At 46.4% G+C, this 144,179-nt stretch overlaps 2 protein-coding genes and 2 long non-coding RNA genes across 4 annotated transcripts in view; all 4 read left to right on the forward strand.

The window, feature by feature from the left end:
• LOC135391772 (uncharacterized) overlaps window positions 1-2,983 on the forward strand; it is a 4,143-nt gene extending 1,160 nt beyond the window's left edge. The window contains exons 2-3 of the mRNA XM_064622207.1: window positions 535-1,329; window positions 2,600-2,983. Of these exons, the coding sequence (XP_064478277.1) occupies window positions 535-1,329; window positions 2,600-2,983 (1,179 nt within the window). The remainder of the gene's footprint in view (window positions 1-534; window positions 1,330-2,599) is intronic.
• An 18,824-nt stretch (window positions 2,984-21,807) lies between these two features.
• On the forward strand, window positions 21,808-95,416 carry LOC135378875 (uncharacterized). Its single transcript, XM_064612026.1, has 12 exons — window positions 21,808-22,059; window positions 25,667-25,714; window positions 48,067-48,233; window positions 56,708-56,776; window positions 58,997-59,142; window positions 72,057-72,085; window positions 72,508-72,616; window positions 84,064-84,135; window positions 87,313-87,454; window positions 90,080-90,184; window positions 90,660-90,695; window positions 95,218-95,416. Exons 1-12 carry the CDS (start codon window positions 21,960-21,962, stop codon window positions 95,350-95,352), a joined length of 1,158 nt encoding a protein of 385 aa, XP_064468096.1. The 5' UTR covers window positions 21,808-21,959; the 3' UTR covers window positions 95,353-95,416.
• LOC135378876 (uncharacterized) lies at window positions 35,559-36,475 on the forward strand. The gene is made up of 2 exons (XR_010418598.1): window positions 35,559-35,599; window positions 36,259-36,475. It is a non-coding gene; the product is annotated as an uncharacterized LOC135378876 (long non-coding RNA).
• An 18,789-nt stretch (window positions 95,417-114,205) lies between the features above and the next one.
• Window positions 114,206-119,811, forward strand: LOC135378877 (uncharacterized). Its single transcript, XR_010418599.1, has 3 exons — window positions 114,206-114,248; window positions 115,416-115,623; window positions 119,022-119,811. It is a non-coding gene; the product is annotated as an uncharacterized LOC135378877 (long non-coding RNA).
• The last annotated feature ends 24,368 nt before the right edge of the window (window positions 119,812-144,179 follow it).

Genomic DNA, 144,179 nt, shown 5'->3' on the forward strand with positions numbered 1-144,179 from the left:
TGGTGTTTACCGATCCAAAGTGAAATTCGACTTCGTTGATGAAAAATGTTGCCTGACCCGAAACATTTGTTCGGCTTAGCCGTGATTTCGACTTCACGATTTTGACTAAGGCAAGTATTATTTAAATTACGGGATTACAGGCCGTGCACGGGACATCGTGGGCGCTCGACTTAAGCTTAATTTTGTTCGGCGTAATTAACACGTCTCAAATTGCAAAATTGGTAAACAGGGGTTGATAAAAACAAAATAACAAATTGAACAGGGGTTGATATGGCAGCATACACAGCAAGTGTGCTGTGTTGAGCTTTTTTGTCATATGCACTCTTTTTTCCAACAACAAATTCTTAGAAACAAGTTCAGCTTGCTACTCCTGTTTGTGTTGATCAACAAAGCAACAAGAGCAAAAGGCAAAAATAAAGCAGAGCAATGCTTTTCCAGAAAAGAAAAAAATCCTAAATTATCTTGTTGAGTTGCCATATACTATTTTTTTACGTTACCGTCAAATGTCATTTACAATGTAATGACCCATTTCAGGTCATGTATGCTGACACCGCAGAAGGCTTGGAAAAAGCAAAGGAAGAGCTCCAAGCCCTGTCCCATGACCCCTACAGAGCACGTGTGCAAGCATTCCTGCAAAATGAACAGCAGTGGGTGTTGCTCTTTCGAAGAAGCATCATCACACGAGGCCATAACACCAACAACTTTGCTGAGGCCTGCATTCGTGTCCTGAAGGACATCATACTCTGCAGGCTGAAGGCATTCAACGTTGTGGCAATGGTGGACTTCGTGTCTGTTCCCTGGGAGAAATACTTCAAAGAGCGGCTGCTAAGGCACGCACACAACCGCGTTGCAGCAGACCACCTGGGGTATGACAGGCTGCTGAGAACGATGCCTGAAGGTGCTACCGTGCATGTCACCTGCCTTGGTGATGGCTCCTATGCTGTTCCAAGTGCCACAACTCTTGGAAAGTCCTATGAAGTCAACTCGGAGGTTGGGCTTTGCTCATGCCCAGCTGGGAGCCAAGGTGCCTTTTGCAAGCACCAGGCACTGGTGCACAAGATCCATGGTGGCATGTTTCCCAATGCGCCTGTGCTCTCTTCTGAGGATCGCATGGAACTTGGAAGGATAGCGTTGGGGGATAACTGCCCACCCCTGAGCTTCTTCGCAGGATTTAGGGACATGGAACAGGTGAAAAATGCAGGACAATCACTCCAGCCTTCAAGTCTTCCGGAAAGCAACACAGTGAACATGGACAGTGAATGTTGTGCCACAAGTGGCGATAGCAGTCAAGAGCCCTGCACTTCCGGAGCCGCTCAAGCTTCCACCAGGGTGAGGAGAGGCTTTACCTAGTCTGGCTTCTCTGCAGGTCACTGTGTATAGTATACACACTATATACACTGTATATACACTGTATACACAATGGAAATGCTTGTAGAAGTCAAATTATGAAACTTAATTTGGATACTTATAATTGTCTCTTGCATCCAAACCAGTGCAGTCCTCGACTGACATTTCAGACTTTCGAAATCCAGCAAACCTGTCTAAATTTTCATGCAAAATCACTTAGTATTTGCAAAGCCTTCGTGGATAATGCTCAAGCATGCTTTGAAAAAGCACTGAGGTGACCCCTATCTTTTTTTTTTCTTTTTTTTTGTGCAGAGTGTTCTCCAACCAATAGAATGAGTTCTGCAAAGGAACGATGAGTGTAGGTGCCCTACACAGCGAGCGCGAGGGCTCCGTTACACACACCTTTGAAAAATTATCCTTGTGAAAAGAGTGCATCACAGAATGAGAGGATGTTGTGACCTATATATGCTACTCCCCTCACATGAGCAGTGATGCACAGCTCAAGCAGGTATTAGCGGCGTGTGACGACAAAGAAGCAAATCACAGAGCCTTCGCCACGTAACTAGCACATCATATCGGCCATCTACAGCTGCTTTCTCCGGCTGTTTTTTGTAAATTCAACTGCATGGCTATAATGCACTGCAGAGCAAAAATATTTTGCTTGGTGACTCCTGGTGGACAGCTTGACAGACGAGGCAATACTTCGAGCGATGTTAAATGTCACCTCATTGCTCCTTTAAAAGCTGTTTGTGTGTGTCTACTAAGTTAGCCGGCCATGTGACAATGGATACATGATCTCGTGTCATGGCTGCAAGTACTGCTGATGATGGTTGCACGTCAACGTCATTACCCGATCCTTCTGTTAGTATAACGAGGACCTCACTGCTGGTTTCTTTGTACGCTCTTTCTGAACAGAGCCCTGCATATCTGGCATTTCGAGCAGTTCTCCCTCTGACTTTCTGCGGGCACAGTTTTCCACGTCAAAGTGGAAAACTGTGCGGTGGTGGAAAGTTCAGAACATTTTGAGCTTTCTTCCATGCTTCCTACTCTTGACAATGTGATTACTCTGTGTGTTCTGTGATACCTCCTTGTTCGACAACACCAACCATTTTATAACGTATCCACCTATGTCGTGGTAGAACCAGAACCTCAACACCACCACGCACCAGATACATGTTGAATGGTCTTCACCAGTCTAAGAAAGGCCCAGAAGAAACAAAATTAATTTTGAATAATTTAATTTCTTTTCCAGGTTGAGGGCTTAACCATTCGTGACTTCATAAAAGAGCTGGAGCGGGGAGATGCGCTGGTAGGGCAGAATGAAACCTACTCCAGGTGCTTGAGGAAGGCCGTTCTCTGCCTAAAAAAAGCCAGGACTGAAACTCACTTTGTGGGCGCTATGATGTCCATCAGTGCCGCCCTTGGTAGTGCTACCAGGCGAAGTGGCTACATAAAAGTGCAGCCGACAGTCATTGCAAGGCGACGCAAGGGGCTCACAAGGGGGGCGAAGAGGGTTCCGGCTGGACGTCCACCAAAGAGGTCTGCCACTAAACAAGCTAAAAAACGTGTGCACAAACTTCAAGTCAGCGTACAGAGCAATGTGCCCCATGCTAAATCTCATGGAGAAGGCCACTAGAATTCACATATCGGCCTGCAGCGACCTGTGCACGACGACAAGCCGCATTCTACGAGCCAGACAATCAGTTCAGCAGTTCTAGCGGTGTGCTCCAGTCGAGAGGCCACGCATATCTGTCCTCCTGGACATTCCATCATCACCTATCAGGACTCATGTAGAGGACACCACCTCTGCATTTGGTGAACCTACATGTTTGGCATACGATTTGATCTCTTATCCCCTGAATTTTGCATCAGCCAACACCTTGAAGCTGCCTCTGAAGGTACAGGCCCGGTTCCACTGAGGATTCACCATCCCCTGATGCCTGCTTGCTATCGTGGCACCCTCTCGTGCTGCTTTCCATGGTCATCTTCACAGCATCCCACGGCCCACGTTTCATGACTGTGCTCCTCGGGGGTCCCAGCAGTGGTGCCTTTCTGAGCACATGCTACTGCATGAGTTGCGGTATGCCGCTGTGGACCGCATTGCTGCTGTACGTAGTGGTCCCGAAACCCACCCCGCACTAACCTTCAGAGTGGCCTTCCCTGTGCTGGCGGTCAGGTGTCCTGGGACTCGTGCCACCACTTTTAATACCACTTTCTAATTTTTTTTACCCCTCCACCACCTAGCTGTTCTTTTTTTCTTTTTTTAACACTCGTCTCTTTACCACTTTCAATACCTTTTTTTTTCCTTTTAATACTCAAGTATCATCAATAGTCTCCATAAGCATCCCCCATTCTACCATGATCGCTCATTGCTTTTACTGCTGAAATTGTGCAGTAAAACACCTTATGAACTACCATTCATTGAACCGTCAATGGTTTTGCTGCTGCAGGTATTCAGAGAAACAAACAACAACTAAGCAAAAATGAAAAACGAAAAGGTAGACCTCAAAGGCAACAGGCAAACGGTATGCCATTGTCACCCAGGTGTGAATGGAGGGCGCGTGCAAGTATGAAAGAGTGGCCGCTGCCGCTGCGTAAAGCATGTAAGCCAGCAAATGAGAAAGGTGGCTGAAAGGCACCTTGGGCACATGCGAGGCATCGTTTTTGCTACACCAGTAGTAAAGATAGGTTGGGAGTCGTCGTCAGGTCCACTTAGAAACATAGACCCCCTGAGCCCTGCGCGTATTTTACCCTGCGCGGCGCGTGTGGGGAGGGTTGTCCGCGCGCTTATCGGCGGGGGAGGGCTGCGTGCGCGCTTATCGTAGCATATTTTTCAGCCTGGGCAGACTTCTTTGGCCGACTTCACATATTTTTCCGATACAGCAGGTGAGCGGTTTACATGCAGAGACATGCAAAGAAGGGTCATACACAAAAAGTACAAGTGAAAATATATTTATTAATGCCATTCAAGTTGAGATATATTTATTAAAGCCAATAGTGCTGGGAATTGTGATGCCAATCAGGTGAAGAAGAAAAACCCAGCCGAAAAAACCTTCACCACCTGTAACAGGGCGGTGCTCGGGTGGAGGGCTGCTGTGGTGGGCGGAGCGTGACCGGAGGGCTGCGCGCTTACCATTCACCCTAGGCTGACTTCTTTCTCAATTTTCCTACTTGGGCGTCGCGTGACCGGAGGGCTGCGTGTGCTCTTACCATTCTACCTGGGCTGACTTCTTTCACAATTTTCCTACTTGGGTCGATTTCCTTCCCGTGACAGGTGGGCGGTGCTCGGGTGGAGGACTGCTGTGGTGGGCGGAGCGTGACCCGGGAGAGGGCTGCGTGCGCGCTTATCGTACCATATTTTTCAGCCTGGGCAGACTTCTTTGGCCGACTTCACATATTTTTCCGATACAGCAGGTGAGCGGTTTACATGCAGAGACATGCAAAGAAGGGTCATACACAAAAAGTACAAGTGAAAATATATTTATTAATGCCATTCAAGTTGAGATATATTTATTAAAGCCAATAGTGCTGGGAATTGTGATGCCAATCAGGTGAAGAAGAAAAACCCAGCCGAAAAAACCTTCACCACCTGTAACAGGGCAGTGCTCGGGTGGAGGGCTGCTGTGGTGGGCGGAGCGTGACCGGAGGGCTGCGCGCTTACCATTCACCCTAGGCTGACTTCTTTCTCAATTTTCCTACTTGGGCGTCGCGTGACCGGAGGGCTGCGTGTGCTCTTACCATTCAACCTGGGCTGACTTCTTTCACAATTTTCCTACTTGGGTCGATTTCCTTCCCGTGACAGGTGGGCGGTGCTCGGGTGGAGGACTGCTGTGGTGGGCGGAGCGTGACCCGGGAGAGGGCTGCGTGCGCGCTTATCGTACCATATTTTTCAGCCTGGGCAGACTTCTTTGGCCGACTTCACATATTTTTCCGATACAGCAGGTGAGCGGTTTACATGCAGAGACATGCAAAGAAGGGTCATACACAAAAAGTACAAGTGAAAATATATTTATTAATGCCATTCAAGTTGAGATATATTTATTAAAGCCAATAGTGCTGGGAATTGTGATGCCAATCAGGTGAAGAAGAAAAACCCAGCCGAAAAAACCTTCACCACCTGTAACAGGGCAGTGCTCGGGTGGAGGGCTGCTGTGGTGGGCGGAGCGTGACCGGAGGGCTGCGCGCTTACCATTCACCCTAGGCTGACTTCTTTCTCAATTTTCCTACTTGGGCGTCGCGTGACCGGAGGGCTGCGTGTGCTCTTACCATTCAACCTGGGCTGACTTCTTTCACAATTTTCCTACTTGGGTCGATTTCCTTCCCGTGACAGGTGGGCGGTGCTCGGGTGGAGGACTGCTGTGGTGGGCGGAGCGTGACCCGGGAGAGGGCTGCGTGCGCGCTTATCGTACCATATTTTTCAGCCTGGGCAGACTTCTTTGGCCGACTTCACATATTTTTCCGATACAGCAGGTGAGCGGTTTATATGCAGAGACATCCAAAGAAGGGTCATACACAAAAAGTACAAGTGAAAATATATTTATTAATGCCATTCAAGTTGAGATATATTTATTAAAGCCAATAGTGCTGGGAATTGTGATGCCAATCAGGTGAAGAAGAAAAATCCAGCCGAAAAAACCTTCACCACCTGTAACAGGGCAGTGCTCGGGTGGAGGGCTGCTGTGGTGGGCGGAGCGTGACCGGAGGGCTGCGCGCTTACCATTCACCCTAGGCTGACTTCTTTCTCAATTTTCCTACTTGGGCGTCGCGTGACCGGAGGGCTGCGTGTGCTCTTACCATTCAACCTGGGCTGACTTCTTTCACAATTTTCCTACTTGGGTCGATTTCCTTCCCGTGACAGGTGGGCGGTGCTCGGGTGGAGGGCTGCTGTGGTGGGCGGAGCGTGACCAGAGGGCTGCGTGCGTGCTTACCATTCACCCTGGGCCGACTTCCTTCACAATTTTCCTACTTGGGCGTCGCGTGGCCGGAGGGCTGCGTGTGCGTTTACCATTCAGCCTGGGCCGCCGACTTTCGTCATTTTTCAGTCTGGACCGCCGACTTTCGTCATTTTTCAGCCTGGGCCGTCGACTTTCGTCATTTTTAAGCCTGAGTCGACTTGAATCGTAATTTTTCCAGCTACAACAGGTGTGCCGTTTACATGCAAAGGATAGCCATACACAAAAGTACAAGTGAAAATATATTTATTAAAGTCATTAGGAATTATGTTATGACACTGCGTGAATGGGAAAAACTTAGCCAAAAATCTGAAATAGAAGGAACACAATACACGTAACAAAGAATATTACAGGTATGATACATTAGCATTGAATAGGTATCACAAATCAAACACAATATTTTTATTAGTGGAAGTTTTCAATGAATCAGAATTGATAGCGCATATAAAATATTCTTAATCAATACTATTACAATCAAAATTACAAATTGTATTATAAAACGTCTAATATTCATATACGTGAGAACCATCAGTGCAACAGTGGGAAGTTCTGATAGTTGTATGTAATTAACTGTGAACAGCAGAGACACTGGAAGACTATGGGACACGAACACAAGACGAAATAAAATCTATGCCACTACAAAGAAGATATTCCACTTTACCACATAGCACACTCCTAGCCAACAAAGAACGACACGAACACAAGAGGAAAATCAGAAGAAAAAATCAAACTCATCAGAAAATAGACATGTTAAAAATGAACAGGCCATACTTTAATTTTATAAGTCTTTAGCTCATAACATTGTAAAACGCAAACTCATCGTTAAAGATCATTTTCTTTTTTAAATTTTCAAAGCCAAAACTGCACGCTATTTCTTGCATTTTTCTAAGATATAGATTAAAAAGTTGTGCATATACTCACACATACTATGCAAGATATTTGATTGTGGATTAATTGCTAAAATTTATCGATTCACATTCAGGAGAAGTGGTGACTACCACACAGCGGTAAGAGTTTAATCACAATTTGAACAGGTATTGCGATTTATGATCAGTGTTGTAGAATGTGTAATTTCACAATACGCAAGCTTTAGGTCGCTCACTTTGACGAGCACTCTTTCATGATGTCAGAGAAGTTATTCGAATGGATTGATATTTTCTGTATACACTATAACATAATGCGAATTCTTTATGTCGCGGATATTAAAAGTTACGAATATTTTTCGAACGAAAATTTAAGACTCGAAGAAAGGGTCACCCGCGTCGTCGAAGACGTTTCAGCAACACGCCGGGCCGCGTTTCCATAATGCCGTACCCGAAACGGAACGCGATTCTGCGCCCGACGCGTTAACGCGGTACCGCACGCGAGCGTGTTGCTTTTTCTGGAAACGAGTTCGTCGACCCGGGTGACCCTTTCATCGAGTCTTAAGTAAATTTTCGTTCGAAAAATATTCGTAACTTTTAATATCCGCGACATAAAGAATTCGCATTATGTTATAGTGTATACAGAAAATATCAATCCATTCGAATAAGTTCTCTGACATCATGAAAGAGTGCTCGTCAAAGTGAGCGACCTAAAGCTTGCGTATTGTGAAATTACACATTCTACAACACTGATCATAAATAGCAATACCTGTTCAAATTGTGATTAAACTCTTACCGCTGTGTGGTAGTCACCACTTCTCCTGAATGTGAATCGATAAATTTTAGCAATTAATCCACAATCAAATATCTTGTATAGTATGTGTGAGTATATGCACAACTTTTTAATCTATATCTTAGAAAAATGCAAGAAATAGCGTGCAGTTTTGGCTTTGAAAATTTAAAAAAGAAAATGATCTTTAACGATGAGTTTGCGTTTTACAATGTTATGAGCTAAAGACTTATAAATTAAAGTATGGCCTTTCCAATTGTAGTGCCCAGATGTCATGACACTAAAATAATGTGATAGGTTTTCTGTATGGTTACGGGAAATCTCGAGTATAGTTTGTGAATTGGATCTAGGTTTATGTGTGACCTGCGCTGATCTGGTTATTATAATTAATATAACATATCTTCCATTGTGTTTATGCATAACGCTCATCTTCATTGTACATTGGTTAAACACTTCGGATGGCTGTTGTGTGATCCGCTTCTCCCAAAATCTGATTGCCACTTGGAAATTATTTCATATACGTTTGTGTGCCGTGTTACGAAGACTACGTGATTAGAAACGTAGACTTGACCTGTACGTCGTGCTCGTAAAATTTTTCGTTTGCATTGTGGCATCTGATAATAGATTCGCTTTTCACGAAGGCTTCGTATTATCTCCCAGGCAGTGAACCCCATTGCGATTGTAAAAGTTGTCGCGAACGACCCGCCGCAATCAGTTATCTTGCCTTATTTCCCGTTTTGCCATATCTTGGCCCCCACGGCAAGCCTTGGACGGCTCCTTTTTCCTACTCAAACAATGGACAACTGTGTTGACAAAAATATTTATTTATTTGTTCCGCACTCCAATCGGGTTGCTTGTCAAAGACATCGTTTCTTCTTTTACTAAGTCTGGGATAGTGCAACTGATTGAGAAATATACATGCACTATGGAATTTAATTCATTCGTGAAATATGATAAGTTTTCACATGGGATTAGTGATCCTTTTTTGTAATCATAGACCGATGTATCATATCTCTAAATTTCAATGACCGATCCTTCTCCGGCAATTCTATCCTTCGGGTGTTGAATTTGTACAGAGCGTAGTCGAGTAAAACCTATTTGGTGGTCAGGTCTCATTCCATACGAGAATTCTTACACAAATTGTGGAATATTTCGTTTCCTTAGCGATCATTGTTCTCAGTCTAGCCATGCTAAATGTAAAGTGTTTTTCATTGTGATGCGAAGAATTCATTTTAATGATGACAAAGATTACAATTATTGTTTTACTTATACACTTGTTTATTTCGATAAATTACAATTCTATTTCAAACTCTGAAGTTTTCGTTTGTTGTCTACATTGATGAATTCCGAAGACATTAAATAGTTTATTCTGATTATTGGGCGCTTGAATCCAGCGTTGATTAATGCAGGCGCTATGTTGTCGCCGTGTTTGTATTGCTTCAACAACTTGCACTTTGTCGCGATGAATTTGCAGAGTCTCTTATTGATGCTTCCTTTCTTTGTATGAAGGTTCTTGAATGGCGTACAAGAGAGTATTAGATGAAAATCGTCCGGTGGTCCACCGCAATTGATATGTTTGTTGAGTTTCAACAGGGGATAATACATCAAACCTTGCACGACAATATTGAACTTCTGTTGATTCGACATCGTTGCAGAGACTGGTAGAAGAAAATAATTGCGTTGCCGTGGTAGTGGAATATATCACATGATAAGATTTTATGTACTTTCCATCTCAGATACGTGTAATTTCAACAAATCCGTAATGAATCGTGCGATATAGACCGCTTGTATATGATAATTTGATCCGACTGCTTTCTTGATGTACGCAATGCCCATTGCAATGATTACAATTACATCTGGTCTAGTGTATTTCAATTCTTCGTTGGCAAACCTCAAAAACTCCGCCATCAATCCCAATGGCCCTTCAGACGTTGATGTGCAGATATTTTTATAAGTATTGTAGATTCGGCATATAAATTCTTGCACCTTCAGTTCTGTAGTTTGTACCATATCTCCGAATACGACCATGTCTAGGACGTATTGAAATGCAGCGATAATGAAATCGTTTCGCGGCTCCTCCTTTTCGAAGCAGTTTTTTATCACATCTTCCCATGACTTATGGTATCGAGTACAAAATCTGTCCATCTTTTCAAAGTAGAGCAATTGTCTCTTCTGTTTTCAAGTGCACGTCTACACTTAACTAAAAGCATATCTATGTTTATTTTATTGATTAAAATTTTATTATCTGATTTAGAATGCTATAATCTCCACCTGTCGTGAGAATTATTGTTTTGATTTTGTTTCAAGTATTCACTCGACTGATATTCTATGAGTTGTGAACTTACCGCTCGAGATAATTATTGTCTTGTATATGTTTCAATTGTTCACTCGATTGACATAAGTAAGTACCTCTAAGATGGGAATGCCTCATAACTCTAAGTTGCATTTCATATTTGATATTTCTGTGTCGTTCATTAGAAATTTCTGTTGCAAAATATTACAAAAATTGACGTAATTAAATTTGTTTCTCGTTTTTTGATTGAGTGTCGTTGCTACCAATTAATAATTTGGACTTTCTCTACATTTTCAATAACAATATCGCATCTCTACAAACTTAGCCGACTTGACAACCACTTTGACGAAAGATTTCCATTTCAGGGAAAGGATGCGAAAAGATATTGACCCCAGCGAGTGATATCGACATCTTGCGCTGCACAATAAACTATATCGCCTTTGAACTATCTTATCTGACCTCTAGAGCGCCCCGTTTGCTGGACAAAGTAATATAACCCCTGACCCTTTGAGTGATAAAGCATGCGCTGTGCTATGGTCACATAGATATAGACATAAAGTCTCCTGGCTTTGAGGAAAAGAGTGAAAAGCACTGATCATAAATCGCGATACCTGTTCAAATTGTGATTAAACTCTTACCGCTGTGTGGTAGTCACCACTTCTCCTGAATGTGAATCGATAAATTTTAACAATTAATCCACAATCAAATATCTTGTATAGTATGTGTGAGTATATGCACAACTTTTTAATCTATATCTTAGAAAAATGCAAGAAATAGCGTGCAGTTTTGGCTTTGAAAATTTAAAGAAGAAAATTACCTTTAGTGTGGAAATTGCGTGTTACAACGTTATGAGCTAAAGACTTATAAAATTAAAGTATGGCCTGTTCATTTTTAACATGTCTATTTTCTGATGAGTTTGATTTTTTCTTCTGATTTTCCTCTTGTGTTCGTGTCGTTCTTTGTTGGCTAGGAGTGTGCTATGTGGTGAAGTGGAATATCTTCTTTGTAGCGGTATAGATTTTATTTCGTCTTGTGTTCGTGTCCCATAGTCTTCCAGTGTCTCTGCTGTTCACAGTTAATTACATACAACTATCAGAACTTCCCGCTATTGCACTGATGGTTCTCACGTATATGAATATTAGACGTTTTATAATACAATTTGTAATTTTGATTGTAATAGTATTGATTAAGAATATTTTAAATGCGCTATCAATTCTGATTCATTGAAAACTTCCACTAATAAAAATATTGTGTTTGATTTGTGATACCTATTCAATGCTAATGTATCATACCTGTAATATTCTTTGTTACGTGTATTGTGTTCCTTCTATTTCAGATTTTTGGCTAAGTTTTTCCCATTCACGCAGAGTCATAACATAATTCCTAATGACTTTAATAAATATATTTTCACTTGTACTTTTGTGTATGGCTATCCTTTGCATGTAAACTGCACACCTGTTGTAGCTGGAAAAATTACGATTCAAGTCGACTCAGGCTGAAAAATGACGAAAGTCGACGGCCCAGGCTGAAAAATGACGAAAGTCGGCATACCAGACTGAAAAATGACGAAAGTCGGCGGCCCAGGCTGAATGGTAAACGCACACGCAGCCCTCCGGCCACGCGACGCCCAAGTAGGAAAATTGTGAAGGAAGTCAGCCCAGGGTGAATGGTAAGCACGCACGCAGCCCTCTGGTCACGCTCCGCCCACCACAGCAGCCCTCCACCCGAGCACCGCCCACCTGTTACGGGAAGGAAATCGACCCAAGTAGGAAAATTGTGAAAGAAGTCAGCCCAGGTTGAATGGTAAGAGCACACGCAGCCCTCCGGTCACGCGACGCCCAAGTAGGAAAATTGAGAAAGAAGTCAGCCTAGGGTGAATGGTAAGCGCGCAGCCCTCCGGTCACGCTCCGCCCACCACAGCAGCCCTCCACCCGAGCACCGCCCTGTTACAGGTGGTGGAGGTTTTTTCGGCTGGGTTTTTCTTCTTCACCTGATTGGCATCACAATTCCCAGCACTATTAGCTTTAATAAATATATCTCAACTTGAATGGCATTAATAAATATATTTTCACTTGTACTTTTTGTGTATGGCCCTTCTTTGCATGTATCTGCATGTAAACCGCTCACCTGCTGTATCGGAAAAATATGTGAAGTCGGCCAAAGAAGTCTGCCCAGGCTGAAAAATATGCTACGATAAGCGCGCACGCAGCCCTCCCCCGCCGATAAGCGCGCGGACAACCCTCCCCACACGCGCCGCGCAGGGAAAAATACGCGCAGGGCTCAGGGGGTCTATGTTTCTAAGTGGACCTGACGACGACTCCCAACCTATCTTTACTACTTACACCCCAGTAGCCGCGCGAATGAGTGGCCTCTGTCGTGATGTAAAGCCCACAAGCTAGCGCATGTAAATTTCATTCCTTTATTTTCTCATTTCTTTGGTATGTATGAGCGGCCGCTGCGGAGGTGTAATGCCTCGCAAGCCAGTGCATGAGTGGTCAGTCAGTGGCCCTGTTATCTTTAATGGCAGCCTGGTGTTATTGATGAAACACAGAATTCATGCTGTCACTCGACGTACCGTGCTTGAGTTACTGTATCTCTCCATGTCCAACACTGCTGCCGACGTTGTAGCGACCGTGTGCAAGGCCATGGGATCCGTTTAATCTTTTCCAGGTGACTGGGTATTTCAGGACCAACAGGAGCTGCTTGGGGGATATGCCCCTAGTTTAAGAGATCCGCGGGGTTTGCGTCTGTGGACAAAGACTGCAAATGTTCTTTGCCTACATTCAGACGTATTTAGGCACATCAGTTTCAAATGAAGGTGGCCCCTCTGATCCAGTACAACATAATCACTGAATCAGTCGAGAAGTAATCCTTTGTCTTCAAGTTTGTTTGCATGTACTTCCATGGACGGGAACATAGAAGAGCCCTCCCCCGAGCCCAAACGGGCTAGTGTCATTTCTTTCGTGGGGGCGATTCTAGCATGTACTGTCATAATTTGCTTATGTCGCTCCGTTGCAACACATAAATAGACAGCTATTCCAAAAGCCATGGGGATAGCGTCCGAAAAGGGATGTAACTTTGCATTATTATGCAAGGCTTGCCTACACCATAGTACAATTGAACTATTACTGCCTGCAGTAGCGTCAACTCTCGGTACCACGCTCGACAAGCATCGTTAAGATCTTGTCTTTAAGATCCGCGGCTAACAGGGCGTCCCATTCGAGTTCTCTTTTCCATATCGACTGAAGCAGCAGTAGCAGAAGTCTTCCTGTTATTGTGAAGGACAATACGAATCCCTGGGGATTATAAATTTGTACCACAATATGCAAGACCTGTTGTTTCGTGATCCTTTAAAGGGAGAGGCAGGACATCGATTTCTCGATTCCAACGCGTACTGGGAACCTTTGTAACTGCCCAGAGTTAAAAAATGTCGGTATTAAGGTTAGGACGCTCCAAGTTGTCATTCAGAGATGTGGCGGAATCTTTAGTTGAAGCAGCGTCGAAGACTATTCTTATTTTCGTTGTCACCCTTTCTTCCTTGATTACAGCATGACGTGGCATATAATACACATGTCCTTCAGGTGCATTTTCGTTAATTTCCGCTGTCAACCTTTTCCACCACACCTGGGCAAATGTTCCTGAATGGCGCTATCATATCGGTGCAGTGCTTATGGAGTTTGCGTCCTTCTTGTCACCTAGGATAGACGACGCTCCGCAGTATATTTGTTGGTGGTCATTGATGATTGGGGCTTCGCACGGCAATGCAACTACGTATCTATTGTCGAACCGGATTGAACTTTCGAAAGCTTCACTGACAGGGTGTTGAACTTGACCGTCTGTCTTGTCCTTGTTGCAGGGGATACTGATGCTATCGAGACTCCAAATGCGGTCCATCAGGGTGTTTACCTCCTGATAATGCACTGAGCCTACGTGCAGCACGATGATATTGTTACAAGGGCCAGCTGAGATAAAGGACAGACAATGTGCTACACTAAAACACTGGGGGCTACTGTGTTGTTTCAAAATATATATTTATTGTACTTTCAGCAGAGGGAGTGTTGTGAAAAATAAATAAGATGGAGTGGATGTTGTGTCAAGCATGTCTTGTGCAAACTGAACATTGTGTGTGAACATTCATTCTGTAATGGAGAAAAAATTGAAATTAACTTGAACCTTACAATTACAGATGCCAAAGAGGACTCACTGAAGTGAAAACATAGCATACCACATTAAAGATCCCTTGCTATTTCTGCCCTGTCAAAACTTTGCTGTGCATTGCAACCTGGCAATCTTTCGACTTATCCCCTTATTGCATAGAGAGGTTCAAGTATTCATGTTCGGTAGAATGAACAAGTTTTCATGGCGATATAGGAAAAACGTGCGTGGGAGGAAGAGTGTAATGTTGCTTTCATAATACTCCAGAACGTTCAAAAGAGGTTAACTGAGTAACATTTTGCCATATAATCACCAACTATTTAAAAATAATATCAAATAAAGTGCTCAGGACTTCCAAGCACCAGAACTAAATTAAAATGCCTGTATTTAGTGCCAGCACAGTCTGTTACTGTACACTGAGACTTGCTAATCAAAGGCACACACGGCACATTGAGTCTTGCAGATTTCTACAGGCACATGTGTCATGGAAGTAGAAATATAATTTCTAGCACATCAGGTGGTCTACAAATTAGTCCGCAGGGTGTGACCACTTTGGTGTTAGGCATTAACCATGGGCATTGACATTACCAGGGTTTTTTCCAAGTGGAGCAAGAGTGCAACCCCCCGAACACCCCTTTTTCTGGAGACGGACACTGGGCTTTCAGAGGTTCCTATCATGGCATCTGAGAATAAACATTACAACCTATGACTAAAGAGTGCACCATTTTTACATGCGATCTTGGAGTTCCAGTGGGACCATGGCCCTCCTCTCAGTACGCCCATGACTATGGGGTGCCACTTCCTTCCCGAGTAGATTGTAGTTTGCTGACGTGATGGTCGCCAGAAAATATTTCGGGAGGGCAGTTTCTATGGGGACTTTACACTGCGGGAGGAGGATCCCACTCCGTTTCCCTCTCCCAAATGCACTACCAAGGGCATGATTTGAGGGGGGTCATCCCCTAAACCATCCCCTAGACGACAGTATAGGCGCGTACCACAGCAACAACCATTTGCCATTGTATATATGTATTGAGGGAGAGTACTGTGTTACAGAGCTTGAAGAACAGTAATTGGATCATTTGGGAAATATGTGTACGACGTAACGTAAGAGCATGCACTGGTAGAATGATTGCAGAAGGATATGTTTGAATAGTCATTTGTGTCATGCATTTGTACATGTGATCTTGTTTGACACTGCTTTTGTCTTCTTCAAAGTAAAAAGGACACTGCCTGACACTGTCGTATCTTTGCGGATCCAAGCTCTTGCAAATGCTCATTAAGCGACAAGATCCTTTCAGACGCAAGAATAACAGAACACTTAAATTATCTTAGCAAATGTATGGAACACAGCTGAGATGTGGTTGCACCACCTGCGGTAATAACGGTAGCCACAAGCGAGTAGCGCAATTATGAAAACAAATCGAATTTGGGGCTTCTACTGCGTGCGTCTTGTGTAGCCGTTGAGTTCATGTATACTTAGGTGCAGCCAAGCAATACTGAATTCTTCCACCGTACTTGTGCAACGGCTTATGTCAAACACACACGCCAAAGAACACGGAACGGAACGCCGCACGGAACGAGGGCTGACCACAAAGCTTCCACTGTACTAGGAGATCACACTTTTCACTATTCATCTCTCGCTTTCTTTGCTCCTTGCACCTTCCCTTCACTTCGGTTCCCATTGCAGTGTGTAAACAAGTACTGGCAGCCATGCTGGTCGCGATGGAGCGATGGCAACCACAGGGGTGGCATCCAATGTATTGCTCCGTAGACGAAAGCGTGCTGGGCGAGCGCAATGCATCCTGGACAGGTCCTGGTCGCACGTCACAGCAAACGTCAAGGCACACGTGACCTTAAAGATGGCGGCGCCCGCGATCGGCGGCCAAACCGTTTGTAAACAATGCGGTTGTTGTTTCTGGACGACGTTTTGGATGTTTTTCGATCACGGTAATTATTTTTATCCGATAATCTCGCAATAAAACGCGCAGTTTTACACATAAAGCCTCGTATTGTTGACAACTTCCAAAGATGTGATGACGACCGCGCGTTAAGACTTACCGAGCCGATGCGATGTACTTAAACTAAGGTGAAATGGGCTACCATGTTGCGGAAGAAGCACCACATAGTTTACGCTGGCAAAATACGGTCATCTCTTGGTGTTATGACGGCGAAAATATGTCGGTAAGCGGCAAAACGACATGTAAACAAAGTCACATGACCTCAAAATGACGTTTTCTATGACGTGCGACCAGGACAAGATGGCAGTTTTGCCAAAAGCACCCGCTTGAGGGTAGTTACAACAATGGCGGGTTTGTGTCACCCCTGTGATGGCAACTCTCCATCCGTTTCTGGCCGCCGCAGGTTTTCATGCTGCCGTGGTGCCAACCAATAGGCGTGCGCGCATTCTCCTATGCGTAAACTAGCCTACGTTACGGAATTTCGCGGCCGGGCGCCATGGCGGTGGGCGGTGGTGTGCGGGTCTCAGACGGCAGGGGGGCAGAGTTAAGAAGATGGGGTGGAGGCGGATGGCGGAGAAAGGGGGGCTCAAACGCCCGAACTTTTATTTTTCTTTGAAATTAATGGTATTTGATTATAGGTAGGGTTTTCAAGATGCTCTGAATTTTATAAAATACCCGTGTCTGGATTACTGGGTGAGCACTTACTGGTTTTCCATCAGCTGTAGGTTTCCGACGTTTGGAATTACTACCATATTAATATTTTCTTTGTACGATCTTTTGCAATGTTAGAAGAATCACGCAAAAGCAACCTTGTAAAGCGCTGTTGAAGGGCCTGGGCGGCAGATCCATTGTTTGAGCCTGCTTTTTGCTAAAGGCAAAATTTTCGCAAAAGCAACGTTGTATATTCGATGTCTGTCCTTCTCTGACTTTCCATTACAGTTATCGACGCTGTTTTCACGTATGACAACCTACTATTAATTTGTGTGCGACAAATCCACGTTATATTCACGGAAAAGATTTCACATGTTGAATTGACTACGTAAAATCAGCGCGGAATCAATGTTCGCATTTTGCGTTCTACATTGTTCAGCAATATTCAACGTTAATTCTGCATTCTACCAACAATGACTGTTGACTGGGCAGGTGCGTATCCGACTCACACCGCACGCAGCACCTCTTGACACCATTGTAGAAACATTCTACGTGTTTTCTACGCACCGTGATAAAGTTCGGAAAGGCGTGATCCTTGTGCATCTCTATGAGCACAACTCTCACACCATTTTCGCAGTCGGAGTGCTCGCCGCTGAGCATCTCCCTTTTCAACTTCACAACTTTTCCATAGCCTCCCAGAACGGCTTCCAAGTCCGTGTCTGGGTAGTCTATTTGGTAGCGTTGGATCGTGACCCTCTTGACCTTCTGGTCAAGTGGGTCAAACAAGTCCATGTCCTTTCCTCCCAGAACGATTTTCGCCGCATGCTTCAACATTCGCGCGCCTACGAGGTCGTGGGCGATGACTTCGTAAAAGCCGCCTTTCATGTTGGTGCCAACCGTAACATGGCCGGGAGCAACTTTCTTTGCCGCGGCTAGCACCGAGCGTGAAGTTGAATTTCAGTCGTCTGCAAGACAAGAATGCAACAGCAGCCTTGGAGCCCCAGACTTCGTATCCCCTTTTACGGGAGCGTGTCTTCTGATTACACCGACTGCTTTTGAAAAACGTCGGTTTCCCTTCGAGTCGCAGCTTAGTTTTACACTCTTACTAACTTCAAAGTATTTTTTTTTTCCTGAGTGACGTACATTCATGTGCTTTGTTGCTTCTTGAAAAGTGTGTCAAGAAACAACAAAAACTTTCTGGTGTTGGCACATTTTTTTTTGTTTTTTGTTCAGCAACAGGAAAAGTATTGTGTAGGGTCTAGAGTTTTAGGCATTTAACTAAAAATGCCTACATATGAGATTTTCGGGGTTGCTTGCTCTTTTATCGAGTATGTAATTGTATCGAGTATCGAGTATGTAATGAATTGTAGCCTTTTTAAACATTTTTAGATGCGATAACGACCTTTCTTTTTAGAGGTGCAAGGGTGAGTGCGCCTTTCAGGCTCATGCTGAGTGCTGCATTTTGCTTTTCGTTTCTGCGTGTTTGCATCGTTTATTTATTTTTTTCGTTACGTTTCCTTAAGTATTTTGGTTTGCTAGAAGGGGTTCATGTACATTTGATAAGAATATTTGGCCTCTCTTGGCCTTTCGAGAGCTCCGAGGGCGGAAAGTTAAAAGCAGCACTCAGTATCACAAGGTCCTAGGCTGCATCAGCATGCGTATACAAGCAGTCAAAGCATGTACGGTACCGTAGCCACTTTTTCCTGGGTGGAGCATTCATAACGTTCGTGGTATGGCACACACTGTACATCACAGAAGATTGACAGGCTTATTTTTGTATGTTATTGCCCATTTTGCTGTTCCTGAGGGCCCCATTGCCTGCCTAATTCCATTGTTTGTAGTGCCTAATTTACCGAGCCCTAGTCATGTGTAACGATAACACAAGACACTTTTGGGAATTCATAAATTTTTCTGTAAATGGTCTGTCATTTAACTGAAGTCTTTTACACCATATGCGGAGAAAACAAAGAACAAAATAGTACATACTTCAAGAATTGTATCAGCCCGTCCTGGAGCTGCAGCTGCAGGACACATTCTATTTTTCTTCCAGGTGCCTGTCCATGAAAAAGCGGTTGCACCATTTGCGAAAACTGAGGGAGCTCATACCGTGGACATTCCCACATCTACAGGGAAAGGCAGATATCAGCATGTGACAACTATTTATTTACTGACAGCTGAAGTTTTGACATAGTTCAAGGAATTGATTGTGCTAGCGATACAGCTCAATAAAATACGGAAAAAGGAAAACAGCAGGGCAGTACACATATATGACTCTTATTGGCCTTGAGGAAAGTCAACACCGAATTCAAATCAAGGTACATAGTGTAAACACCTAGGTATGCAGATGATACTCTGGTGCTGCCGGTATGTGTAACAAGGCCATGGTAAAGCAAGTCATCAGATGATATGACTAACTCATGCTCTGTTGGCTGCAGGATGAAGGCATTAATTTTTGGGCGGAACTCCCTTTTCACCATCACCTTTGTCCGCATATACTTCTTACAGTCTTTGGACATTACTTCCACCAATCTAAGAAACTGTGCAGTTTCAGTTGACGAAGCTGCCATTACTACATCACCAGCATTGACAGCAACAATGTTGATAATGGCAGAAGTGCTGCACATTACATCAGTACCCAAAAACTGTGATGGTATTCTAGCTGAAGTGAGTTTGTTTATACAGTGCGGGGCATACCTGAGTATTCATCTTGTTTCACGCAGTAGCTAAGCCGTGGTGATCCATCTCCATCCCAAAGACTCAATGATGTGTGCACATGGTAGAGTTAACCTACAGTGTACGGCACGTTCTTGAAATTGAAGTACTTTTTTGATTTGAGCAGAGCATTTCTAGTCTCACAATGCATAGTCGAATGGTGTTTTATGGGACCAAATTTTTTCACCTGATCCACCAAGTGCACCAGCATCTTTGGAATGAAACAAGATGCACCGTAACATTCAATGTACATCTGATTGTGGTGTGCCACTACAGATTCAAGATCACACAAGCAGTCGATGCTCATCACAGGAGATGAGCATAGCTGCTCTATCTGAGCAAGTAGGACAAGACTTGACAGGTTACTGTTCTGAGGCACAAATTCATCCAAGATAAATGGGAGGTGGAGAATCAGTACAGCTGACGCACCAGCAGGAGTAACTAACAACAGATCTGCATCAAGGGACCGTGGATAATCACTGCTGCTTATGTTGGTATGGAACTGAAATTCACGCAAACACTTGTTTAGCCGGCACATGTCCGTCACGGGATTAAGAGTATAGGGAAGGCTTCTTTCATGAAATTTCGTAAATAAGTTCTTCAAGAGTGATCATGAAATGCGGGAATTTCATTTTCCCGGACGGCTCGTGACGGCGTCATTGTCATCTTCAGCTGCCCACTCGTCAGTATGTGTAAATGACGCAAGCGTGGTATTCAACGCCGGTGCACCACGTTGTAATTGTCCGTCTTCTACTCTCCACTGCCGCAGCATGTTCAAAGACGACCTATATCCCATTTTACAATCCTAAATTAGCCGTTTATCGTCCTTCCACCTTTAGCGGCGCACTTTGCGACATCCCTGTCGCAAAGAAGGCGCTTTGTGAGAGTCAAATCGTACCTCTCGGCAGCTTGCTTATGTAACACTTGTCCGCTCTGTCTTAGATTATGCATCGGTAGTATGGTTTTCTCGTAGCTAACAGCACAATACAGGGCATAGAAAAAGTTCAGCGAAGGGCTGTTCGTTTCATGTTTAACCAGTTTACTCGTAAATTTTCTCCGACTGAACTCTTAGCTGCCGCAGGTCTTCCCTCCCTCGAAGTGAAAAGCAAAATTCAGCGGTTAAAGTTACTTTGGAGTATCTGCTATGACCAAACCTGCATCCAGGCGGATGAATATGTACGTTTTTATCAGCGGGGCAGTTCACGTCTGTAGCGCGCAATATAGGTTCCGCACTAACTGTCTGAAGAACTCGTTTTTTCCTTTGACCATAGATGTTTGCAACCACTTACCCGCGGATGTTGTTGCATGTGACACCCTGCCATCTGTCGTTGAGGCTGTCACTAGCCTGTTTTTTTTTTTTTTTTCATTTTCAGGTACACAGCAACTCATAAAACACACTATTTTTTAGCAACTACCTTTATATAATATAGGGTGTTCCTTCTACTCTTATGTATTGTATGTATGTATGTTGTATGTATATGTATTTCTTCTTTCTTTCCTTTTGTTCAAGATGTTCTAACGATTTGTGTGTGGGGAATGGCCCTCCTTCTACGGCACTATGCCAGAAGTATCACAAATAAATAAATAGTCGCATAAATGCTCCCGTAGTTCTGCACAGGTGGTAAAAAATATCCTCCTAACAGAGAAGAACAGTTCTAGTGCCGGTAGACGTGTCTTACCAAAAAATGAGAAACATTCAGCTTAATATATGGTATACACATTTCTCTGTGTGTAAGAAAACACCAATATGGCAGCAGTCACGGGCTAAACCTATGTATGCTCCGTTACTTTCTCAAATACCTCGTCAAATTGAAACAGCTGAAAGGGCGTTGTGTTTGAGTGCTTCCCGCTCCTTTCTTCGATAACTTGCCAATTAGCAAAAGCTTAAACTTTTGTTAGGCGTACACGCTAAAGACAAAACTCGATGACACGTCGAAAGCAGCTGTAAAGAACGTGACCTAATTAAAATTTTATTTCCTGCGTTCATCTGTATCATGGAGCTGAGTTGTTCAAGTGGCCTCTCGTTAGCACAGCCAGGTTGCCTAATTAGACACCTTAGTTGTGGAACTTTGATTTTGCGCTCACAGGTACTCCGCGAGACAACCAGCAGACACCATTGTCGTGATTTACATTCTCGAGTGGCATCTCGACTGCGTAGTGGACGTCACACCTGAAGTAGCCGTTGATATTTTAGCCGAGACCCGACTTCTCTATCGATCGCCCTATTCGGAAGTGAAAATGCTCTGCATCATTTCAGCCATTTGCCTTGCCTTCATCGTTCCCGCGCGAAGCACTGCATTGTTACCAAGAGACGTAGCCAAAGACGTAGACTACGAATGTAAGTACTATTGATTCAGATATAAATATGCCTTCTGAAAGCACGCACTATAGCTGCGCACTGGTGAAATTTTACCCAATAAAGTCGAAACAGCAGTCTAGTGCTGGTATGGCGACGTTTTAGTTATGAACTCAAGTTTATGTGCAGCTACAGTCAAGCCTCATCAGTATACTAATAAACAGCGCGTAAAACGGCGTAAAATTCGCGTAGAATATACGGCCCCTATTTGCCGCAACTGAAAGCAAAACCACTTCTTTATTCACGATATTTCGTCTACAGTTATCGAGAATACCCTGTACATCCATTCCGTAGAATACACACCGGCACACACAACATTTCAAGCACTTTAAAATGACGTTTCGGAATCCACGTTGATTCCGTCATAAGAACGGCATGCGAGGGCCTGCCCCAGCCTATTTAAGTACAAAGGGAGCGTAGCATTCAGGCAGTTGTCCGAGGTGTTTCCTGGCAGCTCCCTGTTTTCTTTTTTATATATACCAGGATTCCAATGATTTGTGTACGCCTCAGCGAGTTTCCCTAGCCAAGATATGCGGGTTGTCTAAATCTAGGGTACGCCGTGTATTCCGAGCGTACTCCCATGATTCGGATAGCTTGTTGTAGCTGTGTTTATGTCCCTACGATGTTCGTTCACGCGTGCGTGTGTCTTCCTGTCTCATTAACGTAAGATAGTCCGCGGATAATAACGCGGGACAGCGCGGGTATAGGCGCGTTTACATGAAGGCGACATAAATCGGCTGGGCGAGATAGGTCGATCTCCCCTCTCCATGTAAACCCGCCTACATCGACATAAAGGGGACGTCGACGCAGCAAAAATAAGTCGCTACGTTGGGGTAGATTAGACGACTGGAGTCGTCTCGCCTTTGCCATATAAACCGGGCAAGTCGACTGTGCCGACGGTTTCCGCTACGTCACAACCGCATCTGCAGCCGTGCTCCGCCCGCAACACAGAAAATGAACATGGCGACGGACACGGTTGACGTTCCCGCCGGTGCAAAACGTTTCAAGCCAGCAGCATTGGGCATCGACTGGGCCGTTAGTAGAAGGCTTTCATGTTTATAAGCGCAGTAAAAGAAGTCACACACTTATAAAACACTATGCAATTGCAAAGTAACCACTTCAGTGCCTTGGCGGCGCTGTCATCGACTGAGTCGACTGAATTGCCCGGCGGACTAAGGCGCATCGCTTCCTGCCATGTAAACCGTTCCAAGTCGATCTTTGCGATCAGTCGACTGTTGCTTTCAGTCGACGTATGTGCCCATGTAAACGCGCCTTATGATACCTTATACACAACGCCGCGTTGCTCGTTAACCGTTCTTCGGTCTTACCGAAGGGTATTACATTACATACATCAGTACACTTTACATTAACATACATCTTACATTCATCAGTATCGATATTTTGACCAACCGATGTCTCCTTGGATGTCATCAACGATTTTAAATATATTAGTGCAGAAATCTTATTGGTAGTCAATGGGTAGAAACACAAACATAACGTATAACCGTTCGCGGTCCAGGAAATACCATACTTTGGCAACAACCGAAATCAGAATCTGAAAAGAAGCAATACTACTCAAACCTTATCTTGAGAGGTTAAGGTAATGTTAGGCAAACTTGGTCCGTAAATAATTCAGTTTCAAAACGTAACGTGCAACGCATTCCCCCGGCGACTATGTAGGCATAGTCGTGAAGTTTATTCATTATTTTACATGCCATGTATATTTTTTGCCATGACCTGATGCCAAGCTTTATGCCGAGTGTGTTCCCGCTCTCCTCTAGTAGAATAGGCAAAATAAGTGACAGGTTTCCCCTATTTCCTCTTACCTAAGATTAAGCCAACGCAAGGTTGTCAATTCTCAACAGAAAACAATAGTAACTCTGCAATAGAGTGTGCATTAAGAATTGCGCTATAAAAATTCCATTGCGTTCTTTTTTAGGCAACGCAAGGCTGTCAAAGCTCAATACAAAACCAATAGTAACTGTGCAATACAGTGTGTATTGAGAATTGTGCAATGAAAATTCCATTGAGCTTTTTTGGGCTAACGCAAGGCTGTCAAAGCTCAACAGAAAAGCAATAGTAACTCTGCAATAGAGTGTGTATTAAGAATTGCACAATAAAAATTAGATTGAGTTCTTTTGAGCAACGCAAGGCTGTCAAAGCTCAACAGAAAAGCAATAGTAACTCTGCAATAGAGTGTGCATTGAGAATTACCCAATAAAAATTCCATTGGGTTTTTTTAGTCAATACAAAGCTGTCAAGGCTCAACAGAAGCGCAATAGTAACTTTGAAATACAGTGTGTATTGAGAATTGCGCAATAAAAATTCCATTGAGTTCTATTTGACCCAACGCAACACTGTCAAGGCTCAATAGAAAAGCAATTGTGACTCCGCAATACAGTGTGCATTGAGAATTGCACAATAAAATTCCATTGAGTTCTTTTTGAGCCATCGCAAGGCTGTCAAAGCTCAATAGAAAAGCAATAGTAACTCCGCAATACACTGTGTATTGAGAATTGTGCAATAAAAATTCCATTGAGTTCTTTTTTAGCCAACGCAAGGCTCTCAAAGCTCAATACAAAAGCAATAGTGACTGTGCAATACAGTGTGTATTGAGAATTGTGCAATAAAAATCCCATTGAGCTTTTTTGAGCTCATGCAAGGCTGTCAAAGCTCAACAGAAAAGCAATAGTAACTCTGCAATAGAGTGTGTATTACGAATTGCGCAATAAAAAATTCCATTGGGTTCTTTTTGAGTCAATGTAAAGCTGTCAAAGCTCAACAGAAGCGCAATAGTAACTTTGCAATACAGTGTGTAGTGAGAATTGCGCAATAAAAATTCCATTGAGTTCTTTTTTAGCCAATGTAAGGCTGTCAAAGCTCAATACTAAAGCAATAGTAACTCTGCAATACAGTGTGTATTGAGAATTGCGCAATAAAAATTCCATTGGGTTCTTTTTGAGTCAACGCAAAGCTGTCAGAGCTCAACAGAAGCGCAATAGTAGCTCTGCAATACAGTGTGCATTGAGAATTGCACAATAAAAAGATTCCATTGAGTTCTTTTTGACCCAACACAACGCTGTCAAAGCTCAATAGAAAAGCAATTGTAACTCTGCAATACAGTGTGTATTGAGAATTGCACAATAAAAATTCCATTGAGTTCTTTTTGAGCCATCGCAAGGCTGTCAAAGCTCAATAGAAAAGCAATAGTAACTCTGCATAACACTGTGTATTGAGAAGTATGCAATAAAAAAAGATCATTGAGTTATTTTTGAGCCAACGCAAGGCTGTCAAAGTTCAACAGAAAAGCAATTGTAACTCTGCAATACAGTGTGCATTGAGAATTGCGCAATAAAAATTTCATTGAGTTCTTTTTGAGCCATCGCAAGGCTGTCAAAGCTCAACAGAAAGGCAATGGTAACTCCGCAATACAGTGTGTATTGAGAATTGCGCAATAAAAATTCAATTGAGTTCTTTTTGAGCCAACGCAAGGGTGTCAAAGCGCAACAGAAAAGTAATAATAATTGGGTAACATCCTGAAGTTGCTTTTTCAAGCATTGATGTATAGCTGCTAATATTTTTAATGCAGATGGCACGTGGTACCGTACAAGCACGCGTCGTCCTCCACTTCCTAGAGGTGAGTTCTGCCTACAAACAGAGATATGATGAAATTGAACAAGTTCTATCTCGGCGCCCAGCCCGCGGAGGCAAGCTGGCGGACGTCAGGCGCCGCTGCGTCTCTGGGACGGCGGAGTATAGTGTTTCAATCCTCACCGATGGCACGTCGCGTTGACGCGCGCGCGCGCTACGTCGCAGTATATTGGCGCCTTAAGTGATGGTGGCTATGGTGATGGTGAAAGGGCGCCTCTTAAGTGTCACCTCCAAAATGCCCCGCGCATCAATGGAAACCACGTTGACGCAAACCTAGACCACCAGCCGTTTCTTGCTCCGGTGTCTCGAGTTCACGTAATAATAAAGGGGCGTTCAAATGGCAAAACACAAGCACGAGACTTAGGGTACAACATATATTGGGTATTTATTTAACATAGGATCCGCACGTAGTACTATGTGCGGATCCAGTGTCTTGTTTTAACGAAGCATTGTATCGGGATCAAACATGTGGCATTTCCAGCTTGTATCGTAATTCAAGCAATCCAATATATACGGATGCGTGACGAAGTCATGTGCCGAAGGCGGCGGTAAGCCATACGGTGAGTTCGGCGAACGTGGCGGGGTAAGGTCGATGCTAACAGCTGTAATTCAGTCTGTGAGCGCTTACCAGAGGGATATTTCGCGTCAAAAGGAAGAAAAAAAATCTAGCATCTGAACGTAAATTTTCTTTTTCGAATAAAACGAAGAGTGTTTACGCACGTGCATCGCCAACTTCGACAAAATGTGTCGACCTATGTGAGTTCGCATCAGAAACAGCGCGATCACGAAATGTGCCATGCGCACCATTAAAAACAGCATACAACGAGCTTTGGTTTCATGTGCATTTCATGGGGTTGCTGCGGAACTGGTATACCCAGGTAAGGCGACAAAATATTCGCAAAAGTCCACGGGAAGCGCTATAGCGGCCATTTGTAAAATATTTCAGCAGCCGCTGGAAAAAAATATCACACACATTCATGGCTCATGACCTCCGTATTGAAAATAATTCCGGAGGTTACCTCAGAGTTGCCTCAGAGCTTGAGGTTCTCGGGTTACCTCAGGGCGTGAAGGCCTGTGCTTGCATCATGAGGCCCTGAGGTTTCCACAGACTGGACTTCAAGGCATGGACAACAGCGAGCTCCCGTAGCACGACTTCGTGTTCAAAGATTGTTTTATTGGTATTGTGATGGTCATCAGGTTCTAGACACTTTTTTTCAGACGCTGTAATTTGTCGTTCAGTGTCGCACGGACTTCATTTTCCATCTGGTTTCTTCGCCTTGCTCTGTTCTGCTCTTGAAGCACTGGAAGTATGCACCCAGAAATAAGATTCAGGTCATGTACGATAACCAGAGATGCTATACAAAATAATGCCGAATATTGATTACCCAAGTAAGTGAGCATGCCTGTATTTACAAGAGTAATTAATTTGTCCCCGCAGTGACAAGACTAAGAAGGCCCATTATGTAAATTGCCACACTCAAAACGCAGACTGTCGTGACAACTCGCATACATAGAGTCTCCAAATAAGCTTAGTGCACACTTGCGTACACGAACGTGTACGTTTTCACGTTTTTACACGTAGAATATGTGCACACGTTTTCAACAAGACAAGATAACCATAAATGCTTGCCGAACCAGAATGATGATGAACAGTCTGGTGAGCAGCAGCCTCAGGCACGTTGTCGAGTGAAGAGCAACAGAAGGACAGAAATTTGATGGCGATAGTATGCCGTGGAAGGTATGAAAGCACTCACATTAGAGAGCTTTAGTAGACCGTTACGCAGCGAACGGAAGGAACGCTATTCTCCACGTGAGCAAGAGCGCGTGCGCGGGAACGGAAACTTGGCTTCCGCGTTTCACGTTGGAACGATCGGCTCATCTTTTTGCGTTCCGTCCTGTACGTTGATTTCGTTCCACAAACCTGCAACGCCACCTCGACTGTGTCCGAAGTGAAGGCTACGAGACTGCCCTTCAGTACGAGGGACTACATCATCTTCTTATAAGAAGCTGTATACCTTGTACCATTCGAAAACACGAAGTTCTGGTCTCTGGACGCTGCCAACAAAGTCCGAGTGAGCAGCCGCGTCAGCCATAACGGCGAGCGATAGCGATGAACTGACCCGCAGGGCGTGTCCGTTGTCCTTTCGTTTGTTGGTGGAACAACAAATTAATTTTCGAACACAAAGAAAGCGATAACAGAGCATGAAAACGCAGTTATATGAGGCAATTGGGCTTCTGCCTACCGAAATTGCTTGGTCCCTGGCCCAATCCAGCCCAGCAACGATCTGCGCTCAAAGCACTTTTGACATTTCTGGACACCATCGGACTTCGATCGCTATTGTAAAGGGGCTCATTATTTTATTCCCCATATCCCCACCAGCAATGGGGTAGAGTCATTATCTTCGCATCAGCATGACGGAATTGTATAAAAAGGCCCTGGCTATGCAGTGGAATCCTCGAAGCCTTCGTAACAAGCTCCCAGATTTTAAATTACATCTACAACAGTTCAAGTTCCCTTTCATAGCTATATGCGAACACGGCATGGATTGTACACATCGTGTTAATGGATACACAATCTATCGCTCTCATCATTCCCCTGAGAGCAGAGCAGCGCTATACGTTCGCAATGACCTCGTTGCTGCACCCATCGGCTCAGTTTGTCATCGCTCTTATGATTACGTCACCTGCAGTATCCGCCTTGGCCCCATGCTGTTAACGGTCGTCAGTATCTATATCCGTCCCACGGTACAGGTCCCGTGGAGTGACCTCGAACGCTTACTTGGTTCTCTGGAAGCCCCGGCGCTTGTGCTAGGGGACTTCAATGCACATCACTCGGCCTGGGGAAGCCGAAGGACGGACAGTAGGGAAAGGAGGTTGTTGGAGGCAATGGAGAATAATAACATGTGCCTGCTGAACAACCGCGAGCCCACTTACATGCGATCCCCAACGTCACTTGATGTATTGGACCTCTCGTGGTGCTCCACCGACATAATTCGCCACTTGTCGTGCGCTACGGACGTCGACACTAGAGGTAGCGATCATTTTCCTCTATATATTTCGCACGACAGACTGCCCCTCTCAGCCACTGCTGGACTGATTTCTTTCACAAACTGGAGACGTTTTTGTGCGGGCCTCAGAACATCTGTGCACACCGGTATGTCCCCAGAGGCTCTCTCTCAAGCAATTACCCGCGGTATTCAGGACGCGGTGGTCATGTCTAAAAGGGTAACAGGCCATGTCGGCCATTCCCCAGCCATTAATCACCTTAGAGCATTACGTCGCCGAGCAGAAAGAACGGCTCGTCGGACAGGGCAACTTACGGACATTGTGGAATACCGCCGGATGAAAGCTAAAGTAGCACGAGAACTTAAAAAGGAGGACAGGAAGCGTTGGCGTAAGTTTTGCCACCACCTTTCACCGTTTGATCCGGCCACGAAGATCTGGCGGACAATCCGATCTCTGAAGGAGGCGCCCCCTCAAAAGAATCCTCTCGCGGCCTTGGCTATCGTTCAGCGTGTAGACGAAAACACGCTTGCGACGGGCTTCTGTGTGGTACTAACCACACCGGCGGCTGCCTCGACCACGCCCCTACACCGCAGTTTTGTCCACAGTTTGACGGCTGAACTTCACCACGACTGGCCCAGTCCCAGGAAGTTATGGACCGCGACTTCACACTAATCGAGCTAAAGGCAGCGTTGAAGCTTGTGAACGCCGCCTCGTCCCCTGGGCCCGATAAAATCACCTATGCCGCCCTACGAAACCTTGACGGGCGGTCACTCCAAGCTCTCCTTCATGTCTATAATACGTCTTGGCAACAAGGATCTTTACCACATACATGGAAGGAGGCATTGGTTGTTCCCATCCTGAAACCAGGCAAGCCCCCAAATGCCCTATCCTCCTTTCGCCCGGTGAGCCTGACAAGCTGTATGGGGAAACTGATGGAGAGAATGGTTTTGCATCGCCTCGACTGGTGGCTTGAAAAACAACGTGCGTTCCCTCACGAAATGGCTGGATTTCGTCGCCACCGAAGCTCCATGGATCCAGTTCTCGACCTAGTCTCTAAAGTTCAACATGCTCGAGCCCATCGACGGATCGTCCGATCGGTCTTCCTCGACATCAAGCGCGCATATGATACCGTCTCGCACATTTGTGTGCTGCACGCCTTGCGCTCGTTTGGAGTATCCGGTCGGCTCTTCATCTGGCTCCAAGACTTCCTTACAGACCGAACTGTCTCTGTCCGTACGTCCCAAGGCCAAAGCCCTCAGCATCCTGTTCCTCAAGGAGTCCCCCAAGAAAGCATTCTCAGCCCGACACTCTTTAACGTGGTGATGGCCGGTCTACAATCAGTAATTCCTCGCAAAGTGTCGTTCTCCGTGTATGCAGATGACGTCGCCCTTTGGACAGTAGGAAAATCACGCCCGGCTCTCCAGCGCCGCCTGCAGCTCGCTTTAAACAATATCCATACGTACCTCACGCACCTCGGGATGGACCTTTCACCCGAAAAGTGTGTCGAGCTCCCTTTCACGCGTAAAGCTATGGCCAATTTCCCTCTTTGGCTTGGTTTACAGAAGCTTGAACCGGTACGCTTTCACCGCTTCCTTGGCGTGGTAATCGACTCGGACTTGCGCTGGGCTCGGCACATTAAACACCTTGACACTAAAGTGCAGCGATGGCTCCCCGCAATTCAACATCTTTCTGGCTCAGGATGGGGCTGTGATCAGCGTTCCCTGCTCGCGGTTCACGCGGCATTGGTGAGGGCAACTGTGCTTTACAGCCTTCCTATTCTGCACAGGATATCAACAACTTCATTAAATACCCTTCGGTCCCTGTTTGCTCGAAGCCTTCGTCGATGCCTCGGAGTTCCAAGGATGGCTGAAACACGGCAAGTACTGGCTGAAGCTGGTGAGCTCCCGATTGAAGTTCACCATGAACGGGAAACGGCTCGGCACTACCTCCGTTTGCGTGCTCACATTCCCCGCCACTCGCTACTCAGGAAAATTCGATACCGCCCTGAAAGCGACTTCTATCGAGTAGCGCAGAGGACACGCCAGACTCTCACTGGCTTCATAACTAAGGACACTATACCGCCGGAAGTCCCCTGGTCTCTACCGGTACCGCCCACTTTTGTACGCCTCCCAAACCTTCTGAAAAGAAGAGATCAGGTCCCCCCTCAAGTCCTCCGAGCCCATTTTCATGCTCTGGTAGACGAGAAGTTTTCTACGTTTACGGCAGCATATACTGATGGCGCATCCCGAAACAACAAGTCCGCCTCAGCCTTCGTCATTCCATCCGAAGGCGTCGTGCACGGAAGACGCCTTTCACATCCAACCTCCTCCACAGCTGCGGAACTCTATGCCATCCTTTTCTTTCTACAGCACATCGCTGATTTTCCACCCCGGGAATGGGCAGTCTTTACAGACTCCAAATCTGCACTTCAAGCAATTGCAAATTCCGGCATACGAGGCCCATCCGCACCCCTAGTCACAGACGTGTTAATGGCTTACCACACTATCTACGCCGCAGGCCACAGGCTAGTTCTCCAGTGGGTTCCAGCCCATTGTGGTGTCGTGGGGAACGAGCAGGCCGACAGCGCCGCAGAAGCAGCACTCTCGTATCGGAAACGGATCCGTATTGTTCTGCTGAGAGGGGACCGCCGTTCAATTCTGCGCCGCCTAGTGACACCCCTGGCTTCCCGCCAACGGACAACCGACATTCTTCCCCCCTCTATGTTGAACAGAGTTGATCCCACGCTGGCTTTCCGCATGCCACGAAACACCTCTCGTCAAGATGCTGCATTAATCCACCGAATGCGCCTCGATGTGGCCTTTACAGCTCAGTGGCGTTACCGCTTGAGACAAGTTGACTCTCCCACCTGCTGCACTGTGGTGCCCTTGAGGATCTGGAGCACATTCTTCTTCATTGCCCTCACTACGAACCTTCCCGAACCACACTCTCCGAGTCTCTTCGTCAGCTGGACTCTCGCCCTTTCTCCCTATCGAAATTGCTTGGTCCCTGGCCCAATCCAGCCCAGCAACGCTCTGCGCTCAAAGCTCTTCTGACATTTCTGGACACCATCGGACTTCGATCGTTATTGTGAAGGGGCTCGTTATTTTATTCCCCCCATTCCATCCAGCAATGGGGTAGAGTATCGCCTGTGGCGATGAAACTCCCCACTCTCCAAGGTCGAAAATAAAGTTGTTGTTGGGGTAGAGTATCGCTTCTGGAGACGAACCTCCCCACTCTCCATGCTCAAAATAAAGTTGTTATTGTTTTATTAGGCAATTCGCTCAGAAACTGATGCCAAGGCAACATAGTTCTTACAGTACCGTTCGTAGCGTTGCCTGACGATCTGCTAAAACCCTCTTGTTATCCGTTTCACGGTAGAGAACTACGTACTCTGCGTTAACGTTCCGTGCGTTACGTAACGGTCTACTAAACCTCTCTATTACCTCGTGTTCGTTACGGGTACGGCTTATGCCTTGATTGTTTTCCTATCCGCTTCCGTTCCCTGCAGGCCTTCGCCACATCCTCAGTGCCTACTGCGCGACATGCAATCTATCTAAAATGCATCGCAGGCGATCTCAAAATACGGTAACACAAATATTGCACATTCAAAGTCACATCTACTTCTAATGTGCCACTTTCCCTTCCGAAGATATTCAAGTATAATTTTTCCCTTGAAACAAGACAGACACACGCACGCACACATATACAGCAAAAACTACGTACAAGAGGATTTTCTTCGCGTACCTTCCGGAAAACAGCGTCCGTTGGATATTTCGTGTTCCCATTGAAAATCTGTAGTATCTGTGGTGTCTTGGACTTTAACGACGCAGAAACACTGCAACCACGTTGTTTATTTTCCCCACCAAAACACTACATCCTACATTTTCACGCCGCTCGGTCACTTCTAGCTCCTTTTCCCTCTTCGCGTGACCTCCGCCGTCGTCTTTTTTAAGACAACAACACTACATTTCCCCCCTCACTTCAATATGCAGTTCTGCTTAGTTCAGTACGAAGTCCTGCAGTCTTCTTAGCAGATTTTCCTTTGCTGGGTATCTCCTTGTGCTGGCGGACCCCGTCTGTGTCGTATATCGGGCGACGATTGGGCCCTCGTTCGCGTTAGGTCCTCCGGTTACGAAATGGGGGTCGTTCGGTGTGCACACCAGGGGCGCGTTGTTCACGTTTCTCCCGTATCGTCTTTCGTGTCGTCTTTGGTCATCGTCTCACCGTTGTTTCCGCGAGACGAAAGACCGTGCATCGCAAGCAACAAGCGTGATTGTGCGTGGTCGTCATCGTTCTCCTCGCACTGAGACTAAGAGACGCTACTCTCGGCACAGGACGCCGCAGGACGCCTTGTGGAGGGGCACATTTTATATAGTTACGTAATAAAAGGAGCTGTTTACGATATATTACTCTGTATTTTTTCCTAGACTAGCATAAACTTGTAGCGAGTACCAGCTAGAAGCATCATCGTAAAATTAAAATAATCGTTGTTAGCAGAGCCAGAGGAGCGCGTTCTTGTGTTTCCCGACACACAACATGCGACGTATACGGGTCATTTTCGAACTATAAGCTGGCCTGTGACACTTCCACAGGCTCCCATTGGGACGATTTCTCCAGGCGCACTAGCGCCAAACTCTCCTCTTGTGGCGGCCGGCTGGTTTCTGCGCATGCGCATGATGAGGATCGTTCCAGGCAGGGTGGCTGCGAATAGCGACGGCGAGGCCGTTGTTCATTACCCCTATCCATCATGGCGGTGTGCAGCATGTGGTTGTGGCTTTACACTGTTTATTGGATTTCTACGAAGTCTGACGTGCACCCGGATCTTTTGATCTTTTTATACACACTGCGCTGCCTGTTTTAAGTTTTATTCCGATAGTGTTTGCTGTGGAAATACTTGCATCATTTATCCTGACCTTTTTGGGAACAGTTACGCTGTTTTAACCGGAAGCAGTAAAGGATCAACCTTCAATTTACAGACATGTCAATGTCTGAAGCGCAGAAGCTGCAGCTACTTGCGTTTATGGAGCAGAATCTGGAGCTATGTAATAACAGAAGTTTCATGCCCGGTGGAACGAAGAACGATAGGAAGAAAAAGTGGGACGAGATCGCTCTAGCCCTAAACTCTCTAGGGGGACTGGTAAAAGACGCGGTTGGGTGGCAGGGACTATGGAAGTAGTGGAGATACCATGTGCGAAAATCGCCCACGTGATTGGCATTTGTGGTACGGGTGGCGGGGGCGGCGCTATTGTAAACCCCGGCACAGAGCCCGGCGAGGAGACAACAACACGGGTCGCCGATATCGCAGGGCCCTTGCGCGGTTTCGACGCCCGTGTCATGGCGCTTGTAGGCTGGGACACCGTATTGGGTGCAGCAGGAGCTGCACAACTAAGTATGGCGGGAAACGTTGCGCAAGTGCCACAAGTGGTAAGAAAAAGTTACTCTAGATAAAGCTGGCCTTCCAACGAATTCGTTACGTTTACGTACACAGCCAGTGTCGGAACCAGCTGACCAACCAGAGACCGAAAGATAAATTTCAGTGTCCCAGTAGCAACAAGCCCTACGGTGAGGAATTGCATAACGTCTTTGCCTATTCATCTAACTTAAGAAGCACACTGTCACAGCTGATTCACTACACCGACGCAGCAGTAGCAAGCACGTCTGCAGCTGCACTCCAGCAGGGAACTGAGGCTACCGCAGCAGCAGTGCCAGACGTATCAGGCACACAGCATAGTAGAATAGGGCCATGCTAAAGGAGGAGGAGGCGAGTCCCTGCACCAATAGCACAGCGCATTCTGGAGGTGCAGGAGCAGATTGCTGCGGAAATAACGCAGCTCCAGGAGGTAAGGAAGTGGCGAGAAACAGTTGACAGAGCACAGGTGTAGTGTAGGTGAAATTAATTAGAATCAGCTCCGCATCAAGTGAACATATTTTTTAATTGAATAATCAGAAGTGAAAGTTTACACATAAACTCAAACGACAGTACATGTACTTTTTTAAGTTTCATACCTGTGAAGCTTCATGGCCATTAGAAAGTCATCGTCAAAAACACATACACAAACAAAGACAGATTACACGGGGAAGGGCTGTTAGATTGTTTACTTTCGCTTGTGTGCAGATGATCAGTCCAATGATCAGTCCGTGACAGAGTATTTTAGGTACAAGATTGAAAATGAAAGAAATGCCAACAATAATATCTAAGGGGGGGGGGGGGTCATCCTTTGTATTACAACTTATGCATCTTCATTGTCATCAAGTCTCCCCGTGACGTACTGGTGTGAAGTATTGCAAGAGACACTGTTTTCGTGTGAAATATATTTTTCATTTGGAATGACAAGACCCAATGAAAATATTTTGCAAAATATGAAGTTTTTGAGTAGATGGAAAACATATATTTAAATTGTAAACATAACACAGTTACATAAGTTTGCACATTTCTTGTTCAAGTGAAAAACACAAAAATCAGTAAGAGAAATAACATTGACAGTGACCAAAATGAATGAATAGTAAACATAATCATGAGGGCAATACGTTACAGCACCTCTGAAAAGATGACACAATGACTTAATGGAATGACATGGTCAAACTGGGGATCATCTGAATCCCAGCATACTCTCAATTTCTGACATCCGCTTTTGTGGTGTTTAGAGGGTGTCTACCAACCTGGAAACCAAGGGCTTGTCAGGGAATTTTCATGTGACTGGAAAACTCATAAAATTTGGCAGAAAGCAGTTGAAGCCAAGCAAAATTACACACAAATGCCTTCACAATGCCCATGTTTCGGGAGTGCCAATCAATTGTTGAGTGTCTAAGCCACAGCCACGTAGCAGCAAGTAGCAGTTTGCAAATATGACAAGCTGGCAAAAAGGTAAGGCAGCCTCACTAATACCCAATAAATGATCTCTTTCATGAGGGATTTATATTAAAATGTAGCTGCAGGCACCAATTTCCCTTTTGTTTTGGTCAGACATTTTCCTTGAAAGGGGAAGTGAAAACGTGAAAAATGTCAGGGAATTTGAAGGCTGCAATTTGGTAGACACCTTGGTTGCGCCATGGTTTTGGTGTACATCAACCCTTAATAAAATGCCACCGCAGTTCCCAGACCCCAAAGTGCACAAAGTCCTGTAAATTAGATAGTATGAATTAAAAATTATGTGGTCCCTGTAGTTTAATGCCATACACATTTAAAAAGTATCTGTTAACAACTTGTTGCCGGCGGTGCACTGCCTGAGCAGTCAGTGATGCGCTGCTCTCTACATCATCCCTCGGATGATCCGGGAGCAGCAGGAGGATCGGGATCGGAGTCCTCATATTCGCGTTCAGGATCTTGCAAATTCTAGTCAATACACATATTATGCAAAACTGCACACGCAGTGATAACATTGCATGCCCTGTCAGGTGCAAAGTGCAATGTCCTGTAGCGATGAAGGCAGCGGAAGCGCATCTTTCAAACTCCAAAACACTGTTAAATTCGAACCCGGGTCTTCCAGTGGGCTTCGTTGTATGCCTGGTCCGTTTGTGTTGCAGGAGAACGAACAGGAGTCAAGAGCCATGGTTCAAGATGGTACCCCAGATCTCCTGCGCAGAAGGGAGGAAGCTATAGTTACTGAAATTGTTTGATGGATGTTACACTTGTGAGCTCGTGACATCAGTAGACAAACTGTTCTGAAAAATATTTAATATTTATGTAGCTTGTATAAAATAAACCTGACCTGCACCTTCCCATGGAAGGTGTGCCTATTTACTCTGTGAATGTACCAATTCCGAAGTCGTCTAATCCTGCATTAATACATCTGCTGTATGCAATGATGTATACAACAACAGCATCAAATACTTTTATGTTGACATGTACACAAAGCATGCTACTCTACTAAAAAAATCCAAAACCAAGCTACATATATGTTTCCATATTGGCCTCTACTTGTAACAAAACCAGCGGTATGGCCAAGCGGGTTAAGCCGTCCCGCTCATTGGTAATTACGGAGGTTGTGCTGAAGACTGGGAGGTGGTGGGTTTGAATCCTACCACAGGCTGGGATGTCCGAGGTTTTCCCCATAGGTTTTCCGAAGACACAGTTTCCCCTGATGTCGGCCGGCTCAGGATGCATACTAACCCCATGTCCCCCACTTCTTCCTGCTTACTATAAGCGCAATTCTGAGGTCCATCACTGAAGCAGTTGAGAGAAATGCTCAGTAGTAAAGATAGGTTGGGAGCCGTCGTCAGGTCCACTTAGAAACATGAACCCCCTGAGCCCTGCGCGTATTTTTCCCTGCGCGGCGCGTCCCTGCGCGTTTTTTTCACCGCGCGGCACGCGTGCGGAGGCTTGTCCGCGCGATTATAACATGCAAAGAAGGGTCATACACAAAAAGTACGAGTGAAAAAAGATATTTATTAATGCCAATCAAGTTACCAATTGTAAAGCCAATAGTGCTGGGAATTCTGCCAATTGTGATGTCTGCCAATTGTGATGCCAATCAGGTGAAGGAGAAAAACCCAGCCGAAAAACCTTCACCACCTGTAATAGAAGAAACACGATACACATAATAAAGAATATACTTACTCATTACCAATTTCACAGCTCCCATATGGATATGACTGAATGGCATTAAAGAGGTATCTCTTATCATCATATGGCATAAGTGCAAGCTTAGTTGTTTCTAATGTATACATGCATTGGCGCTTACTACATATGGTCCTTTGGGGATGACTTACCTTCACACTATTAAACAAAACATCTTTATATACATCGTGATGCAATTCCCTACGAGCAATACTTTTCTTAACACCTTTTGCTCTAGCAATTTGACTATCGTCACTCAATCGGATAGAATACATTTTTGCTTTCAGAGCAACCACCTCTTCAATTATTCTACCTCCAGTCTCATCCTTGAATCGGAACAGAGCCCCTTTATTTTTATTGCTATAGAGTGGATGATCAGTGGGATAGGATGAAAGATCGAGGTGATCATCTGCAATCTTTTTGATTTCTTCTTCATACTCTGACGTATGAAACACACCAATGATAGAATCGGTATCCGAATACATGATGGTGATGGGACAATTGCCATTGAGTCATATCCATATGGGAGCTGTGAAATTGGTAATGAGTAAGTATATTCTTTACTATGTGTATCGTGTTTCTTCTATTACAGGTGGTGAAGGTTTTTCGGCTGGGTTTTTCTCCTTCACCTGATTGGCATCACAATTGGCAGAATTCCCAGCACTATTGGCTTTACAATTGGCAACTTGATTGACATTACAATTGGCAACTTGATTGGCATTAATAAATATATTTTTTCACTCGTACTTTTTGTGTATGACCCTTCTTTGCATGTTACAATCGCGCAGACAAGCCTCTGCACGCGCGCCGCGCGGTGAAAAAAACGCGCAGGGACGCGCCGCGCAGGGAAAAATACGCGCAGGGTTCAGGGGGTCCATGTTTCTAAGTGGACCTGACGACGGCTCCCAACCTATCTTTACTACTATGCTCCACATACCTAACATCCACTCGCCCTCAGCAAATGTTGTCGGTGCTCGCAGACGGACTTCGCACACGCTCCACACTGAGGAGTCGTGGCAGCTCCCTGAGTACGTGGCGTCAATGTGGAGAGATCTGCGATTGGCATCACAGATCTGCAAATAACATAATTTAGGCAGCCAAATTTGAATAAAAGCTCAGCACGTTGTCACTGTCATAGCAACTCTAATTCAGAATCACACTCTCACCCCTAGGACGTTAAGGGCGTGGTATCCCTTGTAGGAATAATAATTCCCATCAACAAAGCGGGGGTCACTGCGACTCGGGCCGATGATGGCTATTGCAGTACCGTCAATTGCACCAGCATGATAACAACAGCAACTCTCATTTATTCAAGAAACATCATATGAACACCAATGTAAAAGGAAAATAACTGTCATTTAAATTTGCCAAGGCGTCCGGGCATCCCGCTTAGGCGTAGAAGTCCCGTTTGATGGCCACCTTCTCTTCTGTGGATGCCGGGAGCTTCAGATATCTCGGTCCCAAATGTTTTTATTATGGCTAGGCTGACAGCATGGATAGCCTCGGAGACCGGGCACTTTGTAGTGGCGATGAATTCACCACTGGCGATGCTGTCCAGGAGTGCTCCTGTTGCATAGAATCTGAACGCCATCAGGACCCTCTGCTCCACCGACAGAGTTGAGCTGCGCCACTGCTGGGCTATAAGTGGAGACTTATTTCAGAATGATCCCGAAAAAACTTGGATGTTCGTAATTCTTAATCTATTAGCTTTTCAAGCACTTCCTGTTGGAATCGCAAAGCAATCGTCAAAGCAAAACCTGCTGTTACGCGGTTGAAGGCTGTTGTTTTACGGTTTTCTTATTTCTGTCAACTAGTGTGGAACCAGAACATCAGGGAAATAACGATAATGAAGTGCAGATTTTTGGCTTATAGCCGCAGTTACTTCGGGGCGCTAACACACAATAAAAAAAAATACAACAAGACCCGTACGGTGCATCCGATGCATCCTGCATTTGTAGCTGTAAGGGACGAATGTCGCCGCGGTAGAAATATTTCACCCGCTGGATCATGTCACGGAAATGTTTCCTTTCCAGGCGGGGACCAGTAAGACGTGCATTGTCATTCAGAGATGCGATAACACACCACCGAACGCGTTTCAAAATGAACCCCCAGAAAAAAGCTCATTTTCATGTAATTTTGGTTTCGTCACTGATTTTCCTATCCCACACTTCCAGTAAAATTTTCTTACCTGCGGAAGGCAAAATCTGACATGGGACTTTGTTAGAAACTGCAACATCTGTTGTAATTGGCTGTTATTGTGTTGTTGTAAACTGCCGCTTGACCTATCCACATGCGACTATACCAATAAGTATGGGTAAACCCCCCAGTATTGTAAATACACTAAAATAACATTCGCTCAGTGTGCGCTACTTCTTCACCGCCTCGTGTGTCCGTGACCTTCTGTATTCCTACCCGCTGCTGCGATTTGGGAATATACACGCCCAACGAGCGGTCCAACGAAGTGGCATTTGATCCAATCATTGCCACTCGCAGATGTCACCACTCGCATCGCTACAGCACTCGCAGACGCCAAAGTGTCCATATCTTCCATTTCGTTTAGTAATAACTCTGGATAAAAACGTGATATCGAAGATGTCATCATTTAATTGCATAGTCTGTATATCCATGCTTAATAGCTATGAGTCCGCGGCCCATACCTGTTTCCCTTGCTACAGCCTGCGAAGTGGCGTTTGGTCAAATCGTTAATTTTCAAGTGACCAAAGATCAAACAGGAGACATGATCACACACAAGTCGCTCTGTTGTTGTTTCGTGTTTGTTCTTTGATCGCTTGTGGATTTACACCAACCACCCAATCTATATACTTGAGACATTTCGCCAAATCGTCGCCCAAGTGGCACTCACTGGCGCCAAATTGTCCGTTTCCTCTATTTCAGCTCGAAATAACTCTTGATACCAACTTGCTACTGACGGTATCATCATAAAGTTACGTAGTCTGTGTATCGTCTGCGGACCGTAGCTGTTGTCCTTGCTGCATCCTTAGAACTCGCATTTAGTCAATTTGTCGTCCACAAGGCTATCACAGGCGCCAACCTGCCAATTTCATCCGGCAATCTCCCGATATATGGAAAGTCTCATGCTCGTTCTCACAGTTGTACAGCTCCAGTCAACTTTAATAATAACACTGGAAAAAATTCGCCCTCGTTTCCGAGTGCGATAACAGCCACCGTGGGGGCACTGGAGGAATATTAAATGAACAAAATCCTTGCGTTAAACTAACATAATAATTTTCTTCAATTAAGATTTCCTCATGGCCCCATGAGTTGCTGTAATCCCACTCGGGAACGAGACCATATTTTTTCCCGGTGTTATTATTAAGGTTGACGGGAGCTGTACATCACGTCTTATTCTTTACCTTACGCGAAAGCTCCCGGGCGTGTTATCGGTGTTGTTATCAGGTCAGGGCGCGAAAAGGGAATTGTTCGCCTCAGATATGTCCTTTTCTCCATGCCCAAGTCTGTTCCTCCTCACGTACTCACGCACCACCCTGTAAAGTCAGCTTCCTTGTGTAGTCCTCTGCTATCAGGTCAAGCCGGGTTTCAGAGGGGGTGTCCCGGAATGCTGCTATTGAACAGACGCCGATTTGATAAGGGGTTGTTGTAAGAGTTCGGGGGGGGATTTCTTTTCTCACGAGTCACGTGTCATTGCCTGTGCATGTTTATCAAAATCGGCGATAACGGAGTAGGTCCTTTTAAGTTGTTAAAATCCTTTAAGTCGTTAAGTCGTCTTAAAGCTGTTAAAATGCATGCATTGGCGTCGGTCAGTCGCTTTTTTTGTATAGATCTGTGGTGAGTTTGTCATCTCTGATAGACACTGTGACGTCCAAGAAGCTGACCGCGGTGGCACAGTAGTTACAGGAAAACTTCTTTTTTTTTCATTCATGGTTGATGTTTTGCGGTTTCGTAATGATGTTAACATCAGAGCCGCTCTGATGCTGATGTTAACATCAGCTGATGTTAGCATCAAGACAGTGTCCCATATCCCATCCGACCTGATGTTCACATCAAAGCTGCTCTGATGATTTAACGTCGGGGCTGTCCCTGCTGATGTTAACATGAGAGCTGCCCTGGCTGATGCTAACGTCAGAGCTGCTTTGATGCTGATGTTGACATGAGAGCTACATTGCTGCTGGTTATGGCAATCTTGAAAATGCTGTATTCTTTTGGCTTTCTGAAATGTTCTGCCCCTTCTGTTCTGAAAAGAAAGCCCCTCATGTCTGCGGTAGATGAGTACCGGCAAGAACCCACACAAAGCAGCAGATAGTAGTAACAAATCACTTTATTCACCACTAACGAGTACCTACCTTTCGACGCATATCCATTTATCATCAACACACCTAAGCGCTGAACTCATAGGGGCACAAAATTGGTAATGGTCGAACGGTGAACAACAATGAAAAAGAGCACACCTAGGTCCTCATGTCCGGTACAAGTTGTCCTCCTTCTGCAAAAGCACTTGTAAGAATTGTCATGACGAGCAAGAGTCCCCACCACATTGAAAATGGTGCCCGTGTCTTTCTTGCTCTTGCTGGAGGTCACTGCGTCATACACGGTCAACCTGCTGGAAATATCATTCCAGAAAATACGAAGGCAGGATACCCATGTAGAGTAGTGTAGAGACATATGACATACCTTCGGCACAAGGGCACTAACTGTTTCACCGGGTGTTCTATCTCCCTGTGTTGTGCAGATCATTTGCAAATAGAGTAAAACGGACAACGAGAATGCATGGCGCAGTCAAACAGATTACTTCACAGTTGTATTAATTACATACCTGAAACGGCAAGAATCCTAAGGTGAAGAGCGATTTGGCTTCACATCCAGGGCTGCGTCTTCACTCTTTGACATTTCAAAACGAGCCAGACTGGTCTGCTCGCGGTTAGAAGAAACGCTTCCACTTACGGACGGTTGCAATGTCAGACGGTTTGCAAGAACGACAGCATCAAGTGGGAACAACAACGCAAAGCCTCTGAAACGCTGCAGACTAAGTGGAACGTCCGAAATTACGCGAAATGCACGCAGCGACGGGAAACATCTGTTACAGCAGCCGAAGCGAACACAACAAAAGCGCGCATGCGCGACAGACACTCAGAACTCAGACACCACTGGCTGGCGGCATGGAAAACAAGCAAGGACGCTCGAGCCTGTGTTGAAATGGGCATGGAGCCAACATCTCCGCGCAATGGCTAGGCGGACGAAATACGACCACGGTAGAACCGTACTACCTCTTGAGATTGTGGCCGTTCCAGGATGTTTCGGGAAATGTGCTGTTTTCATAAGAACCACTGAATGTTGTGTTTCAAGCAAAAACTTGAGATTGGCTAAGGCTAAGCTATTAGGTAGTTATGACTGTCGACAGTAGACAGGTTAGACACCTGATGCTAACACTAAGTGCATGAAGAAATATTGATGTGACACGAGAAAGGTCTGATGTTTCTTGATGTCAGACCTGAGAATATTGATGTGACATCAAGAATCATCAAGAAACATCGGAATTTTCTGATGTTGATTTTCAATAGGGGGCGATGCAGTGTTGTTTTTTTAAACGTTATGCAATGTGAATCAATAATAGCTGCAGAGACGAAAAAGGAAAAAAAAAAGAAAGAAGCGATATCAGTGACGGCTATTAAACCGGAAAATGCCTCTAGGGTCATTCCACAAGAAGCGATCCAATCTCGTGGCTCGACCATCGCGAATTTTGACACTATCCTTTCCTCAGATTGGTATCATGCAGATAGAGATACCCAAAGAATATTTTTGCCGGATTCGGTATGGTTGAAGCGCAAGGCGGCGCTGAAAGTAAACTCCTGCCCTAAAAGTGGGGTGCATATGAGTACGTCTCCAGGAAAAACGGCTGAAGATATTAGGGTCCGGTCACCGTCAGCGAGTGCAGGAATCATGTTTCTTTAGTTTCGGATGAAAAACATCCAAGACGTAAACGTCTTTCGAATCGAGCTGGCGGCCTGAAAGTATACATTTTCACCAGAACTTCCGCATTTTTGTGCTGCTCACCAGGTCGAGGTAAGAAGATAAAACTCGGTGGGACGGTAGCTCGGGGAATGGCAAACATGTGAAAAACAAAAGTCATTATGCTTAGTGCAAGGAAAGGGTGCGAAATGTTCAGCCCAATATGGCAATTTTACCAAAATTCGCAATATTGGACCGGAAAAAACCTGACGTGGGCATCCCGATTCGGACGTTTCGTTAACGCCAAAGCGAAGTGCTATCTGCCTACATCAAGCCTCGAAAAAACTAAAAGGCTTATATTTGTTGTCTTTTAGTAACCATTTTTTTACGTGAGCTTGTGGGACAAGACTACCTGTTAGTGCATCAGGCTCAGTTTCAGACATTACTCCTCCGTATGTCACCAAAATCTCGGTTCAGATGCGTCCCGGCCTCAGGTCGTCCTTTTTGAAGGACGCCTTCGGTGGTGGGCAGAAAAAATATAGATGTTGTAAAGATATAAACACCCTAATCCAGCTGTCGTTGGAAGCTAACAGTCTTGCGCTGTCTGTGTCAGCAATTATTGCTGGTTGTTATTACAAGAGGATTATTTTGCAATACACTGAAGCTTGAGGTGTAACGTACTGTTGCAGAGGAAGCATCCTGCTTCCAATCGGATCTTAGACCTGAGAAAGGGCGCCACGGGTAATAAACTGCATGGAGACTTTACAACACAACACAGAACGCACCACGCAGGTTGCACTGCCTCACTCGCAAGCGAAGTCACGTCGATCCCTCATTGAGTATAGCAGAAAGGTAGACGCCCAGAGCGTGTTGCCATACCAAACCACGTTCTTACTGGCGCTCCTTCAGGGAGCAGGATTTCTTCAGGCGTGACCATGGATGTGGCATCGACGTCAGCGCACGCTAGCGATGACCAAGTCTGCTCCTTTGGCCCGAAGGGGTACAAACCTACGCACGTACACCTTGTCTAAGTAAGTTCAGCGATCTTAGTGAACATGACCAGTATTTGATACCGCGCGTGCAAAGCGCGCGTCTTCTTTTCTTTCTTCTTTTGGATGTACAGCCAGAAGGTGGCATCAAGGTGCTGTGTCAACCCGTTCGGTAAACGCAAGAAGAACGTGCGTGGTACAAACATAATACCTACAACATTGGCTAAGCGCACAGTGTCGCTTCAACTGGTCCCTGGAGACAAGATGTGTCCAAATTCTTACATGGAACAACATGAAGAGCACACCACATCAGGTGAAGCTGAACCGGCGCTGAGCCCTGGAACACCGTCGGGGAGCCTACAGCAAGACTCACTCCGTAATGTTAACGCTGACTAACTCCATGATGTTAACGTTGACACCAGCGTCGTGGTCCAGGCAGCAAACCATGGATTACTTCGAAGCGTCTGACCGCTTGGTGTGTAAGGCTAGGGACGTTAAGAAAAAGACTGGCGTCCTCAGTGAACCAGTATCCGCAAGAAGAAGACAACCACTGGATAATGAAATCAAACAATCAGTGCTAGGTTCTGCGAAGACGACTTCATAACATACTGTTTGCCAGGAAAGAAGGACGTCTTGAGGGGACATCAGAATCGCTTGATGCTGACTGGATTAAAGGAAGCTTTCGAGCTGTGGGAGGCCAGCAATTCTGCACAGAAAATTGTATTTTCGAAGTTCGCTTCTTTGAGACCTTCCTGGTGCGTGCTTGCTGGGAGCCCCGGATCGCATTCTGTGTGCGTTTCCAGTGATCACCAGAACGTGAAACTGATGCTACTGATGCTCAACGCAGCAGGGATACAGGAATCCTACAAAGAGATTCTGAAGTTGATGGTATGTAGTATCTGTGAAGGAACATGCATGCTGGGCGACTGCCCTCGGCCTGGAGCGCTTCATGACAACATTGAAGAACATGTACTCCGAATATCTGAGTTCTGCGACCAGCTCATGTACGAGCAGTGTGTAGCTGAGTTGCACGCAACACTGGAAAGCTTCGTTGCAACACCTGAAGAGTTTCGTCAGAAACTCATCCGTGCACTTGAAGCTTTGCAAGACCACCACTTTGTAAGTTCCGCGCAGTCTGCATATCTGAAGAGCTTGAAGACACGGCTTCCTCAAGACGAAACCGTTGTGCAGCTGGACTACAAAAAAAAAAAAAAAAAAAGGAGCACACATTTATAGCGCAAAATTTCCCGCGGTCATTTTACTGGAATACGTCGAAGGCAACATTACACCCCATTGAAGTAGACTTCAAGGATGTAGCAGGTGACCAATTGCAACATTCATCCTATGTCGTCATCTCCGTCTCTGTCACTCACGACAACGCATCTGTCCACATATAACAGAAAGTTTTCCCGCAGCACTGCCTGGATGCACAGTCGTATATTAAAAGGTTGCACTAATTTTCGGACGGAGCTGCCTCGCAATATAAAAAGAAACCAAATTTCATCAACCTCTGCTTTCATCACGAAGGCTTCGGACTTCACGCGACGTGGAACTTTTTCGGAACATCACATGAGAAATGTGCTTGCGACGGGATTGGAAAGACAGTAAAGAGAGTCGCATCAAAAGCCAGTCTCCAAGGACCCTTCGATCGTCAAATTATAACCTAATTTCTAGCTAATTTTTGTGGGCTCATGAGAATCTTGGCAACATTTTCCCACTGTGGGTCTCCTGCTCTGAAGTACTGGAAGAACAGACCAGACTGAAAAGACGTTACGAGAGGGCCAAAGCCATCCCTGGCACGCGTGATTTTCATTACTTTCAACCACTCTCCACACATGAGGTCCTGGTGCGCGTGAGGTCATTCTCTAGTGAAGCAAAAACCTACAAAGTCAGCACGGACCGATACTTAGTGCCTTGTCCAGTGTGCACTGTTCAAGAGAAACTGAAAATTTTGACTCGGTGAGTAACTATTTGTGTTTCCTGTCGCGGGTGTAATAAAATATTGCAGATAAACTACCCCATCTATTTCACAGTGCTCGACTCATTCGGCGCAAGTTCGAAGGGAGCGAGCAGTTACGGAGCGTAGTAAACCTAAAAAGTTACTACTAAGAGACAACAAGCCTTTAAGTTTTTTCAAGGCTTGATGCAGGCAGATAGCACTTCGCTTTGCCGTTAACGAAAGGTCCGAACCACGATGCCCACATCACGTTTTTTCCGCTCCAATATTGCTAATTTTGGTAAAATTGCCATATTTCTGCCGAACATTTCACAGCCTTTCCTTGCACTTAGCAAAAGGATTTTTTTTTTCACGTGTTTGCCATTCCCCGAGTTTCATCTTCCTGATCCGGTCTAGTGAGCAGAAAAAAAAAAGAAAAGAAGGAAAGGAAAAAGAAAAAAAAATGCCCAAGTTCTGGTGAAAATGTATACTTTCAGCCCCCAGCTCGATGCGAAACACGCTTACGTCTCGGATGCTTTTCATCCAATATGAAAGAAACATGCTTCCTGTACTCGCTGACGGTGACCGGACCCTAATATCTTCAGCCGTTTTTCCTGGAGATGTACTCATATGCACCCCACTTTTAGGGCAGGAGTTTACTTTCAGCGCCGCCTTACGCTTCAACCATACCGAATCCGGCATAAATAGTCGTTGGGTATCTCTATCTCCATGATAGCAATCTGAGGAAAAAATAATGTCAAAATTCGCGATGGTCGAGCCACGCGATTGGATCGCTTCTTGTGGAATGACCCTTTAGTATTAGACGGACTCCCGGTTGGCATTGTCACGGACATATTGGCGCAATGTGTGCAAAATGAGCTTGCCAATATGGGCACCCCATATTGGTCCAATATCGAGCCTGGTTGAACTCGCGATATTTGTCCCATATGGGCAGCGCATATTGGACCAATATTCGTAATCATGGCCGCCCGCATGGGTCCAATTTGGACAACTATTGGCGTGCTGCTTGAGAAGAAGAGAAGCTAGGCCAATGCAGCCCGTTGTAGCCTGAATTCATCTTAGCTGCCACCACTACCACTACTACCACGGTGGGTCGCCACAAGCGCACTCTTCCATCCCTCTGAACGAGTGAACGCGCCCGCTTCCGCTCGCCGCTATAGGGTGTCTCTGCCCAGAGAAAATATCAGAGTTCGAGGTAACTCGTTGCTGTAACTAAGTTCCTTTTTTCGGTAATTTACAACTTACAACTCGGTACTTTTGCGCCGTGGCAACTTTCAGAGGAACTCGTTCCTTTTTCAGGTAACTTTGCCAAAGTAACTTAAGCTACGTTCCAATTTACTTTTAATTCGCTTTTCACTCACGTCCACATATTAAATTGCTTTCACTCCGGTTCTTTCATAGCGTTTTATGTCATAAAGCGTGATATTCAATCAATGACAGTATTCTATCCAGGAAGTAGGAACCGCTGCCATTAAAATGAAGCTGAACCATTGTGCGCCCACATGGAGGAAGATGCATAGCGTTCGAACTGTTGGACATAACCGAAAACGATCTAAGCGTGTTGTACTCTTCGGCAGGCAACTCAAGGTCGAACTCAACTGCTCACGCGCGCTCCACCTGCGTAATGCTACTTTATGTCGGAAGTAACGTGGAAGTAACTCGTTCTTTTTTTAAGTAACTCAGTAGCTGCGAGTTACATTTAAGGCTGAAGAACTTCGTCATGAACTTAGTTACATTTTGCACACGGTAACTTAACTTGTAACGAGTGTTTCTTCTGTGTGTGAACTTCTCAATCTATGAAAAATACGCCGCTCGCGCGTTCCGTAAACTTCTGTCCAGCACTGTACCATGACGTGATATGTAGGTTGTGAAAAGCTAATAAGTTTACGTGTTCTCTATTTCAGGATTGATACCTGTCAGGGAAAGTGATCCTGGTAGCACGGTGCACCTGTGGCGTCCGTACACGGTGTACTTTGTTGGCGATAGGTATTTCGACTCCCTCCAACGAGTTGTCCCGAGGTCGGAAAACGTTACGGAGTTTTACTTGTACGCGCAGTCATACCTGAATATGGTACGTGCACCAACTATTTCATACTGAGCCCACGGGCAGTATATAATCATGTATTTAATGTGATTACCCCGCAGTTATGCGTATTCGTATACTGGCGCAGTATCTCGGTGTGGGGCTAGAAGGGCTCTGTCGCTGAGCTTACGATTAGAACGCGGGTGTACTAGAAATAGGTTACTGCCCACACTGCTGTACATAAATTGGGAAGCTGTCTTCCTGGGCACCTAAGCGTGGCAGAAGGCCCTTATAGCCATGATTCGTCCGTCTTCTCCGTGTTCGGCTAACGCACGAAGATTAATCTAGTCCGTCAGCTACATACGCCCTAGAAGCAGTAGCGCAGAGAAATACTGCAGGGCGATTCCACGCGAAATGATCTAGCGGACCTGCTCTGCTCGGCCCTCACAAAACTATCGCTAATTTTTACGATTTTTTTTAGCAGTCCCTAATAGTGGAAAACGACACACCACGAAACATTTCTTCCCAAATCTCAATGTGGCGGGTGCTACGCACGAGCAAAGTTCGCAGCGCTTGCGAAAACCGTGCCCGGTGTGAACGGCAGCTGCGGCTCATAGAAAGCACCAGGAACTTCGCGGTTTTCTTTTGCGTATAGAGCAAACCATGCTTTACACAGCGTTCAAGTCCCGGTTGTCGTGCTGTAATCTGTGCTGGTATACAAAGGCCGGAAGTTTCGCAATTTTCCTCCTATATCGCGATTTTTTTTTTTTTGGAAAATCAAATGATTAAATTTTAATGAATATTTTTCCCTGACAAGGCCTCGTAGAATACTTCAACAAGAAAACTCGCAAGACACGTAATTCTTGTCATTGAAGGAAATAGAAGAAGCATGCGATTTTTCCAAAATTCGCTACAATCGAGCGTGAAACACGCAATGAAGAGGTCCGAAGAGACGCCTGAAACCAACGTAGTTTTATAGAACGAGCTTTCCCCAACCACATATTAAAAAATCTCGAGGATGTTTTTTCGTATACGGGAGATGTTTTTTCTCTCTTTTTTTTGCAGTAGAGGGTATTACGACCACACTGACCCACGTTGCATGTATCCGATGAGGTGCTATATTTGTTTCTTGGGCTCCCGTTTTAATTCTTCGTATTTCCGATTTTTTTTTCTTTTCTGGTTGGTTTTCAATATGACAACCACTCGGGCCAAAGGAACATGGCTCCAGTTGAGCGCTGTGGAGTTCCAGTTCACCAGTATGAATATTAGAGGCTCCGTGCACTAGTGTTTCGAGGAGGCGACGACAGCGCCCCAAGCCACCCAAGTGGCGGGTAGGTGCGAAACGGCACTGAAGGCTAATCCGCTCTCTCCTTCCTGCCGAAATTAGCTGCTCTTGATTTTTTTTTATTTTACTTTATTTTATCTTGTTTTTTTTGTTTTTTTTTTTTCAATGACCAGTACGTTTTGGGTACCCCAAATCCGCATGGCATCATCGTAGCAGAAAAGAATGGTGTTGAAAACAATAAAACTTCGGTTAGTTCCTTTCGAGATTGGGACTGATCCTCGCGACTGTGGCAAATCGATGACAGACGAAAATTCGTGCCGATTGAGGAGTATCGGCAGTGCAGCACCATCTTTACATTTGCAGGCCGCTCCCGCACTTTACACTCGCAGTGTCCCTTCGCGTGCTTGTTGTTTTCGGCATTTACTTTCCAGCGAATTCAGGGTGTGTTTATCGACAAAATTATATGGTTTATTAAAACTCGTATTCTTCCTGCAGCTATGTTCCGTCGGGACAGATGGGATGCCCGAATGCGAGCGTCGATTTATTTGCAGGCGAAGTAATGGCTATTTTGTGAGTGAGGGAAACAACCAACTAGCAAAAGTGAAATACTAAATGAACAATGCCGTTTATAGTCACTACAAAACAGGCAAACGAGAAAAACAAATCTTTCGGTGCAATAAATGCAAACGTATATGACCGTACCCACATCCTCATAGCGGTCCGCTTTTTCGAAATATGCCGAACCCGAAAAAAAAAAAAAAAAGAATGAAAGGGAAAATAATTCGGGGAGTGTTTTTCGACAGTTTTCGGAAATTGTCGAAAACCACAAAACCTAAGTCTGAGAGGTGCATGAAGCTGAAACGGGAAGACTAGTTCAGGAAAGGCATGTTGCTATCACCGCACTGTCCCCTACCGAGTGTTCGAAGACATCTTCCACTTCAGAAACGTGTCCTGACTCAAAGCCTTCCCTGGTCTAGAGTTGCGCCGTTGTACGTCAATAAAAGAAAAACCTTGCTTCTTTAGGAGGTCGGAAGCCGCATCTGAGTTTAATGCTAGCTGCTGCGTTCGCCATTGCGCAACACACGACATCAGTCAGCGCTGAGTTCAGTCATACCGATCTTCTGCACAAGTGGCGTGTCAAATTTTCGCCGCGCCCTCTGGTTAGTGCGCCGCCGCGCCCTCTGGAGCCTATAATCGCGTAGATGCAGTTTCAGTTGATGAAAGTTTCCTTTAACTGTCACATTTAAATGCTGAACAATTCAGCAAAAATATTAACCACGAATAGTCTTACAAATTATAACGCTAGAGGAAAAGACGAACGTGCAAAAAGGTCATTTACATGGCAGTACTGGAAATGACGGAATCTCATGATGGTTGTTCATGGTCCATGCTGTCCTAGGTACCAGTGAGGCTCACAGCTATATAAAGCCTTGCACCACTCGCGTATGGAAGCGTATACCCGCGGATATCCGCAAGAAACTTCTCGGTTCGGAAGAAATATGGACGCTTGTTATGACCTGCGGATCGGACGTGGGTGGCGCCGGATCAGGAGCGGGTCAGACTTGGATAAACCGCGAGATTGCGCCATCAGTTTGCTTCACACGGTACACAAGATAGAGTACAAGGTGTACGAAAGCTGCTCGCGCATCTGAGAGAGATCTCTGTCTCTGACGTCTCGAGTCGAGGTGCGCGTTCGGCGCCGATCTTGCGTTTCACTTACAATAGACTCTACCTACCCCGTTTGGTGCAAAATGTGTTGCTGTGCTTGGTGCCGTATAATCTTTCATAGAAGCTAAATCTGTACTTGCTGTCATGTATCTTTTGGTAGCACCATGGACGCTCAGGACATGTCCTCGCTACAAAAGCTATGCCGCTCCGGGGTTTTCACTGTCGGAACGAGAGAGAGGAAGTCGCCCATGTGGATGAAGTTTGGTGACAGCTTTTTTTTTTTTTGCCCTCTTTTTTTTCTGTTTTGTGCTGGGAAATACGTTTATTTCCTGGAAAATTGGCCTGATATATCAAGCATAGCACTGAAGTATAGCCGCGTGGCGTGGGAGATGCGGATTTTTCGGATAGGATGCGGATGCGAAAAAGCTCATCCGCGCAGGGCTTTAGCTCACACGACAAAAAGTATTACTTAGACCTGCCCATCACCGCTAATCCCCAATCTCCGTTGCCGGCACCGTGCACACCGGAAACAACGCCATAAACTTAACCACCCAGGATTGCAATACCCGTGTTATGCTACAGAAGCAAAGGCTATGGTAACCTTGCAGAAGTCTATGCCACAGCATATTGCTTGCTTATTAAAACCCAACTAGACCAGAGAAAAATTGAAAATAACAGGAGCCCAAGAAACAAATAGAGTACCCCACTGGACACATGCCACGTGGGTCACTCTGGTCGTAATACCCTCTACTACAAAAAAAAAAAAAATATTTTCTCCTGTATACGAAAAAAACACTCTCGGGATTTTTAATATGTTGTAGAGGAAGGTTCGTTCTATAAAACTGCGTTGGTTTCAGGCGTCTCTTCCGACCTCTCCATTGCGTGTTTTACGCTCAATTGTAGCGATTTTTTGAAAAGTCGCATACTTCCTCTTTTTTGGCAAAAGGGCAAGGGTGCAGGCCAGCTGGTACATGGTGAAAAAATTGGAACCCGAGAAAAGGACAGAGGAGGGCCGACACGACACGTCCGTGTCGTCCCTCCTCTGTCCTTTTCTCGGGTTCCAATTTTTTTTTCCTCTTTTTTTTCCTGCAATGACTATGAAAGTTACGTGTCCTGCGATTTTTCCTGTTGAAGCATTTTTTAGGGTCTTGGCAGGAAAAAATATTCATTTAAATTTATTGGTTTGATTTTCCACAAAAAAAATCGCGAAGTAGAAGGAAAATTACAAAACTTCCGGCCTTTGTATACTTGCACCGATTACAGCACGGCAACCGGGATTGATTTGAACGCTATGTAGAGCTTAGTTTCCTCAATAGGCAAAAGAACACCGCACAGTTCCAGGTGCTTTCTATGAGCCGCAGTTGCCGTTCACGCCAGGCACGGTTTTCGCTAGCGCTGCGAACATTGCTCGTGTGTAGCACCCGCCACATTGAGATTTGGGAAGAAATGTTTCGTGGTGTGTCGTTTTGCACTATTAGGGACTGCTAAAAATTTTTTCGTAAAATTTGGGATCGTTTTGTGGGGGCCGAACAGGTCCGCTGGATGATTTCGCGTGGAATCGCCCTGCAGCGACACCACGCGCTATCAGTAGGAGAGTGGCAGGAAGGGCTCATCCGGCCAGTTTTAGCAGCCAATCGGGAATCACAGTGAGTACGATAGATTATATTATATATTGCTGGAGCCAGCCTGACCTCTGTGTGTAAAGCCAGCCTATCTGCGGTGCAGTAATATTTTGAGAGCTGACGGACTACATTTCTTTTCCTTCTTAAAACAGTCGGGGCACTTTCAATGGTGTGGTTTAATACAACATCTACGCATCTTCACACCAGAACAGCGAGGAAAAAATAATTGATGGTATTATTCTACGCGTTGTACTTGGCGAAATACAAGTCCTCGAATACACTTCCGGGCAATGCGCGGACATCACCGAGCTCAGAGCTGCGTTCACTCAATTTGACAGCCGCAAACATGTGACATCTCGTGCTCTGCCTCACTGGCGGCTATGAGAGATGTGATGTCAGAGCCGCGTGAGTTTCGGTATTCGCGGTGCCTATTTTCTCCACTTCTATATTACCATCTCCGTGAAAGTATCAATGCAGGTTCACATCGATTGAACGAACGGTCTTTTACTTTTATTGGAGATAACTTGGGATGACTTGTCGCATCCCCTTTAAGTTGAACAGGACTATAGTTATGACTGGATCTGATGTAAGCTGTTCACTGATCTGGGTGAAATGCTCAGCGCGGACCTATGGTCGTATGCTGGACTGAACGTACCGCTCTGTACTTGTTGTTTGGGAGCTTTAGGAGTTGGTTTCGCATGACCGAAATGACCGATTCGACTGTCACGCATGCGCATTACGAATCGGTGATCAAGTGGTGGGGAGTGCAATTTCGTAAGAATGTCCTACTCTTAGCCGTTTCGTTCTATTCGGTGAGTACGACCGATTGACATGGAGAAGCAAGATAGCGGTTTCTCTGCAGTAGCGGAGCTGCATAGGTGAGTGTAGGTGTAACAACCTATTCAGTAGAGCATGTCACACACGTCAACGAGCAGTTATGGCGCAAGACCATGTGCAACGTGTGAGAAAGTGTGTGTACGTATATGTAAGGCGCGTTGGAGTATTGCAAAGCGCGCACCCCTGTGTCGTTCCCTGTTTGATTTAACTACCGAGAGGTGCTCGAACGCGGGTAATTAACTTTCAATGCAAAACTGCCTCTACATCCACCTGATCTATCAACGTAAGATCGAGTCGCTCAACTGTGCCAGCGTCTGCTTGGCAGCACGTTGACCACACAGTGACCCACGCAGTTCACCTACAATCTTCCGCAAATGGAAAGACAGAACTATATACCATATTTCGTAATAATACCATAATGATCCACCGCGGTCCAGTTAATGCAAACATGCCCGAGCTTACATGTAATACGTAGCCGATCGGCAGGCGAGACTGCTCGGTACGACACGCCACCAACCAAACGACGATACTCAGCTATTTACCAATATACGCCTTTCTACACAATCGTGAGCAGCAGCGTCTGCATGTTGTAAATGTACCAGGCATCTGCGAGTCCTTGAAGACAAATGAACTGTTTGCGGTACTGCTGAACTTTATTATGAGTTGCGATATGGAGGTAGTGTGTACACGCTCACGTAGAATGCGTTTGTGTGCGTGGTGGGTATCCTGAAGGTATCCTGAAGGTATCCTGAACGAAGGTATAAGAAATCAGTGTTCAAGTGCATATTTATACGTGACCGCCACCGTCCATACCATGTTTAAGCCATGTGTAAGGTATAGATCACTAAGGCCATGCCATGCGTTCCACTGCATCTGCGGGTATAACAAGGTACAGCTTGCGACATACTTTATCTGGAATCGACAGCTTGCGGTTTATTTCTGTCTGCGACCTACAGGTGTTGCAAGAATAGTTCTTCCCACTAATAGACGCGTACGGCGTGCTGCGCAGTACGTGTTTGTTAGGGAAATCAAACAGTGTTGTAGCGTCTCGAGATTAGAGGCCGGTAAACTGCAAGCTGTCTATTCCAGGTAAGTGTGTCACAAGCTATTCTTATCCATGGCGTTTATACCTTCAGCAATTTCTGTACATTTACTTGCACAGCGTTTGGTACCATGTTAGTTTGTGGTGCAGACGGTATCATCTCAGTTAAACAGTAATTCAATTAAGAAACGCAGTCAGTAATACAGTAGCATTTTAATTGATGGGGTAGTGATGTATAGTGCGTGTCATTTGTTCCTTAAATAGCAAAATTTACAAGTTCTTGCTTCTAAATTTACTTCCCCAGGGTAGGCGGCTCCACATTCTGAAAAGACGTCGTGTATTATGTCAGTATCTGTTCTATAGCAAATGCCAAATCCTCCTACGTCTCTTGTTGTGCGGCGAGTAATTTGCGCGAGCTCTCCTCTCCTGTTTACACCTACCGGACACTTTGTGAGTTTGCGTGCGTGTTTTCTTTGTCTTCTTTTTCTCATGGTGGTGGTGATGGTTGATATTAAAGAACCCGTGGCTCTGGATTTTTTTTAAAATTTGTTGCGAACTGAATTGTAAAGGCGCCATTCCGATATAGCGCTCTCCGTTCTCCAACATTATAACGCAAAATATACCCCCTTCGGGGTTTATAGGCGGGGATTATCGGCAGATGTGGGAATAAGATACATTCAAGGAGGTATCAAGTTACTATACCTTTAAAGAGGTACAGTGTTCACACTCTGAGAAGGATACGCCCTGAGACAAGCCGTTTTACTGAAACAGTACTTTTTTTTTTTCTAACGGCGTACTTTCCATGGTGCATTTTGTTTCTCGTGTCCTTTAGACATCGTGCTGCGTTGCGCTTGTTGTAGTTTGGGGCTGGAGCGCTAGTATGGTTGTAGGGGCAATGGTTAGTATTAGGGCAGTTTTGTATTTCTCTGTGTTCGAGCAACTGAGGCGTGGGTTCAGTGTGAGATTCTAGATGGGAGACGTATGCAATTCTTTTGCGCGGAAACGCAGTCAGGTTTTGTCAATAGCAGTCGTTACACATTTCGGTCACATCGTAAAAAGAGTAGCGGGACCATAATCCCATCCCAAAGATCACACGCTCATAGCCATTTGCCTGAAGTTTGATTTGGACTTTTTGCTGCATTACGGTCCTTACGAAAACTAAGCAAAAACTACACACACAGTGAACGAAAACCTGATCCTAACTTGTTATAATGTACTATCTCATTCAGAAGTGTGTGCTTCGGTTTTCTATAGTCACACACAGGTGGCACGTACAGCATAGAGAAGTGGATAACCGCCAATATGGTGTAGGTGCTGTGATCTTTGTTACAGTGATCTAGAAGAGGCTATTGCTCTAAGCGTAAATATCGCCTATGTGGTGTATGCTCCCGAAGCTCTGTTTTATCGTTTTTTTTTTTTCGGGTGGTGCTACGCGATCAGGTCGCGCAAAAGAAACGCGGTCTCTACTTTCGCGACGTCCTCTTGGAGCCGTCAGACGGGCCCTCCGTTCGATGCACTGCCCTCTTCGGGTCCACAGTACTTGTGTGTTCTGGACTAGCTGACCTGTGTGGACTGCTCTGACTTGTGTTGTGAGCAGACACAACAAGAAATTGGGCGATTTATGGAGATTTTGTGTGAAAATAGCATGGGGTGAGATTCTGCTTTATTTTGAGTTTTCTTCTACGGGATTGTAACGCCCGGAAACAATTGCAATGAGGTTCCGGACAAAGGGCTATGAGAGTGCAATGTTTGGGGCAGGAGAAACCCAGTCTTCTACTATTTGTAAATGCGACCTGAATGTGTAATGAATACTAGGCTACCACTGCATACTGCTCTACCCATGCTCCTTTTTGTGCGTGTGTTAGCGCCGCGAAGCAGCTGTGGGAATGAGCGTAGTACAGATGTTGACAGTTGGAGAGAGGGCAACAGGAAGGAGTGGGGGAGATGGGATTAATATGCGTCCTGTGCCGACTTCTGGGGGAACTATGACCCATGAATGAACTGTGAGCAGATTTTTAATGGTTATTGCCTTTCTGTAGTCGTATAACATGTTGTCTCATTGTTGCAGGTTGTTTATAACATGAGAGAACTGCAACCTGGGTGCGATACCAAGATCAAGGTTCTGGGAACACGCGTCGTAAGGCATATATACATCAATATCCTTGCACCAACGCGTCATACACGTAGAAGAATATCCCGGAAAACATATAAGTGAATTACAATAAAATAACTACGCCACCTCGAAGCATGCGGTCAACGGCATTTGATCTCGCTTTCCTTTTGCCACCACTTTTGCCACCTCCTTGTGCGAATGTCATTTCAGTTAAGTTTCATTATGTCACCTTTTACAAAACGAAGTCGGAACAAAAACGAAACTAAAATTAAATTTGACAAGTAAGGTCCGCTTTTTTACACCATCAATGTGATGCGCGTGCCAGTTGATGATAATTGACACGGCTATCCCGGAGCTACCTTATCGTACATATAGCCGGACAACATGCGTTTAGGAGCGCAGGACCGCTTTTACATCGGTGGACACGACGGAAATGCGTTAGCATCAAAACTTGAAAACCCTTTGGGAACTTCCCTTCATGACGCAACAGAACCCTTCACACGATCCTACACAACGATAAGGCAAGATAGCATCATGAGTCAAACGACTGCATTAAAACTGGAGCACGAAATACGGACGAAGAAACACACCAGACGACACTCGCTTCACTATCAATAGATTTTAAAGGCAGTAATCCGTAAAGTGAGTTGCCGAAGGGATGCTGCCATTAAAATCTGTTGATAGTGGGCGTGGAGCAACTGTCGTAGCGTGTGTCTCTTCGTCCGTGTTTCGTGCTCCAGTTTTATTTCAGTTATGTACCACCAGGCCCACTCTGCCATTTTTGTCAGTCAAACGAGCCTTTCGGGCTTCCTCCGATTCAGCTAGGCGGCGCCGTCTCGTAGTCAGCCTTCTGTCCGCGCCGCCCATCTGCATAGCTTTCGTAACCCATGGCACGTCCACGCACACACGTCTGCGCCTTTCGACCACTACAGGCCCACGGCTGGGCGCCGTCTATTTTTCTCCTACACTCTCCACTACTAAAAGCGATAAAACCCCGGTGCAGGGGACACAGAGAGACAAAGCAGACGAAGCACTGACTGATAAACAACTTTAATGGCAGAAACACAGCTTAAATACACCAAACGCGCATAGCTGACCCCTAGTGGCAGCCACGGCCATCATGCTGTAATCAAAAATTTATCACAAAGTTATCACGCAAACAGGAGCACCAAGTAAACGCCTCCCAGGAACCAGAATTCGAGTTAGTTATCAATGAACTGCTGAATATTATCCGTTACCAACACGGAAGGCACCCTAATGCAACTATCTCCAGCCTGTTTTATCAAAAAGCTTCCTTATAAAGACGAACGCCTAACTTATGACTTTTAAACAACACTTTCGTTTTTTTGAACAGCGTCTCGCACCCGGAACAGGTTCTTAAGTGTTCCGCCAGCTTACCATACCCCTTTCCTCTCAAAGCTCTATGTTTCATCAAAACATTTGATGGAACATAGAGCTTCGAGAGGAAAGGGGTATGGTTAGCTGGCAGAACACTTAAGAACCTGCTCCGGGTGCGAGTCGCTGTTCAAAAAAACGAATGTGTTGTTTAAAAGCCATAAGTTAGGTGTTCTTCTATATAAGGAAGCTAAGACCGTGGTAAAACGAAAGGAGGTTGCAAAACCCAGCCCACAGAGGTTCAGTAGGAAACGTGTGAGTTCTTGAGATGGACAGGGGAAATGCGATAAACTAAATAGACAGACTAGGCGATAAAAATGCGATAAACCATTCCTGCCTTATCTGGTGCCGAAGCAAAAAAATAGAGAAATTATGTCGAGGCGCGTTGAAATCTTGACTGTGTCTGTACCCTGTGTGATCTGGGTTTAGCAACCTCTTTTAGTTGGAATAAGAGTGAAGGCACCCGGAAAGTGGCCCAGCGCAAAACGTTGCGCTCTGAAACGCACGAATATATTTTCTTTTTCTGATGGGATAGTTCCTGAATACCCGTGACAATTATCACGAACTTGACTGAATTCGGTACGCGCTTCAACATTGGTGGGATAAACGAGCGACCTTTACTGGCAAATTTCAGAGTTCAGTTCATAAAACTGCCGCAATAAAACTTAAGTTGGATACTATCCACATCAGGAGGTGAAAATAGCGTAGTGAGAAGAAACGCCGTTTACCACACCATTCCAGCGGGCCTCGTTCTTTTATTATTATTATTATCATCATTATAATGTAATGTCACGTTTTCTGGGACACACTGTATGCGTACAATCCGCGTATGGTAACCTCCCATTTCAGTTCACCGTTCAGGAAGAGGAAATATACCTGCCAAAGAGGAAGGATAATGTGGCGTCCGTTGACATCACTAATATTGAAATTCTTGAGGAATTTATATCCAACAACCCCGAAGTGAATGCAGCCGATATGGTGGTGTTTCTCACTGGGTAAGCTCTATCATGGAATATTCTGTTTGTATATCTTGAACATTAACCTCCGTGTCGAGAGTGCGTTCGACGTGCGAAATAGAAAGCGTAAAGCAGTAAAGCGTTGTTGAACGAACTGTAGAGTGAAATGTAAACACCATGTCTCAGCATACCAGCATGTAGAACTTCGCTGTGTGGTTACGCACGCACACAGAAGTCGTCGCCTCTCCTTTCGTCATTCTTTTCGCACTAATTTTCAACACTTATAGAATTAGAACAGAGCGTCATTCTGCGTCCTCCGGCGACCGGGAGCCAGTCCCGGATTCACCGACAGATATTGGTATTGTTACGTTACTTAACACATTGGACACAGGTTACTAAGTAGTTCTTGCACCTGTTTTGAAGAACAGCAGCTTCTCGGAAGTTCGGTGTAAACTCTTGCAAGGGTCGTAGATCCCATTCGGGAAGATGTGTGCGACGTGAGCTATCTGTTGGCCTTCCTCTTTTTCCGCGTCTCTCTGTCGTCTGCTCTTCCTTCATTTCCCACGGATCAAGCGACCAGTTGGTATAGCCTTCGCGTGCAAGCCCTCTCGTTCAGGCGGCTTTCACGGATGTCTGGTTTGCGATTCAGTGTTCCTGGATGCACCAACCACGCACCTTCTCCAACGAAACGCCACGAACTACCAAATACCTCCACTAGTTGCTTGTATTTTCAATAGACGGCGCGCGAAACGCCCCGAGAGAAAAGTCCCTGAATACTAAAAGAAGCGACAACTCCTCCTTCCCTCCCCCCCCCCCCCCCCCCACACTCGCTTCTCTTCCTTCGCCTCGACAGTGGCGCCACCTGGATGACTGCACCGTAGCAGACGACAGCCGTGTTACAGCCGTGTTTCTGCAAGCAGAACAGTACTCTTTGCTTTGTTTGCGCCCTCTCGGAATGTCTTCGTCGAATGCCCTCGTGAAATTTAGTCCCTGTATGAAGTGTCTGAAATGAAAACTGAGGTGTCAATGGAAAGATAATTAAATAAACGCATGAAATAAAGCGCCCACGTGTTTGGGGCAATCACCGGACACATTGGAGTGAGGCATCACACGCGTTATAGATGATGACCACTGGACATATTATTATTAATTAATTTTTGCAACCAGCTCATTGAAGCATCTGGTCGAAAGGACACCCTTATACTCGTCTGCTTGCTCTATTTTGCTTAGCATTTGTTTTTCGTTTCAGAAAGCCTATACTGTGGGGGAAAAACGTCTCTTTCCCATAGTAGAGACATGCATCGATGTATGAGTAGCTGTCCTTTATTAAACCCCCGATAAGCCATGCTTTGGGTTAATTTGAACAATGTTGAAATTTTCTACGGCCTGCCATGTTTTAAAAGGAGCATATAAGTCCCCCCCCCCACAAAAAAAAAACAAACACACAAATTGTTTTGTTTTTCGCTGCGACGTTTTCTGCAGCGAACGAAACGACGTCGTTACGTATGACAGGCTCCGGCAGGTGACCAATGACACCCAACAGCACAGTTGGACGGCAACCTGCGTTGGATCAGTCCAACCGCAAGCATGTATAAGCTGCGCGTGAGCCCAGAAGAAAAAAACAAAGAAGAAAGGCAGTTTCTACGTCACGCGGCGCTCGTGTCTCTCGTTCGCGACGGCTTTCTCCGACTATCTTTTGTAAATTTGATTGCGCAGTGACAAAACACCGCAGAGCGAAAATATTTTGCATTGTGAGTCCTAGGGGACAACTTCACTGATTGCGAGTCATGTTAAATGTCACTTCCATGCTCCTTTAACGCATTGAAAAGCCGCTCGATTCAAACAGCACCCATGCTTGGTTCAAACGGGTTGGTTCAACTTGGTTCAATAAAGTGCACTGATTAGGGACAAAAACGTAACTGTCAAAAACACGTCACAAGTCAACAGGAATTTCAAGAAACGACACTGTTTTGTGAGGTACGTGGATTTAGAAACAGGAGAACGGTATATACTGTAGGGTCAAATACTCCCACAGTGTTTTACGTTCTCAAGAACGCACGTCATGTTCACTGACCGCGGATAAGCGCGGCCCATCCGTGAAATGGTCCTGAACGCAAACAAAAATTCACTACAGCGGCACAACAGGACGCAAAATGTGGCCACGCGGTAACGATGAAGCTTTGTACGGCGACCGCGTGGGTAAGCTAAGATAAAATCAGTAAAAGTGTGTGCTTGACAACACTAAAAGGACTGCAAAGCCTTTCCTTCGCAAAGCTGAGACGGTGGTGTTCCCTTACAAATACCCTTGCAACGAAAGGATTGGAAAAAAGTTCTTGCATTGCTGTATCGGGTATGACACCCGAACGCACCGCAACTAATTTTGGCATAAAACACTGACAAGGAGACTTAGAAACAAGCGCAGTCGTACAGATTGCCAATGGCACTCGTTTCTCCAGCTGAAACGGCAGCTACGAAAGAGGCGCCGCACCATGTGACTGCGAAAGCCCAACGAAAAAGGGAAGACCCCCTAGACCGAGTGAGGGAGGAGGAAAGCGGTGATCCTCAGAGGCTGGCGCTACTTTTACGAAGTATACGAGCTTTACCCCAGATTTGGGGCGTGTTCAGAGTCCGCAAGTTTTGCTTGGCGCAGCAGCCTGCGAGATCAGCTTGCTGAGAAATGCTGAATGTACAACACATCTATTACGTATCTTTGGCGTCCGAATGACAAGCTTTCAGAGAAGCACGTAGTGTCTACACATTTGTCAGTGATTTTACAGTACATTTAAGCGCATACCCGTTATTGCATGAACAGTGTGCGGAGCCCATTCTACGAAATGCTCACTAAATAATTTTATATGGGGATGAGGCCATAGCTTAACGCAGTAATCGGCTCTCCTCAAGTCGGGACATCTCAGTCGCAACGCAAGAGCGTGATGAGCGAAGCATTAGCCAGTTTCTGTATCGACGAGGAAGGGATCACTTATATGAGAAGGCGGTGTAGGGACTTGTTTTGATTGGTTGTGGTTTTGGGCCATGCTCGAGAAAATAATAGCATCATGCTATAAGCATACTGCTGGACAAGGCAGATGCAACCACTACACAGCTATTTTTGTGAAAAACCAAGGGTACCTCGCGCAAGAATCTACTTGCATCTTGATGATCGAACTTTGCTGAAAATCACGTTCTCTGATTGCATTTGCGCAGTAAAATGGAAGTCACAATGTTTTTTTTTGGGTGGGGGAGGGACAGGGGTAGGAATGGTAGTTTAGCAGTGCATAGATCCATATGGATAATGCTACATGAGCTGGCTACACACGCGGGGAGTCCCTTGTGGGTATCTCATCTCTCCACTGTCCCTCCTCCTGGATGCCTTCGACTCGTCACACAGATGCCTTAGTCACAAGCGTGCAAGACCGTATCAGCCTCAGAGAAGAATGTTAACTGGAAGGAAGCGGTAGTTGTTCACATCTTGAAGTAACCCCCCCCCCCCCAAATGCTCTAGCATCCTATCGCCCTGTGAGCCGGACAAGCAGTATAGAAAAAGTGGTGAACAGAACGGTTTTGTATCGTTTCGACCGGTGGCTCGAAAAACAGAGTTGTTTCCTCTGGAATTGGCTGGATGCCGTCGCCGCCGAAATTCTAGAGATCCCGCTCCTGACGTAGTTTCTGCTGTCCAGTATGCTCGTGCTCATCGTCGGATCGTGGTATCAGTTTTCTTGGATATCAATCGTGCTTATATCTCACATTTGCGTGCTTCACACCTTGTCCATTTTTTTTTTTGTGTGCGTGCATCCGGTCGCGTGTTCAACTGGCTCCAGCACATGACTACTGATCGAACTGTATGTACATCCGCGGACCAAAGCCCTACGCATAGTCTCCGTTAAGGAGTTCCGCAAGGAAGTAACCTGACTCCCACCCTCTTTAATCTGGCGGTGATGGGATTAAAATCCACAATTCTTCGAAAAGTGGCGTGCTCTGTGGATGCAGCTGACTTTGGCCTTCGGACAGTAGGAAAATCACGATATATCATTCGGTGTCGCTTGGATCTGGCATTAACCCCCAGCATCCCCAGGCATCCCCAGTTAGCTCACGCGACTTGGGGTGGACTTTCCGGCCGAGAAGGGCGTCGAGGTTGGCGACGAAAACACTTGTTCCTGTACGTTTCCATCGCTTCCTTGGGGTGGTTATTGACCCGGATCTACGCCGGATTAGGTAACCTGAGGCCAAGGCGCAGCCATTGACCTCCGCTATTCAAGATTTCCCGTATTCCCAAGATTCCCCTCTTATTGATGAGTTTTCTCACTCGGGGTGTGGCTGTGATCAGCGCTGCCTTTTTGCAGCTCACAGAGCCTTGGTGCGGACAACTGCGCTTTGCAGCCTACAGGTCCTGCACAGGACTTCAACCACATCATTAAATACCCTTCGGAGCCTGCTTGTTCGAAGATTTGGTGCCTGGTGACTGCCTTGGACTTGCAAGAATATCTGAAACACCGCAGTTTTTGGCGGCACCTGGAGAACTCTCGGTTGAGGTTCTGTGTGAACATACAACAGCTGGGTACTTTATCCGTTTCGGAGCGCTCAAACGGCGTCACCCGTTCCTAGCGGACATTCGATACGGCTCTGAAAGTGGCGCGTCCAGAAATGGCGCCTTTGTAATACCATCCGGAGGCGTAGTGCAATCTCAGTAACAGCTGGAGAACTATACGCCATTGTATCCTTTCAGCAGCATATACTTGATTTTAGCCCACGAGAATGAACATTTGCACTGTAAACGGCAAAGGGGCTCATTATTTCATACCCTGCATCACCACGAGCAATGGGGTAGAGTATCGCCCCCGTCCCTCCGTCCGTCCGTCCATCCATCCGTCCATCCATCCGATTTGCCACATACGTTTTTCCATTTGGACGGCGACCCCTTTATCCACTGCAACGATATGAGTGAATTTGTCCAACATACATTATCACACTTCGATTCCAAGGGACGCCATACCGATATAACATGGATGCGCTGCGCTTTCGAAACACCTTAATGCACGCAGAACCTCAATGAATGACAAGGATCCTGGAGCTCTCGAAGACGCGTCAAAGACAATACGGGTCTTAGTTGTTTCCCTTTCTCGACGTATGACTGAGTGGTGCAGCATGTAGTATTCCGAGCCGAGACGTGGTGCTGCCGTATTAACGAGTACAGCGTGACCGTTGACGAGAAATTGACGAATTACCTGGTCGTATTCGTTCATCACACCTTGATCCTTTGCAAGAGCAGGCCTGGCGCTGCGCAAACGTTGCTCAGCCACAAGCTTATTAGTTCCCATCTGAGAAACGAGATCTTCACACCATGACAGCAGTACCTTGTAGCGGCCATTCTCAAACGCCGTCGGAACTGAGACACTTCATCCCCTGGGATACCTTTCTCTTCGGGCGCCGTTATTCTCCAGTTTGTTCAAGTTCCAAAAAACGAGAGTTGCGCTTCGAAAATTTCGTCATGCTGATTGCTCGACACATGTACGTGTAAGACGCTGGTGTCGTGACCATATTGCGTGCCAGTCGGCCCTTGCAGGTCCATCCAAATGCGGTCTCCAGGCACATGAGATTACCCTGTACACATACCTGTCTCCCGGTCATAATGGACCCATAAAAGTCGGCTCCTAGCAGTATAGAAATATCAGACGAGTGTCTCGAAGACATTGGCTCATGCGCCATCGTGATGTCATTCTTCCTTAGCTGAGAACGAACCTTGTAGCCTACGTTGGGAAGGTTGCCGATACATATCTCTGGCATTTCTAATGCTTCAATATAGATCTCCTCGGCGCTGTACTGCGATCGTAGTCGGATTTTCACTCTACCCAGCAGTGATTCGATACCCTCATTTCCTACTGTTTTAATCTTGAAATGTTCTTTTCCATCTGTCGGCAACTGTAACTTCCTGACCAAAGCTCGCTTAATAAAACTTCTGCGGCTGCTACTGTCTATGGGAATACGCACACATTCCTCATCCCCTCCTGCCGTACATATAATGACACATGTAGTCTGCAGCAGAACAACATCTTATCGAGGGCCCCGTTGCCATATGCCGTTGGTGAATATCATACCAGCAGATCTTGCTTTTACGTTGTTGCTTTCCCATGACAGAGCACAGTTAAGTGGCGTCTATTGCATTTCCAACAAATTATACTTCGATACGACCAACAAACCTTAGCCATAGGCACTGGTATGGTACAGCTTCCCATGCCGAAAACATCGATGACTTTTACGTAAGCGTTCTTCAAGTTCGTTAAGCTCGCCAAATCGTATTCCTTCCCGCAGAAGAAACATGACTGCCTTTTCTTCCTGACCGCAACCCTACGCGTCGATGCTGACGGAAAATGTTCTCGTGAAGTTTGCGCTGGGCTTCTGTAGCTTGACGGGAATGTCCTCCTGACTTCTTGCGTCTCACTCACTGTGGGCAATTGCTCACGACATTCAGTTTCCTTCTTAATAAACCACAGCAACTTCTGTAGCAAGGCTTCGTGTCTATCTTCTGTCGATGCAGCAGTGGGAGCCTGTTCATCATCGTGAACTTTACTTTGGAAGCTAAGAATCATGTCCTCAGGAACTGCCTGTTGTGGAACCGGAAGCAAGACAGCAGAATGACTTCGATGATGTACCCAATGCTTCTAGGCTTCTCACAGTAGTATTTGGCGCATTATGGCCTTAGTAGCTAATGCGCCAGAAAAACCCAAATCAACTCAAATCCAATCTAGGCTTCTCATATGCGCTTGCACCGTGGCATGCAAGCGTTTTAATTATAGTACGTTTCGTGATGATTCAACAGTAGTATCAAATGACACTGGGCCAGGACACTGGGGTTGCCGAACCTTTGTTTCAGCATCGTCACAGCTGTATCGTACATACCTCCTGTAAGCTGCAGTCCCTTTATCGAAGCTGCAGCCTCTCCTTACAGCACCGCTGACAAGTACGACATTTTCCCATTATTCGACATCAACGCGTTGACATGAACCAGTGACTCAAATCTTATTCAAAACTCTTGCCAGTTTTCTTGGCTTCCAGCATACTTGAGAAGCTCCAACTTAGTTAACCGAGGTCTGCGTCGTCCATCCCACGTATTTGTTGTCTGACCAGCTGGTCCATCTGTGCTCCCCAGGCCCTACAGGCGCTACACCATCGGCCGCTTGCGTGACGATGTACCTTTTCAGCAAACAGATGACTGTCGTTACCCTATCCTGGTAATAAATAGTTCCCTCCAACTCGGATTCAAACTCTTCAAGAGAAAACATGGTTTCCAGCCTTGTCGTCTCTCTCTTCCAGGCTTCCTGAAAATCTGTTGATCCGTTCGAGTAACACCTCGCAGCGCGTGGTATGACTATTGTGACGTCGGTGTTCTGTGTGAGTTGCTCCACTTCATTCATCACCGTCGTTAACCTTTGTCGAAAAGACTTCCTCTTTTGCAAAAGTAACAACGTCGTAGTCGTCTCTGGGGAAGTCTTCGTCATCTTGCTGTCCAGAAAGTCCTCTAATCACAAGTCCCAAGCATGGACTTCCGCGTTTCGGCACCCAGTTGATATGTAGAGGAAGAGCAGACGAGCGGAAATGTGGGCAAAGATTTACTGATCTCGATGCAAGCAAGAACAACAATGCACGATCAAGCTCGAGTAACACCAGCACAGTCCCCGCCTTCACGCCGATCTTAAAGGGACCATGAAACGATATTTGACAAGCCCACGATCATTTTTAATTAGTTCCCCTGTACTAAAGCATCCACTCTGTGAAATATGAAGTGGAAAATCGTACAAATAGCGAAAATATTCGATATTTACCACAGGCGTGAACAGCAGCTGCTACGGCCCGCCTCCGAGGCGAACTGGCCGTGACATCATACACAGAACATGTTGCCGATTCGCGGACGGGCTTTTGCGAGCAAAGTGCGAAATTTTCAAACAAGCTTGTATACTTCGTCACGAAATATGTTTTAATTTGACTTGGAGACAAGATTGTAACTAACCGTTTACACAAAATCCTACAAGAAATGTAATATAGCCGTTGACTGTCAGCATGGTTACCGGAGCAGGTTTTCCCCTTTTAACTTCATCTTCGTCAGAACATACCTTCGTCGGTGACATTTTATGAGCTATTGCGTACCGAACGATACATAGACGCTGTGTGTGTCGCATAACCTCTTCCTCCATTGCTGATAATTTGCCTTTCGCCATATTTCAAGTGATTTCGACGGGAGATATACAACGTCGTTGTTGTCCAAACGGAAACCATGCACCCACGTGGTTCGGCGGGGTGTGTCCTCCTCGTCGTTCACAGTTGGCTGAGAGGATTAGATGGCGATGACGTAAGCCCACTTCGAAGGCATATATCCAGCGGTCACGCCCTGCTATTTTTGTCTGATAACTGCGCCCCCGTTGTACTGAATACGGCCAAAAGTCGATGTGTGTACGATAGTGATGGATCATGAGAACGGTTTCCTGCAGAGTACTCAGATTTCTCGAAAATCATTTCATGGTCCCTTTAACCTTCCTCAACAGACACTTCTTGCTTGCTAAAATTGCAGCTAGGGGCAACGGACATGAAGAAGAAACAACATACAATGGCACAATGTTGCCTGTGGCTGCAAGTACATGTACGAGCAAGTGTTACATGTGTGTACATGTTACATACATCATGTGCAAGTCTTACATAACAGTGTACATGTTAACAAGTACATGTACGAGCCGCCTCAACTCGTAAAGCTAGGATAGCTATTGAAGCATGATGGGCGCTTTCAGCACCTCTCATTTAAAACCATGATTATTTGCTGGGGCAAAAAAATTCAATAGGACTGCACGGATTTGCTATGCTAATCAATCTCATTGGTTTACGGCAATTTTAATAATGTACTCCACAAGCAAATGCTTAGCGTTGAAGTAGGGTTTGTATAATGCTGACATGTCTTTTGGTGAAGACGATTCAGACCATGGTGAAGACATGTCAGTTGCTCTTCATAACGAACCATGAGACTGGGGAAATAACACACTATACAGGAGTATTTATTACAGGCATTTATTTCCCCAGTCTCAGGGTTGGTTATGAAGATCAATTATCACCAGCTTGCCTGCTTTCATGCCGCTCTTTACATGGCAGTTGCGTTTTTCGGGTCCATTTTGTGTAGGAGTGATGCGCTAGATGTCGACTTCATGAAGACATTGCTTCATAAATGTGCAATGCGACGACATCCTGTACACATGCCCCACATTCAGTGGAAACTGTTGTCGAATGCTGTAACATTTCCCTGACATAGTTGTGGTAGCCCTGCATTCAGTTACCTACAGTCCTGTCCTTCGTGTCTTCGCAGGTGTTAATAAGAATACTGCAACGTCGAATTATCATGATTACGTCACAGTTATCGATACGGCATTTCAATCGCCTTGAGCACGATGCAGTGTTGTGCTTTCACTCTCTCAAAGGTAGTTTCAACCACGTGTCTTGAATCTGACGGTAAAGCATTGCACCTCTGTCAGAGAATGGCTCAATCATGTACTGCTGCAAAAGAAACGCTTAGTCATATGGGATGACTAGATTCACGCATAGATGTTGCACATCGCGTTAATCGTTATACAATCTATCGATCTCATCAATCCTCTTAGAGCAGAATAGCGTTGTGCATTCGTAATGACCTCGTTGCCGCACTCATAGGGTCAATTTGTCATCGCTGTTATGATTATGTCTCCTGCAAGATACGCCTTGGGCACATGCTGTTAACAGTCGTCAGTATCCATCTACGTCCCGCGGTACAGGTTCCGTTGACTGACCTCCAACGCTTATTCAGTTCACTGAATCCCCAGCTCTTGTACTGGAATGCTCATCATATGACCTGGGGAAGCCGTAGAACGGACGGACGGTGGACGAGATTGTTGGAAGCAATGGAGATTGCTAACATGTGCCTCCTTAACAACCGACATCCAACTTATTAGCCATCACCAACGTCACTCGATGTCCTGCATCTTTCCTGGTGCTCAGCAGACATAATTCGCCACATGTCGTGCGCTACCGATGTCGACACCCGAGGTAGGGACCACTTTCCCATCTATATTTCGCACGACAGACTGCCTCCGTCAGCCACTACTGGACTGATCCCTTTCACGAAGTGGGGACTCTTGCGTGCTGGCCTCCGAACATCTGTGCACACCGGCATGTCCCCAGAAGCCCTCTCGCAAGGCATTCGCTCCGCCATGCAGGACGCGGTGTTTCTGCCTGAACGGGTCACAGGTCACGTCGGTCATACTCTACTAATTAACCACCTCGGAGCATTACGTCGACCAGCAGAGAGAACGGCTCGCCGAACTGGGCGATTTCCTGACATTGTGGCGTACCGCAGAATGAAAGCTAAGGTAACGCGTGAACTTAAGAACGAAGACCGGAAGCGTTGGCGTAAGTTTTGTCAATACCTTTCACCATTTGACCCCGCCACAAAGATCTGGAGGACTATTCGAGCTCTGAAGGATACGCCCCCCACAAAAGAATCCTCTCGCGGCATTGGCTATCGTTAAGGGTGTAGACGAAATCACGCTAGCGACAGATTTCTCCGTCCTCCTGACGACACTGGCAGCTGCCTCAGCGTCTGCAATACACAACAGTTTTGTCCAGAGCTCGAAGACAGAAATCTACCAAGACTAGCCCCGTCCACCGGAGGTTATGGACCGCGACTTTACTCTAATCGAGCTGAAAACTGCGGTGAAACTTGTGAATGTGCGATCGTCCCAAGGGCCAGATAAAATCACCTATGCCTCACTACGAAACCTTGACGAGCAGTCACTCCAAGCTCTCCTTCATGTTTATAATACGTCTTGGCGACATGAGTCCGTACCATCTAGCTGGAAGGAGGCATTAGTTGTTCCCATCCTGGAACCAGGCAAGCCCTCAAATGCCCTATCCTTCTTTCGCCCCGTGAGCCTGACAAGGTGTATGGGAAAAGCTGATGGAGAGAATAGTTTTGCATCGCCTCGACTGATGGCTCGAAAAATAAGGTGTGTCCCCAAGAAATGGCTGGATTTCGTCGCCACCGAAGCTGTATGGATCCAGTTCTCGACGTAGTCTCTACTGTCCAACATACTCGTGGTCATCGGCGGATCGTTGTATCGGTTTCCTGGACATTAAGCGCGCCTATGAAACCGTCTCGCACATCTGTGTGCTCCACGGGTTGCAGTCTTTTGGAGTATCTGGTCGACTCTTCAGCTGGCTCCGCGATTTTCTGACGGACCGAACCGTCGCTGTCCGCACATCTCACGGCCCAAGCCCCAAGCACTCTGTTCATCAAGCCGTACCCCAAGGAAGCGTTCTCAGTCCTACACTTTTTAATGTGGTAATGGCAGGACTAAAATCGATAGTTCCTCGCAAGGTAGCATTCTCCGTGTATGCCGATGACGTTGCCCTTTGGACAGTAGGCAAGTAACGACCTGCCATTCAGCGCTGTTTGCAACAAGCCTTAAACAACGTTCACCTCTACCTTACGGGACTTGGAATGGACCTTTCGCCCGAAAAGAGCGTCGAGCTCCCTTTCACTTACAAGGCTCTAAGTAATTTCCCTCTTTGGGTGGGTGCAAGGAGGCTCGAGCCTGTGCTTTCCCATCGCTTCCTTGGTGTGGTCCTGGACTCGAACCTGCGCTGGGCTCGCCAGATTGAGCACATTGAAACCAAAGTGCAGCGATGGCTTCTGCAATTCAACACCTTTCTGGCTTAGGCTGAGGCTGTGATCAACGCTCCGGCCTAGCTGTTCACACGGCTTTGGTGAGGGCGACTGTGCTCTACAGCCTTCCAGTCTAGCACAGGGTTTCTACAACATCGTTAAATACCCTTCGGACCCTGTTCGCACGAAGCCTTCGTCGCTGCCTTGGAGTGCCAAGAATAGCTGAAACACGGTCACAGCTGATGCTGGTGAACTCCCGGTGGAGGTCCTCTGTGAGCGGGAAACGGCTCAACACTTCCTACGTTGCGTGCGCACGTTCCCTGTCACCCACTCCTCAGGAAAATTCGATACTGTCCTGAAAGTGATTTCCATCGCGTAGAGCTGAGGACACGCCAGGCTCTCAATGGCTTCATACCGAAGACCGTCAACCGCCGAATGCCCCCTGGTCTCTGCCTGTGCCAACCACCTTCGCACGTCTTCCTGACCTACAGGACCGCAGAGATCAGGTTCCCTTCAAGTCCTTCAAGCCAATTTTTATGCTCTCGTAGACGCGAAGTGTTCTGCCTCTACCGCCGCATACACCGATGGCGCATCTCGAAATGGCAACTCCGCGTCGGCATTCGTGATCCCCGCTGAAGGCGTAATTGAAGGACGTCGCCTTTGGCGTCGTACCTCATCCACAAGTGCGGAACTCTACGCCATATTTTTCTTTCTTCAGCACATCGTTCACTTTACCCCACGGAATTGGGTGGTCTTTACTGACTCAACGTCTGCGCTGCAAGCAAATGACACTTCTGGCATGCGAGGCTCCTCCGCAACATTGGTTATGGACATGTTAACGGCTTAGAAACTTCTCTCAAACATTTTGTAAAGAAACTTGCAGACCGTCATGGCAAGTGTTCCGACATGTAGCGACAATGCCAAAATTGTCGTCAGCGTCAGCAAAAGCAGCTTACAGCTGCCGCTAGAAATCCCAAGACCTTGCGCTGCCGTCTATAATTTTTGTGGTTACATGTACGAAGCTGCACGGCATTTCCTAAGCGGCTTTTGAAGTTTAGCGTGTCTACCACGTTCCTTATGCAGCATCGCCACTTTCCCTTCAGATACTTTTCCGTCTCGGTTTCCGACAGGCATATTGCAAGTGTATCGCTGTCGTGTGGTCGATAAATTTCTTTACTGGTTTGAACTGTGTCTTCTAGTCGTCCAAGCTCACTCTTTTCGCACCGTTGAGCTCATCCAGTGTATTATTATAGAAATCATTCGCACCATGCTTTCTTTGCAGGCACCCCTTAGGAGAATATCAGTGGACCGGTAAGTAAGGAACAAACGAAGACGAAAGGGACTCTCAGTTCCAACTTCATTCGATGGAAGCTTTTTATTTTTCTTCTTGTTGTCTTTGTTCTTTTTCGTACGTCCGTGGTACTCTTGCATAACAAACATTGATGTGCAGCATAGCATTGGTGACTGGTGCGTATTCAATGGATATCAACGAGAATTGTGAAGGGGAAGTGGGATTCAGTCTGAAAGTCTTCGGGTTAACTAAAGTTAAACTAGTAACTAAAGTAACTAAAATTAAAACTAAAGTTATTATGGCCGTGAATTACCTACCCATCACGGTCACCCCATGTATGCATATACGCTTGTGTAGGTATGAGTGCTGGGACGGAAATTGTATTACTGGCTGTTCTTTGTACGAACATCGTATTAACTGTTTTTATCGTCTATATCTGCAGAGTACCGTCAGAAAACCTCTAGGATGTGCAGTCGGCAGAAATTCATTGTTCTCACTGACCATCCCTTTAGTTACTCCGTACACAACCTCACAAGTATGCTAGTGCGCCTGTGAGTATTGAAACAAATTATACGCACCTTATAGGATGTTAAGAGATAGTCCCACTTTTGCGCGGGCTACGATGTTTGTACGAGTACTTGACGGACAGACTTCCGCTGCCACAAAGTTAAGAGTTTACACCGAATAAGCCTAAAAAACAAATCGTGGTTTCCAACCACTGAGTAACACAAGAAATACCACCACGACATTTGTCTCGCATTCGGAAATTCGGCGCGTCGGTCAGCCGTATCACGTGACGCTTCTACGACACCTGCCAGATGGGTTCTGGCGTGGGTGCAATTCTCTGTGGTTTCTGCACGTTGTTTCGATAGTTGTTTAGTCTCAGAAATCGTACTCTGATGGTCTTGTACTGTTCAGTGCCCTACTGGAGAGGACGTGAACATCCACTTGTTCGCGGTTAACGCGACACTGACGGAATAAAAAAAAAAGCTTGTCACACTCGAAAAGAAAAACAAAATTCCTGTCACAGTCGTGTCTGCAGCAAACACTTTGCAGACGCGGATGTGACAAGAATTTTTGTTTTTACGCCACATCGCTCCAGGCAATGAAACTCCCCAGTCACCATCTCGTAAGAAAGTTTTTGTTTTTCCTTGATCGCTAAGTTTAGATTATATTAGCAATAGTAGTAGCTGATGAAAGCCGACAGTGAATCCCGCACACCGATGGCACCAGGCACCATAGTCAAGCCTAAAAATTCGCCCCCAGGCATGTTCGTGTACATCCACTATAGAAACGCCCGCACTACAAACGTTCCGGTACGTGACCAAAGGCCGGCTTAGTAGTCATGTGACTGCTGGTTATGGGGAAAGGTAACCCGCACACACACTTGACCAAGGACGGCAGATTCATCAAAAATTGTGGTCCACACTTTGACAGCGTTATGGCCGACATGGGATTCCTCATCGATGGACTCTGCATTCAGCAACCGTATCTGTAGAAAAAGTAGCCGTTTACACCACATGTGTCACAGAAGAACCAGTCAATAGCCAGTGCTTCAGTTTCAGTTGAGTGGGCTATCCATCGAATGAAGCGTTTTGAATTTTTGGAGCCGATATCTCGCTTTGGTCTCTTGACGTATACTGTTGCGATCCTGGTCAAGATCTGCTGTAGTAGCGCAGTAGCCAAGGCGATGAATAGGCAAAGACACGTCAGTCAAGAGCGAGAATAAATGAAAATATTTAATGGGTGAGGATGAACAATTTCTGGGTACGCGCATGGGCGTCGGGTGGGAGGGGCAGAGGGGCCAGCCGCCCCCTTACCAAAAACTAGGGGGGCAGCGACGCCCTCCCACTTTTCGAAAGTGCCAAAGATCCCGCGTGCCTCATACGGTACTCGGCGGCAACCCGGAAATGAGTCGAGACCTTAGATAATTCACAGCTGTGGTTATCGCGTTATATCTTTGCTATATGGTGCCTCTGCTGCGGTGGTTTTCGATGAAATAGCTGATATTGGTTGATCAGAATTTTCGCAGTTTTCATCTCAATATCAGACTGATATTGAGTGTACTTGAAACTTATATATGGAGATGGGACTGCAAAAGTCGTCAGAGCCAGATCTTTAAAGCACGTGTGTGATTTGGATCGTGCATCCCTGGGGGACCAGGTACGCCGAACAAAATAAGACTAATCGACGTCCACATAGGAGCATGTTGCCTTCTTCAAAAAAACATGTGCACTTTTTGTGGAAACAGTAATTCCACAATCCCTTCTGGTAAATGTTTATGCCATTCCATTCCTCCGATCAATTCCACGTGTCTTTCGGCGGACGTTAAGGTATGTTCAGGTGGGCAGAGACAATCCACAGACCGACCACTGTGGCTTCGCTCATTAACGGAGTTGTCTCGCGACGTAAAGTCACGAAATATTACTACTGAAGATGAGGGGGGATATGTTTATTAAAGATAAAGAAAGGGGGAAAGGTCAGACAGGCCAAGGCCGACTTGCTATTCCCAAAAGAGAAAAAAAAACAGAGAAAGAAAGAAGATGAGAGAACTGATGTACTGAGGCTGGAACAACATAGAAGGGACAATTAAGTACAAAGCCTCAAATTGCATAAGAAATTAACGATGAAAGATCACTTAAAAGGTTAGCCAGCTGTAGGACTCGAACCCACATCTTCGGGATTACAGGTCCAGGGCTCTACCAATTGAGCTAAGCTAACACCTTTTTTTTCTTTTCCACCTTTTATTAACAAATACAGACAAGTACAGGTACGTCACACGCTTGCAACGCCGAGGGCCATTATAAAACGTCTAAACAGAAAACTGAATACCTTTCGAATTTGTACATAACAATTTTACAAGCACGTAAGGGCTTCAGACAATGTTTCTAACGAATCTGACAGCTCTAAACGTCGCATAAGGCACAGCTTAAGTTGAGAAATTTCTATCTAAAAGGGACCGAAAAGTGAATATAAACCTATCGAAACTGTATGTTCAGCGAAAAGCTTGAGCCTTAAAAAGTTCAAATATCAAAGAACTCCGCTGAAATCGCTGTAGTTTTTCTGTAATCGAATTTTTCATAATTGCATGTCCAGGGACCTAGTAGGAAACCGAGCAGTCTGTCAACAATTACATGACCTCACGCCATCTGTCGAGGACGCACGTAATACGCGCACTTCCGGGCGCTAATCCGGCGAAAACGAAAATGGCAGTGGGCATTTGTGACCACTTCCTACGTCGAGAATGTCGAGCCTCTTGAACATGAGTGCGCTGCAATTCCGCATTCGAGGACTGTCGCTCACGCAGAACTGTTGTTCGTGCGTTAGCGTGGTGGAAAGTGTGTTCTTCGCAGCAGAAGATTCCTCGACCAGAGATTAGTTGGAGTTACATTCGTCCTCAGCAGTAGCTCACCGTGCAGTGAACATGGACTGCTTTGTGATATTTCCATGTATCAGGGAGAAGCACTTGTGTAAGCCGAAACAAGCGCTGTTTTTTCGTCGTGCAGGTGTTCATGTGTGAAATGCAAACCGACGGATACTACGGTGGATACTACGGTTTTTTGCTGCCGAGAGGTAGAGAATGCGTGTGAAAAGCAGACAGACGATTGCATCAGAACTAACGAATATTTTCGAAATACTGTGCCTTGACACCGAAGTACTGCCAGTGTCTTATACATACATCCGAGAAACCGAAGAGCATGGCAACAGACACGGCAGCGCCGTGTGGTCTTTACGCGCTACTTGAACGGCAAACTGGACGGAACTGTGTTATGTTGTGAAAAGAGGAAGACGTGACAAGGGGGAAAAGAAGAGGAGGTAAAGGAAACGACGTGTTCGATAATTCTGAAGAGAATAAAGTTAGTAACTACGTCGTGTGGTCGGAGCTCACCCTTGCAAGATACAACATATTTGGCGCAGTCGACCTATAATGAACCTACAACCTCCGCCACTGTTTCTGGCTGTACCTGGTAAGCCACTTATTCCCTGGCCGGAATGGCATCTACTATTCGATACGTACTTGGAGGCCTCTGGAGGAACGCGTTTCGGAGACGCCAGGAAGACAGCCGTCCTGCTGAATTGCCTTGGGGTAGAAGGGCAGCGGATCTTCCGTTCTCTACCCGAGGTGGTTCGCCCGTATGCTCTTCAACGTCTGAAGGCTCAACTTCGAGTCAGTTCGTACGCCACAGCGGTAAGCAAGTTGACCAGCTACTTCACACCGACAGTTAACAAAACAGTCGAACGCTACAAATTTCGGCAAAGAAGCCAGCTTCCTGGTGAAAATATTGAAGAGTACGTAACAGCATTACGTGCTTTAGCGTCTACATGCAGATTCAACGATCTCACAGAAGAAATGATATGTGATCAACTAGTTGAGAAAGTTGCGTCAAAGCAAGTTCGTGATCGCCTACTGTTGGAACCTGACCTTACGCTCAATACCGCTATCACTATAGCGTGTCAAGTAGAACAAGCTATGCGGGAATCTCGCATCCTTTCAGCCACCTTGCCTGACCAGATTGAAGTAGCAGCGATTAGCAAGCAAAGCCAAGTGAAGAAAGTTAAAAACGCAAAGCATACATGTTACAGATGTGGTTCTACTAATCATCTAGCGAATGATCCCCTATGTCCGGCAAAGGACAAACTCTGCAAAAAGTGCAACAAGAAGGGACACTTCGCGTCCGTATGCAAGAGCGCCCGTCCTACGGAAGAAGTTAAGAACATAGCGGAAGCACAAGTTCTCACAACAGGTCCGACAGAGCCTATATACTGCGAGATCCGAGTGGAGGGCACTCCTGTACGTCTCCTAGTTGACACGGGCTCGTCGGTATCCATCATTCCGAACTCATTATTTCAGGCCACTTTCAAGCACATAGCATTACGCAACAGTTTGACGCAACTCACTGACTATTCTCGAAAACCCATACCAGTACTGGGAGTCTTCACTGCGAAGGTTGTTTTTGGTGAAAGACAAACAACAGGACACTTTCACGTTGTGAGACAAGGATCATCAGTTCTGGGCCTCGATTTACTACAAGCGTTAGACATTTCTCTCGAAATTGCAACTCGAGAATGTCACCAAGTACAAGCTATGAATGCAGATACTGTACCTCAGTACGCTCTCAAATTTCCGGCCCTATTTTCAAGTAGACTGGGAATGGTAAAAAGGTTTGTGCACAAGATCAAAGTAAAGCCCTCAGTCACTCCCGTGCAACAGAAGCTTCGTCGTTTACCTATTGCAATTAGACACAAAGTGTCAACGAAATTACAAAGGCTAGAAGAAGCGGGTGTCATTGAAGGGATTGATGCCTCTGAATGGGTATCTCCGGTAGTGGTCGCTTGGTGCAAAACTGGAGAGATTCGCCTATGTGTGGATCTCCGCCGTCCGAATGAAGCCGTCGTCATTGATTCCCATCCACTCCCTCACCCGGAAGAAATTTTTCATCAACTTTCTGGATCAAGGGTCTTCTCCAAGTTGGACCTGTCCTCCGCTTATCACCAGCTGCCCTTGGCAGAAGAGAGTAGAAACCTCACAGCATTTATAACCCACGAAGGTTTGTTTCGCTACACACGTGTGTGCTTTGGTCTCTCTTCAGCAGCTGCGGCCTTCCAGAAGATGATGATGTGCGTACTCAAGGACTGCGCAGGCACGCTGAACTATTTAGATGATGTTCTCGTTTTTAGGACAACACAGGAGCAGCACGACCGAAATCTGGACCAAGTATTGTCAAGACTGATGAGCTGCGGGCTAACGCTGAACCTGAAGAAGTGCGTATTCTCAGTCCAGTCAATCAAGTTTCTGGGACATACACTCTCTGACAAGGGTATTCACCCAGACGAAGACACGATGCAGGCCATCATGGATGCACCCCACCCTACAAACGTGACAGCATTGAGGTCCTTCTTGGGTCTCGCTTCGTATTATCTCAAGTTTGTGCCACATTTCGCAACACTAACTGAACCTTTACGATCCCTGCTTCGAAAAGATTCAACATTTGTCTGGTTAACAGAGCAGCAAGAATCGTTTGACAAGTTGAAGCACTGGATCAAGAACTGCACCACGTTAGCTATATTTGACCCCAGACTTCCAACGGTTGTCACTACGGACGCTTCGGATTACGGTTTGGGAGCCGTACTCGAACAGGAACACCCGGATGGACTATACACTGTGGCATTTGCTTCGCGAACACTTTCCGAGACCGAAAGGAGGTACTCGGTTGGCGAAAAAGAAGCCGTAGCTTGCTTGTATGCATGCGAAAAGTGGCATACCCTACTTCTTGGAAGACGGTTTACACTCCGTACAGACCACCAAGCTCTAACCACTCTTCTATCGAGTCAGGGTTACGGTCGTCAACCGATGCGTATCGCCCGATGGGCTGCCCGACTCCTACGATACGACTATCAAATCGACTACAGAAAAGGCAGCAAAAATGAGGTCGCTGACGCGCTCTCTCGCCTACCCATAGCTCATAAGGATGGTCGGAACAACGAGGACAGCGACATGGTTATGATATGCGCAATAGAGCAAGGTCTTCACCCCATTACATGGGAAGAGCTCAAGAAAGAAACAGCAGAAGACCAAGTTCTCTCTACTGTGTACAAGTTCGTAGGCTCAACGTGGTTGTCATCAACCAAGAGTAATCCCTCACTGCATTGCTTCTTCAAAGTCGCAGAAAGTCTGTCTGTTATACAGGGAGTCGTCATGCGTGGTGACACAGTAGTCCCTCCGTCTGCGCTGAGACGACGTATTGTTGATATAGCTCACCAATCACACCCAGAAATCGTCCGTACCAAACAGAGTATCCGACAGGTGTATTGGTGGCCTAAAATGGACCTAGATGTCGAGGAGTACGTTAAAACATGTCACAACTGTCTTCGGAACGACAAAACCGCAACTCCACATCCTGCTCCATTACAACCTGTACCTTTCCCTTCGGCTCCTTGGAAACAGCTTGCGGTAGACATTGTCGGACCGTTCGGGACTCTCCCATGGCAGAACAGATTTGCAATTACAGCGGTGGACTATTACAGCAAATGGCCCGAAGTAGCCTTCGCCCCACGGGTCACAACCGATGTCATCATCAACTTCCTTCTGACGTTTTTCAGCCGTGAAGGCTACCCGCAAGTTATTGTAACGGACCACGGTCCACAGTTCGAGTCACGTAACTTTAAATGCTTCTTAAGTGAACGAGGCATCATGCACCGCAAATCGTCCGTGTATCATCCACAGTCGAACGCTCAAGTGGAACGTTTTAACCGTTGCCTAAAAGATTATCTACAGACTATTGCAATTTCTCACGCTCCTTTAGAATCAACAATTCAGGAGTTTCTCGCAATCTATCGGAACACCCCTCATGCGGCGACGAAAGTGTCACCAGCAGAATTGTTGCATGGCCGAAAGCTACGCACAAAATTAGACATCGTTGGGTTTCCTAACATGGACAACGAGTTCTCCGAAGAAGTCCAGGACTTACGTCGCAGGGTAGCAACCTACCAGGCTCGCGAGAAAAAGAATGCGGACCAGCGCAGGAACCCTAAAGAGCCCACTTTCCGTGTAGGGGACAGAATCAGAGTCAAGCTACCATGGCATCGCCCGAAAGGACATTCATCTTACAGTGAGCCCTTAACTATAATGGCACCTGTCAACAGAAGTACATTTCGCACTAGCGATGGTCGCACTCGGAACGCATGCAGGCTGTCTCCAACGGCAACCTGAACTTAACTTTGGTTTGAAACATGAACTGTGGTTTGAACTTTTTCTCTGGGGAAAGGGAAATGGTATGTTGTGAAAAGAGGAAGACGTGACAAGGGGGAAAAGAAGAGGAGGTAAAGGAAACGAAGTGTTCGATAATTCTGAAGAGAATAAAGTTAGTAACTACGTCGTGTGGTCGGAGCTCACCCTTGCAAGATACAACAAACTGGACCCTTATTTCTGCAGGAAAGTTCGTTATACCACCTGTCTTCCATTCACAAGAAGGATATGGGGTGCTCCGAGAAAATACAATAGAAATTACTCCACTGGATCCCGATCTGCGTCATGCATGCAATTAGGGATGATTTCCCATCAGTGCGCAGACATGTAGAAATGTTGATGTCAGCATATTTTCATTTCGTGCTTGCTGCAAATTTTTCTCAATGCTTTTTCTTTGCTGTCACACCATATTATAATTCCTAGTTTGTTCCTGGAGGGTTAAGTAACCTGTGGGCATAGATGTGTTTGTAAGTTATACTCATGTCTCAATTGTATATGTGAGGAGTAAGTAAGATAATTTTCATCAGTGTCATTCAGCTGAGCTGTGTTCATAACCTTTTAGTATACTACTTAGTGACCACGTTTCCAAATGTCAATTAATATTTGAACCAAGAATTAGGATTTAGCACTTAATTAACTCTGTTTTGCTAAACGGAGTACTTGTAACTGATTCATTATCACGTCACCAACTAACATTTGTAAAGAAGGACTTGAGGGCCGACTTCAATTATTATTAACCCTTGGTCTGGGTTCAAAGTTAACCATGCACCAGTGGTGTGCATAGTATTCCAAAATGGCTAAATAATTTATTGCATAAGTTCTCTGTTACTGTAATTGAGATGTACTCATACTTTTGTAAAGTACTTTTGACAGCCCTGCAAATTGAAACTGGCTTCAGTGTACACTACAAATGCATCGTAACATTTGATTGAAACATAATATAAGAGCAGAAGCAACGTTTTGACACAACTCAAACTATATCTCTCTTTCTTACTGTCCAGGGATTTAGGAAACAGAGTAGGACTTCCTGCCCTCTGATGTTTTGACGTACTTGATAGAGTTGTAAAACCTGCAACAAAATGAACAAGAGACGTATAAACAGTTTTGTCTTTTGCTTTTGAATTTAACGAGCTAGTTATATTTTACCATTTGTTCACTTTTTGTATTCTCTGTTCGTGAAAAAATTACAGGAACAATAATGCTGCAGATCAAACAATGACCTGCCATCTTGATGAAGATGAGATCATTTCTTCAGGGATGTTAAGTGAGACAAAAGAAATGTACAATGCAGGTTGTACAAAAACAGCAAATCTCCGTTGACTAAAACTTTATATATGTGGATGTTACCACATCGTGTAGTTTCCATCCAAAAGCAGGACTAGGCAAGGCTTTTTGGTAGTTGTTGGTAGGTTGTTGGCATATTGATGTGCTATACCGTTACAGCACGTCAATATAGATGAGGAGCAAACACAGTAGACAGTGTGATGGCTGCAAACTCAAGTGAAGATTTATTCAACAGAACAAGAAACCGAAAGCATGAGTAGAGAAAGGCAGTGCCCATGCAGTGTATGGTGAACCACACTAATCTCTGAGAAGGTAGGACCGGAAGAGTAATAAAACGAAATGGCAGTTGCGTCGGAGATAGGGGAACTCTGCAAATTTAGGACCAATATGATGTGGTAACCTTGCATGGCTCACTACAGCTCTGACACACATTGAACAATTCCAGTAGTGGGGCTTGAAGACAATGAACGTTCGCTGTTTCATTGGGCATTCAAGTGTAGAGGATGCATCTCTAGAAAATTAACTTGCGTTCCTTAGCCATAAAGTCATAACTACACCTCAACAGGAAGTATTCTTGTACCCTCCGAACAAGCTAGTAGTACTTATCGGTTTCTTCTCCTATTGTTGACGTCATACTAATGTTCTGCGCCTGTCCAAAGACTCCAAAAAATGTCACAAAGTCTACAACACGTAACAAATCTAGTGCTTCCATCTGTGGACTTTGTATACCTGCTTTCAGCTATTTCTGCCATGTCAACTTGAGTGCCTGGATCACGCACACACACGAAGCAGTCTTGCGCTACTTCAACACTGGAAAGCCCCTAAAATTAAATTTGTTGATGTTGACAATGTTGAGTACGGGACAAGTAGGATAACATAAGTTAAATGGAATACGTCATCGCTATATTATAATTTATACGTGTGTGACGCCTGTACGTACCTAAGACGATGTGTTGAACTCGTCACCTTGGTGAACCAAAATCACTCGGTACTGAGCATCAGTGTGCTTCGTTACGTCTTCGCAATTCGCCTTCTACGGTATATTCGTAGTCATCTGCAGCAAAATGAGCTCAGCATACACGACACGACTGCTACATCTAATAACCGAGTGTTTCGAACCACATTCGCTTTCGCGCACTCTCCTGTTGAATCTTGTGGTAGAAAACTCCCGCCGCCGATGGTGAACGAACATGATTTTTGCATCCCCCAACACCAAAACTACAGCGGGTATATGTAGGTCTCTCGAATAATTGACACAACAGCCACGAACATGTCATTCACTTATACTTTCTGGTTTCTGCTTCGCGCGACCAACATGACCACCCACGACGTAAACAATAAACGCGATAACACAGATGGCCTTGCAGATGGCGCGGCGGATCGTAGCTCGTAGCGGCGAAGTAGCTGAACGCTTTATTAACGTAAAAGCTATGGCAGTCAGCGTCATTTTTAAAATGGCGTTTAGCTGTAAGATAATGTGCGTCAACTTTGTTCTCTACAAAATTAACTCTCACGTGGTAAGGATTGACCAATCCCTGGGAGCCCTGGACCCGAAACCCAAGTTGCTCTTTTTCGCCGTTCGCTGGCAGCACCGTCCATGTTCCGGCGATCTTCAAAATATGTATACGTAAAATATATGCCGAATTGAGAAGTAATGCTTTCTGTGTCTTATCAAACAACGATGTTGTGCACGACAGTGGGCAAAAATATGGGGGTTATTTTTCACTTTTCGGTCCCTTTAAAGTATTTCATAGGAGGCATTAACGGTTCTTCGTTCCTGTCAGCCATACGAAGTTTCCACAAACAGTACAAGGCTATAAGCATGACAATATCGTACTTGACTGTTTCCCTCGGGTGTAATTGGAGAAACCGTATGGTGTGTGGGTTGAGCCCAGGGGGGGGGGGGGGGAGGGGGCTAAGCTAACACGCATTCTCAGCGACTTCCAGGGTGCGTCCATTTGAAGGGGCAAATCAACCACTCTCTCTCACTCATCCTCCTTTCGCTCTTACATTTTTGCTCACTCATACACACATGTATACGACAGGGATCGACGCAAGCGGCAACTGTTGTCTACCATCTGTCATTCTTTATTCCATTCCTAAGCCGTTCCCACCATCCTATTCCTATATGCGATGCAGACGGGGTGATTCCGGGATAATTTCACAACAGCAACGCCTGTCCTGCAACCCGAGTTTCGATTCGCACGCAGCGATTGTTTCGTGAAGGAGAGAATTGTAAGTTTTAGGCGCCTGAAAACTGACAACATCAAGAGGACCTGGATTTGGCCTGTACTATGCGAAAAGTCACGCCTTCGATATTTACCGGAGTTGCAGTCAAAGTTCCCGTGTATATTTGTCTTGAAGCGTGAATTTGTACTTTCGACTGTGTTGCATGTCTGATTTAATTTGAAGCTCTGACATCTTCTTCCATTAAAAGGTTTGCAGTCTGTTTGACCTGTTGGCGTGTTAACTTTCGCGCTTACTAGTCTGTCCTGAAAATTGTGACTGCGGCGGTATGTTAGGCGGGGTGGCTCAGGGAAGATAGATCGTGCGCGTTCAGTTTGCAAGAGTATAGGATGATGGCGCTTTAGAATGGCGTTCACGTTAGAAGCATTTCTGTGGAACGTAACAATGAGATTTGTTGAGTTGGACACCTGTACTTTTTTTGTTTCGGTTGCGAACGGACCTGTGGTTGGTTTGCTTTGCGCGCGAAAGTGCGTCTCGGATTAACTGAGGAGGATAATTGCGGCTTACGAGCGTATTTTCGATTTCCTTAGGATGCCCATCTAACGTGTGGTCGTATCGCGGCCCACCAAAAATGTTTGCACGTACAGTAGTGTGGAATTTGCAATGGCGATTACGATCGCTATGTGATTCTAGGTCGCCAAAGGTATAGAGCGTTAAATGTAGGGGTATACCGATATAATTTTCCTGAAAGGGCGGTGCACTGGATGTCTTCCATTTCAGGATGGGAGATCCAGGCTTTCATTATGCCAGTCAGAGAGAGAACCATTGCCTTACCATCCGGAACGCGTACAGGTGAGTTCGACGAGCAGGTTATGACAAAAAATGTCGGGAGAGAATTGACGGTTGTGAAGCTATATGATGAAGTCGTCACAACGTCTGAGTAACTAACGCCCATCAACTGCAATTCGTTTCCGAAGTGTATTGTCGTGGCACACATTTATGGCCTAGCTCATGAATCCTAGAGTTGCGAGGAAGTCTTCTGCCTGTCATCAACATGGGTCCGCAAGTACGTTGGTATTGAGATAATTGTGAGAATTGTCAATTCAGGCGGAGAGGTCGCCAGCTAAAACCATCGCATTTGTCTATAAAGTGGTTTTCTCAATACCCTGCTGCTGTAGACTTGAGCATTTTTCATATTATATGTTCGTTGTTTTTCTTTCCATGTCGTTGTCAGTTTACGTCGAACATATCGACACACGTTTACATGTTCGTATTCACGTGGAAAGGGGCACCCAACTTCGACCACAAAGTCTAGTTCATACCAACAGTTCTGGTCCACTACCGTGTACCACACATACAGGTGTCCCAAGTAACGGTAGGAAAACCCTTAAAAACTGAAGCAGTGTCCAGTTTATATATATATATATATGTATATATAAGGGAGAAAAGGCACCAGAGACTGAAGTAAAGCTGTCATTTAAACTTCTCCTTCTTCGGGACTGAGACGAAAATTTTCGTCTCAGTCCCGAAGAAGGCGGAGCTTCCGCCGAAACTTAGACTTCCCCAGACCCTTAGTTTAAATGACAGCTTAATAAATAACTTTCCCCTACTCCCTACTTCAGTCTCTGGTGCCTTTTCTCCCCTATCTATATTCAACATCCTGGTCGTTCGAACCTAAATTTTGTAGCGTAGATATATATATATATATATAAATATATATATATCTTGAAAAGTTGGAGTTGGATAGGACGGCTACGTAATTATAGTTGAAATAAATGGGAGACAGAAGACGAAAGTAGGGGAAGTAACAAAAAAGTTTTGTTACTTTTACTTTTACTTTTTTTTTACTTTCTTTTACTTTTTTTGTTACTTCCCCTACTTTCGTCTTCTGTCTCCCATTTATTTCAACTATATATATATATATACATATAAGTACCGAAAATGTGAAGAAGAGATTAAGAAGCCTCGAGGAAGAGTTATAAAAATAATTTATTCGACTAATTACGGGAGAGAACTAAGTTGTATTTCCAAGTTGTTGGGGTCGACGTTTCGCCTTCCACAGGACTAAGAGAATTGTAGTGGGTAATTGCTTACAAACGGGCGAGGGTGGTGGAGTTTAGGGGAGGAAAGGAATCCGCACGTGGAACGGCTGCTGGAACGGATTCCTCCATTCTCTAACCCGTCAGTGTGTCGTGCATTGTTGGTGCCATTTCTTCAACTGCCATCACTGAATGTAACGCAAGCTAGGTGTCTAAAATGGTACGGTGATAGATGAAGACACATGCCTAAACTTTTTACACCCTTTCCAGTGTAAAAATGGTGTTTGATAACTCACACCCATTTGGGTGCAAAGTCTATAGGGTGTAAGCAGTTACACCCCTTAGAAATCTGTACCTCTGTATTTGCTTTTGAAAATTTATTACAGCCTTTTATGAGACCGTGACTTGAATGTAGGCTGCACCATACTCCGGTAGTGACGTCATTTTTCTGTCAAATGGTAATTTTGCTGAATATATTCACCTGCCTTGATGCGTTTCATGCTGCGCATGGGAATGAAACTTAGACTTCGCTTCCATCGAATTACCGTAGTTTTGCACTCACTGTTCGTGACGTCACGGTGAGTAGGAAACCGAAACGGGATATGGTTCGGGTGTTCGATTTAAATCAATTCCTCGAAAACTATTTGATTTTCAGATGTATCCTTGCACATATACAGTATGTACGCCGGGAGGAGAACGTTATTCAGCAGGAATCTGAATACTCGGTGGGGTCCCTACTGTCCCTTTTTAATCTGCTTTTGCTTTGCCATTCTGATGTCATTCGAAGGCCGCATTAGATTGAAAGAGTTTCATCATTTTTTTCCTGCATGGTTGTGTACATATTAAGTGCAGTCCATTACTGCCATGCCCATGTTCACCTCTGAGACCCTAAATAAAATATCCACAGTTACTGGTCTTGGTAGTTGGCCTGTGTAAGAAGTCGGCTGGCATCATTTGCAGCATATCATTTAATTGTGTGCAGTTCTAAGTAATGTGCATGATGTTCAGTGCCACATTTAAAAACACTGGAATGCATGGACTATCCTCACAGCACAGAACGAACAGAAGTTAAGGTGCATAAGTCCCATCGCTGCTAAAATTACAGAAATGCTGTGTGCAGCTGACCCGCCTTTTACACCCTATGGGCCTGATGACCTTCTCACGAAGGGGTGTAAAAAGCAGTCAGAACGGCGTAAACAGCTGGATACACCCCCTTTACACTCAAATGGGTGTTAGACAGTAAGTGTGGGGTGTAAATTGTGCAATACGCCCTTTTAACACCTAAAGAGGTGTGAATTTTTTTAGTGTGGTGTCTAAAATGGTACGGTGATAGATGAAGACACATGCCGTTTCCCATATACGAGATTTCTATTTGTCGATTTACAATGTGATCAGTTTTAGGTATCCAAGAAAATTTGCTTTTTGAAACGAAACATGGATGATGCAACAAGAAGACCCTCTAACGCATACAAGAGAGTTTTCGACACTTTGTACAAGAAGGAAGGTACATCACCCTCGCGGTATTGCTCGAATTGATAATTTTCTAGACTAATTATCGATTAACGCGGGGATCATTCTGAAGCAATTACTTCACGCAAGGAACGACGACGGCAGAATATTAACGACTTGTAATGTAGTCATTATGATATCTTGAACGAAGAGTGGATTACATATGATGGCAAGTAGAACGGCACACGCGTGTAGACGAATGGAACTCAAGCCTCGGGGCTCCTGAGAGATTCAAATACGTTGGTCGTTGAAAAAGCCATACAGATGCGTGAGACAGAGTGAGGCCTTGGCAAGTAGTGAGAAAACTGTTGTCCCCATAACGAGTGGTCACGGAGTCGACAGTCACTCGAGAGCTACCTTGTTCGGTTCCGTCCCTGTCTAGGCTTTTCGGGTGGAGCATGCAACTGCTCCTACGGAATACGTTTGACGTTAAACAAATAAAAGAAGGAAATCACAGCAGATGTCCGTCACGTTTCCACAGAAAATATCTTTCCGGGAACGAGGAGTCAGACGGCGAGCCCATCCTGTGTTACAATACGTATGATACCTGCTGCTTGCCTCATTTCTATGGGATATACAACGCACGTAGAGAACCCGTTTGCAGGCGTTACAGCGGTATGTTGGTGAGTATAGAATCTAATAATATGCTTGCATGAACAAAATTCGGCGAAACAGTAAAAGAAGAAGGAAAAACACTGGTTGATTTCATCAGATTGGCTGTGGAGGAACTTGTACACACGCGTTTTGTCGTTTTCAATTAGGTAAAACAGAAGAAACGTTGCTAACTGATAGTTTAGTTTAAACACTCCCGCTAGTTCTTTTGGATATACCCCATCTACCGTGATACCCGCCTGCTGTTCTAGAAGATGTCAGCACGATGTTTGTATTTTGTATTCCTACTGGCACTCAAGGTTGCATACGAGAGGGAGTGATGGCCTGGATTTCGCACAGAGAAGAAAGTAGAATCTGCACGATAACGTTTTTCTATTGATGTAGCTATTTTCTTCGCAAATGTTATAGGAACAATCGCATCCATTTCGGTCGATTTCGAAGCATCAGTACCAAAAACACTCCTCGGTGACCTATGATAGTCTCAGCGAAAGCCTGAAGTGAATAGATTGCGTATATGCTGAGAAATATGATAAAATACAGTACATCGTGAACAGACGACGCATTCTGGAAGTCCCTCCCTGGAAGTATCATTGCGTCAGGTAGCCTAGTAGATAACCATTGGCCCAAGGACATATTGAGCGAAGGACCGCGATTGGTTGGCAAAGTTTCGATATAGCTTTCTTTCGCGGGCAGTTACGAGAAGAGAACAGTGGCAGTATCTCGACGATGTCGGTTGACAGCACTTTATGACCTATTGTTCAAGGGGAAGTTATTCGCGGATTTGTTTGTGTGTCAAAGTGACTCCGCGCGTGTTGCGATGTTTCACGAACAGCCTCTCCACTTCAGAATTGGAGTGCAGTGCTGAGCTGACGCCTGTGGAACACTTTTGAGAGCCGTCGCATTTTCAAATGCAGTAACAACGGAGACGTGATTCGGTGTCGGTGTGGCACAAGCATTTCCCGTTTCATTGTAACCTTTGGCGCACGGTTTCAAGTAACGAAAGAAAATGCTCACCGTGAAATCGCATGCACTCATCTGAGCATCGCTCACTCCTGGGAATAGCCTGCGTGTATGTTTTGCGAGTTCGAACTTGGTTTGATTTCAGTCTTTCAACGAACACAGCCTCTTGGGCTCTGCACGCACAGTGAATATATGCGTCTTTCCAGTCAGTTCGGCGCATCCATTAAATGTTTCTTAAAAATTGCCTTAGTTGTTTTCAAATACGCAATATGGAGCGTCAGGCATGAAAAGTAAAAGTCGACGGTAGCAAGAGCTGCCGAAAGGTGAGACAAACTGAGAGGCTCCCGTTGGGCTGAATGGTAGGCATCATAGTCACCATCATTTTCATTGATTGCATGCCCAGTGTTGCCTGAATTCATCGCAAACTGTGGGCTCTGCGGGGAGCTGTGTCGGTCTGGTGATGCCATACTAACACCCCAGGTTGATTTGGAGCACAACGCGCTGTACTGAAAACTTCTTGTGATACACGACTTCTGTATCTCCCTTACTCAAGTAAATCTATACTTTATTATCTGTAGTCCTGTTTCACACAGGTGTACCTGTAAGAAACGCTCACCTGCATGTCGGTGGTTACCATTCGCCACTGGAGCATTTGGGACACCGTCGGGCTTTTTCTTCGGGCTTCGGGCATTCTTTTTGCAGCTAGCTTCATACGGTGTTGCAATATATCCGCTTCGTCCCAAAATTCCACACACGCTTTTTCGGCAAAATACGATGTGCAAATGTGCCGAACGGGCACTCCTTCTTTCTCTACAGGAAACCTGATGGCGGTTGCTGCCTCCCATTCTCGCTGGCGTCCTTGTCCTTCCGTCCATGAAATGTCCATTCTGGAACGGTTTTCTGCAGCCAGTAACACAGCGCTGCGTGACCAGCACTCTGCTGCACTTCAGAATATCACTATTGAGCGAAACTCAGGGCAATTTCGAGGAATCGAGGATCTTCTTTCACACACGAAGCAATGCACGAGGCAAACGATGACTCGGAGAGAAAATGAGGGACCGCTTCGCAGCCCTTGCAGTGGTCGAATCCTGTGTCACGATGACGTTATCGTTCGTTTTCCCAGAGGTTGCGTGATAACAAAAACAAAAAAAAAGAAAGAAAGAGGAAAAAGTTTATGTAAAACTAGAGCATTTCCGAACTGAAAAACAGAAAAGAAAAGAAGGCTAAGTGCACTATCCCTTGCTGCCATGCAGTCTCGTAACTGTTTCCGACTCGTGTCTCCGGATGCAAATCCGGATCCATCTATTTATAATTTGTCATTCAGTACCAGATTTCTTACTTTTGCAAACCACCTCTTCTCGATCCCATTCAGCATCTTTCGCCTAATATGTACACACATTGTGACTATCTACTGCGTTGTCGGCTGTGACCTGCATCCTGCTTGTTAGCCGTGCAGCCATGTGATATAGAATGCGCAGTCATTCTAGGCTACAGCCTGCAAAAGGACACACGGAGATCTATTGTTACTGACGGGAGAGACAAACGAGCGAGAGCAAGAAATTAAATTAATGAGACTAAGTCACCACAAAATGCAGTAGTGACAGACAATAGTAACAAGTAACAGGCTACGGCCACTCAATGATAAAGATAACACTTATCTGTGCGTCTTTTGACAGGCTCCCTCGACTACAGGTGATATGTGCAAGTTCAAATGTACAAGTATATATTACTTCCTACAAGCATCCACAGGAACGGTGAAGAATCCAAATTCCGAGTATTGGGTAAGCCTCTCTAAACCGTCAACTGAGTGTGAATTTGCGAGGAAATGAATAATATGACCAGCGCTTATAACCACGCGAATCCCTTATCGGTTTATAGATGGATTTTTTCTACTGTACAAAGAAATTAATAGTTGCTTGGATAGTATGTAATAAACGATTAATGACCAATAGGTAACCTATTCTTCAGAGTGACCATACGCCAGAAAGCCTACTTTCTGGAGAGCTAGCATATATGATATCAGAGCGGATTTAAATTGAAGTGGCTCTCATGTGCACTAATGTTGAGTAGTAGGTTCGTATGGACACTCAAGATGCTTTCCACGACAAAAAGTAACATCGACGCAAAGGAAACAACAGACAGCCGGAATAAATTTTAGAGAATTTGGATGTGTATTCCTCTGTCACAGGCTTTCTTTTCGCCATGCTCCATTACTTAGCCCTCACGTTGAGTCTTATTCACATACTTTCAATGCAGTCCAAATCGCTACTCTGCCCTTCACCCGAAGATGAGGTAAGAGCGTACAATCATTTCACACTGATTCCTCTTTTTTGTCTGATTAAGACTGAACATAAGAAAATGCAACAATTCACGTGCCATGTACACATACCTATCGTGTACAGCAGGTGCGCCGAACTGGGGCACGCGTGGTCCCCGGGAAACAAAGAGAAAAATATTCGGTCCAAGCTGTATGAATCGTAGTGGTATTATCATTGGGTCTCTGTACTCGTGCATTTTTAGTGATGAATTTTCCGCTTTAGTTAGTGATAAAAGTAACACAAAGACAGCCAGGGAACGTCGAACTTTCAGCCTTGAATCATATGCTAAAACGTTGAAAAGTTCGACGCTCCCTGTCGGTTTCTCTGTTGCTTTCATCGTCTTCGCCGATGACTGCATCCTTGGGTCTAATTTTTAGTTCATTGACTAGTACATCCCTTCCAAGATTCTGAGTAAACCTTACCAGGCCGATTTACAACATTCGTGCCTTCAGTGGCAGCAGAAACGAACAGGTTCAGTCGTAGTCTTGGTGGTTTCTCGACCATTCAAGCGAAGATTCCTCGAATGCAGGCGATTTCTGGCTCGCCCGCTTTCCGCAGTTGCTGACAGCGTTCCTGATGATTAACGTAAGCTGCTGTGCGGCGAACCGATAGGAGCTAGTTTGTTGAAGTTGATGCAGCTCCGTTTTATTCTTTGGTTAGACGGAAGTACCTGAAGATACATACAGGGTGCCCCAGAAAACGTGTCATTGAATTATAATAAAAAAACTACACCACCTAGAGTCATGTGGTCAACGGTATTTGTTCTTACTGGGTTTTTGCCACCTCCTCATGTGAATGTCGTGTGACCTAAGTTTAATTATGTAAATTTTTGCGAGCTTAAGTCGGAAATTTGCCTAGTAAAGGTCACTTTTTTACCCCACCAATGTGAAGAGCGTGTCTAATTTACTCAAATTAATGATAATTGACAGGGATATTCAAGAGCTATCCCATCGGAAAAAATAGCCGAACATCATGCACTACGGAGGTCGCACAGAATAGCGCACGATGAATTTTTCAGCGCAATCTGTGTCAGTCCGACGAAAGGAGGTTGGAAACCCAGCCCGCCCCGGCATCGCTGAAAGAGATAACGCAGGCATGGCTTATCACGTCCGACTTTCGCTGGGATAATGCTTTCCCTCTCCCAATTTTAGGAACTGTTACTTTTTCTACTATCACTCTGTGGGCTGGCTTCGGAACCTCCTTTCGTCGGACTGCGAGCGATTGCGCTCAGAAAGACATCGCGCGTTATGGTCCGGTGCTCCGAAAGGCATGATATTCGGCTATTTTTTCCGATGGGATAGCTCGTGAATATCACTGCCAATTATCATGAATTTGAGTGAATTCGGCACGCTCTTCATATCGGTGGGGTAAAAAAGTGACCTTCCCTTGGCAAATTTCTGAGTTCAGTTCGCAAATATTTGCATAATTAAACTTGGGGTACATGACATTAACTTTACAAGGTGGCAAAAACCTAATAAGAAGAAAGGCCGTTGATCGCATGATTCTAGGTGGCGTAGTTTTTTTATTATAATTCAATGACACGTTTTCTGGGGCACCCTGTATGTTGTAGCGGACAAGCCCCCTGCTCGGTACAACATATGTCTAATAAAAAAAATCTTGGATTTACGTCGCGAGACAACTGTGACAACATGCGTCTGCGAGCAGCCGTTTCCTGTGATGAACCTGAATAAGTGAAAGGTACGCAACCATCAACACAGGAACAGGCAGTCACCTTCACGTGATGTCGAGGCAATAGTTAAGCAACACGTGCCAAGTTTCCTCGTGACACAGCAAAGGATTGCTGATACTGTGACTCAGCAACAATGAACAAGTATAAGTACGACATCCTTGTCGTCCAGAAAGGAGCACCGCAGAGCACCGCCAACATTTCCGAAACTCTTGACCCGCCTTTGAGAGTACGGTGTGGTAATCAATACCGCAAACCACGGATTTAGTGTCTCCTTCATAATTTCTTTGAAGCAAAGCATCACGTCTGATAGCATGCGCACAACGTGCAACCATATACCAGTCTGCCCTCTGCCGACCACACGCAATGCCCTACGGTGGTTTTGGGTGCTCATCAAGTTCCACCTCCGCATGCCTCACAGCGCTCAGACTTTTACATTTTACATGGTATCCTTCTTGGAGAAGTGCACTCAACCGTCCACACTGACTTGGACCGGCGCAGCCCGCCACACCCTCATTGACATAAAATACTGCTACACCTCTTCAGTATCAACAGGCTGATCCTGAAATAGCTCTCCTTATAGCGGCGTCCAAGACTGCAGTCGGAACCCTATTACAACAGCGCTAAGACACCAGTTGGTACACGCTAGTAATATTCAACCAGAACCTGCGCCCAGGGGCGAGTGCAGCACCTTCAGTCGCGAACTACGGACGGCATGTCTAGCTGTCAGGCACTATCCTGATTTGCGAGCACGTGGTTACTCCCCATATACACCTGCCATAATCCACTCAGTTAAGAAATTCGCGCGTCTACCGACACGACTTGCCTCGTGTGGCCCGACGAACGGCTCACATTTTTGAATTTACCGATGATGCGCTATATTCCGAGGGAAGACAACTCCGTCGATGACGCTTTGCCATGTGTAGGCATTGCCGCTGTTTCACCCCCTCAACCAACAGTTGACTTCCCTGTCATTGCGGCGCCGCAACGGAGCGCCTTGCATACAGGCCCTGCGGGCCCACCTGGTCGACAGCCTTTTGTTCCACCGATATCCTGACCCAAGTCCCTATGACTCTTATGGTGCGTTTCCTTGGGAATCCTGGAACCTTTCGTTCCTCGACCCTTCTACCGCACGTTTCCGACGCCCTGCACAACCTGTTCCGTCCTGCAATACGACCAACTCTGAAGCGCATCACTCGCGGTATTTTGTCACGCATGAGCCTCGACGTTCGGACCAGGGCATGCTTCTGCTCTCCGTATAGCGCACAAAGGTGTGCCGCACACTGTCTCCTCACATATTTTGCCGCAGTCGAGTGCTGCACTCGGCTATTCGTGTCCGCATTCATGCAGCGTGTCTCAATTCGGCGTGCGCTCCAACCTCGTTACGACGAGCCTTTTTGTCATTGGCAGTACGCAGGGTACCTCTGTATGGCTGCCACGTGTGGCTGACATGGATTAAGCGGACCTATCTGACACCCACAGCAATCGGACCATAGATGCACTCCAAACCCCCCGCGGCTCACCCCACCTTTTGGACGTGTATGTTTATCGAGGCGACTCGTCCGACCTCCCTCTGCACCTCACCATACAAACATATCTCTCAGCCAGAGCTATTCCGAGGGGGGAGGGGGGAGCAGCCACTCGGGCGACCTCGCCACAGAGGGCACCGAACAGCAGGTCCTGGGACGTTGGTCGGGTATTATGAAGCTGGACTCGAGAAACTTAGAATTTACGATTTCAGCAATGCCTTTGAGCGTTTTGTCTTACTGCTTACAGAGCTCTTGACCGCGGTGAGGGAAGGGGTGGAGGCCGCCTCCATTATACGTTGCCCAAGCAGGAAACCCGCCTCGTGACGGCATTGCCATCACCTATGGCGAGGAGGGTGTCCCGTCACCCCGACGAATGTTTCAGAGCGATATCACTACAGGGCCGGCGTGTGGGGGGCGGTGTGTGTGTGAGGGGGGGGCAGAGGACAATTACCCCCCAGAGGTCTACTAAGGGGGCGCTAAGTGGTCATGCGGGTCGCTAGGAGAGTGGGATGGTGAGGAGTTCACGGTGGTTGCCGTACCACAAACCGATTACAGTGGATGATAGAATACACGCTGTTCTAAACCAACGTGCATATGTGGCACAGGAAGTAAAAGCTTTCGTTGTCGATCCGCATGAGGGCCTACAACTTGTATTTTTCGCCTGGAAACCGTCTTCTCAGAATCTTTTGCAATCGCATGCCACTAGCGCAGGCGTCTCGGAGGCGCCTGAACTATTGCGCAATTTACGCTGGCATTGCACAACAACAAATTCGCGTTGGGGGGGGGCAAATCTTGGAGTGTGCCCACAAGTACTGAAAAGTAGACGCCGGCCCCAATTACTTCACCCGCTTGTATTATAGCCTGGAAGCTCCTTCGCGCAACAGGCCTACTCAACAAAATCGCATAGATGTCTGCCGCACACAATGTGTTACAACTTACAAGAAGACAATGTAGTTACACCTGACTTTATTCATCCTACGGATAGCCCTGTCAGAGTATTTTTTTTAAAGAAGAGTGCCCAAAAGCGGTGTAAGCATATGGCTCAAACTCGGGGCTGCCATACACTATTCAATGTGAATTCAAACGTCTTGATGAATTGTGGAAAATCAAGACAGTAGACGCAGCGATCGATAACAAAGAAAGCTATCAAAGCTGTAGTTTTCGTAATGTACACTCTTTCGACTTTCTGTTACATGACAGATTAGGGATTTGCGTGACCTTTCGCTTTCTCATTTCACTTTGATTCATCCACATTCATGTTGCTCTTATGTTTCCCGCAGATCTGCTTCTCCTATGATTATTATGGTGAGGGTCGTCGTCATTTCTACAAGAACTTCAAGAAGGCGATTTTCCATGCGTGGGAATTGGACGACTACGAAATTCCAGAAACAGACATAACCTTCTGCATGCAATAGGGAACCCTGTTTTCTGACGCCTAAATATAGATCTGGCCATTGTGTAGATAACAGGAAGAGCTGTCATTCAATCGCCAAGTGAGACATCACGTGGGTTAATTGCTACAAAAAGATATGGATGCGCACAACAGCGTACACAAAAGATATTTTCTAATGAATTTTGGATGAACACTCCCTTTCCAAAATGAACAGCCAAACATCTAATTTCTGCGGGCTTGAACTTCCCCTCTCTGTCCGTGCCACTGAACGAACCCTTGGACATGTCTCCGAAACGAAGTCAACAAGTAATTCACGAAAAACCAATATGTGCCAGCACGAGAGGATGTGCAAACTTTTTTTTTTCGTGAATTATTTGTCGACTTTACCTCGTGGGCGCTTAATGTCTCTATGTACTGTGTTCGTCCCTAGACGCTTATCGCCTATCAAAACTCATGTTTTGTTTTGCATGACCCCATTTGTCGGGAAAACTCGCTATCCCTTATTGGCGAAGCCGGGCTTAAAGGGACGGTCTCTTACCCCCTGCCCCTCTCATCAAGTGTACCAGTCGATTGCCTTTGTTGAAAATGGAATACTGCTAATATACCCGGCAAAACACGTCATGGTTATTAAATAACCGAATTAAATTGATAAATATTGCAGAGCATGTCGCAATTTGGGTTGGCAACAAAAATGGCAACGTCGCCCTGCGGGAAATCCGTGATAGGATGGAGAAATCGTCTGCTCTTGCGCGCGCTACTGCACAGGCGTGAGCAGACGACTTTCAGAAGTTCCTGAGCACCGCGGCAACTCTGGTACATTTTCTTCCAGTTCTCAGGCGAAAAACGCACGTTCTAAGAAGTGCCCCACATTGTGGGTTAGAACAACCATGTTAAGCCTCAGATGTTGAATTCCAATGGCAGATTCGGAGCGCCTCCGGAGCAAGTTCTGTTGCTCCACCGAGAGCAAGTCTGCTGGATTGGCAGATTGGGAACAGTTCTGGAGTCTTCCAATGGGAGTTTTTGGAGCGGCATTCGAGTCAACGTCGCTCCACGGAGCAACCCAGACTGCTCCGCCAAAATAGGCAGATTCAACCGGAACTCTATGTGACATGGCACTTGTCGCTTGTGCTTCCTATTTCCTGTCTCTGCTTCGCCAACATGGGCGCTTCGCAACGGGTCATCGCTGTGACTAGTCTTTCGAGTCGTACGTTGGCGATTTTGTTTTATGACGGAAGCGATAAGTGAGACATTACGAGGGCAACGTTAGGAGAAGGACCTTCATGTTCAGGACGAAACATGGCGTTATAATGGAACATGAGTACCTTCTTTTTCTTCCTCCGTCTCTGGCCGCCATCCACCAAGGGAGATTGGCCAGAGCTAAACTCCAAGTTGGGCGCAAGTGTTCCATTCGCAGATTCGGATCACTTGCTCTAGGGCAGATCAAGCTGCTCCATTGCCGAGTCCGCCACTTGCTCCGGCTCTGCTATTGGAATTCAACAAGAGACAAGGTAAAAGTCGCAAGACAACCCTACCCACAATCACGATCCCGACATCGCCGGCCATCGGCGGTCGCACTACAGCTCCGACAAAAAATATATTACGCGCGCTTCCATTACACTCCCCGTCGCACACTGATCATGTTCCGAGATGAAGTGTCGCTGACGACGTACATGGACAAGGAGTGCGTGTTTATTTAAAATCCGCGTTAAATACTCCCGGAAAGAAAACGCCTGACTTAGCTTCCATGTATCCGATTATGCGCTACATTATCAGAGACCACACAGTCTCAATGCACGGACTACATACACGGAATACACGGACTACACCTATGAAATCAGCATAATACGTGATGGTTCGTGAGAGAGCAGCGTTGTACTCTGATACGATCAGCTACGTGGTCTGTTGTCGAACAGCTGGTGTCGAACAGCTGAGCGAGAGTGCAGACCTCCTCAGTCGTCGTCATCCATTACAGTACGGGCTTCGCGCGGGACACCGCCTATAAGGGACCTCTCCGCCAAGGGCTGCACATTCCAGACAAGCTTGTCGCAAGCAGTACAACATCCACAAAATGATATATTTGTCACCCTGAAGCAATGCGTGCCGTAAAAATTAATAACATATAAACGAAATTTGTATAATGTGTAAAATGACATATCTGTCCGAGAGCAAATGCTACTGTAACGTATCCCGGCTTCATTTTGACAAAAAATGTGTTTCGTGCGAAATATCCCGGGACGTCAAGTGAAGTGCATCGCGGTCACATCCCGATGATGCCATGGGGGTAGTGAGATCAGCGAATGATGCGAGGACGTTTGCGGATATCTGTGCGACGTCAAGAAAATATCCCTGGGATATTCAGTATGGACCTCGACGTTGCGATCGGTGCACGATGTCCGGACGACGTTGATGACTGTGCATCATGGGATCATGTCTGATCCAGTTTCACTTTTCTTTTCTTTTCCCCTTTGTTACTGAATGTTACGCAAAGGATACTGCTCTTCTTTGGTTTTTAACTGTCTCGTCACATTGCGCTTTCGATTGCTGTTTTTTGTGAGCACAACATGACACACATGTTCAAGCACCAAATTGTCATGTTTGCTACATACTGCACCCCCCCCCCCCCCCCCTGCCTAGCTGCTGTGGCCACAGAACATATGTAGTGCAGCAGTTCCAGAAGCTATACTCCACAAAACTGTTGCATTTCACCTAGTGAAGTTCAAAAGTGATTTGCGACACCTACATTATACAAATTCAGTGCTATGAAGTCCATCCAGTCACTATTTACAGCCTGCAAGATCACGTTGCCGACACATTGTTTTATATGACGTCGCCATCCACGTTTAGACGGAGGGCCGTCATTGCAAGTTTATGGGCTGCTTCGGGACGATTTATGGGAACGCTCGATGGCACAGACACTTGAAATATGTTTCTATCTTTTGTAGTTACAGCAGCGGCGACTGAGTCATATGCAGTTGCACAGTGGATGTATTTTCTAAAAAATAAAACTTTGTCAGAATGCGTCCACTGCGTAGCTCGTGAAAACGGGTCATCGATGCAGTCTTCCGAGTTGCGAGAAATTACAGATTGACTGACATGACGGAAAGCAATGGTTCTGAAGATGCAACACGGAGTGGACGAAAAATCCCGATGCTGTCTGGTTTTTTCAACGACTGCCACATTTCAACTGTTCAGAATTTGTTCAGTTTTCTTATCCGCAGATGTGGATCGTTGTGTGGATTGCAGTGACGGATTCTATGGTGGATTGTGGTGGACTGGTATGTTGGGCTCAGTGTTATACTCATGCAACGGCAGGGAATATGGATCCCTTTCGAATAACTAATACAGTGTTACCCGTATGTTTTAGTTTTAATTTTCTAATTAACTGCACGACCGATTGGAATAAAATTGGCGCTCTTCTTGTACTGATGGTTTGGGCTATCGAATAGCCACGCTAAATGAAATTCGACATCAGCTGCTTTACTGTAGCTTTAATCCACGAGTGTTCTGTATTGAGTAAGTGTAAACACGTCTAATCCAAGCACGTTAACAAAGCTAATACTCGTAAGGAATTTAATGCACTTCTCCTCGGCGCTGTTAAAGTGCCGTAGCTTCTATTAGTGCAATACAATAGCGCAATGGAGCAGGTCGTGGAACGGCCTCTCCCCTTCAAGGTACGAGCACTCGTAGGCTTCTTTTTAAAGCACGTCTTCTCCACGCAATGGCTGTCGCACCTGAATTAGTTAGACGGGTAGAAATCCAGCGAATCGGTAGGTTAGCATGAAGGGAGTAGCCTCAGGATGAGAGCCACCGATATATCGAACAGAGACTGTCCTGCTTCTGGGCTCAGAAGGACAGCAGTCTCTGTTTGAAGCAGGGTTGCGGAATGGGATCACCCATTCCATTCCAAATCCATTTCGAGGAATCGAGATGTGTGATAATTCCATTCCTTTCAATTCCTCGGAATGAAAAGGTAATATCAAATTCCCACTCCTGGAATGGCTTGGCAACTCCATTCCATTGCTTTAATTCCATTAATAAAAGAAACGGGACTTGTACCCGTGCTGGGTAGTCCAACAGTGCTATAGAGGAGACTGACATTACACATCACGGAAAAAGCAAAAAGACAAGGTTATTTCGCCTTTGACCGTGTGGCACCCAGACCAGACCATTCCAATTCCATTTCGCCTGCGAAAAATAAATCCCTAATTCCATTCCATTCCAATTCCATTCCGGGCTCTGATAAACCTGGAATGATTCCGGAATCATTCCAGCCTCGGATGGAGTGGCACCTCCGAAACCCTGGTTCGAAATATCGGCCGCTCTCGTCCTGAGACAACTCCGTTCATACTGAATTAGTGAGAGGAGGGCAAAGCATAGGCGGGGGCTATTACGAGGTCGTAGCCCATAACCTAGAAGGCGCGAAACTATTGAGAGAATGTGGAAAGCTGAAGCTAGGAGATAAAGACGTTGAGCTGTGGCCACACGACAACAAAGTTAAAAGGGTAAGCGCATACTGCTATCCGATCGACAACCCCGATACCGAATTTCAGGCAGCTCTGCAGGGCTAGAGCAAGGTTTTCAAGACCACACGAGAAAGATGTCGACATGAACACGCAGACTGCGAAAGTGGTGTGTATCTCGTCCTTATGGAACTGAGAGAAGACTGACTGTGAAGGGGTGAAGTGTAAGGGATGTAGAAGAATGGTAAAAAGTAAGTGTGGAGAACGTGGGGAAAAAAGTAAGAGGGTGGGAAGTACAGATAGGCGAACCAGCATGGGGAAAGAATGTGGCTGATAGTAACGAAGATAGGGACGAGATGAGGAACCTTTTCGTTGGATGCAAATGGTTTTCTCAAGATAACTGAGAAAACAACTTAGAATGAAACTGGAAAAGCGAAGGATGAGACTGAGGAAGCCGCAGAGGTTAATCCAATGGAACAAGAACAGGAAGACGAACCCGTTTCGCCAGAGAACGAAGAAAGGACGGAGGAAAACGCACGTGGGGAAGCAGTGGAAACCGATGGCGCAGGAGTGGTAGACGATAGGGAAAGCGAATGCGCCAATTTCGAAACGAATGACACCTCGTCCTCGGACGCTGTAATAAGCCAGACCGCGGATTTGCATGCTTTGCATGTTTCTTTCCAGAGCATGCAGAGCTTCGAACGCATTATATTTGCATGTTTTGAGGCCATATAAATGCATTAGTGAATGTTTTAAAATGTATGAAAATGTATTTTTCGGATTTTAGTGCATGTTTGTAAAAATACTGTATGTTTGTGCAAAAATGTGTTCTTCAACGGCGTGCGTCGTGCTGGCGCTTCTCGAAGCTTCTCGAACGCGGGCACGCGAAGGCGCGCGGAAGGCCGCGTTCGCTACAGACGCATGCGAAACAAGCATTGGAGTCGACTCAGACTTGTACGTATCTTGAGTACGTACTCAAAATACAGTATTTTAAATACCGTTTCAGATATTTTGGTACTCTTCTAAATACTTTTGCGACAAGTATTTTTAAAATATTTAAAATGCTTTTTTCAGTATTTGCTACTCAGTACTCAAAATACCTTTCTGCCTCGTCAATCCGTATCCAGCACACTTCCCCATCGTGTCCAGAGTTCAGCTCAGTGGAACTTAACCCCCTTTTCTCTCTATTTTTTAGCTACTTCGCGCATCTGGTCGTCTGGTACAATAGGCTGGTGCCACTCTTTGCTTTGCTTGTCAATAGCCTAACCCCTTCGTCGGAAAACGATTCCTACTCATATTGCAAGGTGAATCCCCAGGGGATTAGGTACAAGAGAATCCAAGCATTTATATCCTTGGTCACCAAAGCAATGTTGTTGGCAGGAGCTTTTCATCATACAAGCCTATGCTTACAGAGAGATGTCACAGTTTCAGCCCCGAAAACTAGGAGTTGTATAGAATGGAATAGAACAGAAATAGAAAGAAAAAAATGGAAACGTAGGTCGCACTGGTGCGACCGGATGTGGAGCACTTGATCGTGGTCTCCTGTCACCAGAACTACAAGTAGTCGATCGTGGTGTAACATTCGGCTTTCTAGTCATTGTTGATGATGTAAATGTAGAGTGTACCCTGAGGTTCTGTACAACACGCAAGAAAATAAACACTGTGCATATTGCCTATATCTGAACTTTTTGCCGCATTTGCTGCATGTTTAATGCTTGCATTGCCACTCTAGCTACATGTTTTATGCATGTTTCGTCGTTTGTTGAAACATAACTGCGGGATTGTTGTCCTAGGTCACGCCTTCAGCAATGTTTTCGACTTTTATAAAACACCTGTGCCTTCCTCATTGTTAGGGATACACGTTGTGAGTGAGCTAAACAGCCAGTTACTCTGCTTTGACGTCCACTCCATCAAGTGCAATGTTGTTCGCTTTCCACTATGCAAAGGCTTCTTGGTCGTTCCTCTACCTCACACTGCATGAGTGATGCAGAACTCTATTTTTTGCTTGTGTTGAAGTTGTTCTTGCAGATGTTCGGCTGGAGCAATTGTCGATTTCCAGGAGACATTTCCAATGTTTGTGGAGTAAAGCAGTTTTAGTACATCAGAATGCCTTCACAATAATGGTTGCCAGAGCGCCACTGCCAATCTGTATATGTTTCAAGTAGAACGTATCATGTTGCCCGTACTTTGATAACTGTATTTATCATTTAAGTAGTCTGCTCCCAGCACACTGTAGGCGGTACGATTTTGCTAGAACGGTGCTTTTCCGGGGCTCAAAAATGTTTTATGCTGGCTTAACAATGGAAACTGTGAATAAGGACAGCCGGCAGACCGCGAGCATGTTTATGCGTATCTTAACTGTGTAAGTTGTACTCTATGGAAGTGTAAATATATTGAACATAAAATTACAAACATATTACAAAAGTGTAGATGTACTTTGCAGTCATGTATAAATATTTTTTAGAAGAGTGTGATACTATTTGGACGGGTAGAAAATCTAGCGAATCAGTACAGAAGTAAGAAAGGGAGGTGCCTCAGGGTGAGAGTGACCGATATTTCAAACACAGACTATTCTTGTGATGGGCGCCGTCCTCATCATTTGCATGGTATTTAAAGGGTTAAGGATGACGTGGTAAAGGTTCATACAAATTGTGGGTTGACAGCCTGGGGGAAGAAAATGTTCATTAAGTCTTTTACGATTAAGGTGAATATGTCGCTTTATGGAGGGGACTACGTGAGTGAAGGCATCTTTGCTCCAGACCGGTTACAAAAATGCAAACTTCACAACGAAGTGCGCAAAAAACAGGACGAAACGACAGGCAGGCATGAGGGAACATTCTCAAGGATAAGACCAGTCTATGCAACCGGGTATGCATGTTTTTAACTTCTATGATCATTCTCCAGTCGTATAGCTGCATCACCGGTGACCTTGCTGTTCAAAACTTTGAAACGCGAGATGCACTAAAACAAATCTATACGCTAGAGCAGCTATAGATCGCGTATATTGTTGAGATGTGTATGATAAATCAATGTTGTTTTAATGCGCACAATTGGCACATGAACTTGCAAAATAGAATTAACGTAAAAACAGCGTTGCTTAATCCACATTGTCCATTATGCAATATCTCGATATACAAATCAACGTTGTTGTAACGCTGATTCGTCCACCGTTGTTTCATCAGCAATGAATCTGCGCGACATTTACGTGTGTTAGTTCTCACACTGAAATTATGCGAACGATTCGCGTGAAATTAACGTATTATTATTAACGTAACGTAACGTGAAAGTAACGTCGATATTCATGCTGAAATTCTACATAGAATTGACGTGAAATTAACGTCTTGTTATCATCATGTTGAAATTATACGTATGATCGACGTGAAATGAGTGTCAACGTTTCGCATTCCACGTTATACAACCATATTATACGCTGATTCTGCGTTCCATCTACAATGTGTGTTGACTGGGCAGTTATACCAGAATTGGGAATAGAAGTGGCCGAATCATGACCGAGCCAGGAGCAATGCTTTTTGAGAAGCCTTAATAACCAAGTAGCAGACGACAGCAGAGTAGCAGCCAACGTTCCTCTGGACTGACCATTGAGCGTTGCCCCTGCAGCCTCAGCGTGAGATCCCAGGCAGATCAAACCCTGGTACTGCTCTCCACCGCTGTTGCACAAGTGGCGTACTTTAAATTCAACTTCTCTGATAATTATGACTCCATGGAGTGAGTTAATTCTTATGTTACATCTTACTGGCCTGCTTAGCACATTTGTACAAAGATAACAGGGTGTTAAAAATGACTTCTCTGCTACTTTACAAGTATTGGCAAGCACTATGCTTGAGCAGCTTGTGTTGTTCGTGCAATAAAGCTATGAAAGCGAAGTATTTTCGCGGCTGTATAATACAAAACCATTGTGGAAACTATAGACTGAACCATGGGAGCTGAGGAAGCATGAAAAAACATTCTTGCCCCCCCCCCCCCCCCGCCCCCCTGAATCCAGGACATCCCGCCACCGTGCATAATACACTAAAACCACACGTTTCAGATTTCGTCTGTCAAAGTCCCTTTTACCTGCATGAGCGAAGTCTTGTTCCGATATCTTTTCTCTCAAGATGATATGAATAGCTTCAAATCCGCGTATTGATCTTTCTCTTTCATTAGAGATCACCGTGGAGGGGGACAGCAGAATGAGCTTCTAGACAATTTTTGGTAGGCCTAACCCGTATGGGTAAGGCTATACTATTCAGTTCAAAGAGAGAACATGGTGAGAAACCACTCGTCTCTACCCCCCCCCTCCCCCCCCCCCCCCGAGGGGAAAAAAAGACAGCGAGAGATGGAGGAGTACGTGACGCCACCTCTTTGCTTCTCATATGCGCGGTATACAGGGTGTTTCAGTTAAATCCCCGGGCTAAATAATTCGCGAACCGGTGCACCAATCGAATAACTTTCTTTTTTACAAGTATCTGTCCAATACCGCCTACAAGGTGCGCACCGCGTGAATGAGTTTCGTAAAAAAGCGTAACTTCTAAAGCACGGCGCTGTCGGTATTAAAATGGGTACTACCCCTTTTGGGACCTTCAGTGGACACCTTTCAGAGAAAAATCAGCCACCGAAGCGGGTCATTTGTTGCAGCAATTAATTGGTTTCGGTTTACGTATTTTTGTCGCGGCTGGTCGCGGCGAAGCGCAAAAGGACGTAATTCATTGGTGTAATTCATTGGTGTAAGGACGTAATTCATTGATGGATAAGGGAGTGAAAGAGCGTCTTTTTGCGCTTCGCCGCGACCAGCCGCGACAAAAATACGTAAACGGAAACCAATTAATTACTGCAACAAATGACCCGCTTCGGTGGCAGATTTTTCTCTGAAAGGTGTCCACTGAAGGTCCCAAAGGGGGTAGTACCCATTTTAATACCGACAGCGCCCTGCTTTAGAAGTTACGCTTTTTTACGAAACTCATTTGCATTTTTATTTAAATAATGAGCGCCTCCCGCTCATTCACGCGGTGCGCATCTTGTAGGCGGTATTGGACAGATACTTGTAAAAAAGAAAGTTATTCGATTGGTGCACCGCTTCGCGAATTATTTAGCCCGGGGATTTAACTGAAACACCCTGTATAGTGAGCTCGCGCCAAGAGAATGTAGGATATATGCTCTGGTCTCCCTTCAAATCCGCTTATTGATCTTTCGCGGTGAAGGGAGGCGAAAGGGAGCCGGTCCTTCATATTTGGAGAAGGGCCCTTTGATAACGCGGTCCGCCCCTGGGTGGGCCGTGTCTTTGAACGCGCGGCCGATAACAAGGTCGTCGGGGCAGTACCGCTTGCGGTGCTGTTCCGGGAAGATATTTTCTTGATCTTTCGCCTTTTGTGTCTTTGACTGGTACGGCCGATAAAAAGGTCGACGGGGCAGTACCGCTTGCGGTGCTGTCCCGGGAAAGAATTTTTCTTTCGCCTTTTACTAGAGGGAGTGGCTGTTGGAGGGAGTGTTGTTCCAGAGCTCCTGAGTAGTTTTCGTAAATTATGGTAAAATTTCAGTTATTCCGCGTCCCGACACCCGGTTATGGGTTCCGAAGGGTTCCCGGGGGAGTTGGCCGCGCAGCTTCGTCAAGATATGACGTTCAGTCTGCATGCAGACACAACGGTGAGAACCAAGCAAGTCCTGGATGCGGTGGTTTCGGCCATCCCGTTACGAGAACTTCGTACAGTTCGTCCTGCAAGACAGGGCAGATATTTTGTGACAGCCCACACCTTGCGGGCTGTGGAAACGCTACGTGCTTTGGGTTGCCTGGCCATCGGGAAGAAGTCGTACACTTTGGTCTCTCTCGCATCACCGGTTAAAGTGATCACTGTCCTCGACATGCCCGCGGAACTGCCCGACCGGGATCTCGATGCCGTTCTATCCAGGTATGGAAGAGTTATAAAGTCGCATAGGAAGAAGTACCGAGAATTTCCTTCCGTGGAAACAGGCACTCGCAAGGTGTTGTTGGAAGTCAGCAAGCAGGTCCCCAATTTCATCTCCGTTCGTGGGTTCCAGGCCATGTGCCTGTACTCAGGCATGCGGAAGGTTTGCCGTCGTTGCAGCCAAGAGGGGCACTTCGCTGCCGAATGCGCAACACCGAGGTGTAACCGATGTGGTGGTTATGGCCACGAAGGCAGCTCTGGCGAGGAACGCGGCCGGAAATGCGGAGCTGATCACTGGACTACGCGCTGTCGTGTCACTACGTATGCCAGTGTAGCCAACGACCAAGCCGAGCTGACGGGCTGAGGAGGTTCCTAGTGAGATAGCGGGACAAGGACTTGGGCAAGACGAAGCCCATTTGGAATCTTCCGCGCTTCCCCATGAGGAAGAGTCAGGGTTACCAAGGTGCGTCGAAAGAAGTCGCCTCTGCGGCCTTTGAAGGAAGGATGGAAGAGACGTCCCCGGACTCTATCTCGGTCTTGCAACCCGCTTCAGCCATTGGCAGCGATGCCTCTTCTGCACCAGTAGCGGACTCCCAACGGGGTCTCTGGGAGACTAGGTCCGTCATTGACAGTGACGACTCTGACACTCGTTTGGTAATTGATGACCGCGGAGTAGTTGACGAGGTCGACGTCATCTGATGAAGACGATGTTGTCCTGCCCAAACGGGCCCACTTCTCAAGTGGGTCATAGGGGCAAGCCGCGGTTTCGCAGAAAGATATATGGCAAACGGTCGTCTCCAAGAAGTCTCATCGCAAACGGAAGCCGAGACAGGTCACCAATCGTCCTGAGGAAACCTGCCTCCCCTTGACCCTTGGTCATGAAAATACTGACGATTAATGTAAGAGGCTTGCGCCAACACAAGAAGCAGAGAATGCTTGGGTCTCTGATAGAAACACTGCAAGTCGACGTGGTTCTACTTCAAGAAACGCATTTTAGCAGCCGCCAAGAGGCTAGAGATTTTGAGAATAGGATTGGCGTCACGCGTTTTTTCAGCTTCGGCTCGCCACGGTCAAGAGGAGTTGCAATTTTGTTTTCAACTTGGTTTCGCGAATCTGTGCTCAGACACCCTTTCGACTAGGAGAGAAGAATTGTCTCAGTGGACGTGTTTGTGCGGGGACACGATCAACGTATCCTCTCAGCGTATGCACCGACGGACTAGCGTGAGAGCAACGATTGCTTCAGATGCGCTGACCCCTACATTTACGGCAAGAATAATGTTGTTGTTCTGGGCGGCGACTTCAACTGCGTTATTGTTGAGGCCCATGATAGGATAGGTGGTACCGCGAGTCAACAGCCCTGGAAGTTTAGAGAAGTGAAGCGTCTTCTGAATGCCTGCTACCTAATCTACGCCTGTGATCACGTTCACGGGTACACTCCGAGCTTTACTTTCGTTGCCGGAGATCGTCAAGCCAGGCTCGACCGTTTCTATGTGACGTCGTCGATTGCTTCATCAGTTAAGGACTGTGCGGTTCTGCAGGTCGGTACCTCTGCTGAGTTTTTTTCAGACCACAGAGCCGTTGTCCTAGAGACCCGCAACCAAGACGGTTTTGGACGTTAACGATCACCGTGGCGCTTAAATCTGTCTCTGCTTGAAGGTGAGAGAATAGTGAGTGAAGTGCATGCGAACCTCCAGGCACGACTAGAAGAAGATACGTGGGACTCAGTAAAGGACGGCGTGCGTGACATCTTCAAGCGGTGGGGGAAGAAGTGTGCGGCTGAGCGGAGCCACGAAATACGTCTTATTCAAGTGGGTCTACGTGGTCTCCTAGAAGCCGGCTTGTCGTCACTGGAAGAGATTTCGGCATTCGAAGAGCTGCAAGCCGAGCTCTCTGCTCTCTTACGTACCAGGGTGCGGTGCTAGTCACCTCCGGGTAATGAACCGGCGCGCCTGCGTGTTCCAGGCCATGTACGGTCAATAGTGGCAGACGCACTCACCGTTTGCTGTTCGGTTTCTGGTCGAAGTATCCAGCAGCATGTCTTTGCCTTGCGTGACATTTTTTACTGGGTCGCAGACAGAAGATCCTCTGCTCTCGTGGTCTCATTTGATCAGGAGAAAGCCTTTGACCGGATCTGTCACGCGTTCCTGTTTTACATCTTGCAGCGAGCGGGCTTTGGCGAAGGTCTTCAACGCTTTGTCCGTGTCCTCTACTCTGGAGCGACGAGCCAAGTCCTAGTGAATTGCAGACCTTCTGTAGCCTTCCCAGTGCACACGGGAGTAAGGCAGGGATGTCCCTTGTCGCCTATCCTGTACGTTCTCGTGTTCGAAGTCGCAATTAGGATGCTATTTAAGGAGAGCAGGGTGCCCCGGCTTCCTGTTCCAGGCAGTCATCGCTTCCTGACGCTATTCGCGTACGCGGATGACCTTACCGTGTCTTGCCTTGCCGTGTGCTTGACATCTTGGGAAGTACAGTCGTGCGTCGTGTGCAAAGGTGAACGAGCGGAAATCGTCAATCCTGGCAATTGGCGCCGAATTTCCATACACTGACGCGTATGGCAAACCTGTCAAGGAGTATTGTCGCATACTTGGAGTCCATTTCAACTTAAGGGGCCCACTCACAAGGAATTGGGCGAACGCTTTGCGAGATGTAGCGGACCGGATCGACTCACTTTCGGCGGTTTCCTTGGGCTTCAGAGACCGTGCAGAAGTTATAGGTCGACATCTATGTCCACGTTTTTGGTTCTTCGGAGCTGCCTTTCAACCAGCAACTGTAACCGCTCGTAGAGCCAACAGCATGACGTTCCGTTACTTCTGGTCTGGCCGTCCCGAACGAGTGACAAGAGCAGCGATGATGAGGTCACCGGATGTGGGTGGATGGAGGATCCCGGACGTACGACTGTTTTGTGCGGCTTTAGGCCTCGCATCTCTGTTCGCGGTCCTTCGTGACTCTACGCACATCTCGCACTATCTGGCCGCCTTCTTCACGGGCACCTCCATCGGGAATTTCGGAGGCTCGTTTGATCACCGGCGACCCCACACGGAGAGACTGACGACGTTCTACAGGATCATGCGTGGCTATGCAATCAGTCTCCGTCGCCACCTGCCGGACAGCGACTTCCCTATGTGGTCCGTTAGGCAGTTGTGCGAGGCACTGTGCGAAATAAGCTTCCTCATTAAAGGCAACCTCGGGAAATCGCAGCCGTATATCCTCTTGGCTGATCAAGACCTCTAGGGTTGATGTGCTCTGGATGCACTCCCACGATGTCCTACCTGTGATGGCCCGCCTACGTCGCTTCGGCTTATCCCGATCGGATCAGTGCGTGTTATGCAGAGCTGTTGAGACTCGCCGCCATACTTTCTACGAGTACCTCAACGCAGCTGCCATGTGGAGGAGGGTAGCTGCCATATATCGCCTGCCTTGCGTGTGCTACGATGCCGTTTACCATCTGGACCCCATCCCCGCGCGTGCTCGGAAACAGCCTTCATTTGTGCTACTCGTAGCAGAGGTCATCTACCAGCTATGGTGTGCTCCCACCAGATCAGTGTATGGTGCCCAGCCGACGAGCCTGGTGTCTCTGATGGTGGCTTGTCGGGTAGCACTGAGGACACGTCTACAGGCTGAACTCAGATCGCTCGGCAGGGACGCTTTTCGCAGGAGGTGGAAGGCCCACCACAACTTGTTCGTTTGCGTGCACGGACAGATTGTGATACAGTTTTGACCTTTTAACGTGTCACGTGTGCTGTGTGAGGTGTGCTGCTCGTGTATATTCCCGCGTACTGGGTGGGCTTCATGGTGGTATTCCTGTTGATCGGTACAGTGTAATTGTGTGTTTGAAATGTCGTGCGTTTTACTTCTATTATGTTATGTATGTTGTTTTGTAAGTAGGGTACTGGGTAAGTAGGGTAAGTAAGGGACTGTGACATGTGTGTGACATGTGTGTCTTAAGTAGTTTACTATTCTCAACAAACATTTACTAAAGATCACCGTGGAGGGGGACAGCAGACTGAGCTTCTAGACAATTTTTGCTAGGCCTAACCCGTTTGGGTAAGACTATGTTATTCAATTCATAGAGGGAACATGGTGAGAAACCACTCGTCTCTACCCCCACCCCCACCCACCCGGAGGACGAGATGGTGGTGGGAGACGTCGAACGTTATCTGATGGACAAGCTACAAGAGGAAAATCGCTTGAGTGGTGGGGTAGTGTGAAGGTCGGCCTACGGGACATTTTTATCAAATGGGGAAAGAAGCGGGCTTCTGAACGGCGGAAGGATATCCGCATAATGCAGGTAGGGCTTCGGGGGCTTCTAGAATGTGGATTGTCTACCCAAGAGGAGAAGTGCGCGTACAGAGACATGCAGGCTCAACTTTCAGCTCTCCTTTGGCATAATGCACAAAGGTGGACAGCACCAGGTCATGAGCCCGGGAGTCGTCGAATTCCTGATCATGTGCAGACGGCTCTAGTGAAAAATCGTCACTCTCCGCGCGTACACATGGGAGAGAGGGAGAGATTATGGGACAGTTGCGTCCACAATGGAGGATCTTTTGGCGACTTGTCACGCGTACTACGCCCGGTTATTTTCTCAGAAGCCCGTGGAATCTTCGCTGTGGGACCAAGTCTGCACTGAGTATCCTAGCCTCCCGCCTGACCAGTCTGGAGACTTGGATTTAGACATATCAGTCACAGAAATTTATCAAGCGGCTAAAGAGATGAGGAATGGAAAGACACCGGGACCAGACGGTCTTCTTGTAGAGCTCTACCTACGCTTCTGGAAATATCTTGGTGGCGCTCTCGGAGAAGTGTTCTGCATAGCCATTGAGAAAGGAGTCCTTCCTGAATCCTCCCGCTGCGGCTTGATCAAACTCCTATGCAAAGACCCGATGCGCTCCCAAGAACTTTCAGCTTGGCGTCCGATCACTCTGTTGAATACGGACTACAAGATACTGGCCAAGGCCCTACAGATGCGTCTTTCACGGGTGTTGGACTCGATCATCTCTCCCGCCCAAGCATGTGCAGTTCCCGGTAGAAGCGTTCAACAACATCTTTTCGCCCTGCGCGACATCTTCTACTGGGTAGCTGATCGCCGGTCTTCAGCTCTCATGGTGTCGTCCGACCAGGAAAAGGCGTTTGACCAGATTTGTCACGAATTCCTCTTCTACGTTCTCCGTCGAACGGGACTCGGCGAGCGCTTCCAACGCTTCGTTAGTGTCCTCTACACGGAAGCAGAATGCAGGGTACTCGTCAATGGCAAGCCATCGTCGTCCATTAAAGTGAAATCGGGAGTCCGACAAGGTTGCCCCCTCTCTCCACTTCTTTATGTCTTGGTATTCGAGGTAGCCATTACAGTAGTCTAGAAATGTAGCCCACCTAGCAGTGCCTATCTAGCAAAACAATTGCTAGATACGCTAGCTAGCGTATTTAGCATCAACAAACAAGACCGCCCCCGTCCCCGCCCCATCCCGCTCTTGCGAATGTTAATTAGGGTTAAACCTCGTGAGCGCCAGCCCACAGATACCGACCTCACTGTATCATCTGAGGAATTAACCACGTGGGCACCAGCCCACTTTCACGACTCCATCTGGTAAGCCATCCCTGCCACATGCCTTTCTTAATATTATAATTAGGTGCACGCCCTACTGTGTTGGAGTAAACCACGTCAGAGTGATACCGACCTCACTGTGTCATCTGAGGAATTAACCACGTGGGCACCAGCCCCCATATCGTAAGCCAGCCTCCAGCAAGTCCCTCGCACGCGCAACACGCGCTTCTTATTATAATTAGGTTGCATGCCTACTGTAGATTAGAAGGAACTACATAAAAAGCACAGTTGCAAGATCGTATTTTAATTATGACTGAACTACCCCCCCAGTCCCACTACAGCAGCACCCCATCATCTCACGAAGGTTGAACCAGCCCACGAAGCTGTCGTTATACTTCTTAATAAGTTTACCTCCACCCTCTCGCAGATTTTAAACCTGAGCAGTTGTGGCTGACCACGTGGGGGCACCAACCCCTTTGCTTGCCTGTAGGATGCACTCACTGAATGTCATCTTAATTGTGTAGTTCCATCAGAATGATATACCTCTTGTTTTAAACAAACTACGTTAACAATGAATAATTAGCTTAGTTATGAAATCAGAAATGTGCCATAACCGTTCATCCATCTAAGGATCTTAGTAAAATGAAATAATAATAAGATTACGAACATTAATTCTTTATGGATAGTTGCACAATTCTTACTCGATCCTGCAAAAGCGTATACGAAGAGGGGAGTCAAGTCCTGTAGGTCCCATAAACAAATACAGAGGAAGCGTGGACCTCCACGCGAAAGCTTGTACAAATTAAACTTAAACAAAAATCTTCAGTGTCGGCTTCTGTATTTTGTTTATTGGATCCCTGCAAGGATAAAACGATAGCTCGATTCGTACATGGCACAACATTGTTCAAATATTTTTTTTCTTATTACGTTTTAAAGTCGACAAGTAGGACACCTCGCTATCGTCTGCCTAATGGAAATGGTTGATGAGCCAATCGACTCCTTCCGAAGTGCGAGGAGACAGTATATAGTTAAACTTCAGAGCGCTAAGAGCGTAACCGGAAAAAAAAAGTCTACAGCTCTGACCTTCGACAACCGATCGAAAAAAGAAAAATGCACCGGCCCCCCGCCACTACATCGTTGCGAATTGCAAGGATATGGCATAGCTAGTATTGAGAAGTGATTATGGACAGGGTGCTAAGGGCGTGTAACCGACAAAAGGCTTACCGCTTCGAAATTCGACATCCGACGCATCATGGGGGAACATCATGATATTCATTGTAGAGATTTCATTAAACATGCTTGGACTTGCAGTCGACCAGGCTACCTCTCCCCATTAATCCGTTTTTGTGTACGACATGGATTAACTCTCGAGAAATGATAAGATCACTTTTCCGTATTCCATTAAGATGTTGTTGTGTTAGCGACGCTTTGCATATTAGACGACGGGATGGCTGAAGGTCACGCTGTTTCCACTCAGACTGTGATATCTCTTCTGCTGATTTGCATGAGTACACGAGCAAGTCGAATAAACGCTCGAAGATACACGATGTTATTGCAATAGCAAGCATTCGCATATAAGACAACTCGTTGGATAAAGGTCGTACCTTTTTACTCTAGCCGGTGTCGCCTTTGCAACTCGAAGACAGGAAAAATAATTACTATGCGATACATGTTGCGCCGCAGGAAAAAGAAGAAGAAAAAAAGACGCAGTATACTAATGACAGCCACCTCCATGCTGACTGCTTTGATTTCTGAACAGAGCGAGCCAGCCCGGGTAAAGCCGTAATTACCTCTCAAGGATAAACGATAATATCACTTTCCTCATCACGTCTTTGGGGCGAGACGGTCGACGCTGCACTCTCATAGGCAAACGAAGCGACTTCTATATAAGACGGTTCGTCCGCAACGCTTTCCGGACTGAGCTGGAATGTCAAGTGAATGCCACTTGATTGTTTTCAGGTGGATTCACTTGACATTCCAGCTCAGGTTTTTCCGTGCGGGTGTTTGACTGGAAAAGCAGACTAAGGTGAGTACATGCTTTTTTCTCTTCTCTTGTTATAAGTTCTTCCCCTGTGAGCGTGCAAGGTCACAGCCATTTATGGAATGCATGTAGGTGAAAGAAAAAAAGAAAAGAGGTTCATTCCTTCCCGCTGCCGACATGCAATCTTTGTGATTTTAAAGTGCACCTTCTTAGATCATCGCAGTAGATGAAATGAAAAATAAACGATTGCAAACAGTACAACATTATTTTTTATTTAGGACATTGCATTGCGTTGTATGTTTTGGAGGACATTGCTAATTTACAAGTCGGCTTCACCTAACTTCTACGTGCGTTGCGGGAAGTCAACGTTAGGAAATGCTCAGTCTTGCTGGATTGCTTGTTTCTTTGCATTTCAATTCAGCGGAACGGTGTTTTTTTTAATTGTTTGACTTTGGTTCTTCATAAAACATATTTTCCAGTTCATCGTCTTTGTTGTAACTACTCCGACGAGGTTGAAGGGTCATCTCACATTTTGGGCTTGTAAGATCGACTTCTTCTAAGCATTTTTTTAGCTTCTCTTTTTCATTTCATGTTCGGGTAACAACAGAACACTTCACCTGCACGTCAATGGCAAACAGGTCAGAAAGAAAGGAATGTGTCTACCTTCATTGTGAGATGTAGCTAGTCTTCACCCAACTCCTACGTGCATTGGGGGAAAGCCTACTTTAGGAAATGTTCAGTCTTGTTACTGCATGTTTCTTTGCATTTAAACTTAGCGAAACGGTGTTTTTTTTTTTATCGTTTGATTTTGCTTTGACATAAAACATATTTTCCAGTTCATCTTCCTTCTTTTGCTGTAACTACTCCGAAGAGGTTGAAGGGAAGAGTTTGAGATCTTCCTTGACAACAAGGCAAAAATGTGTGCTATACAATGGAGAAGAGGTGGAAAACTTTTTTTTTTTTCAAGTTAATCCACTCGGGATTCCAGAAGAAGATTTTTTTCTCCGTGAGAGTGTTTGACTGGAAAGACAGACTGTGGTAAGTACATGGATTTGCCCTCCTCTTTTGCAATACATATACTATATATAATGCTTTTCTATGAACATGCAAGTCATTTATGGAAATGCAAATATGAGGAACGACAAGGTTTCATGCCTCTCGCTTTCAGTGGCGACATGCAGGTCTTTGTGATTTAAGGAATGCTTTCCTAGCCCATCACAGGAAGTGAAAACGTTTGCAAACAGTTACATTTTTTTTTTTTAGATACAAGGACAGTGAGATCACAGCCCTTTTAGATAGTGAGATTTCATAGCCAGAGTGATGTCGACCAATTGTTCTGCCAAGAGAGTAAATGTTGCCTGGGCAGCGGCGAAGTTTTAACTCACGTTCTAGCACAAACAGCATACATCTGAGCATTCGTTATCGTAATAGGCCCTTGTAAGATTGGCTGTCTCTAAGCATTTTTGCAGCTGGCGTGTTTCGTTTCGTGTTAGGGTAACACCAGAACGCTTCGGTTTACCGTTTTCACTCCAAATGCGTACCACAAGCAAGTCAGAAGGGCACGAATGTACATAAACATATTTTTCCAGTTCAGCTTCTTTGCTGCAATTGCCCCTGATGAAGCTGAAGGGAAGAGGATGGAAGCTTCGTTAGCTCGATGATCACCACAACAAGCAAAAACGTGTGCCACACAACGGAGAAGAGAACACACAAACATCTATCCATGTCTGTTCACTCACAATGAAATGAGAGGGCTTAGTACAAATGTACATTTTTATTTCCCTGATACATGAGCGGTGATTTTTTTTTTTTATGCTCCATTGTGCACCAGTCGATGTTTGAAGAGGTCAAGTGTTAGCTTGCTGATGTAGCCTGTTAAGTAGTGCCAACCTTCAGACTCGGCTTGTTCCATGAAACATAGACTCTCGGCAGCAAGATGCATAGCGTCAACCTCGTCAGCATATGTCAAAATTTCGTCCACGTGACGTGACCATTCAGCAAGTAAGGCAAAAGGTGATTCCGAGGCAAACGTACAGGCGGTGTGAACTCTGGCATACATTGTTTTTTGCAGTTTTCCAAGTAACCCTGTCAGGAGGTTGATCTGGCAGCGCTTGAAACAACACCATATCCGTCACAATTTTAAAAGCTTCCACGAGCGAAGTTTTGCCTACTTGTGTTAACCCACATTCCAGTATCTCTTTGTAGGAGACGTGTTTGAGACGACACACAGGCTGCATCCGAAATTCGTGTGTGTAACCTCTTCTCCATCTGCCACACACATCTCTACCTAGCACAGGCTGCTCTTCATCTGCGTCTGATGATGACAACCATGCGCCATCAAGCCGAGGATCAACCTCAGGCCATGTTGTGTCATCGGCGGCTGACTTGTCTTGACTGGTCATTACAAACCAAGGTAATTTTCTGCGATCCACTTCTTGTCCAGACTGCCAGTGAACTGAACCAAGTACTGAAGCTTCCCATTTCTAACTCGTCATTTTATGATCTTCTCTACTTTTGGAACCTCTCTCACTGGTACAATTTCACTCTCATAAAACCCACCAATGATGTCTTCATTTTTAAGATCACGTAATAGGTACGTGTTAGGATACCCTAACTTGATCGCTCTCACCACGAAGAGTTCTGACGTAAATGACCCTAAATAACGTTTTATTAGCTGATGTCTGTATTTTGCAATTCTCACTACGTCTCCAACGCTGTAGCGCGGCTTTTTTGGTGGTCCAACCGGGCTGGGGTACAGTCTCTCTCGGAAAATGTGCTCGTTTTCTTTCTTTACGTCCACTGGTCTGGCAGAAAGCGATCTGTGTACGCGATTGTTGTAAGCTTTCACTACTTGAGGTAAAATGTTCACATATCGCTTGTGACCCTGGAATGTGAAGATACGGTACAGTGTGGTCACAATGGTTCGCTGACATCGCTCGGCGATACTGGCCTTCATAGGAGAATTTGTATGGATGAGCCGGATCCCCCTTGCTTTCAGAAACTGTTGTACCACCTTGTTTGTAAATTCTGTTCCACGATCTGTGTGCAAAAGCTTGGGTGTCCCAATTCTTTTAAAGGCAAGTTTAAAAGCTCGAATAACCTCCGGAGATCGTTTATTACGAATAGGTACAATGGCAAGAAGCCGAGAGAAAGCATCTATACAAAAGAGCAAATAGCGAAAACCATCGTTCTGGTTCTTAGACTTTGCAAATCCTTTAGGTCAGCTGGAATAGTTCACGAAGTCCAAGTGCAATGGTTTTTCGAAACTTCGTGGGTCGCTTGTATTCCTTATGCAAACTGTACACATCACTTGTCTCCAGAAATTTAGTGACTTTGTCCTTCTTTTCGCCTATGGCTCGAGCAAGTCTCTGCACTCCACCAAAGCTGCCGACATGTTGCGGGTCATAGTAGGCTGCCATTAGTACTTCTTCCTACTGCAAACTCTAAGAGCATCGAGTGATAGATAAGCGTTGATTGTAGCTGAAACGTCTCCTCTCATCCAGGGAGGTTGCCTGTTGTGAAGTTCGTACTTCAAAAGCTCAACAATAGATGAGTGTGGCACCACCTTTCCGTGACAGATAACTCTTCCGTACTCGTCGTAAGCCAGAACCGTTGTCATCAGCTGAAGCATAGCTAATACCTTTTTATGATGTCTTGGAGGGAAGTGTGACAGTATTTTTTCTTCTTCGAAGTAGCCTCTCTCCTCGGAGTTCAGTACGGTGTCCATGTGAGCTGTCGTGCGCGCTTCGCGGCTCGTGTGAGCGGTGGTGACGCATGTCGAGGTGTGGAAGCTTCACTTACGGAATGAGGTGAAGGAGTGGCCAGAGTTTTCTCTGCTGTATGTTTTTGAAGACGAGATGGGAGCACAATAAGTGCTGGTAGTTTAGCTTGACCAATAGCGGCAAAATCCGATCAAAATAGGGTGGTCTTTGAACATTTCTTGCTTTCGTCACGAGATAGTATACGAGGTCAATTATATAGTATTGTCTACTCGCTCACCGTCGACAATTATCTGAAATGTTTTCCTATCCCATGAGATCGTTGGTTCCAGAAGACGTAATAGGTTTTCTGATCTGATTTTATAGCCACTGCTCATGAAATCAACGACAGTATTACTTTTTTCCTCGGTCTGTGTTTCCTCTTCTCTCGCTGTTGTTTGAACCCAGTGTAGGTGTGCTCTCACTCACAGTGGATGTAGCAAGGAGTGAAGATATTGGATTATCTCTTTTGCTTTGATATCGTCTGGTTCATCTTTCTTCAATATCTGTGGGATGGGGGTTTCCCGGTAAGGCACAAGCTCGTATTTGTGCATCGACTACACTCCGATTGCTTTTGCTATCGCCCTTCCACCTAAAGTCGAGGAGGAGACCCAGCAAAGGTGGCAAAGGAACTGTAGAAAACCACCAGATTCTGCAATACCTTTCGAACTTTCTTCACTCCTGTAGTGTCTCGTTTTGCCAAAAAGCGGATAGGTGTTGCATAAGGTTGCAACTGATTTCTCACTCTTGGAGCTACCTTAATGTTTCCTTTACAAAGATTCATACAAATCTCTCGAATAGCAGTTAGTTGCTCTCTCGTAGCATGTTCCAGGAGAAAATACGTTGCTCCGGCAACTTTGCATCAGCAAGCAACTGAAGGAAATGAATATTCTTCTTGACACGTTTCATGTTTTATATACTATTTGTCGCTGGTCGTCTGGAAATATATTAGTCCACACCCTAAATTGGTCTGAACAGTTTTGGGATAGGTCAATTACAAGGTATGAATATGGTTTCTTGCAAGCATCTTTATATATACTTGGCAGTAGTTCACTTTTCTTTCGACCAAACAGTTGTCGTGAAAGTATTTGCATTTGGTCCGCAGTGCGGGCGGAACGACATAAAATTAAGGCACTGCTGTTAAACTGAATGCATCTATACAGAGGATCATTAATAAATAAATATTGTGTTATGAAAATAGCTGAACAGTTGAGGTAGTGACAGCCAGCTACATAAAAATTGCAGATTTCTTTGAGCCTTTGTTTGTCGGCTAAGCAATCATCAAATATAATTAAAGAATTTCTTCAGTAACAAGATTAGTAGGAATATCCTGACTGAAGGTTACCTCTGGAAAATTATCAAAGATTGGTTGTTTGTACAAGTATATGTACATATATGATCAAATGGTTTGTCGAAGACAGCAGCTCTATGATTAATTAGACGTGTAACAAGTGTCCGTCTTTCCACTCTGGCTTTGACCTGATATGGTCATTGAGACCGGAGTGGTAAACCTATAAGGTCCAACCTCAGCCATCTTTTGCAAACGAATGAAGCATGCTATGAAATCACAACATTACATAAAGGAAGGTTACAGCAAAGACGAGCCTGTACATCACTCTCAGATTGGCTAAACTGAATACAGACCTTCAAGGTTGTAGACATTCAAGGTTGCGCACAGCCGTGTTAGTTATCAGACCAGGAGCATTCCATAATGGAAGGTTACAACAAAAAGCAAAGACAAGTCTGTGCTCTAAGCTTGCCCAAAGTCGAAGTACACACGTTCAAGGTTGTAGACATTCAAGGTTGTGCACGCAGGTATGTTAGTTACCAGACCAATGAAGTTAGATAGGACACGCTGAAACATGTCTTCACGTATAACGTTGCAAGGATGTAGATGTTCAAGGCTGTGCACACATGTTAGAGAGCTGCATGCAATCGCTATATAAGAGTGGACATAGAGAGTGGTTCTTCATTCAGAACGTCAGACTGAGGAGGTGTGTTACATATTCCTGTGGAAGATGTAAGAGTTTACAAATCTATTCTTCTCTTTCAGTTCATTCTATACAGCAAGAGGAGAAAGCAAATTGTCATCATAACAGCGAAGCCTCCATAACACAAGTAAGCTATGTCATCCGTCATGGAAAAGTTGGATAACTGAAAAAATGTGGTGACGGTGAAATTCAGAAAATGAGCAACATACCCAAAAACGAAAAGTTCGAAGTGCTGGACATTCAGAAAATTGACACTATGTATGGCGAGGCCGTATACGTGGAGCTCCGCATGGAAAACGACAAGCCAGTGAAAGTGTATCTACCTGGACGCTTCAAAAAATTGTCGGAGGAAGAGCTAGAGGAAATGCGACTGCTTCCAAATCTCAAAATGGAGAAGAAAGAACGGTTTACCAAAGATGGTAAAAAAGTCATTTTGCCAGATATTATCTTCACCAATTCGAAGAGAAAGTGATGAGATATGGTGACGTGTCACTTATGCTCCCAGCACGAACGGCAGTATTATGCAACAGCATTAGGTCTTCAGATTCACTTGGCAAATGTTCACAATCTTCAAGCCCCCTGCATTCCTTTTTGTGAGACTTTGTGCACACTGCGAAACTATACTAATCGGTTCGAGCTACATTTACACGACAGGGACGTTAGCGGACATGATGTTACAACCTTTTTTCACGAGTACAGACAGTACATTGCTGATGTCTTACGACACTTTGGTTTCCCACTGCGCTATTTTGTATTGCTTAAAGTGGAACTTGGTCGTCACACGCCAGACGATGAGTTACAGCTCGAAATTAGTTTCGTGCCTTCCAAAGTAGTGACAGTATGGTCAGAGGCAGATGTGGAACCTTCTATCACTCAAGTGACTGCTGAAATAGCACAAAATTTGGAAAACCTCGAAGTAGAAGGTTCAGGTTTTTTTCTCTTTCGCATTCATGCCTGTATCATGAACATTGGACGTTTGATGCCTCAACTGATTGGATGTGCCCAGTTTGAGTTACCGCAAGAATTGAAGCATAAGTTTCGTTCTCTGTTGTGTGTGGACTTTGGTTTGCATGAAGATGAGCAGAACATGTGTTTTGCCTTCTCTGTAATAGCTGCACTGCATCCTGCTACTGGTTATCGCAGGCGTAGGGCATCTTCGTACAGACCATATATTTCTGAGTATGTTTTTCCGAAAACATTCCCGGTAGCTTTCCCAAAAGAGGTTGAAGCATTCGAAAAAAATAATGGTATCAGTATCAATGTGTACGCCTACGAAAGGGAAGACAAATCTCTGTACCCCATCAAGGTTGTCGATGACGAGCGTGAGAAACATGTGGATCTGTTGCTAATCGACTCTCATTTTCTGCTTATCACAAATTTTAATGGATTATTTCAACCTAGCGGACGGTTTCATTGCAAGAGGTGTATGATGGGCTTCTCATCAGACAGAATCCTCAGTGATCATTTAAAGATGTGTTTGCATCAGAAGGTTGCTAAGACAATTTACCCTAAGAAGGGAGAGACGGTAGCATTTGCCGGGGAACATCTCATGTCGGAAGTCTCTTTCTACTGTGTATATGATTTTGAAACTGTTTTGTCTCCTTGTTTGGAGGAAACAAACGTGTATGAGGATCACTGTCCTTCCTCATTTTGCCTTTTGGTTATACGTGCATCCGACTCACACGTGTTGCAAAAGCATCTTTTCCGTGGTCCTAATTGTGTCACAGTATTTATGGAGCTGCTGCGGAAATTGCATGACGAAATTTTAGGATGGATACATGCTTTTGCACCTCTAGAAATGACTGAAGAGAATGAGCGTCAACGTACAGTAGCCAGTCATTGTAATATCTGCAAAGAATCCTTTGCTAAAAGACAGAAAGTTCGAGACCATGACCATGTAAGCGGAGAATTTCGACAAACACTATGTCAGACGTGTAACCTGAAACTGAGAGTGCCACCCAAGATTCCAATCATTGCACATAATGCTAACTATGACATGAGTTTTCTCCTGTCTCATTTACATCTGCTTAAGAAGTCAGACATCAACGTGATTGCCACCAGCTGTCAAAAATATAAAGCAATTGACATCGGCTCTTATCGATTCTTGGACAGTTTGAGTTTTCTGAACGCAAGCCTTGAAACACTGGTGAAAAATCTACGTGATAAAGGTGAATCCAACTTTCAATGCCTTCGCCAGTTTTTTCCAAATGAGGAACACTTTCAGCTGGTTGTTCGTAAGGGGGTCTTCTGTTATAACTTTGTCACCAGTTTTGAAGCCTATGATGAGCCTTCGCTACCACCTCGAGATAAGTTCTTTAACATTTTGAATGGAACCGAAGTAAGTGAACAAGACTACAACCACGCGCAGAATGTGTATGAAAAATTTCGGCTCAAGAGTCTTGGAGAGTATTCGGACTTATACCTTCTGAGAGACACACTGCTTTTAGCAGATGTGTTTCAGAACTTTCGAAAGTGGACACTCGATGTGCACAAGATTGGACCGTTTCATTTTGTATCCCTTCCAGGATTAAGCATGTCTTGTGCACTAAAAATGAGTCAGGTAGAACTAGAACTAATTAACGACCCCAACGCGTACCTGCTCATCGAGAATGGCTTACGAGGAGGTGTCACACAGTGCTCCCTGAGAAAAGCAACTGCGAATGTGCCAGGAACAGAACAGTTTGATCCCGAAAAAGAAAAAAAAATAATTAACTACATTGATGTAAATGGCCTGTATGGAGCAGTCATGAGAGAACCATTGCCTTACGGAGGATTTGAGTGGCTCACTGAGGAGGAAATTGTTAACTTGGATATAGCTCAGATACGAGATGATAGCCCTGTGGGTTACTTTCTTGAGGTAGACCTAGTGTATGACCGAGCAACTCATGAACGCCACAGAGATCTTCCCGTTGCCCCTGAAAAAATGTCCGTTCGTTATGAGCTATTGTCAGACTATCAGAAGGCGCTCATGAAGAAGTTCAATCTTCCACAGAAAGCTACCGAAGCAAAACTGTTGCTAACATTATTTGATAAAGAGAGGTACTTTCTCCACTATCGCAATTTGCAACTGTATCTGCAATTGGGGTTACGTCTCACTAAAGTTCACAGGGTTCTCAAGTTCAATCAAAAGCCCTTTCTGCGATCCTATGTCGACTTCAATCACGAACTTCGGAAGCGAGCTACAAACGCATTTGAGAAACAGCAATCAAAGCTAATGATTAATAGTGTATAAGGCATGACATGTATGCAAGTCAGGAAATTCGTAAATTGTCGCCTCACAGTAACAGATGAGCAAGTGTTGAAGCTTCTACGTAAACCAAACTTGAAACAGTTCCGCCCTCTGAGCTCTCACGTCATCTTGTTCCAATTTAGTCAGTCTGTTCTTCGCATGAAGCAACCGCTGTACCTGGGCTTCACAATATTGGAATTGTCTAAGCTGAAGATGTTTGATTTTTATCATAACCATCTTCTCCGTGTAGCCCCTGATACACGACTGCTATACATGGACACTGATTCTTACATTGTGATGCTGAGTGACGATAAAGTACTCCACGAACTAGCTGACGAGCATCTAGACAACTCTGGATATGACCCTGATCACCCACTCTATTCGACAAAAAACAGGATGGTACTAGGAAAGTTTAAAAATGAGCTTCCTCGTGATCACATTCTTGGCTTCTGTTGTCTGAAGCCAAAGCTGTACGCCCTCGATCTGTGCAGCAAAAAGCAGTACAATCGCGCTAAGGGTGTTAAACAATGTGAAGCACAAAAACTCCACTTCTCTATGTATACGAATGCTCTCGAGCAGGGCACAATGCATAAAGTTAAACAGAACCTCATTGTGCACAAGGACAATGTCAACAAAAGTGTGTCAGTGACAAAAATAGCCCTCAATCCACTGGATACGAAACGCTTCATTTGTGATGATGGAATTGACACGCTACCTTTTGGCTATGGTTGAATTTTTTTAATGTGTACGGATTGGTCTCTCTAATGAAGCGATGGTGTTGGGGTGTGCACCGTCACGAGGTTTCATTACAGAGTTGGCATACGGGAGTAGGAGGGAACTCATCTGTTATCACCCCCCACAACAGATGTTGCCCTTCTATTCCTGGTCCCACAGAAAAAAATTGTAATAAAGGTGTTACATCCATATAGCTATGGTTTGTCATATATTAGAACAATGTCATGTTAGAACCATGAACTAAAGCTATTGCATTATTCCACATCTATGGTTGTCAGTGTGGGATTACTTACAACTGTGAGTTAGGAGCTAGAGGATATTTGTTAGCCACGAGTGATGACTAAGCTGAGACCTGGTTTGATGAATTTCATGTCTTCCTGAAGTAATGTGTAGCTCTTGATGTGAGTGAAAGAGAGACAGTTTGCTTTCCCATATTGCTGCATGCATTTGCGATGGAAATAACAACTGACTTTGTCTGCAAGTCACTGTTTGTAAATGGACCGTCTCAGACGAATTTGATTATATGTGCGTGAAATAACCTGTTTTCTAAGAATTTGATTATAAGAGTATGTGATAACCAGTTTCTAATAGCATGTATGTAATCTATAACAACGTCTTTGTTTGCAAGTCAGTGTTTGCAAATAGCCTGTCTCAGATGAGAGTCACTGTTGTAAATGATCCGTGTCAGAAAATTTTTGATTATACAGTCAAACTTCTTTACAACGAAACTCAGGGGACAGCAAAAAAAAATTCGCAGTAAAGGTATTTTCGTTAAAAAGGATGTCCATTATTGGACCTATAGGGCTCCAGCAGGACCGCAAACAAATTGCTGTAGTGGTATTTTCGTTAAAAAGGTGTTCGCTATAAAGGAGTTTGACTGTATGTGTATGAAATAACCAGTTTCTAATAGCATGTATGTAATCATCAACAATGTCTTTGTTTGCAAGTCACTGTTTGTAAATAGCCTATCTCAGATGAGATTTTTTTTATTACCAATGATTCATTATATAGTGTGCAAATTAAGTTGACAAATAAAGCTCTTTTCAGGCAAACTGAAATTGTATTGAATGCTCATAGTACACTACAGCATGACATATCCTCTGTTTTTCTTGGGAAATTTTTTCGAACAAGTGTTTCTATCAATCTGTCATTGTGTCTGAAGTTGGTTGGTGAAAACTTCTGAGTGCACTCTTGAAGAGAGAAACCACAGGCTAGAAGACTACCTACATACAAGCAGTACAGTCCACATGTAGCAGATCCATATCCCTGAAGTCGTTTTGCATTGTAGTGAAAGGAAGATGTTGGGTGAATAAACTGGTAAATTTCTTTGCAAACTGGTCGTATGCCGTAGCTGTCGAAATAAGAAATGCTGTTGTTCTTAGAGATGTAACATAAGGTCCAGTGTTCTCCAGGAGAGGATCTAGGAGCTGTGTTTACAACATACAGCCCTGGTTCAGCTTTTTGACTTGCAATTTCATTGCATGCAAATGTTCCACGAAACAGTGGCCTTGTGCAGTGATTTTGAGCAAAGGCTGCATAAAATTCCCATTCCTCCATTCTTTTTTTCTATACGAATTTGACTCGTCTGTCTTTGTTGATTTCTAGCACACGAGGTGTTTCTGAAACAAAGAGAACTGTAACAGCCTCTGTAAGATTTCCACCAAATGTTAGGGTGAGACGAACATTGGCTTGTACCACTGGACTCAGCGACTGCACTTCCACATCTGGAGTGAGATGGTAGTAGAGCATAAACGTTTCTTTCTCATATGCAGCCGGAGCTAGAGGTATGTCTTTCCGCTTCAGCTTGTGAAGCAAATTCATATATCCTTTAGAGTAGATCGATCGTTGAAAGTCAAAGTCATCTGTGTACTGTTGTCCACCAACATCAAGCACAGCTCTCTTAAGCTTGAAATTTTCAAGTTTAAATGGATTCCTTTGTCTGTTACCCTGGTAGGCTTCACTTCTAACCATCAATACTGTCAGCTTTGAGGGAACTCGTTCACTGTAAAGGTCATCGAAAATCACTTGAGATTGATTTGGAGCAATTGTCCTGTACTTAATCTCTAATCCTCGAAGGAGGTATGATGCTGGAGTTGTCTGAAGTCTTGGTTCGATGCCGACGAGTACACTTGGAGAAACCTGCACACGTCGCAGGTACAACACAATTCGTGAAAACTCTATAGTGTGTTTTTCAGTCTCGCTGGCAGGTGCAAGAAGTCGAAAATCATCTGTGTTCTGACGAAGGACAACTCTTATGTCGACTCCATTGAGAAGAAACTTTTCCTGTTGACATATATCACTGAAGATAGGGGAATAAAGATCGCAGAGTGTCGAACCTTTGGTCCGTTTGTAGCGTGCAAAAATTCCTTTTGCCTCAACAGGAGCAGCAAAATTTTCAGATTCTCCCACTGGATCTGGTTCGTAGAGCATTGCAGAGAGGGTGTGAGTTTGAGTAACATTATTAGCATTTGTTATTATGTCCAAGTATGAACGATATGCATAATTTTCGAAGTTAGAAACCAGTGTCGAATTAAGGTAGACGTGGACATGATGAAAGAGCGAGGATGCAAATGCTTGCACAGGTATCACACTATCTGGTGTCACTGTACTGCCAACTGTACTTGATGCTGTATCTCCATTTTTCCGTGCAATTTTGCATTGAATGTGTAGAAAACTAGACTGCAAGTCAAAGAATCCACCTCCGAGACCTGGAACATTATATTCGATTACACCACTTGCTGTAGGGGCAGAAACTGGAAAAAACTCCACATATCCTGACTTCTCCAAGGAAAAGTTTGTTGGAGGAAGAGAAAACAGTTCCAATTGGTTTGTGGTGCAGAGGCAGGAATTCTTATGTACTATTGCGATGCTAGACATTTTCTGTAGTAAAAAAATCGACCTTTCTTCGCTTCTTCAGGGATTTTACTGACCGACCCACCCTCTTACGTTTGCTTTTATTGTTGACAGATTGTTTTCTTTTCCTTCCTTTTCCTCTGAGCCTCTGAAGCAACTCGTCACGTGTTGAATGGATTGTACGACCAACTGCTTTCCTTAGAGCTTCTCTAAACGTTGATCCCTGCTTAACTTCTTCTGCTATGTGTCGTCCAGTGTCGAGGAGCTTTCGACTCACGTAGGGAGCTACCTTCTTCGTTAGTATAGGTATAAACTGCTGCACTAAATCAGAGAAATAACCAGATCCGACTTGATAAAGAGGAGCTGAATAATGTGGCAGTGGTTGATCACGTTTGCCCGTACCATAATGTCCTATGCAACAGGGTGCCTGTGTTATATACATTTTCGAAAATGCAGTGTCACTCCAACACGTCCTGAGCCGGCAATGAATGGAATGAAATCACCTATCTCGTTTGCCAGTTCGATTTGAATGGTGGTCAGTTCTTTTGCTATCACATATTTATAGTAAAGATTAGTGAAAGAATATGAAATCACTTCATTCCGACTCTGCACTCTGAAAGGGAGTAAACGGAGAAGAGGTGCCGTGATATCACCGACAGCTTCATTCTCGATGATGTCACTGTAAATAAAGATATAATTTTGTGCTGGAAAAAGACAGACATCCCGCTGGGCTACAGCAAAACTTGAGAAGGTTGTCCTTTTTCCGAATCCAAGCATCAGAGCCAAATATGGATGAAATGTGACATAACCCTCGCTACGACCTTCCAGCTGACAAACTCCATTGTATGGATTATAAAACAAAACACGTGCACTTTCTGGTAGCCCTAGCTTTGTTCGGTATGCATGATTTATTGCATCAACTAGGTCCTTTCCCGACTCGTAATACCCTTCTGGAATTTCATATTTTGTTGTACGTGAGCGGTACGTGATTAAAGTAATTTTTTTTTCTGTATCCTCTTGATACTTCAATACTTTTACTGGTTGACCTTCATCCACTTCCGAACATCCAATAATCTTTTCAGGAAAACCAAGCTTGGCAGAGAGGGCTAGGCTCAACTCAAGTCCGGTATTGAGTGGCAGTTGTAGCTCATAATGTCCAGTGACACGTAGAATCCTTGCTTGGCTTTTTAAATGTTTCGTTAGGAATTGTCGAATTGGTAAGATAATGTTTTCTCCTGCGCGAAACTTAATTTGCTCTGTTGTGAGTGTAGGAGCAAAGAGACTAGTTTCAGATATAGCGTTAACAGTGTCCGTGACGTTCTTAATTGCAAACGGGACATTCACCTCTGTCAGGGCAACTTCCCACTTCCCATATAAGTGCATGGGATGAGCAAGTTTAACTCTGAACTTACTCATCGTGTTATTAGGAAATACATCGGTGGAAGCGTTTGAGAGTAAATTGATGTAGAACTGGTCTGCCATTTTTTAATTTTCTCACTAATCTCCGTTTGCATGCACCGTTTTTATAAGACTGAGGCGCGTGCCCAGTCTTAGTTATTTACATAGTAGGTGTGCATGCAACCTAATTATAATAAGAAGCGCGTGTTGCGCGTGCGAGGGACTTGCTGGAGGCTGGCTTACGATATGGGGGCTGGTGCCCACGTGGTTAATTCCTCAGATGACACAGTGAGGTCGGTATCACTCTGACGTGGTTTACTCCAACACAGTAGGGCGTGCACCTAATTATAATATTAAGAAAGGCATGTGGCAGGGACGGCTTACCAGATGGAGTCGTGAAAGTGGGCTGGTGCCCACGTGGTTAATTCCTCAGATGATACAGTGAGGTCGGTATCTGTGGGCTGGCGCTCACGAGGTTTAACCCTAATTAACATTCGCAAGAGCGGGATGGGGCGGGGACGGGGGCGGTCTTGTTTGTTGATGCTAAATACGCTAGCTAGCGTATCTAGCAATTGTTTTGCTAGATAGGCACTGCTAGGTGGGCTACATTTCTAGACTACTCATTACAATGTTGTCCAAGGACTGTCATCTACCTCGCTTGCCAGTCCCAGGAAGTCATCGCTTCCCCACGTTGTTTGCTTACGCGGACGACTTGACGGTGTGCGTGCCGTCGCCAGACGCGGTCATGCAAGTCTTGGCTTGTCTCAACAAGTGCAGCCGTGCTTCTGGTGCGGAGATAAACGAGAGGAAGTCGGCCATCCTACCCATTGGCACTGAATTACCGTATAGCGATGCTTATGGGATACCGGTGAAGGATTCCTGCCGTATCCTGGGCATTCACTTTAACCAAAGAGGGCCTCTTACTAGAAATTGGGAGCTGGCGTTACGGGACACAACTCGCCGGATCGAGTACTTGTCCCACGTTGTCCTCGACTTTCGAGAGCGAGCAGAACTTGTTTCGCGCCACCTGTGTTCGCACTACTGGTATTTCGGAACAGCTTTCCAGCCTTCTACAGCTACCGCTCGACAAGCCAATAGCCTCACCTTCAGGTTTTTTTTTGTTTTTTTTTAGTAGACGTCCCGGACGGGTTCAGAGAGCGCTGATGATGAGGCCGGCAGAAATGGCGGTTCCCGGACGTTCGGCTCCTCTGCGCAGTGCTGGGTCTGGCCTCTCTCTTTGCCATTCTGCGAGATCGATCGCATATATCCCACGACCTTGCCGTCTTCTTCCTGGGTACATCCATCAGAGATTTCGGTGGGTCATATGATAACACTAGACCCCACACCGAGAGGCTAATGACTTTTTATTGGATAATGAAACGGTATGCGGTGCGACTTCGCCAGCTCCTCCCGGACACAGACTTCACAACCTGGTCAGTCCGACAGCTCTATGAAGCCCTTTGCGAGGCGTCTTTCCCGGTGCAGGGTCCTCAACCCTAAGTGAACCGGCGGCACATACCATCCCGTCTGATTGAAGGCCGGAGAGTGGATGTGGTGTGGCAAATCTCTCACGAGATCTTACCGGTACGGGAGAGACTCCGCCGTTTCGGTTTGTCCCGAACGGACGTATGTGTGGTGTGTGGTGAGGTAGAAAGTCACCGCCACGTGTTCTATGGCTGCCTGAATGCAGCTGCCATGTGGCGCAGGGTAGCAGCTCCTTATCATCTGCCTGGTATCTGCTACGACACTGTGAGGTTCCTGTATCAGGTGCCAATGCCGTCGAGGAAGCAGCCCGCGTTCATACTTCTTGTAGCGGAGATCTGCTTCCAGCTCTGATGCGCAAGGACAAGGTGTGCGTATGGTGGCCAGCCAGCGGACCTTGTGACACTAATGATGTCTACCCGATGTCTGCCCTAAAATCTCAGCTGCAAGCTGGGCTCAAGTCGCTCGGCAGAGACGCTTTCCGCCGTCGATGGAAAAGTCACTGTGACTTTAAAACTTTAAGTGCTTCACAGATCGGGCCGAGTCACGGTGTACCATGTTGTTTCATTTCTGCGCTGGTTATTTTGAATTTATGTTTACTACTCTTTAGGCACTTATGGAGAAGTATGGGGAAGTAGGCATCGCACACTCTTGTGTGCATTTTGTACTTAGTCTGGCCATTTTTCAGTTTTTCTCGGGTGCTCTGGCGTGAGTAGGCCTACTGCATATCCTGGTGCCATGTTCCCCGTGTGGAGGTTTTGACGCTGTTTTGACATTTGGGGTCATTGTAGACATTTGTGGCATACAGTTTTCGCATTAAATACTCATTTACCAAAGATCACCGTGGAGGGTATAGCAGAATGAGCTTCTAGACAATGTTTGGTAGGCCTAACCCGTTTGGGTAAGGCTATATTACTCAATTCACACAGAGAACATAGAGAGAAACCCGTCGGAAGGTGAGTCTCTCCCCCCTCTCTCTCTCTAAAAAAACAGAGACAGAGATACACAAAGGCGTACGCAACGCACCTCTGTGCTTCTCATATGCGCGATATATAGAGGGTTCGCATCAAAAGAATGTAGGATATATGCTCTCGTCTCCCTTCAAATCCAGGCAGACGTGTTGTTCTTTCGCTCAAGGTATTTTGCTCTAAATTTTCACTGTTTTCTGTGGTTTTCGGTCCCCAATCCCCGAGATGGGTGCCCCTGGGTACCCTAGGGATTGGGCAACCCCCATTCGACAAGAAATGGCGTTCTCCATTCATGCCTCGGGGAGCGTCAGAACGAGACATGTGCTGGAGGCTGCGGCATAGGCCATAATGCTGAAGAATGCGCGCATTGTACACCCAGCAGGATACGGTCGATTCTTCGTGACGGTTCACACGATGGGTGCTGTTGAGACATTGCGGGCTTTAGGTGAAATCACCTTGACAGGGACAAGTTACCCCCTTCTTTCCCTCGCTTCAACGACTAAGGTGGTCACCGTGCTGAACCTGCCCGGTGAGCTGTTGGATGATGACGTCATCTACGTGTTGTCGTGTTATGAGAAGGTAGTGAAACTGTTCCGTGAGAAGTACAAGGACTACCCTACTGTTGAAAGGGAAAGCCGGAAGGTTATCATCGAGGCGCAGAAGGAAATTTCAAACTTCGTCTCCGTTCGAGGGTTTCAGGCGATGTGCCTGTACTCAGGCATGAAGAAGCAGTGTCGACGTTGTCGATTACAGGGTCACTTCGCCGTGGACTGTTCCACACCGAGATGCAAAAGGTGTGGGGAGTATGGTCGCGACGCACGTGTGGTGGCGATCATTGGACGACGCGTTGCCGGGTGAGCACCTATGCCAGTGCTACGCACCAGGACAACTCTGTCGTTGGAGAAGAAGCTCGGGTAGATGAGCAAGTGGCTTTGCAGGGAGCTCTGCAGGAAGTGCTGCGAGCCACTGACGAAGATGTCATGGAACCGGCTCTGAGCAAGGAGGGTGAAGTGCGTTCTCAAGGTTCTGAAGCTCAGTGTGTTGAAACGTCCACAAATGTGGTTGCTCCAGTGACGGTCGATGCCATTACAGGACCGGAGGCGACAGCACAGCAGCCGTCGTGTAACGAGCAGTTGGTGTCAACGGACACAGTAGGAGAGGGCCCTGCTGTAGAGGCAAGCAGCAGTGTGATTGAAAGCAGCGAAGGGCAATAGGACTCTGTGCCTGAGGGCTAATAATGAAGATATTATCACTTAACGTAAGAGTTTTTTGTCAACACCGGAAACAGAGGATGTTGGGGTCTCTCCTCGACGCGTTGCAAGTGGACGTAGCGTTTCTACAGGAGACACACTTCGGAAGCCTCCAGGAAGCACGCGCGTTTGAAGACAGGATCGGCACAAAAGGAATTCTTAGTTTTGGCACAACAAGATCATGCGGGGTAGCAATTTTGTTCACGCAACGCTTTACTGGTAGCGTAGAGCGGCGTTGTTTTGACGTGTGTGGCAGAATTGTAACTCCTGACATCACGCTTCAAGAACAAGACTACCGTCTGGCGTCGGTGTACGCGCCGACTGATTATCAAGACAGGAATGATTTCTTTCGTGGAGTTGGCCCTTACATTATCGGAAGAAGAAATTTGATTTTAGGGGGCGACTTCAACTGCGTTATAGATGAGACACGAGACAGACTTGGCGGATCTCAGAGAAATCAGCCGTGGCGAGCGAAGGAGCTGCGACGGTTGATCACTGCTTGCGATTTTGTCGACACATGGGCACAGGTGCACGGAACGGCTTCGGGATTTACCTTTTCCCACGCGGATCGTCAGGTACGCCTGGACCGCTTCTACGTGTCAAGAGCGTTGTCGGAGGCAGTCGGTGAGTGCGACGTTGTGCAAGTCGGAACCTCGGCCCAGTTTTTCTCGGACCACAAAGCTGTGGTTCTATCACTGCAGGATAATAAAGAGCTTGGACGCCAGCCTACTCCGTGGCGCATGAACACCTCGTTCTTGGAAGAGCAGCGAATTGTTCACGATGTGCGTACATACCTCCGGAAGAGGACAGACGAGTACCCGAGAACTCCTGAGTGGTGGGATTCCGTCAAGGAGCGTGGCAAGAAGATCCTGCAGAGATGGGGGAGAAAAATCGCCTGCGAACGTCGCTAGGAAATATGCTTGCTGCAGACGGGTCTACGCGGCCTCTTAGCCGAGGGCCTCTGCACTGAAGCGGAACGTATTGCCTGAGCAGAACTACAAGCGGAACTATCCGGTCTTCTCGCACGTCAAGCTCAAGGTTGGTCCCGGAGTACTCCTCAGCGGTCCAGTCGTCACGGGGCTCTTCCAATTCCCCGTACCTCTTTGGTCACTAAACAACGTTCACCTCCCGTCCGCCTCGACGAGCTCGTTAGACCGGATGGTACAGTTGTGAACGAGATTGACGAACTAGTGGACACCTGTACAGACTTCTACGAAGAGCTTTACAAGAAGCATGGCGTAGACACTGATCTCTGGCCAAAGCTATGTACAGACTTTCCGTCTACGACACATGACCAGTCCGGTGATCTAGACTTGGATATCAACGTAAGTGAACTTGTCCATGCTCTCAAGAGTATGCCCAAAAGAAAGGCTCCAGGCATTGACGGACTACCTGTGGAGTTCTATCTCACCTTCTGGGATGTCATTGGCGCGCCGCTATGCCACGTCTTCAGATCGTGCATTGAATGTGGCCTTCTGCCAGCGTCATCGAGGTGCGGGCTCATTAAGCTGCATTGCAAGGACGCAAATCGCAAGCAAGACCTCTCTGCGTGGCGTCCCATCTCTTTGCTGAACGTGGACTATAAGATGTTCGCAAAGCTGCGTATGAGCCGCATACTGGACATGCTGATTTCGCCGGTCCAAGCGTCCTCCATGGCTGGTCGCAGCATTCACCAGCATCTGTTCGCAATGCGTGATATCTGCTATTGGAGAGCGGACCCGAACGCCTCTGCTCTTCTCCTGTCGGCGGATCAGGAGAAGCCTTTCGATAAGGTCAGCCACGAGTTCTTGTTCTACATCATTGAGCGAGCCGGGTTCGGAGAGGAGTTCACACGCGGCGTCAGGCTTCTTTACACCTCAGCGAAGAGCCGAGTGGTCGTCAATGGCAGGCCTTCCTCGCCTTTCCCAGTGCGGAGGGGGGTGCGCCATGAATGTCCGCTCTCTCCTCTCCTGTACGTCCTCGTGTTCGAGGGGGCGATACGCTCTCTGTCAAAAGAGGACCTCCTCCCTCGCCTTCCAGTGCTTGGTAGCCACCGCTTTCCAACGATGTTTGCCTTCGCGGATGACCTCACTGTATGCCTGCGTTCGGTAGACAACGTCAAGCACGTACTAGATACCCTTTAACTGTATGGACGTGCCTCTGGTGCAGCGGTGAATCGCAGGAAGTCTACTCTGTTCCCGCTTGGTCAGGGATTGCTCTCCGAAGTATGTGGCGTACCGGTAACAGAGACAAGCCGTATCCTCGGGATACATTTCAACAGCAGAGGCCCGTTGGTCAGCAACTGGGTACGGGAACTGCAGCACATTGAGGAGACACTACAGACCGTCGGTTCTCGGCAGCAAGACTTCTGTCAGCGCAGTGATTTCATCAACCGACGCGTGTGCAGCCGCTTGTGGTATTTTGGCACCGCTTTTCAACCTGCTCATGCGACAACGCGTATAGGTCATCGGCTACTGTACTCCTTCTTTTGGAGCGGACGTCCGGAACGCGTGCAAAGACCAGTGCTAACAAGGCCTTCAGAGCTGGGTGGGTGGAGCATTCCTAATGTCCAGCTTTTCTGTGGTGCACTCGGCCTGACCATGCTCTCCAGGGTGTTCCAAGACACGAACCACATTCCTCACAACCATGCTTTTTTCTTTGCGGGCACCTCGATGGTGTACTTTGGGAGCTTGGTGGACCGCACTGCGAGAGGTTATGGCCCTTCTACTAGATGATGCGGAGGTACGCTATCTCGATCAGAAGGTCCCAACCGGATGCAGACTTCACGACATGGACTTCGCGGGAGCTTTACGTGGGCATCTACGAAATAGGAATCCCACTCCCTTCCAACGTAAGTGGGCACAACCGGAGACGTATCGCTTGGAGCATTGTTGATGGTTCCCGTGTGGATTTCGCTTGGCAACGTTCGCACAATGTTCTGCCAGTGAGGACCAGGCTTCGACGTTTTGACCTTTCGCGTATGATTGTTGGTCGGTCCCGTATGTTCATCGGTGGAGAATCACCACCACGTGTTTTACGGATGCCTCCATGCCGCAGCCATGTAGACGAGGGTGGCGGACATGTACGGACTTGTGGGTGTGTCCTATGCGACGGTGCAGTACATGGGTCCCCTACCGGTGCCATCACGGAAGGAGCCGGCCTTTGTCCTTTTGGTGACGGAGGTGGCGTATCAGCTATGGTGCTCCCGGACGAGGGCGGTGTATGGTAGCTGGAACGAGACCCTGCTAAAGATTATGTGGAGCTGCATGGTCGCCATTAAGAGAGAGACAGAGATTATGGGTTTAATGGCACAAAGGCAACAAAGGCCATAGAGCGCAAAACTATGGTGAGTGTGTGGAAGATGATTATGGGAGAGATGATGTGTGAGAGAGAGTGTGTGTGGTGGTTAAAAGCTATCTACAGGTATGAGCGATGAGATGGACCAGGATAGGAGAGAGAGAAGGATGACGATAACAAGTGAGTATGGCAGTTAAAAGCTATCTAAAAGTGTGAGCGATGAGATGATCCAGGATGAGATGTTTACATGAGGAGTACGGTGATATTGGATAAAAGCGGAGCAATGCTTAACATCTACATCTGACTTAGTAACCCACACATGGTCAAAAATTCGATGACATTATGGAACGGCACAGGAGGAGTGTCACCCAGTGGAAGGGTTGGATGGAATGGGACATGGTATCTGTAGAATGCGGTGAAATACTGTTGGCGTTGGTGTTCGAAGTGAGGGCAGGATGCCAGTATGTGCAAGGCAGTCAAGCTGTGACCGCTGTGCGCGCAAGCTGGCGGATCCTGACTTCTGAGTAGGTGGTGATGCGTGAGCCATGTGTGCCCAATCCTCAATCTCGCGTAAAGAACGTCGGTGGATCTGTTGATATTTTCAGTCCAATGCGGGGGGGGGGGAAAGTGTGGCTGTGTGACATGTAGCTTGTTGTTTTCTTCCATGTCCCATTCCTGGTGCCACTGTGTGTAGACAGCTCTCTCTAACACTGGCAGGATGTCTTGGTAGGGTAGTCCTAGATCTGACTCCTCTTGTGCCAACGCTCGCCGAGCCTCACGGTCGGCTCGTTCATTCCCCGGGATCCCAGCGTGGCTGGGGACCCAGCAGAGACAGATTGAAAAGCCTCAGGAACAAAGTTGAGTCGCAAGCGCTCGTACTCGCTTGACGAGGTGATTCTTGCTGTCATAGCATGAAAGCAGCGCACGCACAGAGCTTAGCGAATCGGAGTAAATTACTGAATTTTGAAGGTCGTTTTCTTGAATGTGCCGCAGAGCCAAGAGAATAGCGTAAAGCTCTGCGGTGAAAACTGTGGCGTTTGTGTTCAGGCGTGCAGTCATAACAGAATCACCTTCAAGGGCAATGGCCGCCACACCATTGCTTACTTTGGTCCCATCAGTGTAGACTGCATGGTGGTTCCCGAAGTTATGGTGAATCGCCATTAAGAACAGGCTCTAGAACGACCTTCGTGCCCTTGGCCTAGACAGTTTTCGTCGTCGGTGGAAGAACTATCACAACCTCTTTGTCCTCGTCAACGGTGATGTGCTTGTGAAGGTGTAATGCGCACCAGGACGTGTGTGTGTCGGGTGTGAAGGCAGTGCTATTTGACATGCTAAGCAAAGAGGGGTAGTGTGTGATTCTGGGGACAAGTTGTGGTTTTGGTCAGTTTGGGCGCGTTTGTCAGTGGTTGGATATGTTACGTCCCGTTGAGCTGTTCTGTTTATGCACCTCAATAAATATTTACTAAAGATCACCGTGGAGGGGGACAGCAGAATGAGCTTCTAGACAATTTTTGGTAGGCCTAACCCGTTTGGGTAAGGCTATATTACTCAATTCAAAGAGAGAGCATGGAGATAAACACGTCGGAAGGTGAGTCTCTCCCCTCCCCCTCTAAAAGAAAAGAAAAAAAAACAGGTTGAGAGAGAGGCGTACGAGACGCACCTCTGTACTCCTCATATGCGCGATATATAGAGGGTTCGCCTCAAGAGAATGTAGGATATATGCTCTCGTCTCCCTTGTGAGGGCTTCAGCATCCCCTGTGAAGGCTTCAGCACACTCCAAAACGCACGATAAAATTCAACCGGCAAGCCATCTGGTCCCGGTGCAGTACCGCGACGCATCTGACCCAGAGCTTCGTCTAGCTCTTCGAGCGTTATGGGGCAGTATCTCTTGATTCACATCGCTTAGCTTTGGCAAAACGTCAAAAAAAAAAAAAAGGCATCATTAACATGACACTCTTGTCGGCCTGCGTAAATGAATAAAAGCTCTGAAACCTGTCGAAGACACTACTCGGGTCAGTGGTCACAGTACCGTCCGGCAATGCCCATGACGAAACAAAGGTATGGTCGCGTTGCTTACTCTCACGAATGTAGCGGTACATCTCCACAGCGGACACAGACCGGCCACGTGCCCTTTCCATTTGAGGTGTACTTGTGATGCTCCTCAAAAGCAGGTCACGCCGCGCTATCAGGCTGTCCAAATACTCGCGCGTGTTAGCAGTGAGAACACCTCTTCGCACAACACGTATCTTATCGCATAAGCGATTGAACGCTTTCGTTCGCTCTCGCGACCGACGCTTCCCGTACGTAGTGAAACGGGCACGCAACTACTGTTTACGCTGTTGCCACAAACGCAAAGATGGAGATATAGATACATCCAACAACGCTTCTACTGCACCGATTACCTCATCATCCTTGAGCAACGTTTTATCTAGTCGCCAAAATGGGCGGTGCAGAACTGGTGGATGTTCTAGGTCAAGCACCAGGGAGACGAAAGCGTGGTCGAAGGTGTATGTCGCTGTAGAGGGAATGATGTGGTGATCGCGGGTAGCAATCTTATCTCGCACACGGCGAAGAACATAAAAACGGGAGCCAGCTCTTCCGCGCTGCCACGTTATTCAAAGAAGATGCGGGCCATGGATTGCACGCCAAATATCTATCATACCAAATTCTTGCGCGAGACGAGATAACTCGCGGGCATTCCATGCGGATCGTCCCTGGGCGCGGCCATAACATCCACCATTGAATTCCCGACGCAATTAAAATATCCGGCCAGAAGAACAGTACCGTTGAACAACAAACTTGTGTCCAAAGAACGAAAGAATCTGTTTGTGTGACTAGCATGAGCGGGGGCGTACACGTTAACAATTCTGTACTAGGCATCTCCAAGGAAAAAACCAAAACACATAATTCTACCTTCAGCGTCATACGTACAAAAGAAGCGATTTAACAGGGCGCGCTTATACACAATCACTGCAAAACCGCACGTGTTCACAGCGCCCAAACTGGCATACACAGCTAGATTAAACCTCCTCCTGAACTGCACAACGTCTTTCACGGAATAAAATTGTGGTTCTTGGAGCAAAAGTATGTCCGTGCCCAAACATTTTCCAAAGCTTACAACACCTGCTTGTTTTTCCACGCTGCGCATACCGTTAATATTTAGACTGGCAATCTTAACACTCATGAGTAAGATTAGAGAAATAGCTAAACCAAGATTACAGAGTTCATTATAGACAATGAATTTGGAAGCAGGCTTACGAACTGTCCGAATCGCTGCCGAACAACTCCTTCATGCTTGGCACGGTGACTTTCTGACGTTTCTTGCGTTGCGCCGTTGCGGCGTCCATATCCTCGGTGCTGGAGTGCAAGCCGTCGGTCCTGAAGGCCACGCCGTCATGCATCTCAACGTCCTCTTCGTTGAAGGCGTCGGCGTCAGCGCCGTCCGGTAGTCGGAGCTTGTGTCAACCACGGTCGACGCACTGTAGCCGTTGGGCTCTGGGGCCCAACCGGGACGCTACGTTAGGAGACGTCGTCGCCCCCTCAACTGGTGCAGCGGGAACAGCAGTGCTACTCGAAGGTGAGTTCTGCAGTTCCTCGTGAAGTGGTGCAGGCTCCTCCTCGCGAAGTGGTTCCTGCGGCGCCGTCTGTACGCAGCTCGAGACCTGTGCAGTCTTCTCCAATTCCACCTGTCTCTGTGCAGGCAGGAGTGTCGGGAACTGGGAGCAGGCAATGCTGGCGTACGAGAACTTTCCTGGACATGCACCTGCTGCATGCTTGGTCCGGCACTTGCTGCAGCGCGATCCGCAGTCTTCCACGAGATGCCCAAATGTGCAGCACCGCTCAAAAAAGCGAACCTTGCAGGACGACCTGAAGTGGCCTTCCCGTTTGCAGCGACGACAAACTCTTGCTTCACCCCTGGGTACTCGCAGTGGATGAGAGCTTCCATTACGCGAATAAAGTTCGGGACAGGAGCCTTCACACCCATTTCTATCTTGGCTTTCTGGTTTCCTGACATCGTCAAGCTTCGTCACATCGTCAAGCTTCAGGATCTTGCCGTATTTGTTTAACGCCCGTACCAGGTTTTCGTCTCGTAGGAACATCGGCACCCTCCTTCAGTACCACAGTCACCACCCGAGGCGCGTAGAACTCGACGGATCACGACTGCTGTGCAACCGTTAGGCCGCTCTTCAGGACACGGTCCAAAGCAGATCGCGTTAACAATTCAATTTCGTAGAGATTACCTTCATGGTCGGAGATTCCGTAGAAGCTTCCGGGGCACACCAAATCGTAGTCAGTGTCGACCAAGTAAGTCGTCCGCCGTTGCCACGTCCGGAATTGGAACGCGGAAACACCCCTCCTTCAGTGGTTGAGAAGTGTTCATGTTGTCGGCTAGGATACCGCGATTAACGCGGGCCCCCAGCAAACTTCCAACTCAAGCTCAGCACAGACGGGAGATAGAACAGCGAAGAACCCTTCCGGGAACCGTTCGGAACCCATAACCGGGTGTTGGGACGCGGAATAACTCAAATTTCACCAAAATTCTCTGGAACAAAGCAGCCACACGGAACTTCGTCGTCGTCGTCGAAAAATTGTCTGCCAAAAATAGTCTAGATGCTCATTCTGCTGTCCCCCTCCACGGTGATCTCTAGTCAATATTTATTGAATTGAATTGAATAAACGATACAGCAGAACTACCAAAACCATGACCTCGCCAAAGGCAAAAACAAGGAACACAGGCGGCAATCAACACAAATTCGGAAACTAATCCTGAAAACAGCTATATACAAAGTCTATACACAAAGGAGAGCAGCTATATGCAAAGTATACCTATATACTTATAAACATATCACATTGTTTAAAGATGAACGTTTGAAGACCGGCGATTATACTCTATAAAAATCTACATCGTCACAGCTGTCATGAAGCCATTGTCTCTTCAGAACTTGACCACTACTTCACCCCGCGCGAGCACGAAGACGTTGTGGTGGTCCTTCCACCGACAACGAAATTCCTCGCGACCCAGAGTTCGAAGTTCGGTCTTGAGGCGAGTCCTCAGGGCGACGAGGCATGCGAGCATCAAGTTCACAAGGATGGCGGGGGCAGCGTCGTACACAGTCCGAGTTCTGGCACATCACAGCCGATAGCTGATTTCTGCCGGGAGCAGCAGAAAGGCGGGTTGCTTCCGCGTCGGAACTGGGAGGGGGTCCAGGAAGTGGACGGTCTCGTAGGAGACCCGAGGGAGTCCATACAGCATGGTCATCCGTCGCCACAGAGCAGCAGCGTTGACACAGTCGAAGAAGACGTGCCGATGTGTTTCTTCCTCGCCACAGACTACGCAAGCGGTTGACATGGATAGCCCGAAACGGTGCAGCCGAGCTCGTGCCGGGAGGACGACGTGACTGTGCTGCCAGAGGATGTCGACGCGCGAGCCCTCGATGAGCCGAGACGTTAGGTTGCTTCGGTCGTGTTGCTCTGGTTGTTGTCGGACGGGACGGTAGATGTCACACAGCGCCTCGTACAGGCTTCTTGCCGACCACGTTGGAAAGTCGGCATCTGGGAGGTGCTGGTGATTGCGTGTGTCGTACACACACATGAGCTGATAGAACGTCATCAGCCGATCACTGCGAAGGCTGTAGAGGACGATGATCTTCCTCTACATGAGCCCCGACCGGCGATGATGGTATGCCACGGAGAGGCGATGACGGTGGCCTATCTCCATGGCCGCGCCGGTGGAACTGGGGCAGGTGCTTCGGGCGCGTGGCCATCTTCGTCATTGTCCACGGCCCGCTACAGTGCTCCCCTCCCCAGACGCGGAGCGGCGGGAAAGAAGAATGGTGAACTGCGTCTACACCGGAGGGAGAGAGCGAGAGTGGCCGTGGATGACGTGCACTACTGGACGAATTCGTGGGACAGCAGAATACCCGTTGTGTGAAGCTCTCGATGAGCGACGCAGATGAAGGGCGAATCGTTGGGCGTCAGAGTCGTGGACTGGGGTGCCGCAACCGGCACCGGAGCGTGAGCTCATGGGGTCCCAGGAAGTGATGCTGCGTACCCGTGAGGACTGCCGTAAAAACTGCCGAGACGCCGGCTAATGCTGGCCGTGGCGTCGGCGGTCGCGACTGCCGAAACCGGCAGGCGAACACTTTGCTCTGTTGTCGCGGCCGGCTGCGAATGAGCGTCGAGAGGCGGAAGGGAAGTGGCGGGTAGTGAGTGTGCCGGAGTCCGTGCACAGCGCAGGGCGGTCCCCGGGATCCGTCAAGCGATGGTCGGTTAGAGGATCGTATGACCAGTGACCGATCGGAGCGTTGCATGGTCGTCCGAATCGGTACCGTGGAGGGGGGCGGTACGTGAGCGTCGGTGCGTCAGTCGACAGGAGAAGGGCAGTCGTGATGCTGTCGTCGTGAGCCGGACGGTGAAATGCACGGCTGCAGAGGTGGGCGGGGCCGTGCTGGACGGTGAGGCCGCAGACCGAAAGGCGCCGGGTACGTTAACGGCGGGGTTCGCAGGCGGTGGGTCCATGTATAGGGCGCTGTGGTAGTGCTCGTCGAAGGCGTCGTCAGGAATTTGGGATGGTAAAGAGCCGAATTGCTCCGAACATGGTGTTCGTTGTTCGGGTCATCAAATGTAGAGGACGATGGTCTTCCTCTACATGAGCCCTGACCGGCGATGATGGTATGCCACGGAGAGGCGATGACGGTGGCCTATCTCCATGGCCGCGCCGGTGGAACTGAGGCAGGTGCTTCGGGCGCGTGGTCATCTTCGTCATTGTCCACGGCCCGCTACATGTCTTTACACTGCCTCTGCGCGTTCCCTCAAGTCCAGGTTGATGGCGGATAACGACTGCAGCCGAGACTCCATCTCACGTAGCGCCGTTGCCCAGTTGTTCGTAAGGGGGGGGGGGGCTTGTCTGTTGAACTGGATTCCTAAGATCCTGCACGACTCCTTGACAAGAATGCCACAGGCGTGGCTGTAGGGGAAATTCCCGCCGAGCGCCAGCACGGCAGACTTACCTTCGCTCACCTTGGCTCCAGAAGGGTCGCCGTACTGCTCCACGCACACGACCCCAGGTCGTATCGCGGCCGCGTCTGGTAGGCACACCGTGAGGTCGTCGGCGTAGGCAAATGCCGTGGGAAACGATGGCTGCCGGGAATAGGTAGGTGGGACAGCAGGCTTTGTCTTGAAATCATCCGTATGGCGGAACAAGTAGAGAAGAGGTGAGAGCAGGTACCCCTGCCTAACTCCCGAAACGCCTCAGCCGGTTTTCTGTTAGCCACGACCTGACTGCGGGCGTCGCTGTAGAGAAGCCTCACCAATCACTGGAAGCACTCGCCAAATCCTGCCCGGCGACGCACGAAAAATAGGAATTCGTGGCACACACGGTCAAAGGCCTTCTGCTGGTCGAAGGACACCACGAATGCAGGTGAAGCTCGGTCGGCAGCCCAGTAGAATATATCACGCAGGGCAAAACGATGCTGCTGGATGCTGCGGCCTGGGACGGAGCAAACCTGGACGGGAGGCACGAGCCAGTGCACGACGCGGGCAAGCCGTCGCTGGATTACACTGGCAAAGATTTTGTAATCCACGTTTAGTAACGTTATGGGTCTCCACGCCGAGAGCTCTTCGCGGCGGTACTTGTCATTGCAGAGGAGTTTTATTAGGCCGCATCCAGATGACGCTGGCAGGATACCCTGCTCTACGGCCTTCACCAAGGAGGTCCCAAAATCGCACATAGAATTCGATGGGAAGTCCGAGAGCATATATCCTACATTCTCTTGGCGCGAACTCACTATATACCGCGCATATGAGAAGCAAAGAGGTGGCGTCACGTACTCCTCCTCTCTCGCTGTCTTTTTTTTTCTCGGGGGAGAGAGAGACGAGTTGTTTCTCACCATGTTCTCTCTTTGAATTGAATAATATAGCCTTACCCAATCGGGTTGGGCCTACCAAAAATTGTCTAGAAGCTCAATCTGCTGTCCCCCTCCACGGTGATCTTTAGTAAATGTTTATTGAAAGAGTAAACAAAGGTCTCAAGGCCAGCCAAACATTACACAGATACCAAAACACTCATGCACAAAGGAACCACACATTGCAAAATAGTATACAACAGACAGGCGCCTAATGCCCCTGGCTTAAAATTCAGGCAACCCTCGACGAGCGTCTCTGTAAAAAAATACACTATAAAAAGACTATACAAGGCTATACACTACACCGCACTACACGCTACACACTACCTGCTACCCGCTACACTGTACATACACGCTGTACACTACACTATACCTTACATTACACTACACTGTACGATGTAGACACACTCTACAACACTATACAACGCTATATAAAAGTTAGGCGAGTAGGCCTACTTTAGTAAATTGATTATTTAGAACAATATAGGTCAAAGGCCTAGCGCACTTGCTTAAGCCACAAATAGCCACAAAGCTCAGAGTGATCTACACAAAGAAGGGGAATAGGACAGACAAAACATCACAAGATTGTCTAAAAAGTGACCAAGAAGTTTCCCTGGGAGAGCACAAAGACGTCATGATGACTTCGCCATCGGCGTCGGAAACCGTCCCTGTCTAGTCTACGAAGGTCTGCCGTTAGGCGGGCCTTGAGTGCCACTGGTGCCGCAAGTGTCAGGTTCAGGAGTGTAGCCGGTGCCGCTCCGTTGACGGAACGCGTCCGCGCACACCACAACTGAAAACATATCTCCGCTGCCATTAACAGAAAGGCAGGGTACTGGGAGGTCGTCCAGGTAGTGGACCGTGTCATAGGACACTCGGGGAATCCGGTAGACAGAAGCCACTCGACGCCACAAAGCCGCCGCATTGATACAATCGTAGAAGATGTGGCCGGGTTAACCGAAACTGGTACAGTCTTGCTCGTACACGAAGGATGTCGTGCGTATGTTGCAATAGGATTCCGACCCTCGTTCCGTCGATGAGCCTCAATGCGATGCGACTTCGTTCGTGTCGTTGCTGCTCCCTAATTGGAAAGCTTATGTCGCAGAGTGCTCGGTAGATCTGACGGACAGACCACATCGGGAAGTCTGCTTCTGACAGGAACTGATGAAGCCTAACGGCAATTATTTTCATCAGACGGTAGAACGTCATTAGACGTTCGGCGTGCGGGCGTCCATTGTCGTAAGAGCCTCCAAAATCCCGTATCGAGCTGCCGGAGAAGTAGATGGCAATGTCGTGACAGATGTAGTCCTTGTTGCGAAGAATGCTGAACAGCGGCGCAGTCCCAAGGCGACGCAGAAGGGGCGAACGTCGGGGAAGTTCCAGCCCCCTTCTTGTGGTGGCCTAACCATCACTGACCGCTGGACTCTCTCAGGACGATCATTCCAAAAATAGGAAAATGTCATGCGGTTCACCCTTCGAGCCGTTGCAGTGGCGGGCTGGAAGGCCGTCCCAAAGAACCACAACCGAGAACAAACATTTCATGGGACAACCTCAGCGCGATCCCTAAAATCCAAATCCACTGAAGACAGCGCTTTCAGACGGGTCTCTATGTCTTGCAGGCGACGGCCCAATTATTGGTAAGTGGACCTCTCCGATTGAAATGTACGCCCAAGGTGCGGCAAGACTCCTGCACTGGTATGCCGTACGCTGAGACGTAGGGGAAGTCTTCCCCGAGAGCAAGCACTGCTGACTTCCGTTCGTTCAGTCTTGCGCCGGTCGCTGAATTTTATGTGGCTAGACAGGCCAGCACCTGTTGGATTGCCCTTGGCTCCGGCAAGCATGCAGTCAGATCATCCGCGTAGGCGAAGATGGTGGGAAACCGGCTGCTGCCTGGGACGGGAAATCGCGGGACCTGACGTTCGTCGGAGAGCATTCGGATGGCCACCTCGAAATTAAGGACGTAAACCAGAGGTGATAACGGACATCCCTGCCGCACTCCTGATCGCACGTTGAATGGCGCAGTAGCTCTTCCATTCACCAACACTTTACTCTGAGCGTCGGCGTAGAGCACTCGAACGAAGCACCGAAAGGGCTCACCAAATCCCCCACGTCTCAAGAGGAAATGCAG

The sequence above is a fragment of the Ornithodoros turicata genome, chromosome 1, assembly GCF_037126465.1.
Source record: "Ornithodoros turicata isolate Travis chromosome 1, ASM3712646v1, whole genome shotgun sequence".
NCBI lineage: Eukaryota > Metazoa > Arthropoda > Arachnida > Ixodida > Argasidae > Ornithodoros > Ornithodoros turicata.

Excerpts from the sequence above, each read along its gene's own strand:
- LOC135378875 (XM_064612026.1), top strand. The coding sequence starts at position 21,960 with ATGCTCTGCATCATTTCAGCCATTTGCCTTGCCTTCATCGTTCCCGCG. Across the intron at positions 72,086-72,507 it reads AGGAGAATATCAGTGGACCG|AGTACCGTCAGAAAACCTCT; the intron begins GTAAGTAAGGAA and ends CTATATCTGCAG. Across the intron at positions 87,455-90,079 it reads GGCGTTACAGCGGTATGTTG|GCTCCCTCGACTACAGGTGA; the intron begins GTGAGTATAGAA and ends GTCTTTTGACAG.